Source organism: Nelumbo nucifera, chromosome 1 (genome assembly GCF_055504915.1).
Source record: "Nelumbo nucifera cultivar China Antique chromosome 1, China Antique-T2T, whole genome shotgun sequence".
NCBI lineage: Eukaryota > Viridiplantae > Streptophyta > Magnoliopsida > Proteales > Nelumbonaceae > Nelumbo > Nelumbo nucifera.
Window position 1 is genome coordinate 2,146,633 of NC_142649.1, and position 144,179 is coordinate 2,290,811.

Sequence of the window (144,179 nt, forward strand, 5' to 3'; positions counted from 1 at the left end):
ACAATACCTTACAATTGTGGACTATTTCTATATTTAGCAAAACAATCACTAATTATCATTAATTGATATGGTAAATTATAACTAGTTGGATAATAAATTCCAGATAATTCATTTGTTGCATCATAAAAATGTTTTAAAAAATCTCTTATACAAACTACCATTTCCCAGTTTTCCTCAAATATCATATTATTAGGCATTTTTAAATTATAAAAATCAGAAAGAATTTGTTTATGAGATATACAACTTTCTAACATAGCATAGGTAGAATTCCACCTATGCCTTACATCTAATATAAAATGTTTATATTTTAAACCATAATTTTGGCATAAATATTTAAATTCTTGTTTTCTTGCCCCTGAACTTTTTATATATATAATACAATTTCTAATTTTTGAAATATGAGTAAAAATAATATTCAAGGCATCTTGAATACATAAATTTAAGATGTGACATGCACATATGAAATAATTTACCATTTAAGCATGGTTTTAATTGAGATTTTAAAATATTTATTCTAGAATCATTATTGCTGGCATTATCAAAACTAATAGAAAACAATTCAAGCCTAGTATGCAAAGTTTTTGTTTTCTATTCCATAAGCATGCAAAGTATTTAAAATACTTGCAGCAATAGCTGGGCCACTATGTGCTCATTCAAGTCTAGTAAAACTTGAAATTCTTTTATTCAAAAGCCAATTTTCATCAATGAAATGGTCGGTAACACAAATATAACTAATATTAAATTTGGATATCCAAACATCTGAACTAATTACAACTTTAGAGTTAAGATTTGCTAACAAAGAAATTAAATTTTGTTTATATGAATAAAAAAATTTAAAGCATCAGTTATTGTAGTATTCCTATAAATTTTTTTTATATTGTGGGTTTACAAAACTAAGCAACCATTTTTCTAGCTTTCGATCTTCAGCTAATATAAATGGTTGTTCTACATGTACAATATACTTAGCAAGTTCTTGTCTCATTTTTTCTTATGAATATCTAAAAATATGAAAACTAGTCTCCCTCCCAATTTGTGTTTGGGTTGTTTTTCTCCCTTCATCTTTCCCTCGCTCATGCATGAGCAAATGTCTGCTCAAATGACCCGTACCACCCTTGTTACAATAACTAAAGTCTTTCCTACATTTTTGGCAAACAACCATTTTCTCCTTCCCATCAATATCCTCTACTTTGAAAACTTTCCAAACCGGACTACTCAGCTTAGAAGCCCTCCTTTTTCCCCTAGTATCACTACTACTCGGGGTGAAAGTTCCACTTCCATTGACATCAATCGCATCAGTGCTAACACTATCGTGATGCGATTGAATGTCATCCATGGTGAACATGTTGGGGAATCGGTTTTCAAAAGAGCCACCCTTTTTTTTATTCTAAAAAGTTAAAAATTAATCTAATTTGACTTACCTAGAATGCCGGTTCAAAATCCCAACTTGATTTCAACAATTGAAGCCTTTCAACGTCCAAGCCTCCCGAATTGAGATACTTGAGCTTGTTGAGCAAGCCTTCTTCTTGTTGAAAGTCGAAACTTCAATAAAGTTGAGACTTAAGAATTGGAGAATGCAGAATCAAGCAATCAGTTAATCTGAATTTCCCAAATTGCAAATAATTGAGAATGTATGAGTATGAGAGAGAGAGAGAGAGAAGAAATCAAGAGAATTGTTGAATTGGTGTGATGAGAATGGTGGAGGGTAGGGCTATTTATAAGAATTGAACATAATTCAATTGCCCAAAATACCTAAAAAACTATATGTTATTTTGTTGTTAGGAGGGGTATTTTGGTCATTGTAAAGTTACTTATAACTTTACCCAAAATGCCCCCATAAACTAGTTGTTATATAGCTGTTCGGGGGCATTTATGTCATTTTTCAAACCCATAAGAAAAATACACAAATACCCCCCTAATATAGCTGTTTATAGCTATTAGGGGTATTTCTGTAAAAAAACCCCAAAAAAACTGAAACTAGTTGTTGGGCCTCTTTGGGGGGGAGGGGGCAACGGCTATATTCTCGGGCGGGCCGAGCGCAGCCTGCTATAGGCCTGGCAGGCTATGCTGTGCCAGCCCGATTTACACCTTGACTTCGAACCTTCAATTTCTTTGCTTGTGTGTTTATATTGGGACAGAAGGTGTCCTCCTCCTTTCTTTCTCTCTGCAAGAAAATGGAGCCTTTGGCCCCTTTTATTTCCCCTTCTGTCGCTCTTCTCTCTGATTGTGCCCGTCTTTGTGCAAAACAGGGTTATATTTTACTCCTCTCTTGTTTCTATGTGTCGGAGTGTGTTTGGGCCAAACCACATAATGATGATCTAGTTCGGATTTGACCAGGTGACTAGGGGTGCTCCGGTTCAGTTAACCGAATTGTGGGGCTTTTTTTAGGATCGAACCGATACTCCTGGTTTTTGGAAAACCGGTAACCGAATTCAGTCGGTTAACCAGTTGATCGATTTGGTTAACCGGTTGACCGGTTTGGCTAACCGTTGGTCTGATTCGTCAGTTTTTCGGTTTTTCAATTTTTATAATATATTATAAAAAATATATAAATATATAATAAAAATTATAAATATATATATATAATATTACATTTTAATTCATAAATAATATATCATATATTATAAATATGTATCTTTATATATAATGCATATTTATTAATTTATAATATATAAAAAATATAATATATATATAATATGGGAAAATCTATGATATGGAACAGATATGGTATGGAAAGAGTTTTGACCAATCAAAACCCACCCATGAATTTTGATAAACAACACCTAATTTGCTCCCAAGTCTGTGATTCCAGTTGATTGGTCAGGTGTTTTTCAGATATCATATCTTTTCCATATCATAGTTGAACCCATAAAATATATATAATATACATAAATAAATATATATATATAGAATATAAAGAATATATGTATACCGGTCGGTTCAGTTAATCGCCGGTTTTCTATATTCGTTAACTGAAACCGAACCGGTACCTTCGATTTTTTAAAAACACCAAACCGATCAGTTCAGTTTTATTCGATTTTTTTTGTCGGTTCGGTATTTTGGTTTTTTTCTCACCCCTAGAGGTGACCCCCTAAAAATGTGATTTATTTTTTTTCAGAAGCATTAATTGTCATTGTTCGTGAATAGCTAAAGTGTTTCCCTCATTTGAAGGCTTTTCCCTATGGTGCCTTGTTTTTGTGTTGTGGCTTTCGTCTAGCTACTACATACAACTTCTAGGTGGAGTAAATCTTTCTTTGGAAGAACTTTGTTCAAAGCCAAGAAAAAAGTATTGATGCTCGTCCGGCCGGCCGCTTAAGGAAGTGTCTCCAATCTCCATCAAAGGCGCCAAAGTGGAGCAAGACCGAGGTTGCCATCATCCAAATGTTTGTTGTAGACATAGAAGATGTTGAGACAATTGTGAATCTAGATATTATATTTCAGGTTATGGAGAATTTAAAGTGCATTTTTATGTGTATGGACAATGTATTATTAAACCACTTATTTTGGTATAATATAGTTTATATCAATGTATTATTAAAATATATTTTGATATAACATAATGCATTTCAATTGTATACTCTTCCGTTCAACATTACTATAAATTATGGATAATTTAAAGTGCATTTTTATGTTTATAGACAATGTATTATTAAGCCATATTATTTTGGTATAATATCTATGTTGCTCTTCTCTTATAGATTATATATCATATAATATAAACATTACAATCCTTCGTTAAATAGTTACTGAATAACTTTCAATTATAATACATAGAGTAAGATTTTAAATATTTAGTTAAATAACAAAATATTTAACATAACTAGATTTTAAATAGTTAAAATAACAAAATTATGTACTAATAGTACTATAATTTTATGGATTATTAAATTCAACAAGTAATTAATATTTTAAAATTTAAATAATGATATTATTTCAATAAATAAATAATATTGTAAATTACTAATTTCAGTTATACTAAATCGACCTAGTCAAGTTGGGGAGTTGACCACTTAGGTTATATCGATTTGGGTCAATTTTCAGTTTGGTCGGTCGGTCCAAAAGATTTAAACTTGAAAAATTAAATTTAAAAATTAAGTTTAAATTAAAAAGATTACAATGGCATTATTAACAAAAATAAATTTTAAAATTAAATTTATGATATAAAATATTTTAGCCTAGGAAATATTGGAATTTTCCCACTTTCCTATATTAAAAAATATATTTAAAATATAAAATACTAATATATATATTTATGGTCGGGTCATTTGATTTTAGTCAGTTTACAAATGGCCAAAGCGAAACTAATCGAACCCATTTTGGTTAGGAAATTGCTGAACCAAAGCCCACTGGAAATACTGGAAATCGGGTTGGTTAGTTTCATTAGTTTGATTTGGAATGGCAATGGGGCGGGGTAGGGACGAGGAGACTCTCCCCATCCCATCTCCACGGGGATCTCCACTCCTCGTGATTCTTTATAATGTTAACCATTATGTTTTTGTTTTTTATTTTATTTAAAAATAAAATAATTAAAATTTACAATCTATTAGAAAAGATTCAACCATATTTTTAAAGATATTAACATATATACATATATAAACGTATGCATATATATACATAATAGTGGGAATCCCATGGGACGAGGATTCCCACTATTATGTATATATATGGGGCGGGGTAGGGACGAGGAGCCTCTCCCCATCCCATCTCCGCGGGGATCTCCACTCCTCGTGATTCTTTATAATGTTAACCATTATGTTTTTGTTTTTTATTTTATTTAAAAATAAAATAATTAAAATTTACAATCCTATTAGAAAAGATTCAACCATATTTTTAAAGATATTAACATATATACATATGTATACATATATACATATATAAACATATGCATATATATACATAATAGTGGGAATCCCATGGGACGGGGATCAAGGGTCCTCGCGGGGAAGGGAGTGTTCTCCCCATCCTCGCGCCGTCCCCGTCAGCGGGGATGAAAAATTTCCCATCTCTGTCCCCATGGGGGGGAAATCATCCCGATCCTTGCCCCATTTAAGGCGGATCCCCACGGGGATTGGGGAGATGGGGAAAATTGTCATCCCTAAGTTTGATAAACAACCCTATCTAAAATTAATTATTACTATTTTTGTATTATAAAAAATTATTAAAAGTAGTATATATAATATAAATGATTATTAATTATTATATAAAACAATTGTATACCTTACATGTTTCTATTATTTATCTTTAACTTAACAAATCCTATGCATCGTAGAGGTCCTCGCTAGTCTGAAATACAATAAATATTAATTTTAGTATAGATAAATATATAAGAAATAAAGATTAAGTTTTTAAAATATTGAATAATAAATATTTTTAATTAATAGAAAATACCATAATTAAATAAATAATGCTAAATTTTACTGATATTTAAATAAATACCATAATTAAATTAAATATATACCGTATTTAAAATAATGTTAATGAATACTTTTAATGAATTAAATAAACACTGTTAGTTGAAATAAATACTATAATTAATGAAAAGTATTGTAATTAAATAATAGTAATTTAATAGCGTAGTTAAATAGATACTGTTAGTTAAAAGAATTACTTTATTTTAATAAATACTATTATTAAAAAATTAATTAAATACTGGAATTAATAAAAAATACCTTAATGACTGTTAAATACTGTTAAAAAATACTACTATTTATTTAATTAAAAAGATACCATAATTAAATAAATATTGTAATTAACAAATACCGTAGTTAAATAAATACTGTTGAATTTTACTACTATTTAAATAAATACCATAATTAAAATAAATATATACTGTATTTAAAATAATGTTAATGAATACTATTAATGAATTAAATAAATACCGGCAGTTGAAATAAATACTGTAATTAATGAAAAATATTGTCATTAAATAACAGTAATTTAATACCAAAATTAAATCAATACTGTTAGTTAAAAGATATACTTTATTTTAATAAATACTGTTATTAAAAACTAATTAAATACTGGAATGAATAATAAATACCTTAATTACTGTTAAATATTGTTAAAAATATTGCTATTTATTAATTAAAAAATACCATAATTAAATAAATACTGTAGTTAATAAAAATATACTACAATTGAATAACAGTAATTTAATACCATAATTAAATTAAATAAATACCATATTTAAAATAATGTTAATGAATATTGTTAAAAAATTAAATAAATACCGTTAGTTAAAATAATTAACTAAATACTGGAATTAATAATAAATATAGTTAGTTAATAAAAAATACCAAAATTAAATAACAGTAATACCATAATTAAATTAACTAAATACCATATTTAAAATAATGTTAATGAATATTGTTAAAAAATTAAATAAATACCGTTAGTTAAAATAATTAACTAAATACTGGAATTAATGATAAATATAGTTAGTTAATAAAAAATACCAAAATTAAATAACATTAATACCATAATTAAATTAACTAAATACCATATTTAAAATAATGTTAATTAACAGTAAAATAAACACCAAAATTCATTAACAAAAATTTATTATTAATTCTGGTATTTATTTAAATAGCAATAATTTAATACCGTAATTAAATAAAATAAATATCGAAATTAATAAAAACACCATAATAATAAATACTGTTATTAAATAATACCGTATTTAATAAAAAAATGTTATTAAATAAGAGGTATTTATAAATACTGTTAATTAAATGAACCGGGTAGACGTGTCCCGCATCCGCTTCATGACCCACACCAGTATTTAAATACGGTTAACTAAATGGACCAGGTCGCACATGACCCATACCCGACGGTTAACCATCGTTATATTCACCCGAATAATGTCTATTGTGTTTGCTCAACTTAAACAATCTTCTATCGTGAAAGCATTTAACAGGTTGGAACGAAAACCACATAGTCAATCAACAACTATAAACTATTCGACTGTTAAAAATACATTTAACAGAGTAAAAACTAAACAAAAAAAAAAAGAGCAAAAAACGGAAAAAAAAAAAAGAGCAAAGAAAAATGACAAAGCATACCTGTGGAAAGAAGATGGCAGTGGAGAACTCCAAAGAAGTCTTCGGTAGAAAGAAGATGGCAACGGCTAGAAACCCGCCGACTGCAATCACGACTAAAGCAGTGCCCTCCCCTGATTCATCACATCCCCTACTTCGAAAAAATATTGAAGTTTGTGATTTCTTCGTCCAAAAGACTTCCATCAAGACTCCTATTGTCGATGAGAGAGAGAAATTCATGAGAGACTCATCGTGGGAATAATCATACCCTGTGAAGAGTCTAAAAAATGGAAAAAAAAAAGAGCAAAAAATGAAAAAAAAAAAGAACAGATAAAAAATGACAGAGCATATACATGTGGAAAGAAGATGGCAGCTGAGAACTCCAACGAAGTCTTTGGTAGAAAGAAGATGGCAACGGCTAGAAACCCGCCGACTACAAAGACTTCTTCGTCCAAAAGACTTCTGTCAAGACTCCTATTGTCGATGAGAGAGAGAGAGAGAGAGGTTCAGGAGAGGAGATTCATCGTGGGAAGACTCCTACTCTGTGAAGTGTCTGAAGACTCCTACTATGCTAAGATATCTAAATGAGAGAGCTGAGGTGTCGTTATGTAATAGGGAGAAGAGAGTGATGAGAGATGGAGAGTAGAGTTCTAATTGGTAGTTTTATTAATGATATGGACTAAAAATAAAAAATTAAAAAAATGAGAAAATTTCTAGACTTTCTTGTTTTAATATATACTAGAGAATGACCCTATACTAAGTAGTGGTAACTAAATGTATGTATAATTTAGTTTGAAATTTACTATTTAGTTATCAAAAATTAAATTAAAAAACTAATATAGGTTTTGCATCTTTGTAATTGACAACCCAAGCTGACCTATTTTATTTGAAACCCACTATTAATTTATGTTTTTTTTAATTTGATTAAATATATTAAATGAGACCTTATTGGTAAACAATAATCCACTTTATTTGGTATTTACTATTTATTTAATAAATCTATTTTGAGTTATTTATTTTTAAAAGTTACTTTAGGTTGCTTCCCAAAAGTTCGATCAAGTTTGTAATTAATAAAGTATTTTCTTTTTGAAAAAAAAATTAAAAACAAACATGGATTTATGATAATCTTTTAATGGGTCTCACCATTTGTATTTAATAGACTATGGATAAACATGTGTTAAGCTAATAAATAACTGCCTATTGACTATTGAGAATATTTAGAAGTGAAACTACCCACTTTTTGAATCCTATTTCTTGAATTAATAGGATGCCACATGTCTGAATGGTGGTAGTGGGTGGATTTTAATAGCAATTTATCAAAAAATGCCACGTGTCTATCTTTCCAGAAAAATGAGAAGGCCAGTAAGGGTGAGCATTATTCAATTAAAACTGAAATACCGAATCAAAAATTTTGGTTTCGATTTATTCGGATCGATTTTTTCAATTATTGGGTAATTTGGTTCGGTTATTTCAGTTTTTAGGAATTTTGGTTTTTGGTTTCGGTTTTTAGATTTATAAATCCGGTTAACTGAAAAAACCAAATTAACTAAAATTCATTGTATAATATGTAATATATAATATACATGATCCAGTCGGTCTTAGCTGCCGGTAACCTTGCCTCTGACGGAGCTGAAGATGCCTGAAATAAGGAAGAAATAAGAGATTTCTGGGGAGGAACCCGGTGGGAATACTCCGAAGCTCAAGTTAATACTCTTGAGAAGGCAAGGGAAAATAAGAGACTTTAAGACTGGAAAGCACAAATATCACATACCTCTTTCTTTGGGGGAAGAAGGTTTCTTATAACCACTTGGTGCACTCACTCCCAAGCTTCTGTCAGGTTAGGTATAACCGCCTCTGTGGGGGGATAGACATAACCGCCACTGTCCTCTCTGTCTGGGCCGTCTCTGCAACAACTGAGATGGCGGTAGCAGGTGGCCGTTATAGTGTGATTGTCATCTGTCAGATCTAGACCAGTCAGGCGTGCTGCCCTAGAGTACGGACCTGTCAGGTACGGTTTCACAGTTGCGCGACTTGGAGCCGAGGTGCCGGAGTGGTGCATGAGGTGAAGTCTTGAGTTCGGATGAGTATGGCCTACTGTCCCGAGGTGCCGGGATATGATCCGGACTGACCCGAGGTGGGCTAGTCCGAGCTTCGCCCCTCGTGGGCTTGCTAGCTTCGGGATTCTTAGGGAGAGCTCGGGTTTCACCTCCCAGGAAGTGTGGGTTCCTTTTGGGGAGCTCGGGCCTCTTCTTGGAGAGCTCGGGAAGTTCGGGCCTCTTCTTGGGATATGGCCGTGCTATGTCACCGTGCCGAGCTGGCGTTCCTGCCAGGTCACCCCGGTTTCTTCCACGTGTCGCACAGCCAAGGGGTCGGGCCAAATCTACCTCCATCATATACAATATATAACATTTAATATATAATATGATATATATTTATATATTAATATATTATATATAATGTATTATAATGAAATTCATTTTCATAATATATATTATTATATATATATTATAGGTTATAATTTATAATGTTATATATATTAATTGTAATTTTTGGTTTTATTGTAATTCGGTTTTTGTTTTTTTATTTCAGTTTATTCGGTTCAGTTTTTAACTGAATGATCACCCCTAAAGGCCACATGTTTGAATTAGGGGTGCTCACTATTCAATTAACTGAACAATAGGTCTTTTTTTTTAATCGAACCGGTACTACCAGTTTTTGGAAAACCGATAACCAAAATCGAACTGAAGCCAATCGGTTAACCGGTTCGATTTATTAGTTTTTTAGTTTTTTAATTTTTACAATATATTATAAAAATATATATACATATATAATATTATATTTTAAATAATAAATAATATCATATATTATAAATATATATTTATACAATGCATATTTATTAATTTATAATATATAAAAAATATTATATATAATAGAACTATATGTATATCGTTCAGTTCGATTAATTACCAGTTTTCTATATTGGTTAACCGAAACCCAACGAGTACCTTTGGTTTTTTAAAACACCAAACTGACTGATTCAATTAACTGATTTTTCAGTTCGGTTTCGACCTATTCGATTTTTTAGGTTTTTTTTCTCTAACTCACCCCTAATTTGAATGGTGGGGGGTTGTAGTATGGTAGTAGGCTACGGGCTTTGGCACAAATTTCTCAAAAATTGCGACGTGTCTAGTTTCCAAAAAATAACGGCAAATTGTTAATGGTGGCAGTGTTCCTAGTGGATTGCGGGTTTTAACAATAACTTGCCACGTGTTATATATATATATATATATATTGGCGTAATGCGCCACTCTCTCTCCGATCAAACGGACCTCACGCTTTCAAACGACCGAAACACGGACTCGGAGGATCGGAGTTTAGCCGGAACCCTCATGGTATGCTCTGCAATCTTCTCTCTCTCTTCTTGATTTTTCTTCCTTTGCCGGCGTTACTCTCCGGTTATGTTCATCGGCCCGCTCTGAACTGAAACAATCTGCTCCCAAAGCTGCAAAGATGAGCACCATAGATAAGATGTTAATCAAAGGTATCCGGAGTTTCGACCCGGAGAACAAGCATGTCATCACCTTCTTCAAACCTCTAACCTTAATCGTCGGTCCCAACGGTGCCGGAATATATTAGATTTTGATCACCTTCTTCAAACCTCTAACCCTAATCGTCGGTCCCAACGGTGCCGGAATATGTCAGATTTTGATTCGGTTACCTCCTCAACTTTTGTTTTTTCTCTTATTCTATCAAACCAAACATAGCCTTTTATCAAATCTAATTGGTGTTTTCTTTTATTTCGTTATAATCTGCTTGTTCCATTTTTTCTTGTATTCTTGAAGCATACTTTTTATCAGTTCCTCATTTGGAAACCTCTATGGGCACCCTAAATCCTTAGACTTCATATCTTCTGAAGATTGAGTACTCAAAGATATTACCTGGATGGGTATATTTCACATGCTTTATTCTTAAAAAAAAAGAGGTTTAGTAGTGATTTTCCAAGGATCCTTTAATAATACCATTTTGTAGAATTTAAGCAACCTTGTGGTTCCACCTTCAGACATGTGATCATTCAAAATGAGTAGTGGATTGTTACAGTACTAAATAAATGATATTCAAAAGAACCAACTTGCATAATGGGATAAAATCCTGAGCAACTGTCAATAATCTATTGCTTATACAAGGTTTTGATTGCATAGAGAAGAATTTAGGTCAACCATTTAATTTCCTATTGCACACTTTCTCCATACAGTATATTGGTTTATAGGTAATCATTATCATAGTGATTTGTAGAGGAACCTTTCACATTGGCAATGTTGTTGTGTTCCTTTTGTCATTCTGTGTCCAGGTAAAATTGGTTTGGTAAGGTCAGGCACTTAATATTATTGCTCATTCCATTGCCATTTAAGAAGTTGGGATGATATAACTTTTCAGATAATTTCCTGAATATTGGCAAGCTATCTAGCTTATTTGTCTACCTTTTATACAGGCTGCAAAGATTCTTGCCAATTTGATTGTAATGGGCTCTGGGATTTTGGCAAGGGCATTTGTTCAAGCATACCGTCAAGCTCTTGCAAGTGAGTTCCTCAACCCTTCCATTTTTCTACTTTAACTTTGTAGTTTCATGTGCAACCCTTTCAATGATCATCTTTCCTATTAGAGATTAGGTTTTCTAAATTTAGTCTTTTATCTTTGTCGAGAGAATTTCTCTATTTTATCTCAACATTAGGGAGTTTATTGGACTTGGTACTTCATACAATAATTTTTAAGGTGCTGAGGCAAGGCTAGGCATGGCACCTAGGCAGTGTTTTTTTTTTTTTTTAAATAAAACCCAAAATCCTTGGGTACCTTCCTAGGTTTCATAGCAACCAGCAGTCACCTTTCACTAGTAATCATCAATAGTTTTCATCAATTAAATGTAAACTTAATATCAAAATATAGAAAATTAACAAATCATGAGAAGAAAAAGAAAATAAATTTAAGAATATACAGGGGATGAGCCCTAACAAATAAGAAAATAATAAAAGGAAGGTAGTATATAAACCCACAAAATGAATAATTTAGTGTGAAAATGTCGATCTTATTTATTATAACATAAGAAAATATAAAATATAAATATATTATATAGTGCATTGTATAGGTTTCACCTTGACAACTATGTTTGGTAATGATGCTTGTATTGATGAATACATTTCCAGGCCTCTTGGAGCCATGCTTTTGTTAGTTGTAACAAGTTATGAATCCAAATACTACAGGCATTTTTGTTCATCTATGCTACCTGAACCCTCGATGGTAGGAGGAGGACCTGCCTCCTGCAATTCAGTTTCAATTTATAATTTTATAGTTTGTACTTGGGTATTGTAATTGATTTGATCCTCATTTCAACTCAGAATTCTATTCTTGTACACTTCGATAACATTTATTTATTTATGAAGAGAGTCCAATTTGCAAATAAAATATAATGAATTTTGTTTGTTACTTATCATGGATATAATCTAGTAATAAATTACGAAACTGAGTCCAGATACATATTACTAATGTTAAGGACAGTATTGAATGGGGATCTGCCTCTACTCCGAGAAACAAAATATGGCTTGTAGCCAAGTTGGATTGACTTTTACAGTTTTACTCTGTTAAAAACAGAAACTTTACCATGAAGATAGTCAGAGACAAGGTATCTATTGTTGTTGTTGTTGTTGTTTTTTACAAAATTTAGTATTTTCTGTTTTTCTCTTTATTTTCCTCTTTTTCTTTGTTGTATTTTCTGCAAAATTCTGTTTTTTTATATACTTTGTTGTATTTTCTTTCCTCTCTTTCATATGACGAACCATTAGAGCTGCTATTTTATGGACAATATGGGGGAAAAGAAATAATGGATTGTTTAATGAGCAATGTAGATCTTTGGAAATCATCATTGCAAGCATCATGTTGATGGTAATTCATTGGGTGAAGACCATGGAGATTTTCAAACATTTTTCAGTGGATGGCATGGCTAGAGGGTGGAGAGTGGTAGCTGAATCATCTTCATTGAAGCCTACTTATCAAGAGTAGTGGACTCTTTCCGGTAGCAACAGGATAAAATTGAACTTTGATGGAAGCTCACGTGGCAACCCAGGTCCTTCACCATTAGGGGGGTCTTAGGGATGGAAATGGAGCTATATTAGTGCTTTTCGGGGGGGGGGGGGCTAAATACACATCTCCTGTAGGTGTGATCTTCCAGGAGTATACCTTGAATGCCTTTTAAAAATTTTAATGATACTTGTTAGAAATAAGTGACAACCATGGAATCTGAAGATGATCAACTGCTAGTGCTAATATCTAAGCGGCCCCCACTTGTCAATGCTAAACCCATTTCTGCAGTCGAAGAAATGGTTATTAGAGTCTTGGATCTGCTATTCCATATTTGGTCGAACATGAAGATGATTGCTTCTCTGTGCAGAGGGGTCCTTGTGGGAACATTCTTAGGAGATCTGCACTCAGTAGTTGTCAGGGTGGTGGGAGCAAAATATGAAGGAATACCAAGAAAAATCAAAGTTGAAGCAGATGGAGTTGTTACAGTTCATGGCTCATAACCTCAGTTTCTACATGTGGGGTTGGTTGCATGGCTGCAGCATGTCTTTCATTAATAGAATATTAAATATATAATGTGTTATACTATTTTATATAGAATATTATAAAATTTATTTTATACATAATATAGATATAAAATATTGTGCATAATATGTATTATAGGTGTCAAATTATAATATTTATATCATCATCATCCAAGCCTTATCCCAACCATGTGGGTTGGCTACGTGAATCGTGTTTCACCATTCTGTTCTGTTTAATGTCATTTCCATTGTTAAATTATTAGCGCTTATTATCATTTCTTACTACAATCCATGCCCTTTTTCGTCTACTGGTCCACCCCAACCCCTTTAGCCGTTTCAACTTGTAATAGATCACTTCTTATGAGCTCTGTCAAAGGTCTGGTATGCACATGACCAAACAATCTTAGTCTACTTTCTCTCATTTTATCACCTATTGGAGCTAATATTTTAATATCTATATGTAAAATATAAAGTATAGCATAAAATAGCATATATATATGTACGTATGTATGTATGTGTGTGTGTGTGTGTGTATGTAGGCTGGACCGGGTTTAAAGTTGGGCCCAGGCCTGGGCTGGGCCTGAACACAATACCTAGTTCCAGGCCTGTGATTTCTGGGTTGGGTTGAAAAAGATCACACCTACAAATCCAGTTCGGTTTTGCACTGAGAAATCTATAGTGTCTTGTTTGGTTGTGATGGGTGCAAACATGAATCTCAAGGCTGGAATCAACCTATTTTACATCAACTAATTTTGAGAGCAAAGTTTGCTTCGATAATGGGCCATTGGCAGCCCAAGAGACTTGTTTTCATTATTGTCCACTATAAAACAGACTCGATTATGTTGGCTGCTTGCCAAACTTACTGGGATCATGGTGGTGTTGTGGATGCAAGTTATCAATGCATGTAGCAATTGCCTTCACCACAAGATTTGCCCTTGTTTGCAAGGATTGAAACTTGGAAACTGCAACTTGAATTGAGCTTCATCCTTCATTAGTAACCATGTCCATGTCTTCTTCCTCCTCGGCCAAACACCCTTTTATCAAGAATAACATTTTACAATGGTGGCTAGAGGTGAACTTTTCGTCATAGTTGAAATAGAGACCCCTTTCTTTATGATCAAACAATTCTATAGGTGTCAATTCTTTTATGATGGGGGTATTGGGCCAATTGGGTATTGATGTTGGGCTTGGAGAGGAAACATGACAGACTGCTATGGTTATGGGTTTCTTGGGAGATGCCAGATGGTGGCAAGTTTCATACAATTTGAAACATGAATATGTTTTATATGTTTGATTTTATTTTTAAATTTTCATTTGAATATGCTTTACATGTTATGTTTATGTATTTTAATTTTAGATAATAGGTTTTTTAAAACATTTATTTTAAATTTTAAGTTTATATTTTTATTAATATTGTGTTTAATATTTTTATTTTTAATTTTCTGTGTATTTTGAATTTTTGGCATTGTTGTATTTTTGTGCCTTGCTTCGAAAAGGAACACACCTCACCTTGTGCCTTGCATCTTTGAGTGCAAATTGCCCCTTGCACTTTTAAAACACTAGGTGAAGCTAGGTGATAGGAAGGCGCCTAGGTGATGGGTTTTTTTACATAGAAACCATGAATCATATGGTAATTCCCTTGGTTCTATATCAACTAGCAACTATCTTTCATTGTTAATTATCTATAAACTTCTTAAAAAACTATAGACTTCATATTAAAAATAGAAAATCACCAAGAAAATTCGGAAAATGTAGCTAGGCCCCTTTTTTTATCTAGGAAAAGGAAAAGAAGAAGAAGATGATGATGGCAAAGAATGTGTTGATTGGACCCTAACAAATAATAAAATAATAAAAAGAACTGGTATATAAAACCCACAAAATGAATATTTTAGTTAAATAATATCTATTTAATTATTAATCAAAAAACAAATAATTTAAAGGTGTTTCATGATGGCATGTACAAATTAGGTAGGTAATTAAGCGAGGTGACCAGCCATGGGCACCTTGTTGCCTAGGGATCACCTTGACAACTATGGCACCATGATCTGAGTTAACTGTACCCCCATCCAAGAAAATATTTTGCATCGTATTATGAGAAAACTGAACATGAGAAACACTCTGGATTGGATATGAGGGCTGAAATCGAAATTTGCCATCCCACATATGTATGGTCCAGCAGAATCGATCAATCAACCACCCAACAGATAGTGACTTATTATCAAAAACCTTTTTTTTTTTATATTTTGAGCAAACCAAATGAAGTAGCACAGGATGTGGTAAGTCTATTCAGCCCCTCCTTCCTAAGGCAACAGAAGAAAAGAGGTAAGTGCTTATGGAAGGCAGCAAGAGCTGCTGTGGTATGGACTATATAGGAGGAAAGAAACCCAAGACTCTTCTCTGAAAAAAGTAAATCAAAGGAGGAAGTCATTGAATCCATAAAAATCAGAACTGCACTTTGGGTGATGACCATGGAAGTATTCAAAAATTTCTCCACGAATGACATTCTAAGAAACTGGACTGAAGTAGCACAAACAGATGTACCCAAAGAAGTTGTGAGAGCAGAATGGAAGCCACCTGCATTGAACAAACTAAAACTAAACTTTGATGGGAGTTCCTTTGGTAACCCGGGAAAGGTAAGTATAGGGGGTGTGATTAGAAATCATCTAGGAGAAGTGGCATTCTTCTCAGGACCAATAGGTATTGGTGACTCAATACAGGCTGAATCTCTGGCTCTACTTTAAGGTTTAAAGCTGGCTGAGCATATTGGAACAACAGATTTAGAAATATAAGGAGACTCACATCAAACCAAAAAAAAGGAGACTCACTACTGGTCATTTCTTGGGCTAAACACATCACTTCAGCACCCTGGAAGCTCAAATTTATCTACAGAGAAATTGACATACTTGCAAGGAGGTTCAACTCTCAGTTTGGTTGGGTCAAAAGGACTACAAATGGGTTGGCGGATGCCCTAGAAAAACAGGGGAGGTAAAATATCTTAACTCCCCCACAACAGAGAACAAGAAAGAAAGCTAAAAAATGGCCCAAAACAAAGAATTCTTAAGCACCCCTTGTTTGGCTAACCCATCAGCCATGGAATTAGCACTTCTCTTCACCCAACTGTACTTCACCTCAATATCCCTACTCAGCCATTTAAATTTTTTCTTTTCATTTTTGTAGCTCCACAAACCATTGTTGTCTTCCTTCAACCACCTAATTACCACCTCCGAGTCCCCTTCAATGACCAAGCACCGAATGTTTAATTCTCTTGCTCTTTTGATTCCTTCTAGAGCTAATAAAATCTCTGCCCTAAGAGAGTCACCCTCTCCAATAGGGCCAGAGAACATAGGATTAATAATCCCAGCCTCATTTCTGAAAACTCCCCCAATCCCAGAAGGCCCAGAATTCCTTAAACTACAACTATTAAAATTCAGTTTCATGAATCCTAAAGGAGGGGGGGACCAAGAAGGTCTAGAGGTCCTTTTGCACTGAGCCGAGGTAGCAATTTCTTTCCACTTTCTCAAAAGATCAGCCATGGAGAAATCTGAAAAAAGCTCCAAAGATTTCAGTCAGTGACTAACCCTTAAGTGTATCAATTCAGTTAAATTCTCCATAGATCTTTCCTTGTCTGAAAAAAGTCTAGAGTTCCTCTCTTCCCATACGGACCAGCACATAGCCACTCTAATGCTTCTCCACATGATCTCCCCTTTTTTCTTAGGCCATCTTGAGAACGAAGGAGAGAACAAGTTTTGCAAACTCACGGGGGGATTCCAAGTGCATCCAAACAAGGATGAAGCCCACTCCCAAATAGTTTTAGTAACCGGACAAGTAACCATAAGGTGGTAATCCGTTTCCCCATTAGCTTTACAAAGAACGCACCTTATCCAAGGGCAGAACTGTAACTGTTTGTATGTGTTTGTAGATTGGGTTAACGCAGTGCTGCAACCTAACTATTGTAATTCAATATTTCTCTGTTATTAATAAAAGTCTTATTTGCTGATCAAAAAAAAAAAAAAAACAAATGAAGTAGGAACACACAGCAATCCATCAAAGAAAATCCAAGACTAACCTCTTATTAATTTGAATCACAAACATAATGAAATGAGCAGGCCAAGGATTAGAGCTATTACAAGGCAACTAAATCCCCATGGTAGCCCAAATTCTTTCTTTAACCATGACAAAATTATTCAACAGTCTCGAAAAAGACAGCTTATACCTTGGGGCAATCTTCATTTCCCATTCCCAGTTTCAAATTCTCCTCCTATTAGGATCAACTGGTACATTTTTAGACTTTCCACCAAAAAAAGATACATTTTTTTTTATCAGCAAAAGAGAATTTTATTTGAAATTAGGGTTACAATAAGGTTTTACAGCTGTGTATGGGATTAAAGCTCCCCATACTATTACAGATTTCAGTCCCACTTTACATTGCAGCCCAAAACAATTGTTGCCTTAAAGCCCTTTGTTTAGCAAGATAATCAGCTAACCCATTTGCACTCCTAACCCATTTGAATTCAGCCTCTACCTCCCTTGCAACCTTTTCCACTTCCCTTATCACTTGTTTGAAGGTCCACGGAATACTTGTATTGTTTTTAGCCCAAGAAATGATCACCTTGGAATCCCCTTCAACCTCAATATGCCTCATTCCTAGTTGCATAGCAATCTTCAGTCCTTGTAGCAATGCCATTAACTCAGCTTTTAGAGAGTTGCCCATGCCAATCGGTCCAAAGAGCAAAGCTAATATTCTCCTTTCAGAATTTCTGATTACTCCCTCAATACCTAACAGTCCCGGATTTCCAAAGGAGCTTCCATCAAAATTCAATTTAAACCTATTACCATCTGGAGGTTTTCATTTCCATCCTTACTTTCTCTTTCACTCTTGAAGATTGTGCTTCTTCTGTCTAAGATCTTGTAATGTCTATGACTGAGAAATCTTGAAAGATATGCATAGATCTTTCCCAGTGAGCTACTTTAATTTTGATGGTGTCGATTACCTCCTCCATTGTTCTACTCCTGTCCAAAAATATTCTGTTATTCCTTTCTTCCCAAATAACCCAACAAATTGCTGCCTTTGTAGCACCAAAAAAAGATACATTTTATGACTGGATGATGTTTTAAGCCTTTTGAACTGAATTTTCCTGACCTTTTGTACCCAAATCCATTTAGCAGTGTTGGAAGGGGTACAAAGGGCCAAAGAAATTCAAGTCAAGAAACTGCTTATAGAAGGAGATTCTGTGATTGTTGTGAATTGGCTGAAAGAAGACACTTCCAAGATGTGGAGCTACAACAATGAGAAAAGAAAATTCAAGTGGCTGATTAAGGATATGGAAGTCCAATGTACTTGGGTTAGAAAAAATGCTAACTCCTTTGCTGATGGATTGGCTAGGCAAGGAGTTTTTAGAGATTCTGGGTTTTGGGCTCAATTGTGAGGGTCTGAGTGTTTAAATCAGTTGTACTTCTTTTCTGGTGAAGTATCTTTAGCTCCCCTTCCCTGTAACTTTTTTCCTATTTTAATGAATTATGTGGTTATTGATAAAAAAAAAAATCCATTTAAGATTGCTATGCTGACCTTTTCATCAACTTTATCCACATCCCAATTAAAATTTCCATCCTTAAGATCCTTTAGCTGTGTGGAACCTTGATATTGGATCCAAGGCACTTTCCAAATAGAGTTAGAATCCCCAGTTTTTACCAAATATCCTAACTTAGAATGAAAATTAATTTGGAGATTAGCCACAGATTTCCAACAAATAGATCCTTGTGAATCAACAAGATATGGAAACACAGAATGATCTTTAAGATATCTAAACTTCAAAGTTTAACCCAAAGCTTATCTTCTTCATTAATAAAATGCCGTGGCAACCTCTTGAAAACAAGATTAAATCCACAGCTTTGCGAAAACCTAAACAGATGAACATGTAATTGAGTAGTTGAGTATTAGTAGGAGGTTGTTGGTTTATTTAGTCTATTTATATCAAGTCCATGTAAAAAGAAGTATATCTGGTAATTATCTTGATTAACTCAATTGCATTGTCAAGAATCTTTGCAAGTCCAAATGATTCTTTGTATCTCTCTCCCCTTGATTTCCTTTTAGTTGTCTTTCTCTCTAGTTTTGGGGAACTGCTCTCTTGCCCAAATGGGTCCCAAACCCAAGAGCACTCGTAAGAGGGACAAGCGAAAGTCTCCAGTGACACCGGCATCAGTGTCACTGGAGATCATGTGGGATTAAGGAGCCCACTTGATCATATACAAGCTGTGGTTATTAATTCCTTTGTACCTTGAGCTTCATGTCCATCATATACTGCTGTAATCGGTGAGATTTCCAGAGTTGTCTAGGGTCGGGGACCAATTTCTTATTACCTTTCATCCGCACCTATCCATCATCCTCTGCATCGATGTTTTGGTTTGATGGACTGCCTTTCTGTAGAGGTGTTCTCAAATAGCCTTGTGTCATTTCTTGTCTGATTTCGATTACCACCTTCTGCTGAGTCTTCCCTTGCCTTCCTTTCCCTTCAAGGCCTGAGGGAAGCTCCATTTGAAATTTCAGAGAATGTCAAGGTGAGCTCCGCCATTCAAGGATTGAGGTATGCTTCATTTCTGTAACACTGCAGCGGAGAACATTTTCTGTCTCTGTTCTCTCTACAACATTCTCTGCCTCTCTCTCTCTCTCTCTGAAATGGGCTTTACGGTTCTGGTACAAGGCTTTAGGGTTCATAGCCAAGCTTTGAGTTAGATGGAAATTGATTGATATGAAATTGAAAAAAAAATATATTTGATTTACAAGAGGGATTGACAATCTAGACAGAATAGTCAAGATAGATTTTTACATGTTATTCAAATTGAGTTTTGAATAGACGGGAATGGGTGGCGGATCAGATTCTCTGCCTCCACATCCATACGAAAGCCTATTTCCACCGTTTCTTCAAATCTAAATTCCCAAATCTTCAACAAATCAATCAAGGTTTTGGTCTTTGAGAATGGGAAGATGGGGTTTGGGCCTTTGTTGGCTGCAACACCATAACAGTGGCAATGACAAATTCAAGTGCCATTACGTTGATGGAAGCTGAGTTGAAGTAGAATGAGTTCTGTAGCACATGGAGGACAAGCTTGCCCGCACAATTGATATTTTTCATCTTTTTTTTTTCTACAATTTTTGGGTTTTTCTCAAAAAAAACAATTTTGGTTGAAAAATATAATTATTTTGAATTTTTATCAATTTATGTATTTTATGCAATTTTTATTTTCTTGGTTGAAATATAAATTTTATTATTTTCCATGTTTTTTCTGTAATTTTTATCAATTTGTGTTTTTTTTCTACAACCTTTGTTTTTTTTTCCTGCAAAATAATGTCAATTTTGGTGTTTTATTATTTTTGTTTTTCTTCGTGTATTTTTTTTTCTGTAATTGTCTTAGTATTTGTATTTTGTTTGGCTAAAATATTTGTAATTTCTTAATCCTTGCATTAGGTTAGAGGGGGTGGGTCAGGGTCAAGGTGGGTTGTGACCCATTGACACCCATAAATATGGGTGGTAAATGGGTCAGCGGGTCAATATGGGTGGGTGGGTACTCAACCTTCACCCCTAACTAGTATTTCCTTTAAAACATTAATAGGTTAAATTTACTTCCAAAACCCATGCATCATCTAATTCTGTTATTTGTTTATTGAATGTTTGCAGATGCGTCAAAATCTGGTGTTGCTCAAGAAACAATACAAAATACCGTTCGTAGAGCAAGCAAAACAATGGCTGAGCAAGAGGCAAGGCAGATTCTAGGTGTCACTGAGGAGGCCACCTGGGAGGAGATCCTGAAGGTCTGTTAGATTTGTGGTATTTATTTAAATTCATTCTTATATTAAAGAGTTGATATATCATCTGGAATTAGCAGGCTTAAACATCTAATTTTCTATCTTGTGCAGAAATATGACAATCTGTTTGAGAAGAATGCTCAAAATGGGAGCTTTTATCTTCAGTCAAAGGTTCACAGGGCTAAGGAATGTTTAGAAGCTGCATACCAGAGCGAAGGTCAAGGTACAGCAGGTTGAGCATCCTTCCTGCTGTACTTGTGTTTAGTGGCTAACATTCTTGTATAATAAATGTTTGATGTCTAAAATGGAAGGGAAAAAGTAACGAGAAAAGATTAAAGAACTTGCAACTTATCATATTTAAAATTTATTTCAGGGTGGCATTTCAAAGCACATATGCTTGATATTTTATTTTTTATTTTCTTTATTATTATTATTATTATTATTATTATTTTTTGAGGGGGGAGAGTGGGAGGATTATCTTCTTATAATTGTCATTGTTCCAAAAATACCCCCGTCTTGTTGGGTGACGGCAACCAATAGTATAATAAAATTTTGGTCAAACCCCCCTTAGCAAGGTTTCTTTGCTTATTTGATTGTAGTAGATGATGTGCAAGGTTTAGAATATTAATCGGGTGTATTGTATGATCAAAATATTGATATAATACGCCCTGTATCTAACCCTTCAGTAAGGTACTATTCAGATCGTAGAAGCATCTATAATAGTCTTTGTTCCAATAACCTGGCTGAAAAAAATAAAAAAATGGTCGGTATTGTTTGTATCGCACTGTATCTAACAGTATCAGTCGATATATACTAATACCGATCTTGTGCTGGTGGAATGATTTATGTTGATTTCACTTTTTTATCACGTTTTTCATTTCTAAGTCTCAGAGACTTGTGGGAGAATTCCAAAGGTTCAAAATATGGACATGTATTGGGCTGTATCAGTTGATATGTATCGTAATGGGGTTTCCTGATATGTTTCTACAGAGTGTTTTAAGGTCCCAACCGGTTCAGAGGGTAAATGGACTTTAAATCAGCACCTCTGAACCAGATTTAAAGAAACTAAAATAAAGATATCGGTACTGCCCGCTACTATTGGCGTATTGGGTGTACCGATATTTTGAACCTTGGAGAATTCTTCTTATAAACAACTTGAGATCTTGCACTAGAAATTAGAATCAAGAAAGCTTTTTTTTTTGTCATTTAGTCTTTTAGGCTCAGTTTGGAAGGAGTCCAAATACAAATATCTATAGTACAAATGCATACAAAATACATAGTTTTGCACTCTCTGTGTTTGTATTTATACTTCTGAACTGAACCTAGCTGCCTCGGAGTAGAAATGAGAGTATGTATAGTGCGAATACATATAAAATAATACAAAATACAAGGTTTTGCACTCTGTAATTGTATTTATAACGAGCCTAAATGTTCAATGGATATACATATTTCGTTTTCTGAAATGCAAGAACATATTTATTTGTTGTTGGATACTTGGATTTATGTTTTCGGTTTATCATATTTAATTCTCTCAAAAATATTGAGGAAATCTAAAAGTAAAAATTATTATTTTAAATGGCTTTGATGGTGGTGAAGAAGCATATGATGGAACTATAAATGATCCAATCAAATCTATTGATTAATTAATAATTTATATTAAAAGAATGTTTTTTTTTTAATTTTTTGATAATTTATAGAAATAAAAATAATAAAAAATAAAATAAGCATTTTGGTATTTAAAAATTGTATCTTACAAATTCAAATGGATTAGTATATTTTTAAATAAAGATAAATATTATATATTTTGTAAATTATTTATTAGTAATTTTATTTATAGTAAGTAACAATTTATTATTTATGAAATAAGAAAATATTATCTACAAATTTAACTTAATTTACAATGATGGTTTATAAGAAGTTATATAGCCATTAGTCAGCAAAAGAATTTAAGATTAAGTTGATTTAGTTTTTTGTAGCACATCGAAGTCAAAATAATAAAATATAGAATTTATTTGATTATACTAGTTTTATATGATTTATGCTTTGGGCTCTTGCATTTATGGATCTTATATATATATATATATATATTGACAATATGATTTTATACTTATTAATTAATTATTTGAATGAATAAATAAATAATAACATATTAATGGTTTTATACATGTACCATCTATCTTGAGTTTTTGGATGATGCATTATTAATAATGTTATTGTATGATATCTACGTGTCTTGGTATATTGACTATAATATATTTTTTCATATAAGGGAAGAAGTCCATTGGGCCCAAAAATCAAGAAATGGTTGCCTTAAATATGGGATGGAAAATAACATTTTTTTTTATGTAATGACTTTGTGTAGAAGGAATAGAAAAATTAATTAAAATAAAATAGAGAGTGAGTATCAATTCATGGGATATAAAGGAAACTCGAATGCTGTCGAGAATCATATACCAGATTTGCAAGTATTTAACCTTAATGGGTTGAATGCAGGCTTCATCCAAAAGCATTGGAATGATATTGATGAATCTATAACTAGGCCATTGGGATGTTCTTCCACTTCAAAGAGAATGACAAATAAAAATTAATAAAAACCTTATTGCCTCATACAAGAAATTCAAAGGCAACCAATCATTTGAGATAAATCAGTTTGTGCAATGTAATTTATAAAATCATTGAGTGAGTTTTGCTTTAAAAGATGAAGCCCTTGGACCAATAGATATCTCTTTTGTAGAGTATATTTATCCCTTCAAGACAAATCAATAATAATGTCTCCATTGCCCATGGGATATAAATTCTTTAGGCTCAGTTTGGAAGGAGTACAAATACAAATATATACAGTACAAATACATACAAAATATAAGGTTTTGTACTCTACATATTTGTATTTGTACTCCTTCCAAACTGAGCCTTGAGGAAAAAAGAGAAAAGGCAAGCCTCATGTATTAGTAAAATTGTTATGGAAAACCATATGATTAGGGTTGCAAATGGATTGAAATGAATTGGATATAAAGTAGACTCAAATTTGATTTATTTATATTCAATTTTGAATTGAATTTATCCATCAAATTTATATCAAATTCAAATAGAATTTAGATTGCAATTGGATATTGAAGAGCATTAATAAATTAAACTAAAAATGAAAAAATGTAATTGTATAATTAATAAAATGAACTAAACTGACCTTGATATTGTATATCAAGAACAAAAATATATAGGTGGGAGGTTTGATTCAAGGCATATTGAAAAAGCAGAAGTAAAATTGACTTGCCTCTTGTTTAGAACACACACTGACGAATTAACTACCAGGTGGAGTTAAAATTTGAGTAGATAAAGAAACATGCATGAAGCCAGGAACGGACTAATCACCTATGAAGAAAGTAGGCTACTATAAGTTAGCTATCTAATAATGGAGTCCACAGGTTACAAGAAACTGAAGCTGCCCGGGGAGGATGAGTGTGTGGTGGGCATGGACTTAATTAAGCTTTAGCCACACTAAACTAAGAGTGGACAACCTAAGGGTGCAAGGGTAAGAGGAGACTACTAGATGGGTTAAGTCATTGTCGTAGGTCGGGTTACTGCTAAAGGCCAAACTTATAAACTAGAATAAGGTAAGAAAGAGATGACCAAATCGGGCAACTGGTAATTAGGAGCATTTTTTGAAAAAGGGAAGGTTGCATGGTTGACTGGGTTGGATAAATGAAACATGTAATTCATTGCAAATAAGGTGGGCCTAAATTCATAATAATTAGAAAAATAATTCCAAAACTGATAAACAAGAACCACACACTAAGAGGGAAATTGGATTCAAATTGAAACAACTACATTGAATAATTTATTTGGATTAAACCATTTTTAAAAAAGAAAGGTTAATATTATATTCTTCTTATTACCCCTCTTTTTTAATATTTTATGGAATCTAAGAAACATGGAACATGAAGAGAGTTACTTAACAATCAACACACATTTGACCTGCTCCTAGACTCATAAATATACTCAAAGGAACAAGGGGGAAACCCAAAAGAAATGGATGAAGTCATTTATTTATTTACTTTTTTAGAACCATTTACATAACATTTGGTAAAGAGCCATGAGGTACTTGACAAGTCAATAGGAAAAAATGGGTGAAGTCAATGTATTAGCTTAAGTTGATGCAAAGGGTCAAAGAATCTTCAACGCAACCATAGGGTTCATTGGTCCCTAGGTTTTAACGTACAACCCTCAAATAGTAATGGGTTGGAGAACCTTCAATGTAGCCATAGGGTTCATTGGCCCCTTGGCTTCAGCTTATAGCCCTCGATTGGCAATGGGTTAGAGAACTTTCAATGGGGCCACAGGGTTCATTGGTCCCATGGTTTCAGCTTTCGGCCCTCGAATGGTAATGGTTTGGAGACCCTTCAATTTGGCCACAGGGTTGTTCATTGGTTCCTTGGTTTCATCTTCTAACCCTCAAATAGTAATGGGTTGAAGAACAACCTCCATCGCATCCACAGGGTTCATTAGTCCCTTGGCTTCAGCTTTCAGCCCCCAGATGATAAAGGTGTGAGAACCTTCAACGCAGCTACAGTGTTCATTGAAACCTTTGGCTTTAGCTTCCAGATGGAAAATGTTTGAGAACCTTCTATGCAGCCACAAGGTTCATTGGTCACTTGGCTTCAGCATCAACCCTTGGATGATAAAGGTACTTACCAGCATACTCTCAAAATTTCACCAAAGTTTTATGTCATTAATTCTTATGCTTTCTCCTCACTTTTCTCTCTCTTTTTATTTTTATTTTTTTATCTTCTCTCTTTCTTTTCTTCTTGATTTTTTTATTTTTATATTTTTGCACCTTTGATTCTGATTTTTATTTTAAATTTTCCCTCTCTGTGGATTTTATTTTGATTTCCTCTATTTTCGAGTTCTATTTTGTTACCTTCTCACTTCTTTTTTATTTTGATTTTGATTATTAGACATTTTCTAATTAGTTCTATAACAATTCGTTTCTTTCCCTTTTCTACTTCTCTCCGTTATTTTAACTTTTTTCTCTTTGCTTTAGTTTTTTATCTTTGATTTATTTTGTCTTTTTTGATATACATTTTTATTTGAATTTTTTTATTTATTATCATTGTCTCTATTTTCTACTTTTGTCGTCATTTTTCTCTTATTTCCTCTTCCCTCTCTCTTTTTCACTTCTTTCTCTTCATTTTCTTTGTTAAATAATTAAGTGAATTAAATACTTACTTATAGTTCAAGGTTATTTTAGACCATTAAGTAAGTTACTTAATTAGCTTTATTAAAGTGACCCATTTTCAAACTAGGGTCGTAAGTGGCTTTTTTCAAACTTTAACAGTGCCACATAACATTATCTAATAGATCCGTTGACATCGAAAACATCTATTTTTTTCTACAAATGGCCTTTTTATCAAAATCTGGGTTCAAAAATGGCCTTTTTTTATTCTTTAAGGTCAAAATTGGTCTTTTCGTAAAATTCAGAGGTGGTCAGAGCCAAAATCTAGTTTTTTTTTTTTACTATTGTGTGTGTGTGGGGGGGGGGGGGGGGGGGGAGGGTTTAAAAAAGAACTGGTTCCACAGGTAGACCTAACCACTAAGGCCAAAACCTTGGAATCAATCTTGATAGGGTATATTCCGGTTCCAGTAATTTGGAACTGAGCCCTACTGTGTAAGTTCCAAGTTACTAAACCAATCTTGCTCACCCTTAGTGGGGAGAGAGGAAGATGATAAAAGAAATTGCCTGCGAGAGAGAAATTTTGGGTTTTCCAAATAGGGCATGCGTTCCCATTTAGGCATGGTGTATGAGCTTTTTATAATCCAATCGTCTTCCAATAGGTTCTCCTTAGGGTTTTCCCCATAATAGGCATTCGTTTCATGATTAAATTTCTGGTGGCCATCCCTCGGTTGGGGATAAAGTCTAGAATTAAAAAAAAAAAATGTCATTAACATGCAATTACATCAAACTCGTTAATAAATTTAAATAAATGTTTAAGGGTATAATAATAATAATAATAAAATGTTTAAGGGAATAGTAACTTACCCAAATTCAGTTTCAACCATTAAGGGGCACAACCAAATCTCTTTCACTAAAAGACAACAATAAGCTTATCAGTTTGGCCATTTCATCTGTTATCAAAACGTCCCTGTAAAAAGTTCTATAAGACCATCTTTACCCACTATCAATGTCAATGGTAGGATCATACCTTTCAATGAATGGGTCACCTCTTAATCGGTTAGCTAGCCCTAAATCCACCCCGACCAGATGAACATATACACACACGGATCACTTTATCCGGCCATAGAATAGAGTTGCAGCATGTCTTAAAACTACCACACCTTTATGGTCTTTTTACCTGATTTCAGTTGAATTACAAACATGAATTTTCTAAAAGGGGGCCTATGTGGCCAACCCCGAAGCACACAACCTACAAACAAAATGTACAGAAAATATCCCCTGCTTTCAATAGTGATAGGAAAGTTCTCCATTTTTCTCTGAGAAGCTTCTGGATGTCTGGTAAGGCCAAAGTCATTGCCACCAGACTTCTTCACGAAAATCTGATTCAATAGTGATAAAAACAATTCTCTATATCTACTCAGAGAAGTTTCTGGATATCTCTAGTAAGGCCAGAAATCATTGCCACCGGGCTTCTTCACCAGAATCTGATTGTATTCTGGCCTAGACGTCTGCACAACAGTTCAAAACATTAAGAGTTTTTCTCTGTAAACCACATTAAAACAAAAGCACATGAATATTTTCAGTGCTACATCCATTCAGAAGCCATGTGACGCCATTTCATTTTGATTGTACAAAGCATTTGAATGCATATCGCCATCATTAAATGTGAGGTCCTCGAACAATGATAATAGAAAAATGATCATTTTTAATGTCCCAAAAATAACATTGAAGTCCTGCAATTGGTCCATGTTAGATGATGGATGGTATGGGAAATTCAAATGCCATGAAAAGAACCAAAATTCCATGTGGATCCCTGAATGCCATAAATAATACAGTGCTGAGTCTTAACCAAAGCAAACACTAATTTCATTAGTTAATGCCTTTAAAAAAACATTTAGAGTTGCAAACCCTATAAAACCTAAAGCTTATGACAAGCAGGAACTTTTTCAACTGGGGAATTCCCTTTTGTCAACATATAATAGTGCTAATCAACTAAGTAATACAGTTAGGAGCGTATCAGGCATTACAGATCCTCCAGAAAGCAAAACTTGTGATGAGCAGAAAATATTTTTCAACTAGGAAATGGGACACCAGAAACTGATCTCAACTACAAAACTTTCAAGCCACTAATGATAATCAAAAACTCCAGGAGTAAGCCAGTTGTGCCATAACATGGAGAGGGGGGAGGTATTAGAAATAGATGTTCTTGCAAGCTGCAACAAACATAATCTTGATGTTCATTCTGGCAAAGCTTGGCAAAAGTAAGATCTTTTCAGATGTGGCATTAAGGGGTCATAGCACTCAAAGTACTTTCAGATAGATTTTTAAAAGCATATGCTGCGAAAAGCATATGCTGTATTTTCTACAAAACATAAAAAAATACTAATTATAACAGAATGGTATAAGAGAGTATAAAATAACTATACTAGGATAAGTGTGATAACAAAGTGTTCTGTAATTCACAACTAAGCAGCATCCTTAAGATTGAAAGGGTTCCAACTAGGACATTATCTATTCCTAAAATCAGCATTGGCTATGACAAAATATCAGTATCACAAACATGGTTTGAAATGCTGTGAAATGTTGGTAATGTCACAATACATATGCCGGTGTCGAGACTTACCAACATAGAGTTGGGGGTGAGCATAAAAAATACAATATTTTGGCCTACATTTCCTATATCTCGAAAATGTTGACCAAGTTGGTCCAAAACACCAAAAAAACATTTTTTTCCTAATATGTTGAAAGACATGTCGACCAAGTACGGAATCTTATTTCATGTCCAAACAGAGAGAAAGAGAGATCGTTGTTTTCTCTATGGATAGGTCTAAGGTACCTGGGCCCAATGGTTTCAATTTGACTTTCTATCAAGAGTTTTGGGACTTAGTGAAGGGTGAGTTGCTAGAAGTGTTCAATGAATCTTTGAAAGGGGAAAAATAAATAAAGGAGCTAATGCTACTTTCATTACACTAGCCCCTAAGAAGATGGAAGCCCTCCATCCCAAGGACTTCAAGCTAGTTAGTCTCATTGGAAGCCTTTATAAGATCATTGCCAAGGTGCTGTCCTTTGGACTTAAAGAAGTTCTACCTTCCATCACTATTCAAAACCAAGGAGCTTTCTTAAAGGATAGATTTATTATTATTATTATTATTATGATAAATAAGGATAGACAAATTATTGATCAAAGAATTGATAGCGAGCAAATGTTTGGAGGATATGAAGAGATTGGAGAAGAAAGGGTGGGTGTGCTAATTGGATATTGAAAAGGCTTATGATCATGTGGACTAGTCATTCTTAGAAGAGCTTCTTGAATTGTGTGCTTTTGGTGACAAATGGAGATTCAAGATGAGAGGATGCTTGAAATCTGTGAATTACTCGGTCTTGGTAAATGGTGTGCTAAAGACTTCTTTGAAGCTAAGAGGGGCTTAAGATTTAGTTGCCTCATAACCAGAGCAGATGGCAGAGGTCTAATTAAGAGTTGGAGGGTAGGAAGGAGTGAGGTTATTGGAAACCACCTGCAATTTCTTGATGACGTCATGCTTTTCTGTAAGGACTTAGGGGAGGTAGGAGCTAGAAATTTACAGATCTTTAAGAAAACCTCCAACTTAAGAGTCGATTTTGGAAAAAGTTGCATAGCAGGTGTTAATATGGGAAGGGAAAAGCTAGAGAGATATGCCTCTATCTTATGTTTCTGGAATGTTGAATGACCAATAAAGTGTTTAGGTTTGCCTTTGGGGGAAATCCCAAGCCTATGGTGTTTTGGGATGCAGTTGTGGAAAAATTTAATAAAAAACTAGTGAAATGGGAAGGCAAGTTATATATCCTTCAGAGGGAAAATTACCTTGATTAGGTCCATGTTCGTTAACTTTCCAATCTATTATCTCTCCGTCTTCAAGATACTAGTGTTGGCGACAAAGGATTTAGGGAAGATTATAAGAGATCTTTTCTGGGAGCATGACAACTCTAAAACTAATACTTGTGAGACCATTCAAAAGAGGAGGCCAAATTAGTGTTTATTCCCCCATTCCTACCTTCTCTGCAATGCAAGTGGGGAAGTTCTTTCCATTTGCTAATATCTTTGCTCCTTTGTGACTGGTATTTGGGAAGGATTTTTTGCTCTATTTGAGTGCAGGTGGACTCCTCCACAAGTTTTGCAATCTATTTTCAGCAGTAATTTCTTTAACCCACCCACAAGAAGAGGAAAATTGCTATGGTTTTACTCCAGAGATGCCATTTTATGGACTATTTGGGAGGAGAGAATTGGAAAACTCTTCAAGGAAAAGACTCAAGATAAGAGAGTTCTCATTGATCTCATTATGGTGAGAGTGACACACTGGGTGAAATCAGTAAAACTTTTCAGTCCTTTCACTACCGATGATATCATTAGAAATAGGGGGTTAGTAGCAAACTCTTCCACTACTACAGTGATTGTTCACCCATTGTGGGATTAGCCTCATCTATTTATCAACCTTTGACAGTTGCAGCAAAGGCAATCCTAGACCTTCTGACATTGAGAGAGTCTTTAGAAATGAAGAGGGCAGTATTCTTGGCCTATACTCTGGTCCTGCAGGCCACGGAAATGCAATTAGATCAGACCTTCTTGCAGTTCTACAGGGAATAAAGTTGGCAAAGATAAATAAGTACACTAATATCATTGTTGAAGAGGACTCAAAAGTGGTTGTGGACTGGATAAAAATATGAAGTGTCCTTGGCAGTTCAGATACATCTTAAGAGAAATCAAAGAGCTCAAAAGGGAAAGAGTAGCAGCAGTCACTAGGTGTACAGATCTGTAAATGAATTGGTAGATGGTTAGCAAAACATGGGGTTGGGAGAGAATCTGTTCTGGAGGATGGGGCTCTAGTATGTTGTATTGCAACTTTGGGGAGAGGTGGTGCTCTTTTTTCTGTTTTTTTGGGTATTGGTCATCTCAATCTCTGAGATAGCCGGTTTCTTATAATATTCTCTCCTCCATTCTAATAAAACTTGTTCTGTTATCCATAAAGAAGAAAAAAAAATGGCCCCTTCATTCTTTCTGAGACACCACTACTCCAGCCAATTTTGGCTTGCCCAAGCTGCAACCATCAAAATTCAGTTTATTACAATTTAGCAGTGGAGACCACGTGCTAACTATTAAGGATTTGTAAATGGATGAGCTACAATTTGTTGGAAACCCCCTTCCCCTCCCCGTTTTATGATAATTAATCTGTTTCAAACACCTCATAATAACACCCATCAAGAACAATTCAAAGAGTGGATGGCTTGATTTGAGGCTGCACCTCGTGCCTCTTTGTGGTAAGCTTTCACTGTGTATCTCTTTCTGATTCTTATTATTGATAAAATCTTCTCTATTTTTTATCTACAAATTATTTAACATTTACAAGTATAATATTATGTAGAGATTATGGGCAGAATGGGCCTTATCTTTTTATTTTATTTGTGTTGTTAATAATGTGTTATGTTTAGTTAGTGGGCCTTAGTTATGGGACAGTTTTTTGTTCCCTTTTCATTATCTTTATTGAGCTAGCTGCCCCATTGTGGGCACCCTTGTAATTGTACCCGAATTACAATCAACTTTAACATAAGTGTTTAGGGAACTGATGAGAGGATCGATTAGCTCTCTTCTTCTTCTTCTTCTTCCTTCTGAACTTTCTCTTCTTTCTTCTCTTTTTCCCTTTTCTCTTAGCATAAATGCAAATTTATTGCTGGTTTGTTTTCAACTTGGTATCAGAGCAGGTTACCACTTCCTGCTTTTTCTTCTTAAGTTGCTGATCAAAAGGAGATTTATGTCACCTAGTTGGGGGAGTTTTCTAGAGAGGTTTGCACATTCAAATTCAGGCCCAAGACAGGTTCTTGGAGTTTATTTCCCGGAAACCCTAGCCAATTGGAGAAACTAAGGAGTCTGGAGACTCATCAAGCTAGCGCTTGGGGCTTGAAAGGAGGGTTACTAATCCTTATGAGATTGATTGAGGTTGGAAGATTGTCTGGTTTCCTGGCAGGAGCAACATCTTCTCTCTTTCTCCTTGGTTGCAGAGTTCTATGAAATCCTAGAATAAGGTGAGAGAAGAGGTGTTTCAACTTCAGGTTAGTTTTTCCTGAATAGTAGTACCATTTTTTTTATTTCCGTTTGTTTCTGTTCAGCCAATATAACAATCCGGGGGTGAGACAAAGCAGCCTATGGACTCTGAGTTTGGTCAAGGAGGGCCTGTAGAGACACTATTGGGTGCAGTAGTCATTATGAAACTTGATGGGACTAATTATCTAGCTTAGCCTCAATCAATAAAAACCCATGTTTGCAATAGAGGAAAATGGAGGTATATTACTAGGAGTAAGAAGCCATCAAAGGGGGAAGACCCTGTAATTGTAGGCTGGATGGTGAATTCTATGCAACCCCATGTTAGCCAGCACTACCTGTGGATGGACATTGCAAAGGAGATATGGGATAGTGTTACAAAGCCATTTTCAGAAATTGAATGTAGCTAGAGCCTATAAACTCAAGAATGAGGTGAATAATCTTAGGCAGGGGGAGAACTCTCTGGCAGTGTACTTAATGCTGAAATCTCTCTGGCAGGAGATTGACTTGATGGAGACTGTTGTATGGCAATGCACTAAAGATGGTGAGACTCACAGAAAGTTGGTAGAGAGGATTGAGTGTTTGAGTTCCCTACCAGGCTCAATCTTGAATATGATATTGTGAGGCAAAATATCCTAACAAAAGATAAAGTGACCCTATCTCAAGCTTACGCCCTTGTTAGCAGTGAGCAAAGTAGGAGACGGGTTCAAATTATGGAAGCTCTATTTGATCACTTTACCAATGTTGGGATGAAACCAAATTTTCTTATTGAAAAAAAAGGATGTGATGTGTGAATATTGTAAGAAACTAAAACGCACAAAGGACACTTATTGGAAATTGCATCCAAAGCTAGTGCCTACTAGATTCAAGAATAGTAACAATGGTAAGAAAAATGGGAGTGAGAGAGGTGGCAATGCTAATGCAGCCACCTCCTCTAAGAATGAAAAGGAGCCTGGTGATGAGAAATCCATAGGGGATCAACTCGTAGCTGCCAGAGAAAAGTATGAGAGGTATGGCTGAATCGTCAACCACTTAGAATCTACTACCACATCTCCTACTCCTTCATAGCTCTTCTTCATCATATGCCCACTCAGGTATTCGTGCCACTACAAATCATGCTTCTGTCTCAAGTAATTATAGAATCCCTTTGATAATAGATTCCGATGCCACTGACTATATGACCAATATGCCACATTTATTTACTACATATTATTTTTTATCTGGTCAAGACAAAATTTTCCCTATTGATGGCTCTCTTACTCCTATCTTAGGCAAGGTAGACTTCAGGGCCTCAAAATCCCTTACTTTATCTTCAATTCTTCATGTACTTAAGCTTAATACTAACCTCCTCTCAATTAGTAACCTAACAATCTTTGAATTGTATTGTAACCTTTCTCCCTTCATATTGTGTTTTTCAAGACATGAAGTCTTAGAAAGTGATTGGGAATTTCCATGAGGTGAATGGGATATACCTGCTAGACATGCCCAAGCAAAGTCATGTACCACCTCAAAAAGCTACCTTCGAGTCACATGTTTCAGAGTCAGTTAGTAGAGTCACGATGTGTCATTATTGTTTTAATCATCTTTCATTTTCTTCATTGAGTTTCTTGTTTCTAGTATCATTTCAAAGAATGAATTTTTCCAATTTACATTGTGAGTCTTGTGAATTATCAACGCATTGTAGAAACTCTTATCCAATAAGCAATAAAAGAACTACTTTTCATATTGTTCTTTCTTATGTGAGGGGGCCTTACCATTTACCTTGCAAAGGTGGCTATAAATACTTTTTTTTGTTTATTGATTATTTCTCCCATTATACTTGCCTTTATATTATGTGTTCTCATGCTAAAGTACCCAAACTTGTAAAACATTTCCATAAATCTGTACTCACACAGTTTGACACCTGCATCAAAATATTTTGCTCAGATAATGATAAGGAATATTTTGAGAAGTACCTTTCTTCTTACCTTGAGAATTTTGGGGTTATTCATCAAAGTTCTTGTGCTTGTACCAAAAACAAAAATGTAGTAGAGGGAGAAAATCACCATGTTGTGGAAGTAGCAAGGAGTACCCTTTTTAGCTCCCAAGTTCCTATAAAATTTTGGGGTGATGTCATTATGACAACTACCTATCTCATTAACCGCATGCCTTTTTGGGTTTTGGGGTTCAAGTCTCCCTTCTTGGGTTTTGGTAGTACCTATTGCGTTCATATTCTTAGCTCTTAGAGACACAAATTTCAACCCAAAGCTCGGAAATGTATTTTCCTTGGTTATGCCTCCACATAGAAGGGTTACTATTGTTTTGATCACAATAGTGGCACTTGGTTTGTTTCTATGGATGTCACTTTTGATAAATCAGATCTCTTTTATGATCATTCTTCTGAGGGGAAGTGCTCCATTGAGTTGTTTGCTTCTCCACTTCCTTTGACAATTCCTATTGAATCTTGTGTTGATCCTTTTGTGGTTTCTTTTGTTCTTGTTGAACCTTGTCCTCCCATCTCACCTATTCCTACTCCCTTCCTCAACTTGCTTATCCCCTAGTTTTCACTACTAATCCCATTGTCCAAAGGTGGTACCAAAGGCAAAGGCTAAGGCATGAACAAGTTGTTCCCCCATCCTCAGTTGAGTCTCAGGCACTTCCAACTCCTAAAGAGAGGATAGTCCCCACACCCCCTGCTCTAGTACCTCCCTTCCCAAACCTCAACCTACCTATTATTGTGAGAAAGGGTAAGAGGAAATGTACAACTCACTACATTTCTAAACACCTTTCCTACAACCTATTGTCCCCTTCTATTATTCCTTCTTAGCCTCTATCTAGTCTCAACCCATTCCCAAGTCTATAACAGAAGCCTTACCTAAACTAAAATGGAAGAACATTATGAAGACTAAGATAGAGGCACTTCATAAGAACAATACATGGGATATTGTAGACTTACCTATTGGGAAGGCACTTGTAGGGTGTAAGTGGGTATATTTAAACATTGATAAGACGATTGAAGGTATAAGGCTTGCTTGGTTGTCAAGAGCTATATATAGGTGTATGGGATAGATTATATGAAGATTTTTCATGGAAAAGATAACTCCTATACAGGTTCTCCTATCTTTGGCAGTGAATTATGATTGGACCTTATATCAATTTGATGTCAAGAAAGTTTTCTTAAATGGTGATCTAATTGAAGGAGTGTATATGTCACTTCCTAAAGGCATGAATGGTGAAGAGATGAAAGGCAAGATGTGTGAACTGAAGAAATCACCCTATGGTCTCAAACAATCTCCACAAGCATGGTTTGATAGATTCTGGGCTGCCCTTATACAGTTTGGTTAAACTCAAACAATCAAATCATTCCCTATTTGTGAAGAGGAGAGAGTCTAGGGTCATCTTTCTCATTGTGTACGTCAATGATGTTGTTGTAACTAGTGGTGACACACAAGAAGTTTAGGCCCTCAAAAGGTTCCTTAACTCAGAGTTTGAGATTAAGGATCTAGGGGAATTGAGATAAGACATGAAAACAAGATGCCAAGACTACGTCTACACTTAGTGATGAAAATCATAGGCTCTCTGCTAATGATGGTGAGCCCTTGGCCTACAGGGGAGTGTTCTAGAGGCTTTTGAGGAAGTTGTTATATCTTTGTATAAAACAGATAGACATTTCATATGCAGTGATATCAATCAATCTATGCATACTCCCAGAGACACACATATGGTGATTGTAGAAAGGGTTTTTTGCTACTTAAAAGGGGACTCGGGAAAGGGCATCCTCTTTGCTAAGCATAGACATATCAAGTTAAAAGCTTATATAGATGATGATTGGCTAGCAGTATAGATGACGAGATCCATGTCCAATTACTATGCTATGGTAGCAGAAAATAGTCTCATAGAGAAGTAAAAAGCAATTTGCAGCAGCCAAATCCTCAGCTGAGGCAGAATATAGCTCCATGGACCATGGGGTTTAAGAGTTGTTGTGGCTTAGGTCTCTTCTAGAAGAAATGGGTATTACTTATCATAAGCCCTTGAAGTTGTACTGTGATAATCAGACAGCTATCATCATTACTCATTGCCTAGTTCAACATGATAGAACAAAGCACATTCAAGTAGACAAACATTTCATAAAAGAAAGAGTGGCATCAAGAATAGTTTGTCGTCCTTTCGTTGCCTCAAAGGAATAGTTAGCAAATGTTTTGACTAAGGGTGTCCCTAAATAGCACTATGTAAGCAAGCTGGGTATTATTGATATCTATGCTCAACTTGAGGGGGAGTGTAGAGATGATGGGTCGAATGGGCCTTAATCTTTTTATTTTATTTGTGTTGTTAATAATGTGTTATGTTTAGTTAGTAGGCCTTAGTTATGGGCCAGTTTTTGTTCTCTTTTTATTATCTTTATTGAGCTAGTCGCTCCACTGAGGGCACCTTTGTAATTATACCTGAATTACAACCAGCTTTAATAAAAGCATTTAGGGAACTGAAGAGAGGATTGATTAGCTCTCTTCTTTCTCCCACTTCTTCCCACCTTCTTCTTCCTTCTGAACTTTCTTTTCTTTCTTCTCTTTTTCTCTTTTCTCTAACATAAACACAGATTTATTGCTGGTTTATTTTCAACTTATTATTATAATAAGGTGCCCACCTTGTCATTCTTATTGCCTATGAAGGTAACTTATCATTTCCTGTCCACCGTAGCCATGTAGGGACAGGAAACAAATGCTGAACAATCACCTATTAACTATAGCAGGGCATCAGCAATCAACAGCTTGCTGTCTTTACAGTTGACCCACCTCCAACTATGGCTATGACAAAATCTCTGTACAACCATTTGGCCATCAACTTGAATGGCCACCTAGCAAGGCTGCAACCTTGTAGAAGAAATTCCCAATTGAGGGAAGTGCTTGCAAGGAAACATAAAAACTAAAGTACAAAACTACTATTTATAAAACAAGATATGGGCTGCTGGCCCGCTGAATGATAACTCTTTGACCAGAGTATCAAAACATTGATATATGTACCCCAAGAAACACGAGGCTAGGAGATATGTTTCATAGCCGGCAACGACAACCGCAATCCTGTAGAGATTCCGCACGATGCCATCTTCTGGGGAGCCTGGAAAGACCTTCACCCAAATCCAAGTACCTCAACTCAAGTGCTTCTATTTTATAAGCTATAAAACCAAACCCAAAAAAGCCACTCAAGCTAAGCTAAGTGAGTTAATCTGTTGACAACCCAAACCCTCCTAGATAACTATAACACTCATATTTATCAAAAAAATAAAATAAATAAAAACTATAACACTCATAATATGCTTGAACAATTGCAACTATTTTGATGTTTTCACATATCTACTCCATTCAAGAGCACCTTACGGTCCTTTACAGTGTAACCAAACTCAACACACTTTCACATGGCTTTATTTGCATTAACTTACAAATAGCACGCACCCGGCATCCCTCCCCAGACCCTGCATACGCGGGAGCCTTGTCCACTGAGCTGCTCCTTTTGCCATGTTTTTTACAATACCATGGGTGCCATGTAGCAATATGGCACTAAAAACTGGCATCATAAACGACAGTCTATGAATAAAGTCAATAGACATATATAACATTCAGGGTATAAAATACAACCTACAAATAACCATTTGTAATAGCTCTATAGACTATACCCCGGCCCTCTTACAGCCAGTTACAATGCTATCTTAGAGCCCCTTACAACGTAACTAACCGAGTCAATGACTTGTTTCCTGAATACCTACAAATCTAGGTTAGTTAGCAACCAAACATAACGCTATAAAGCGTTAATCCCAATTATTTGGATCAGCTACATAATTAACCATGGCAGCCGAAAGACCCAACATTCTTTTCCTATTCAGGACATTTCAATGTTTGGATCATAGACAGCCAAGCACAATTCAAAGCAGATTCTAACTAATACGTGAATGATCAGACGTTTGCAACTCAAAATTCATACAACCAACAAAAAATAATCGGAATAAATTGCAAGTTAATCAGAAAGACAGAAAATGGTTTCAGGATTAAACTCGTAGATTATTTCCGTTGTTCTTGTAAGCCAAACGTTGGATATTCAACCAATTACATTCAAAAAAGGGTTCAATCGATCATGAATGGATGAAATAGAATAAACCCTTGAAGAATGAATCAGAGAAATCAAGTGAGAGAGAGAGAGAGCTGACCAAATCTTTGAATACGATGAAGGTGATGACCAGGAAGAGGAAGAAGAGGATTTCGAACTCGGCCAGGCGGACGAAGGCGAACACCGCGTTCACCGCCCGAGTGAACGCCGACTCGTTCCTGTTCGGACGAGCATCGATTCGCCCGCGCATTCTACCCGAACGTTCTCTTCCAATGCGTTACTCTCTACGCTCAACGGCTCAAGCAAAAGCAACCAGATCCAGAAATTGCTTCCCGGAGTTGACGGGATCAAAAAGCAATTTTCCTACTACTCCCCACCCTCATTTCGTGACTGGTACAACAATGGGTGGACCTGGTCACCCAATCTGGGTCCCACCCCTTTGATTTGTTTCTGTCATTGGAGGTCATCCGATGGTTTGAATCAGCGCAAATGTGGGCACTCCGCATCTCATAGTCACCAACTGTTCCACATCAAATGTCTTCTCTCTACCCTCAATAGCAGATAAATAAGGGAGATGTTCAGCCATCAACAAAAAAAAATGTGAATTCATATCAAAATTAGATTACAAATGGATTTTTTATTTTTATTTTTATAGCATATCCAAACCCTAACCCTAGAAACCTAAGGATCTGTTTGATTTTGATTAACAATGAAAAGCATGACTTCATCGGGGAAAAATGCAAAAGAAAAATAAAAAGAAAATGAAATGGGTGACCCGATTGACTTATTACTTCATTACCAATTCGGTCGGTCCTAACTATCAACGATCTTGCCTCTGACTGGAGCAAAAGGTGCCTGAAATGGGGAAGAAAGTGAGTAGTCTCCGGGAAGGAACCCGATGCCAGTGCTCCGAAGCTCAAGTTAGTATTTTCTCAAAGGCAAGATAAAAAACCAGATGGCGCAAAGTTATCACGTACCTCCATTCTTGGGGGGAAGAGGTCCTTTTATAAACTCTTTGCGCACTCACTCCCAAGCTCCTGTCAGGTCGTGTATCATTACCTCTGCACTTCTGCTAGTTCGGGTGTCATCACCTCTGTTGGGGCAGACAACCGCCACTGCTCTCTTTGTCAGAGCCGTCTCTGTAACTGGAGGTGGCGGTGGCAGGTGGCCGTTGAAGTGCGGCTGTCAAGCGTAAGATCCTAAGTCAGTCAGGCGCGCCACCTCATGATACAGACTCCTTTGGTGTTAGGTACGGTTGTTCAGTTCGGCGGCCTGGAGACGAAGTGCCGGAGTGGTGTGCGAGGTGAAGTCTTGAGTTCGGATAGAAGTGTGGCCCGAACTGCCCTGGTGTGGGCCAGTTCGGGTTGTTGCCCTTTGCGCTCCTTGTAAGGCTCGGGGTCAAAGGGAGAGTTCGGGCTCCTTTTGGGGAGCTTGGACCGCGGGTTCCTCTTCTCGGAGCTCATGTCTTGAGCGTACTGCCGTGCCGAGCTGTCGCTCCTGCCAGGTCACCCTCGATTGCTTCCACGTGTTGAGTGGCCAAGAGGTCGGGCCAAATCTTCCTCCATCAATAACATATCCAAACCCTAGAAACCTAAGGAGCTGTTTGATTTTGATTAACAGTAAAAAGCATGACTTGATCTGGGAAAAATGCAAAAGAAAAATAAAAAGAAAATGAAATGGGTGACCCGATTGATTTATTACTTCATTACCAAAAAAAGGTGTTTTAATAAGCCACTATAATTTAATGCATTTAATAAGATTCAGTTTTGATATTGTAAGACAGCTCCCCCACTTTGAAATTGCTTCACCTATTCAACCATCTAAGTATATGTCTAAGAATGGTCACATGACCTCTTAAAATGTTGTTTTATTCTAAAAATACCCCAAACAAGTCTCTTATTAGCTTTTATGCGACCATTTTATGCGACCAAAGTCATTGTGATTTTTAAGCCCGTGGGATGACAAATCATATATCAAGAGATAATGGATCCATAGTTGTATCATCAGGCCTTCCTTTGAAATTTCCCTTCCTTTTAAGGACAATATCTAAAAACAATCTAAACTTCCCCTCCCTAATTTTGTAGTTTGTTTTTAGCATCGAACCAATCCTTTAAATATATACATCTCTAAAATTTCATCATTCATGTAACTTTTCTTGTCGTCCAAAACCCTAGTACCTACATTAAAACACGACTCGGATGGAATTATAGACACTAGAGGGGTTAATAAATCATGTGTCATGGCGGCAAGAGTTGGATAATTTTTTTCATGTTCATTCCACTAGGCTAAAATATCAAAATTATTTAATTTCTCAGAGTTAAAAGAATATGCTAAATTAGTAAAATTAGCTTATAACTAAAAATTAAGTTCAACAAATGATTTTGATGATGAAGTGGCAATTGATTTTTTGTTCTAATTTCACTTCTCATATTTTCATAATAAGATTTTCAAGTAAAAGATCTAAACCGTCTTTTCTAATTCTATGATTTAATATTATAGCTAAACAATATAGAGGATAAATATTTTTCCAATATTTTTTAAACTTAACTTCCACTACATCAAGAACACTTTAAATTTTAATTATTTTTATATTTTGGAAAAAAAATCACTAATTATAAGTAATTGATTAACTAAAGTACAAGAAATTGGCTTGTATCATAAAAAAATTGTAAAAAAAATCTTTTATATAGATTGAAATTTCGTAGTCATCATCAGTTATAAAATCATAGGGCATTTTCAATTCTCATTATAAAAATTAGTAAGAATGTTTTTGTATGAAATACAAGTTTCTAATATAAAATAGGTGAAAGTCCACCTATGCTAAACATTTAGTGCAAAATTTCTATATTTTAAACCATAATTTTGACATAAATATTTAAATTATTTTTTTCTTGCACCAAGACTTTTAATATATAATGCAATTTTTTATTTTAAAAATATGAGGAGAAATAATACTTAAAGCATCTTGAACACATAAATTTAACATGTGACATGCACATCTGATATAAAATAATTTACCATTTAAGCATGATTTTAATTAAGATTTTAAAATATTTATTATTGAATCATTATTATTGGCATTATCAAAACTAATAAAAACTATTTTTAATTTCTTGATTATATAAACTATTTAATATACTTTTAGCAGTTGTTGGGACAGTATATGTCTACTTAAGTCTTGTAAAATCTAAAATTCTTTTTTTTTTTTGTAAAAGCCAATGTTCATTAATAAAATGCCCCATCACATAAGTACAACTTATATTTGGAAGTCTAAATATCTTATATAAGTGTAATTTTAGAATTAAGAGTTGACAAAGTAGAAATTAAATTTTGTTCATATGAATAAAAAATTTAAAGCATCTACTTTAGTTGTATTTCTAAAAACTTTTTTAAATTAGGGGTTTATTGATTATTGTAAAAATCTTTTCAGCCTAGGGTTTTCAACTAATAAAAATGGTTATTCAGCATATACAATATATTTATCTAATTTTGTCTCATTTTTTTCTTAAGAATATTGAAAATTACCAAAAAAACACGCCCAATTTGTGGCTGAATTTGATTATCATAATTTTTTAGATGAATAGCCATATGTCTAGTCAAATGGTTAATACCACCCTTGTTGTAACTAAAATCAATCTTACATCTAATGCATACAACTCTTATTCCCTTTCCTTCAAGGGTTTCTATAGTAAACATTTCCCATATTAGCCTAAACTTTTTCTTTCCCCTAGTAATAGTACTAAGGGTAGCCCTAGCAACAACATTAGCCATAGAAACCACTAAACACCCATATTGGTGTTGTTATATTTGTGACTGTACATCGTCGAAGTTGAACATGTTGGGAAAGGGATCTTGAGAGGACTGACCATTTTTAAAAATTTATGATATTAAAACCTTAAGAAAATGGAAATTGCTAACTTGAGATTGGCAAATTCAACTTGATTTCAACTGATGAAGTTTTTAAGCCTCCCAAATTGCTAACTTGAGATCCTTGAGGAAGACTTCTTGTTGAACTTAAATAAAGTTAAAAATTAGGGACTAGGGAGTGAGAGATTAAGTGACTATGAGATTATGAGAGTGTATGGGAAAGTAGATGAGAGTATGCGAATTGGTGTAATAAGAATGAGGGAGGGTAAGGGTATCTATAAGAGTTGGAATCAATTCAATTGACTAAATAGACTTAAAAATAGCTATTTTATAGTTGTTAAGGAGGGGTATTTTGGCTTTTTAGAAAGTTAATCATCAATTTACCAGTCCTTGCTTATTTATAGGCTACCCTAAGGATTCCATTGGGTACCTCTTCTATGACTCGAGTGAATAAAATATATTTGTTAGTTGAAATGTCCATTTCTTAGAAATTGCTCTTAATGATGAGAGCTCAGATGTAGTGGGAGATGTCCCATAAGCTCTAGATACCAACACCTAGCTTAGAAGATCTACACGGATGTCCAAATCTCTTGTTCATTTTGGTTATGATCAAAAAGTTATTTGATGGAACCGTAGATGGTGAGGAAGATCTCATGTTTTATACAGAAGTTATGTTAGACATACACTCCTTGAAGTGGGTGGATGCCATGAAAGACAAGATGGGCTCAATTACTACCAATAGAGTCTGGCCTCTTGTAAATCCACCATTTGGGGTGAAAGAAATTAATTGCAAGTGGATCTTTAAGAGGAAGAAGGGCCTTGATGGACAGGTTTAGACATCCAAAACTCAATTTGTGGTGAAATGTTACACTTAAAAGAAAAGAATTGATTACGAAAAAACATTTTCTCCCGTAGCAATGCTAAAATCCATTAGAATATTGTTGGAAATAGATGTACACTATGATTATATGAGATTTGGTAAATAGATGCCAATACTGCATTCCTAATTAGAGATCTTACTAAATATATCTATATGCAACAACTGAAGGCTTCATTGTTAAAGCTTAGGAGCACATGGTGTTTAAGCTCAATTAATCCATATATGGATCAAAACAAGTTTCAAGAAGTTGGAACATACTCAACTATCAAATAGTTTGATTTTGAGCAGAATTTGGATGAATCCTATGTTTATAGAATGACAATGGGAGGCAAGGTTTCTTTTCTAGTGCTTTATGTAGATGTCATTCTACTCATTGGAAATGATATAGAAATATTGTCAATAGTGAAAGTTTCATGATAATTCTCCATGAAAGAGCTTGGAAAGGCTTCCTATATCTTGGAACTTCGATTATATAGAGATAGATTAAAGCAATTAATTGAATTATCACAATCAACTTACATTAACAAGATAGTTAAGAGATTCAACATGTAGGACTCCAAGAAAGGATTCATTCCTTTCAGACATAGAATCATTTTCTCCAATAGAATATCATCTAAGACCCTTGAAGGGATAGAGGACATGAGAAATGTTCTCTATACCGTTATAATAGGGAGCATCATGTATGCCATATTGTGCACTCAACTTGACATTGTACAAGCTGTTAGTGTTGTAAGTAGATATCAATCTAACATAGGACAAAAACACCAAACAGTTGTGAAGAACATACTAAAATACCCGAGAAGAATGAAATGCTATATTGTCTTATCTTTAATGGTAGTTCATTACAAATGCTCGGTTATATAGATGCCAATTTTCAATCAGATCTGGATGATAAAAAATCTACATCTGGTTACATATTCGTGTTGGGATATTGTGTTGTCAATTAGAGAAGTAGCAAATAAGAGTCCATAGAAGATTCCATAACTGAGACTGAATACGTTACCACAAGTGAGGTTGCTAAGGAAGAAGTTTAGATGAAGAAATTCATCTAAGAATTAAGAGTTGTACCTTCTAGCATTTCATCCATTATATTCTTTTGTGCCAACATTGGAGCCATTGCTTAAGCCAAAGAACTAGGAGCCACTCAAAGTCTAAGCACATCGAGAGGAAAAATATCATATCTTATAAGAGATTATTGGGAGATGAGACATTTGATTAAAAATGTGGTGTCAATGGGTGATTTGGTAGACCCATTAACTAAGCCACTAACACAAAAAGTGTTTAAAAGACACATGGACAATATGAGATTGATGCTTGTACTTGATTGGACCTAAGTGCAAGTGGGAGCTATTAGATAGTGTATGCCCTTAGCTGTAATTAAATTGATGTACAATGAGTTTTATATATTAATAATATTAGTACATTATTATTTTTATGTTCAGATTAGTATGTTTCTTTTCTTTTTTTTTTTTGTGAATTACTCCTTAAACTAAACCCTTATGAGACTTGTGTTAGTTTAGAAAGTTCTCATCCATTGGATAAACTTGGAGAGTTTATCCTTATAAGGCTCACATCGATGTGCTGTCGAATTGGTAGAGCAACTTATCTTAAATGCTAAGGTTAGACCCTAAGTATAGCCAAGGGGTGTCTGTAAAAAGCACTGAACTCGGATCAATTTCCAATTATGCCCTGAATCTTAGAGACAAATGGGCAAAACTAAAAAGTTGTATTTAACCCTAGATTTGATAATGATACCACAGTAGGTCTTGCATTAAGTTGCTTTTGATATGCCAACCAATGAGACCAACTTAGGATTAAATACCTGGGTATGTTGAAGCAATTTAGGATATTACCTGAATTGGTGATCATTGTGATATTATCATCCCCTTTGTTAGACATGAATATCACGATTTATACTCTCTTCAATAGAAACCTAAAGCTATCGGTAGTGGATTTCAACTGCATTAAAAATCTCTTTGCAAAATATATTTATACATATTATTTTATGAAAAAAAATTTAATCTCGAAATCCATTTGAGTAGAAGGTGTGACACTACATTTTACAGTCAGAGAATAAGTCCTTTCCTATAAGTAGTGTTTTGATTATTTAAGGCTAAGAAGTTAAAAGCAAGAGACCATGCTCAAACCTGATGGGCTTTATATCATATTAATCCATTATCCTTTGGCTTTATAGGATGGTTGAAACCAAAGATCACTTAAACTTAAGTGTTGGGCCCATATTGAGCCCAACTCGATTGGTTCAAGGGTTCATTGCCCTTGTGTAGTGAATTCAGCCTAAGTCTTTCTAGACTTGGGCTGAATCTTGTGGGCTGATATGAGACCTTTGTGGGTCCTATGCATGCATTATTCAAGCCCAATAAAGCTTGTAATTGTTATGTACATGAACTACTAAAAGAAATGAGCCTTAGCCCATTACTAATAAGACATGTTAGACTAGTCATGTGATATGTGTTGAATATGGGTATGGATATGGATTTGGACCTCCATTCTCTTGGTGTAATTAAAGACCTAACCCAAATTTGATCTAGATTAGTCCTAATTATATTAGGAAATATGTCTATATATAGGGATAAAAGGGAGAGATCGACTTACACCTATTTATGGGGGTTAATTTCTTTCAAAAATTTCTCAGAATTTTGAGGGCAATTTTCTTTTAAAAATTCATCAGAATTTTGGTGGCTAATTTATTTGAAAAAATTCTTAGAATTCTAGGGACTTGCACTTCTCTATGAACTTTTCTCCCAAACTAATGCCTCTTATAAATGAACACAATGCAAGTATGATTGAAAAGCAAAATTATAATGTATAGAATAACGAAGATAACAAATGAAAATTAACAAGTGAAACCAAAACAACTACAAAGGACCAAAAAACATGCAAGAGATTTATAGAGGCACGGCCAAACTAGGCCTACACTCTCTCCTAGACACCACCTAGGAATTTCCACTATCCAGATGAACTTATGGGTGCTAGCAAAACCTTTACATTAGTTGAACTTTCAGGTACCAACAAGACCTTTACAATAGTTGAATTTACAAGTGCCAACAAAACTTTCAACTAGATACACTTACGGGTGTTATCCTAATCTTACACAGTGTTCAACCTAGAAAACTAAACAACTTCAACTAGAGAACCATTAGCTGATGAAATACAATGAACAATAAGATATACAAATAAAACACAATGTAATGCCGCTACAAGGCTGATATGCAATTACAAATCAAACTAAATGGATACAAGAAAATACACAATTATAATGGGCTTAGCTCTTGAAGAGATTTAAGTTTCTTGTGAGATTCAATATAGCACAAGTGCTATTTCACTTTTCTCACAAAGTTAAACCTCTTTTGGCTCAAAATGTCCTCACACTCTTTTTATCTCTTACTTTTTGCTTTCTCTACTTCAAACACTTATCATAATGCACTTTTTTTTTCCTTGGTTCATTCTTTAGCTCAAACTCATGCCTATATAGTAAGAATCAAGATTATACAGCTTTAGGAAATGTTTGACTAATCTAGGTTTAATAGGCATGAGCTATTAAACTCATTAATAGCTCTAAAATGTTTGACTAACCTAGGGCTATTTGTGTCAAATGGGGCCTTCCTACAAGGTATATGTAAGTAGTTTTGAAAATCATATTGTATATTTAAGTATTTTAATCAAACCACATGATATATTTAAATAATTAACCCAATAATTAATGGTCTTTGTGGACAACTTTTGTTAATGACATTAATGGTGACTTAATGTAAAGTAAGTTTTAGATGAGAAAAATTTTGTGATAGGGGGACTCTAAAGTTTTTGAAAAGTCAAGGTGTATTTAATAGAAGTGGGGAAAAGTGAAGACACTTTTAGATAAAAAACCACCCCCTCAAAAGTAAAAGAAGAAAATAAAAGGGGTAAATTATAGATTGCCACCCTATACTTTTAGGGTAATGACACTTAACCCCCTCAAGCTTTCATTTACAACGAAAACCCACCCTTAACTTTTTAGATTCACATGTTACTATCGTGTGATTGAAAGAAATTGATAAAATATAACAAAATAATAAAAATAAAAGAAAAATAGATAATGGTAGAAAATATAGGAAATACAACAAAGTAACAAATAATAAGACAAAAAAATATATAAAGGAATATAGAAATTCAAATGGGCATTTTCTTTAGTTTTATTTTTACCATCAAGCCCATTAACTAGACTTAGCAATTGGGTTGGGTATGTCAGGTTCGAGTCGGGTCAAGACACTTCGGATTGATTTTGGGTTGGGTTGAATTTTGTATTGGGTCAGCAAATGCTAGATCCTAAATATTTGGGTTAGAGTTAACCCATAGGTCAAATCACGTTATCCTTAAAAATAACTAAAATTTAAAAAAATAATAATAAAAAATACATGAAAATGCCAAAATTAAAGGAATTAACATTAAAATTTCAAACATAAAATAAAAAATCTTGAACATTAACAATTCAAAGAGTAAAGAATAAAGAGTAAAAACTAAATGGTAAGATTAAAGAGTGAAAACTTCTAATATACTTAAATAATCCCAATTAGACCTAATAATCGGGTTAGTGGGTTGATCGATGGCCCAACTCAACCTAACCCTGTTTTTTTCAGGTTGGGTCGGGGTTGGGTTCACGCAGGTTGGATCAATTTTTGTCAGGTCTACCATTAATGAATAGGGGCAAAGTGCTAAAATCTAAAAGTTTAGGGTGGATGTTTATCACAAATGAAAGTGTAAGGGGGTTAAGTGTCACTGGCCCTAAGTATAGGATAGCAGTCTCTAATTTACCCGAAAAAATAAGATCAAGCAGAAGAAGGTTAGGGACAGACACCCACCGTTGATCACATTTCATTTATTGTGATTTAACTCAAATATGATTAGAAAATTTTCTATTCAAAGAAGGCTATTTTGGTCCTTTCAACTCTCCCTTATTACACAAAACTTGTTTTATTTATTTAATTTCCCATGATTTCTCAATTGACGGTGGGAAGAGAAAAAAAACGCCACTCTGAAAGTCCAAACCCTCCTTCGCTCTTCTTCAACTAACTCCACTCCGCCAAACACAACACCACCCAGAACCAGATCCCCCATTTGAGATCCTCAGAGCTCTCCACTCCCACCATTTTTCCCATTAAAGATTTTCTCCGTCATATTGAATCCCCTTTGAACAAAAATCCCATCTTGGCTTGGGTGAAATTCATCCACTCCTCTTCCCATCCAAAGCTAAGTACAGACGAAGAGATGTCTGGCTTTGGAGTTGTATTCTCTTACTTGTTTCTACTGTTTTCCGCCACCATTATTACTCTCAACCAAGGAATGTCTGTACATGTGAGTCTCGCAAACACTTCTGATCTTCAATTTGATACTTTTTTCCTTTCTGGGTTTTGATTTTATTCATGTTGCCAGCTGTTTTTTCTTACTTGATTTGTGACTGGATGTCTCTGTTGCTTTGAGATATCAAAAGGGTTTGGACCAGAACAACACGGCAGCAGCTGAAATGGTGCCGTTGATCGAGCCGGGGACGGTAAAGACGATGGTGTTGAACGAGACCCGCCGGCGGTTGGGGAGTTTCCAGATATGCGCACTCTGTACTTGCTGTGGGGGGCCTAGAGGACTGTGTTTGCCCTCTCCTTGCTGTTACGCCATCAACTGCAACATACCAAACAGGCCCTTTGGCTTTTGCTCCTTTACACCCAAAACCTGTAATTGCTTTGGATGCAATCTCTAGCCCTTCTCCTCTCTTCTCCCCCCCTTCTTTCTTGCTCTTTCCTACCTTTTCCCCCATTTCCTTTTTCTTGGTTTATTATTTTAGGGGCTGTAATTCAGTGATTTTGTTGGGCTTGTGAAATGGAAAGGAATATCTGTTCTTGGTTATTTGTTTATTATTATTTATATTGCACTCTAGTGTTTCTCCACTGTCTACTTTCAACTGTTACCACCACTCACCAGTACTACCACATTGGCTTATGAGATACCATGGTTTTTCTTAGTGAGACTTAACTTCTTTACAATAAAATAAAATATTCTCACTCTTCTGGTGGTGCTTTAGTATGACTGTATGAGTTTCAGTTTTCACATTTGTTTATGTTGATGAATTAATGGCTACTCAGTACTCCATTTGGACTAGTTGTCTGCTGACTTGACTAATTATGTATTAGTAAGAATGGGCTTGCATTTGTGTAATATTTCTTTTCTGGTTGGGATGGAGCAATAAAGAATGCAAGTGATGTGCATTGTGTTTTTTTTTTCTTAAAAGACTTAATATTTCTTTTTTAGGTGGGGTGATGTGCATTGCGTTGAATTACAATAAATAGGTGTGTTGTTATCAATGACTATCTCAGCCAACCAAAATATTAAGGTGGGTGGAGGTTGGGTACTGGCATTAACTCCTTTAGCTACTTCCAGTTATAATAATGTGGTAGGGTTGTGAGTTGACTCTGCAGAGGGGATTGGTTCTTGTTTTTTGCCATCTTTATGTGAGAAATTGAATATGAAATGCCCGTGAAATTGTGATCACATAATTGCTGTGGAGAGTAATTTCTTGCCTTCTGATAAGGTTGTTGTGCCCTTTAGAGGAGGATACATGGATTTGGAGTACTTAGGGGTTGGGGTGGGGAATAGAGTATAGACATGATAAGACTACATGTGACCTCCCCCCCACCCAGGAGGGTTCTGGTAGTGAACTGCTGATTCATTGGCAGGGATCCAGCATAGGGATGGAAATATGAAATGGATTACCCATATGAGTTTAGACCCGGTTAGAAACAGACCCATTTGGGTCTATTTTTGATTACCCACCAACACATATTAATGTGATTTATATTTCGAATTTTTGTTTTGGATATTTTCAGGGTCGGGTTCTGAAACCATCCATGATCCATCTCACATCTGGTTGTGGACTTAAAGTCCATATGATGAAGTCCGGGTTCAGATCAGATGTTCATGGATGACCCAAGGCAACAATTGTTGTTTATGTTATTGAAAAAACTATTTTTAGGGGCTCTTCAGCAAGTCTTTTTTGGTAGATCTTTGGGGTCTTATCATTTGGTTCACGTTATGATCTATTAGGCTGTTAAAAACAGTTGAAAAGGATAGTCTTAATGCAGAAAGACCAAAAGCTTCTTGGTTTTCGGGGTTTTTTGGTCTTTTCATGCGCTTGTTTTCATGTTTTTCGGTCTACAAATACCAAATGGAAAGACTATTTTTTGGTCTTTTGAGCTTCCTGACCGAAAGACATGCTAAAATGACACGCCCAACACAACCTTAGATTTTATAAACCAAAATAGAAGCTCATTCATGGACATCTCATTAAGTATGCACACCCATGTGAACGAGGGGACAGATAACAAGCATTTGGTGGTTTTTTTTTTTTTAATTATTTGGGGATGGAGTTGTGGTCGATCGTGTCTCAATTGGGCTTATAAAAATACTGCTTTTTAATTGGATAATCTAAACTAAATCTCTCTCTAGATGGCCCACCATCTTGTCTTGGGGTTTCTCTCTCATGGTTGCTGTTTAGAAACAATTACAACATCAGCATGGACAAGCCACTAGGTCTATGGGATCAAAGGCTGCATTTGGCATTCTTTATTTTAAGGATTTATCTCTCTCTTTGCAGTTAAAAACTCTACGTCTATAGGGACATCTTTTCCTTAAAATAAACAATGCCAAATGTGTCAAAAAATATTAAAGAAGGCGGAATGTAATTTATTGGTAATCGATTTCTAAACCAAGAACTTATAGGAGTATAGTGTTGCAGAACTGTAAAACTGAGAACTTGTAGAAAGAATGAGGGCTGAGTCGTGCCACTTGGTCACTCTCCTTAAAATCGCATTTGCCCCCTATGGTGCAGTCGGGTGATTGCAAATCGGTCGCCAAGATAAAACAATCCACAGGCCACAAAGAATAATGCTCAGATTGATAGAGAAAACAAAGAAGATAAGACTATTGAATGTGTTTTGGTGTGTGATTCTGGGTCGACCAACACTTCTTTTATAGAGTGTTCGAAGAGACACGAAAATGGAGAAAAAAACGTTCAAAATTAAATTTGAAAATTAAAAGTCAAAAGATCAATTCGGTAAAAAACAAAACCAATTCAGTGTAGTGCGCGCACACACTCACACCTGGCCCAGCCCAACTCGGCGTGCATGTGAAAAACACCCTCAACCCCCCTCACATGCATAAGAATATCTATAGTGCTTTCCTCCTATGTGTTCTTACCCATAGAGAGAGCAAAACTATAGATATAATCCACCTCTACTCTTTTTCCAAGCAATATGGGACAAAGAGTCTTCTGATGCATTCAACAAAGGGAAGAGAAAAAAACAAAAACTCAAAAGTACAAGGGAGGGAGGAGAAATTCTTGAAAATTTGAATATCCCTCCAACAATACCTTTAAGACTAAGGTCAGTTTATGCTTTCATGAATTGTCACAAACACAACCGAAGGGATAAAAGAAACAATGTTCCCTGTTAATCAATCTCCATCCTCCATATTTTGGTGAATTTTTGTTTTACGTATGTTCTTTAGAGAAATTCTTTTTTCTCTGTGATTTTTTTTTTTGGGAAGAAAAGATGTATACCCCACCATGGACAGGTTTTTTTATTTTTTTTTTAAGTTGGAACTGCTCTATGAATTGAGGATGTAAGGGTTACACTAGCCCGTGAGAATCATAGAGGAAAACCTCACCTCTCATTTTTATGGTTGTTGAGGTCATCAAGTGGGATCCGAATTATAAAGTGGCACGTATACCAATATAAGGGGGTTGTGTGTGACAATTAGGGGTGGATTCGAGTCAAACTGATCTGAATATTTAGCTATTCAAGCTCGACTCATCAAAAAGCCATGAGGCTTGAACTTGAGCTCGAAATCGTCATTTTTTTAACATTTTAGCATAAAAGGGGAAAATGGCCTTCTAAGCATCTAATTGTGCTTAGAAGGATTCTTGGGCTGTTTGGACTTGCTTAAATGGCTTGACTGGTAATTACATAATGACAGCCACGTACTAAGTACAGGAAACTACAGTTATCATTTTGTTACATATCTACTTCATGTTGTAAATTTGGGCTTGTTTTTTATTTAATTTAGGGGGCCTTCTACAACATGAATGTTTTTGTTTTCATTTGTTTTTGGAATCGCCACATCAGCAAATAAACAAAAACATGTTCTTAAACTTTTCTTTTGTTTTCAAAGGGAAAAATAAGTTGGTTTTGTTTCAAAAAACAATATATGTTTTCAAAACCAACAAAATAATGGATTTTAAAACAAAAACAAATCTTCCAGTATAGAAATTATATGATTTATGGAATATGATATTAAATAATCAGATGAAAACATGTTTTTAAAACTAGATTCAAGAACATGTTTTTGGTTTCAGTTTTAAAAACAAAAAAGCACACACAATCTAAAACATGTTTTTTTTTTTGTGATTTTGTTTTAGGAAACAATCTGTTTTCAAATTAGGTTCTGATTTGTTTTTTGAACTGACAACAAACCCTTAGAGAATTAAATTAGGTTTAATTTGTAACTAACATTCCATTTATTCAAAAGAATTGGACACACATCAATTAGCATATTGAGAGTCTTTAGGGTGAGTCTTTTTTTGAGTTGAACATTTTAATTACAAAGGTTAATTATCATTTATATAGGTCTTACACCATTTGAAGTAGACCTATCAAAGGACCAGATGACCAATCCAATTCGAATTCAACAGTAATAAGATCCAAGATGTTCAAATACAATCTAATGCAAGGTGGCTATTGTCTAATTAAATCAATTCATTGGACTTGGATGGTTTGAACAAATCCAAATCTAAACACTTACCTAATACTTATTATTCAGTGATCTCTCTCACCTAATACTTATTATTCAGTGATTTGTGTGTGTGGGTGTGTCTTTTTCCCATCAAGATATATTCTTCTTAACTAAATTACCCTTATTCTTGAATTTAGTCGCTTTCTAATTGTGATTGTTGAAAAATGCATTTTGAATTGCTACTTTATACCTCATTTAATGTTCTCTCATTAAGCCTTATATTCAAGGTATCGTCTCCCATTCTCTATATGTAAATCATATATTTAAGGTGTTATTTCTCAATAATAAATTCTTCTAATTAGATATAGTCAAATACTTTAATAATATAAAACCTACAGTTTTTCTAAAACTAACCCAAATATGAAACCATTCTTTTAGCTAGGAGGTGGGTAAGCAATTCAACCATCTATATCAAATAAAAATAGTTCATGATAAAAAGTATAGACAAAATTGAGCACTTCTATGAAATTTTATAATAATAACATTAATAAAAAATAAGTGTGATAAACAATAATTTTTTAATGATGATGGAAATGAAATAAAAAATTGAAAACTAACCAAAAAATGAAAAGTTTTCTTGTTTGGTGGCAGGCCAACAGTTCAACTTTTGGATCAAATGCAACCTTTGACTTTATAATTAAATAATAAAAATTTAAAAAATATATGAAATGATACATAAATTTTGCAAAAAACATTTGCATACATCTCTTATATTGTAAATTTACCATATTAAACATAAATAAATGTGATAAATACGAATTATTTTTATACAAATAGAAAATAAAAAAGGAAAAAAATCTATGATGCCAAAAAGACATCATACTGAAAAAGTTTTAATGATCAACCCCTTCCCCATAAATTTTGATGAATACCCACCTGATTGGTTACCACTATGGTGATACTAATTGATAGGTTATAAGTTCTACCGGTATCGTGTCTTTCCAACATCATAGTCGAACCCATAAAAAATTGTAGAAAAAATGAACATATCTATATCCATGTTACTATTATTAATGAGCTTGTGAAACTTTTTTTTTACTAAAATACACCTATTTTTTAACTTATTCTTTTGAATTTTAAGGGCAAAAATGTAATTTAAACTACTATTTTTCATATTATTCAATTCCCTCTCATTAAGTGTTATATTTAACTTATTAATTCTCATTCTCTCTCATTAAATCCTATATTAAAGGTATCCATTTCTCAACAATAAAATCTATTAATTAGATATATATATCCAATACTTTTAACAATATAAAACCCATGTTTTTTTAAAATTAACACAAAAATGAAACCATTTTTTTGTCTAGGTGGAGGGTAATTCAACCATTCATATCAAATGAGTTAACCCATGATGGCATAATTAAATAAAAAAAAATTAAAAAGTGATAAAAACACAAAATTTATGGGTGCTCATCAAAATCTCAAAAACTAAAACTAATGAAATTGAATTGAAAAATCCGATTAACTGAAGGTATCGGATTGGTTTTGGTTAACCAATATGAAAAAATGGCAATTAACCAAACCAACCATATAGATAGATAGATACAAAATGAAAAATCAAAGAATTGAACCGATCAACTAGTTAACTGATTGGTTTTGATTCAGTTTCAATTTGAAATTTTTCAAAAACTGAAGGACTGATTCTGTTTAAAACTAAACCATGGGCACCCCTATTGGGTACATCTCTAATACTATATATTCATTGGATTTTTGGCTTTGACAACCCCTAAACTTCGCAAAAAGGCCAATTTCAACCCTAAAGATTCGAAAAGGTCATTTGTAGGCAAAAATAGATGATGTTTTTAACGTCAATGCTTTTGTTTGAGACCGAATAAAAAAATGAAAAGTGTTGGCATTGCATGCCCCGTCAGCCTATGTATTTATTGGTGGGTCTTACATTAAACTTGCCTATTTGAAACATGTACACATCACCACCTAATCGAGAAAAGCTAAATGAACCATTTTTGATCCAAAACTTGGGTAAAATCTCTCTACGAATGGGATTAGGATTCCAATCTTCTTCTTCACCTCAGATTGGCATTAAATATCACTCTATTCGTCTTCTTCGTTTCTTCAATCTTCTTTCTCACCACCATGGAATGGTGACCTCCATTTACGCTCAAAGTAGGAAAAAAACAATGGTAACTCTTCCTCATCTCTAATGACCTTTCATAATGATCTTTTGGGTCTTTGCTTTCAGAAAGATAAAGAATAACATACCAATTGCTTCCACCAAGATAAAAAGGGGGAAAACACACTGGTCACTTCCATCGAGAAGGGTTGATCAATTCACACAAGTATTGTAATCAGCACTTCAATTCCATTCAATACATGAAGAATATATATAGTTTTAAGTTTTGTCTTGTTTACCAGTATCTGATTCATTACTCTCGTAATGTTGGCAATAAAACCATTTTTTATTGATTATTTTGTTTTATTTTATTTTTTTATGAAATATAGAGAAAAATGGATGTGGATGTATGTGAAATTGTGATGGTTTATTGGTGGAAAATTTGAGAATAGTAACAATCCTGGATTGTTGTATATTGGGGGTAAAGTCAAGCTTATAGAAAAGATAGATGTAGACAAAATCTTACACTTGACACTATTTATTATGGTAGACTACTACTATGGATATTTGAAGGATGCAGTTAGAAAAATATATAAGGTACCCATTTTGGAATTAAGTGATGGTTTGAGGGAAGTGTTTGATGATTCAATTACATATGGGTTGTTGAGGTATGTATTTGAGGGTGGGAGTCTTAACATGTATGTGGAGAACAATGTGTTAGACTAGCATATAATACAACAAGCTGCATTGCCAAAGAAGTTGATGGGGGACCCATCGGTAAATGGGCTCTAAGTGGATTTAAATGAATAGGTATGGGAGCTTGAATTTCTTGGGTTTGATGATAATCAAGCTAATGTTGGTGATGCTCAATTGATTGATTATGTAATTTTTCATATTTTGGTTAGGCTAGGGTTCCCAAAGTTGAAGGGACCAGAGAGGAAGACCCTATTGAAGGGGAAGAGCCCTTAGAGGGAATGAGGAGGAGAACCTATTGGAGGGACTGAAGGGGAAGTACCCATTGGAGGGATTGAGGAGGAAGGACATATTGATGAGCTGACTCAAAGTGATGGGGAGTTAGCTAGTGAGGAATTTGCATCTGAAGATGATGATTTTGGTTTAGATATTGAATGGTTAATAGATAATGAAGATGAACCAATTCAAGCAATAAGGCAAAGAGTGAAGAAAAGGTTAGGAGAAACCAATGGTGTAAAACCCTAGGCACCCCTTCTCCCTCTTCTCTCATGGCAAATCCCAATGGGGAAAAAGCTATGTTTGCTTCCGTTCTCTCTAAGCTATCATCACCTCCTCTGAGACCTTTTCTCTCTCCAAGTGCCACTTGTTAATTGCTACTCTCAAACAAGAACTTATTGCAATTTTCCCCGAAGAAGTTTTGAAGCAATCATATGACATATTTCGATGGGCATTGATCGGAAAATGCATGCATGGTTGACATTCTCTTCCTAAATTAAAGATTTCATTTGAAAATCCTTCTTTTCTGAAAAATGAGATATGAGTTAGAGTTTTGGGTTCAAAACATACTCTAATTCGTTTTGCAGAGAAGGAAGTTTATCTGAAACTTTGGCTTCAAAAAACTTTCAGGGTGTGATCCTATATCTTAAGGTTGTTCAAATGGGTTCCGGACTTCGCTCCCGATTGGGAACCCTCTATGTATTGTGCTTGTCTAGATTAATTTCCCTTTTCTTCCTATGAACTTTGTATTGAAGTTGATTGAACTAAAGAAAGGGTTAGGATCCATCATATGGATGGCCAAACCATACTAGATGGATAGGCAAAATTTCAAAAATTTCTTAATCATTTCGGGAATTGAATTCCCTATGTTTTGAAAAACTACATTTTCAGGATCGATCTTGCACTGAACTGGACCATATTTGAAACCAACCAAAGAGAGAGATGTATGCCTGATATAGATACTACAAACGTAGATCCCAAGGTGAAAGTTCACGCCCAAATTAGTCCTAAAACCAGCCTCCACTGAAGATGGCGTAGTGTATTCCTGAAGTCGGTTCAGCAATGTAGTTTTCAGCAAAACTGCAATCCAACTGCTTGGATCGAACTGGGGTGGTGAACACGAAATTCCTCTGGATTTTTCTTGCAAAATCAAAAGAAAACTGACCTCTATCAGTTCCAAAATGGCTATGGTCGAACTAGGGTTTCTTGGGAGACAAAAAGAAGAAGAGAGAACAAAATAGAGAGGTGTTTTAGTCTAGTTCGCCCTCTTTTTCTTTTATCTCTTTATGGAGCACTTCTCCTAATCAAATTAGGAGATTATTCAAATCTAATTTGGATTTGGACTCTATTAAGAGATAAGCCTTATCTTCTTAAGAAGATGAATGCTCCATACCCATTTCCAAACCCAGATTCGCCCCATGTCATATGACAACTTAAGCTGTCATGTGATAGCTTAATCAATCATATTAATTATGGGCCTTAGGCCCATCAACTATAAGGCTCACGATCCAAGGGTGTTGCATGGCCAACTTAGGCCTAATTTGTATGGTGTGGGACCCCACAATGACCTCACATAAGTTCACATGGGTTCAAAGCAACCTCTATGAAAAATCTTGGCCGAATTCATTGCTAAATGCAGTAAACCCTTGAGCACATCACTATAGGCTCAAAATGGGCCCAACATTTACACTTGAATGATCATTGAATTCAGCCATCCTATGAAGATCCAAGGATGATGAACTTAAGTAAAATAAAGCCCATCAGGTAATCAACCATGTAATGGTCTCTTACACTTAACCTCTTGGCCCAAAATGATCAAACACTACCCGACAGGGAATAACATCTCCCCTGGTTGCAAGGTGCAGTGTCACACTCTCTGCTCAGATGGATCCTGGGAATTAAAATATTTTGCAAATATTTTTCATAAAATACAATATATATATATCATATAATTATATTTTGAAAAATCAAATTTCAAACACAGATTTAGGTTTCCATAAAAGAGTGTAAGCCCTATCATTCACTTTGTCTGACAAAGGAGTCGATCCGATCACTATGATCACCCACTCAAATGAATTCTCAGACTGCCCCAACATACTCAGGTTTTGACCCTTAATGAATCTCATTGATTGATATATCAAAGACAACCCAATCCGACACCTAGTACAGTACCATAATCAAGTCTAGGGGTTATGTGTAACTTTCCAGTTTTTCCTATCATCAAAGACAACCCAATCCGATACCTAGTACAGTACCATAATCAAGTCTAGGGGTTATGTGTAACTTTCTAATTTTTCCCATCAATCTCCAAGGTCTAGGGCATATATTGGAAAATGGTCCAGTTCAGTGTTTCAACCAAACACACTACATGTGCTTTGGGTCTAACCCTAGCAGCTAAGACAAGCTGCCCCAACTTCTTTAGCAGCACATCAGTGTCAGCCTTTGTAGGATAAATTCCTCAAGTCTATCCAACGGATGAGAAAATTCTAAACTAACTCGAGTCTCATAAGTGTTTAGTTTAAGGGGTAATTTCACAAAAACATACAAATATCAACATGAATCAATAACGTACTTTTATTCATTTGCAATAAATGTATCTATACATCAATTTGATTGGAGTTAAGGGCATACACTGTCTAACACGAACTACTCTTACACTCTCAAAACAATGGAGGCTAGGGCTTGTGTAGAAGTTAATCCGTTGAAACCTCATCCCTAGAGTCTGAATCAGCTCTGGAATGGATGTTGGATTTTTATCTCATTAGAGATTAAATCCAATGGGGTTTGATTGATCAAATACATGAAAAACACACCTGCACACATATATTGAAAAATTGTTTTTTCTCTTACTAAAACCATTTTTTTAAACTTGTCCCACATTGGAAAATTACAAGACTTGTTTTGAGTTTTTAAATAGTAACTTATTTACACTTCTTAGAAATAAAGAGGATAGTATGGAGGCTTGCCACCATGCAATGCACGCACGTGTATGGCGCAATGAGTTGCTTTAGAGGTGTGCACATGTGCGGCTCTAAAGGCAGTGTCTTCAGACATGCCTCAGAGCTTCTCCTCCAAGTTTCAATGACCCCAATTCACAACAATGGAAAGGAAGGATTTTGATAGTGGGTGGTGCATGAATTATCCAATTTGTATGTTAGATAGGGGTGGCCATGAGTCGAGCTTCTCACAAGCTATACGAGCTTGGCTCGAATCAGTTTAAACCAAGCTTCAAGCCGAGCTTGAGCTTGATATATAGGCTCGTTAACTAATCGAGCCGAGCTCGAGCCCAATGGTGCTTTGTTCGTGAGGCTCGCAAGCCTATTATAATGAATAAATAATTTTTTATTATATACATAGATACATAGATACATACATAGATAATAGATACATATATACATATATACATACATATAAATATATAAATATATTAATACACAATAAATAATATGTATATTTTTATTTTTTATTTTTGTATATAATAATAAAAACATTTCATGAGTTTTGTTCTTGTTTGATGCAATATTTAGGTACTGTGTTGAACTACCATGAATTTGTTCATGTTTTATTAGATATAATTCATAAATCATAATTGCTAGTGAGGATGATTTGATTTTAAAGATGTCATCAGATGGAAGTTCTTATGACAAAGCATGTTTAATTACATGAATTCCCAATGTGTGTATATGTTAAAAATATATAATTAGTGGATATTTTTGAGGTTCTTTTAACAGGGGTAGAATTGAAAACTTTGGTTGATTCCAATTCCAGCTTCTAGTTGAACCCAATAGCAAGAAATTGGAATCCGATTTCGATTCCTGACTGAATCAAACAGATGCTAGGAATGGACCATTCCGATTCCGATTCTGGAAGATTCCAATTCCGATTCTGACTAAAAACCAAACGGACCCTTAATTTTTTATATGTATAATTTTTATTTTTAGAAAAAACTTGGCTTACAATCTAACTCGAGCCGAGCCGAGCTCAAACATGCAAACTTTGAACCAAACTGAGTTCGAGCTCAAATTTTTAACTCGAATCGAACTCGAGCCTAACATAATTTCAGTGAGCTGAACTCAAACCTCAGTTCAAATATCCAACTATTCAGTTCGAATCCACCCTTTAGATTGAGTCAAATGGTCCAACTGGTGGCGAAACGGACCTAGAAATCAGAATTCTATCTGGACGACAGAAGAACCAGCTCGACCAGAAATTGAAAATACCGTTATGTCATTGGAATTCACATAGAATCCCCATACAGTGCACCCCAGACGCGACGCAAAGCACATCTTAACCGTTCATTGATAACATCTCTCCATGATAAGCACGGAGATGTTCACGATCCACGCCTGCGAGTAGCCAATTAGAACTCATGTTATTGAGGCTGCAATTCCAACTATTTTCTGACATTCGAACCCGAAGTTTTTGTCGAAGTTGTGTTTGAGTCCGGATCTCCTGCCCATACGAGACAACATCGCTCCTATTATGCAGTGGGAGATATTTTTCAATTCACGAGGGTGGTGTATTGTGGGCTCGTGGGTAGACGGGGGCAGGATATCCGGAGTCAGTTTTTGCATCCGGTCTTCCGTTACCCATCTGATCTACTGTTCCCTCAACATACTCTCGTCGGCTTTCGTCATTTCCCACATAAGCATCGCTTCCACCTGATCACTGTTCTCTCCTCCACCTGATGTTGTTCTCACCAGAATCTGGATACTATCTCTCCTCCTCCACCTGATACTGTTCTCACCAGAATCTAGATACTATCTCTCTCTCGTTAGAATTTGTTAATGGCGTCCTCTCTTCTTCTCTCAAATATTCCTGTCTTCTCTCACCAGCGCTCTAACGGCGACACCCTCTTTTTCAGGCATAATCCAAGTTTTGCCCATTTGAAATCAATTAAGAGCTTTGAATTCGCGAGACCCACAAGGAAAAATCCTGTAATTTCTGTGAAATCACTTCAGTCATGCCGAAAGATTCTTGCCGGGACGTCAGTTGGAGAAACGGAAGAGAAGGGTTCCGTCTCCGATGAGTTTCTGGTCGGGGAGGATTCTGCTGCATTTGATATCGGGAAGCAGAAGCTATCTTCTTGGGTTTATTTCACTGGAATTTTGGGGACTGTTCTCTTCGCACTTGATGTCGTTTGGATTGATTCATCGACTGGACTTGGGGTTGGGAAGGCCTTTATCGATGCCGTTGCAAGCCTTTCGGATAGCCACGAGGTGGGTTTGTCGTACCTTTCTTAAATTTCTTCCATAGTAGTGTTTGGTTATGAAAATTGAGAAATTAAAAAAGAAAACACAGACACACAAATAGTTTGTTGCTTTATTTGTTGATAAAGTTTGTAGGTGCCTAGACTTATGATTTTTCTGTTAGGTACAATAAGAAATTGAAGCTTTTTGTATTAGTGTAAGAAATTAAAGCTTTTATTTTCAAATTGTAAGAGAAGTTGATGCAAGTTAATGCGATTTTTTTTGGGAGGGTGGGGGTGGGGGGTGGGGAATACACTCATTCGCATAAAACCAGGCTGTTTATGCTATTTATGAAGGCAAATTTCAAGCTAACTAGAGTTAGATTAGAACAACTCAAGTTCTACTTGTTTTGGTTTTCATAGGCTTTGGTTGACGGTAGATAGAACCTGAAAGCGTGTAAGAAATTGAGAAGGGATAAGTCATGAAATAAATATAATTGGAAATGGCTATTGTCAAAGAAATGGAAAATTTTTATGAAATAATTTGATACTTGCGATAGAGAAAAACCACAATGCACTTGTGTAGGGCAAAATCTGTCAGGTTGTTTCCAAGTTGTAACAATTCTTGTACGTACTTTAACATGATAATTGGTTCAACTCGATATCAACTCTTGTAAAAGTAACATGATAGAAGGTGATCAAATTACTTATTGAGCATAGAATCTTTGTGAAAAAGAAATCTATAGAAGAAATCAAGGGATTTTGAGCTCAATGGAAATGTTTCCTGATTTTATGGTGGAGAAAGCCACCTTCCTGGGACCAATAACAACACTTGATTGTGGCGTTAAATTGGAAAAGGTTCCCACATCCTTTTGGACAAGGGTGGGTAAAGAAGTTATACTCATAATTTAATGATGGATGTGGTACTAAACAGAACAGAATGACAAAACAGGATTCATGTAGCTGACTCCATATGGTTGGGACAAGGCTTAGATGATGATGATGATGGTGATGGTGATATAAAATAACAGACATTGTTATTAGGTTTCATTTAAGCCATTTGGGAAGATTTCACTCCAAACATTAGTTTCATAATCAATCAATCTATTCATCATCACCACTCTCACTCTCTCTGAATTCTGAAACTCCAGAATGTTAATTCTCAAACCTGAGAAATAGTTTATAATCCATCACCTAAACCCTAAACCCACTTTGTTTCATTCCCTGTTGCCCCTATACATTTCCTCCTTCATACCAACCCCCAAATTAACCAAATTCCTAGTTTTCCACAGCCTGTCCTATAAAGAGAGTAAGGAGTGAGGAATATATAGATAGAAGGATCAATTAGCATGCACATACACAAATACATGTACACAGACATACTAATGAGATAATCTTTCCCAATCAGGTTGAGTAGGGTAATTCCCTACAATGACCAACTCTATTTGTACCACATGGAGGGATTCAACGTTAACTGTTCCAATACATTCTCCCTTCATCACAAAACCTAGATTAACCAAATCCCTAGTTTCTCATAGACTGCCCTGGACAGAGAGTGAGAGTGGCAGAGGGATATTCAGATAAATGGATCAATTATCCAAATCCCTAGTTTCTCATAGCCTGCCCTGGACAGAGAGTGAGAGTGGCAGAGGGATATTTAGGTAAATGGATCAGTTAGCCAAATTCCTAGTTTCTCATAGCCTGCCCTGGAAAGAGAGTGAGAGTGCCAGGGGGATATTTAGATCCACTAGTGGCAACCAAATACCTAGTTTCCCTACATTGAATTACCATAGTGGTCATCAATCATCATCATTATCTAAGCCTTATCGCAACTATATGGGGCTGGCTACATGAATCCTGTTTTGCCATTCTATTCTGTTTAGTGCCATATGTATTGTTAAATCATGAGCACTTAGGTCATTTCTTCCTACTTCAACCCATGTCCTTTTTGGTCTACCCCTAGCCCTTCTAGCCCCCTTCAACTTGCAAAAGATTGCTTATGGGTACTCTGGATGGTCTTCTATGAACATTACCAAATCATATTTAGTCTACTTTCTCTCATTTTACCACGTATTAAATCTACTCCTAGGTTCCATTAAATGATTTCACTTCTGACCCTATCCTTTCTGATTTTTCCATTCATTCATCTCAGCATACGCATTTCTCACATTCATTTTTGGACATTTTTTCTCGATAGCCTAACACTTTGCTCCATACAACATCGCTGGCCTTACAACTGTTTTAGAGAATTTTACTTCTAACATAAGTGGTATTCACCTATCATATAAGATTTTGGATGCACCCTTTCGTTTTGTCCATCTTACTCTAATTATATGGGTGACATCCTCCTCAATCTCTCCCTTGTTATGAATTATTAGAGTGGCCACTTTGTGCAAAAAATGCCAAAGTTTAGGACCATATGCAGTCCACCCCTCCCAAGACCCAAGATGGTTAGGACCAACATTGAGTAGTGGCCTTTATGAGTACGGGTGCAACTTGGGTTGGCCCAAGTTAGCATTTTATACTGCTTCAAGCTGGGCCATTCATTTTTTTTTATCAATATGGGCCATTCAAATTTTGACAAAAGTCCTATCTGAGCCCACCCACATTGCACCCCTATTTATGAGCAGACCTTGTAGGTGAATTTGCAAATTAACCACAGGATGTGAAGCTATTTCTTCCTCTGAAATACTAAAAAAAGGATATGATGGACATCATGAAGAAAACAAGAGTCCATCATAGCCATACAGATACAAGTGCTATGTATGTACTCTTCATAAGGTAAAGATGATCTATTCAGCCATTCTACATCCTTTGCTATTAACCCCTGATCTCTTTTCTGTTTTCATTTTCTTATTTTTTTAAGAAAAGTAACTCTATCGATACACCCTGATACACTGGAAGGGGTGTATTGACACTTTGAACTTTGCACATGTAATTTTTTTAGGTTTTTCTTTTTTAAAATTAGGTCAGGGGGTTGGCCTTAGGCCTTCCTACCCCTTGAAATTAACTAAATTTCAAAAATCCCTATATTTAGAGTATTGAGACCCTGCCAATAAGATACGATACACCCAATATGGGGCGTATCATGCTAACATTTTGAACCTTGGGTAATTCCTGATCTTGCTAGCCCATCTGCAATGACATCTAAGTCCCTAGGAACCCATGACAAGGTGGAACTAGGTGTCCAAGTTCATTATTAATTTATATTATTTGAAACTCCATGGTCCTCTCCTAAACCCTTCATCGTATTGCATTCATAGAGTTTCTTTCCACCAAAACAGAAGATGGTCTTTTTGATGCAGTGCCCCCTAGGCAATAACTTTTGCGTCCCAAAACATTTTTAATCGTATGTACCTGCTTGATCATCAAATAAGGCAAGCAATGTTGTAAAAGTTGATGGTTAGAATGCCAAATCACACATCCCATGAATGAAGGATAGGCTTGGTGAACTAATCTTCTCTGTGTAATTCTTTTCATTAGTCAGGACTCTGCATGATTTTTCTATTCAGCTGCAGAATTTCTTGATTGAAACATTAATAACTGACTCATCTGATACTTTTTCTGCAGGTTGTTATGTTAATTCTTATTTTCATATTTGCTGTTGTCCATAGTGGCATGGCTAGTTTCAGAGATCTGGGCGAGAAACTCATTGGAGAACGTGCATACCGTGTTCTCTTTGCAGGGATCTCTCTTCCATTGGCAGTTAGTACTGTTGTGAGCATCTGTTTCTCTACTTCCTATGGAACACTTAATCCTATGATTCATTCTACTTTTCTATTTCTATTGGCTTCTTTCGCGGTGTCTTGGATTCTTATAGCTATACACAAGATCTTGATTGAATTATTTTGTAACCTCCTTTGAGCATTTGTGTTTCAGGTATACTTCATTAATCATCGATATGATGGAATTCAATTGTGGCAACTCCAGAGTGTTCCAGGAGTTCATCAACTTGTGTGGATCTCATCCTTCATTTCATTCTTCTTCCTCTATCCTTCAACCTTTAATCTGTTGGAGGTGGCCGCAGTTGATAAGCCTAAAATGCACCTTTGGGAAACTGGGATCATGAGAATCACCAGGCATCCACAGGTTTGTAAGTTTCTTCAATTTAGTGGGCATTCACAGACATGGAAAGTCCTGCCTAAGTATGTGACAAGACATTTCAGATATGCATGGCCCTAGATCTAGACAATGTTTAATGGATTTTACTAGTAGATTAAGAAAGAAACAGCCTGAGCTGGTGATCCTAATGCCCAGGGCATAGATTTATAAAAGGCAATAGACCTGGTTAACACAATTTGAACCTGAACCAAGCCGGCCCAGGGCATAGATTAATAAAAGGCCCAGTCCAACATTTTCTGGGTATGGATTGTTGGGAGTAGATGTGAGGGGCATCATTTTTCTGGTCGTTAGGGCTTTTCTATGTAATGTCTTATCTTTTTCTTAATAATTTTTATTTATTTTGAAAATATATACATATATTATTAGCTATGTCCACCTATCTAAGGTTTGCATGTCTTTTTCAGATGGTTGGGCAGACAATGTGGTGCTTGGCTCACACACTCTGGATTGGCAATTCTGTAGCTGTTGCAGCCTCCATTGGCTTGATTGGACACCATCTATTTGGTGTTTGGAATGGCGATAGGAGATTGGCTTCAAGGTATGGAGAAGCTTTCGAGATTGTAAAGAGTAGAACCAGTGTCATTCCTTTTGGAGCTATCATTGATGGACGTCAAAAGTTGACCAAAGATTATTACAAGGAATTCATCCGGTTGCCATATATTGCAATTACAGCATTGACATTAGGTGCATACTGGGCCCATCCACTCATGCAAGCAGCCAGTTTTCGTCTTCATTGGTAGGATTCAGACCATCTTTACCTGTACCAGAGAGAGCAGGCTGAGAACCCTGCCTATATGAAAACCAGTCGAACAAATACACGATCAACTTTTCAGAGTAGACGGTTACTAATGATGGTAAAACACCAAGAAGCTCGTTAATCAATCTCTACTAGCAAGCAAACCTATGCAAATCCATGGGGTTGAATAGAAATGTGGATAGGTTTGGGTTGGCAAATTTAAGCTTTGACATCAGTTTGGTTCCAAGCCAAGGTTGGTCTAGAGTTAGCCCTTAACCCCATCCAATCCATTAATTTGTATTGTATCCATGTTTTATTAGAGATGGTCAAAAGAGTTTAAAAGACATTTACTAAGAAATAAGGGATTTAATGGGGGAGGGGGGGGGGGGGGGGGTGGAGGTGTTACAAACATTGATTCTTGAAGAGAGAGGGGTAGAGAATTAAGAAAAAATTTATTAAAGAAGAATAACTATAGATTTTAATAGAGAAAAACGAGAGGGTTCTACATAAGAGGATTTCTAATATTTCACAATTGTGAAGAATGAGAGAAGGGGAGATTCCGTGTGAGGACTGTGATGAGAGACCTTTGACCTCTATACACTCCTATTTCTATCATATACTAGCGTGGTGACCCATGCAATGCATGGGTTTTTTATAAACTTTATTTAATAAACTTGGGAATAAATTTACTAATTTAGGTTTGGGCCAAACCTTGGTCCCCAAAGGTCCAGAGAGAGAGAGAGATAGAGAGAGTTATGGTTATGCCAAAATTGGTACTTTTGTCTATGATTTGAAAGTCTACATATTTTACTGAGAAGTTCACTATATGGTTATAGTGAACCTCTCAAGCTTTACAAACCCAATCTCAGGTCGTTTGGATCGAACCGGTTATCTTTTATAGTCAGCATAGGTTATACCTGCTTTGTAAGTAGGGGTGTCAATTGGACCAGATTTGGTCCAATCCGATCTGGCCCAATATGAGTCCATTACAGATGGACCAGGTCCAAGCCAATCCGATCAATATTATGGACCATTTTGGACCAGTCCAATTCAATGTCTGGACCATTCAATCTGTTCAAATTGGTTTTAATTTAGATTGGTTCCAACCCAAACCCGGTCCATTGGCACCTGTATTCTTATCTTCTATCAATGGATGGGATTTTGGTTCAATCCGACCCAATCCAACATAATCCAGGTCCAATCCAATCGACCATTTAGTCTGAATTGGTCCAATTCAATGTCTTATTGGTCCATCCAATCTGTTTAGATTAATTTTGATTTGGACGGGGTCCAACCCAAAACCGGTCCATTGGCACCTCTGTTTGAAAGGCTAACAAGTTGATCAGGTATGTTGAATTGTTGATGGTTCATTTGTGTGCCCCTCTTAGTCTAGTGATGAACACAATGCTATCATCAATCCCAATTATTTGACACGGAATGAACCAGTTAGAGGTGCTCAATCAATCCCCAAACCGGTCCATTGACACCATGAGATTTCCAATGGTATCAGAGCGAGAGCCATGGCAACCACCCAAACCGATGACTCCACCGATGGCACCGATAAGACTTCAAGCCCTTATTATTTACACCACTCTGAAAATCCAGGCATGATCTTGCTCTCTATACTTCTCACAGGTGACAATTGCGTCACCTGGAAGAGAGCCACAGTATTGGCCTTGTCAGCCAAAAAACAAACTTGGATTTATAGATGGGAGTGTCAAGCACGTCTACCCTTCCCTCTCAGCACTATTACTACTACATCACCATTTGAATTTATCCATTACAACATTTGGGGGCCTTGTTCTTAGGGGTGCAAATGGATCAGATCATGATCCCATCTGATCCTGTTTTGTTGGATTTGGATATTTTCATTTTGGATTTTTTGTCGGATCGGATCGAATGATAGAATCCGATTAAAAATTGGATCACCCCTATCCAATCCGAAAGAATCCAATCTGATATAATATATTTATTTATAAGTATGCTATTTATATTGCATTTTGTAATGTTTTATATTATCTATTTTTTCATAAAAAACAGATATATATACGATGAAAATAGTTGAAAAAATACTTAATAATTTATTAAAATTACTCATATTTGATAATTTAGAGCGAAAATACACAATTGTTGAAAATAAATTTATAACAAAAATATAATAAATAAATAATAAAAAAAATAAAAAAATACAATAATTATAAAATAAATACAACAAAAAATTTAAAACTTTTCATTATTTAAATTTTATTTATTTAAAAGTTATTACATAATATTAAATATTTTGTTATATAATTGTTTAGCTATTTTTAATATTTTATTTAAAGTGTTGTTGTTTAAAAAGAAATTTACATAACTTTGTTATTGAATTTTTAAAAACATTATTTAGTTATTACATAATATTAAATATTTTGTTATATAATGAATTTTATATTCTTAATATTTTTAACGAAATATTTATATAATATTTTAATTTTTTATTATTTAAATAAAATTTAAATGATTTTGTTACAGAAATTTTTAATCCATAAAATTATAATTTATATTGTTATTACATAATTTTTAATTTCTAAAATCACAACTTAATATCTAAAGATTATTAAATCTATTATAATTATTATTTTTTGTTTTTAATAGATATTTTAAAGTAATTACATAATTTTGTTATAATATTTAAGTAATTATTAAACATTTTAATTAAAACTTTCTTTAAATAGACATATATGAAAAGTGGGGGAGATGCTAAATAGGAATTAGAGATAATAAGAGATAATTTTGGAGAAAATAGGGGATATTAGTTCCATGTGGCTAGATTGGGTATGTAGGATAGATTAAGAGGTATTTTAGGTGGGAGAGATAGCTTATGAGGGATTTGCTAAGTGTTTAGGAACATGAGAGGGAGAGGGAGTTGGAATGGAACTCTAGTAAAGAAGAGAGGGTTGCCATGTGGCTACATGGAAGGATCGGGAAGGGGTAAGGGAGAAAAGAGGGAGGTTTAAGGAGAGAAGAGAGAAGGGGGAATGGGAGAAGGAGAGGGGTGCTGACATGGGACTTAATCGCTTTGTCATATAGTATAGAGTTGACCCTATTTGTTAGCCGAGGGCCTCAGTCCATCAATAGATAATAACTCTTTATTAATCTCAACAAGATTACATTAAAACTACAAAAAGTATAAAATTTCTTTGATTATTATTATTATTATTATTATTATTTAATTTGTTAGATTATTTTATCCCAATTTGACTTTGACCGTAGATCATTAGAAGTGTTTCGAATGTAATGTTTTACTTTTGGTAAAAAAAATAATTTAACATATTGTCAAAATGGGATATGTTTTGAAATAAATTGCAAAAATAGTTGATAGGACAAAAAGTCATTCTTGAACGAATTGCCCCTTATTACAATTCCTTGTATTGGCATGCATACCGATTTTAGTTCCCAAAGTTGCAAGCATGGTGACCTGGTTTCTTTATCTTCCTTTGTTCAAATTCCATCCCTTCTCTTCTATTCCTTCTCTGTTTTGGTTCCTTTTTTTCGTTATCCTTCTCTTGGCTATCATCACGCTAGTACTCTAAAATGCTTTGCCAATTAATCTTGAAAAAAGAGGCAAAGATCTTCTTAGACGACGAACGGACAATGCCGAAGGTACATCTTTGGGTTGTTTGTCCCTTTGTGAGATATACTTCAACAATTATTCCAATGAAACAAGTAGTGGTCATAGGTGTCTCCATCGAAATTGGATTCAGCACTTACAAAAACGGTGCTCACTTCGTACTCATAGCCACTTGCAACCGTGTATTGGGAATACCTCTGTACTTGAATTCTTATATTCATGGGGAGATATTCCCAATACACAACTACAAGTGGTTGTGAGTACAGTGTGAGCACTATTTTGTGAATACTGGATCCGATCTTGCCTCCATCAACATGATTCCAGACCCCAAAGTAGTTTTGCTCATCATTTTCTTTGGAATAATTCTACATTTGAAATCCAAATCTTCCTATGGTTCCCCTTTGTAAGCTTGGGAAAGTTGGTCAATAGGTATCTTTTTCTCATTAACCAACTTTACATTGTTCTTTTTACATTTACTAATGAGCCCCATGGTAAAATAAACTCCACTTCCTCGGGTAAAACTTACCCATCTCCCAAGTGGATAAGTAACTTTCTCACATGGTGGGGGGGATCTTATATTAGCTTTTTATGGGTTAAAATGTCATTCTATTACTTACTTGGAAATCTTGTAAATCAAAAGAACATAGGTAAGTGCACTTACCCGTATACGTTACAAAGATGCAAATGAAAGAGGCCAAAGCCTGACTAGAGGCTACCACGGTTGCCTTTTAAATCATGTTTATCCCCATTCAGTTTTCTTAAAGATTGATCTCATTGGATGATGTAGTTCCAACGATTAAGGATAAAGGTTGCAACTTGCACAAGATGATTAATGGCATAAATAAAGTTGCATGTATTTTAGAATTTTTGTGGCCATTAAAGCTTCATCGCATTTGTTCACCAAAACCAGCTTATAATCCATTAAAAGCATCAAAGGACCTCCCCTTTGAGGGAAGCTTTGGTTTGCTTTATCATAAATTCAAAATTGGGCCAATTTTCTAAAGTATCGCTAAGTTTTAGGAAATCGACTAACTCTATCTCTATTGTTTATATATTGTCTTAAAGTATCTCATAAGTTTTCTAACAATTGACTAAGTCCTCCCTTGCCATTAATGTTTCATCACACTCCGTTCACATGTGACATTATGTGACGTATAATATTTTTAATCTAATATTACCCTTTTGTGGTCAATTTTGCTCTCCTTTATTCTTTAAATTTTGAAAATAAATTGTTGGTCCATAATTTCGTGCTTGAACAATTTGCTTCAACCAAGATTGTTAATCAATGGTTCTGTGTTTCAACAATTTTCCAATACCTTATATGAAGGAAATCTTTTTAGGTTCACCAAATAAATTTGCAAAAATTCTAAATTGGATTAGGGGTGTAATCGAGTCGAGTGAAGCCGAGTATCAAGCTACTCAAGCTCGAGCTCAACTCAAAAGTATAGAGCATGGAACTCGACTTGAGCTTGATCAAGTTTCATATATTTGGCTCGAACTAGACTCAAGATACTTGTGAGCTACTCGAGCTTGACTTGAATCGATCTGATTATAAATAAATTAATATTAAAAATTATAAATAAATCAATATTAAGTATAATAAAATAAAAAATATATATTATAAATTATAAATAAATTTATATTATAAATATTACAAATGAAAATATATTTTGAAAATCAATTATAAATGTATTCATTTATATTATAAATAAGTTAATATCAAAAAATTAATGTTTATTTATATTATAATTACAAATATGAGTAAAAATATTATTTTATTATGAGTTCGATTAAGCTTGCAAGCCACTCGAGCTGGTTATTGTGAAACTTGAACTTGACTTGAACAAGTACTCGACTCGAGTCAAGCTCGATTACTACAGCCCGAGTTCAAGTATTTTAGTGAGCTGAGCCCAAGTAGCTCACGAGTAAGCTTGACTCGCTTACACCCCTAAACTAGATACAAATCTCCAAAATAATTTTTGATTGAAGAAAGCTAGGGGGTCATAAAAAATAATGTAGTCTTGAAAAGCTATATTTGGGTTTTTAAAATCTCATTTAGATTACACATACCCATATAATCTATCCTGAAAAAAAAAAGAAAATAATTCAATAACAGTAAAGAACATCATGAATGAAGATCGAGTTACTATTACCAAACAAAGAGACGCCCATGGTTTCCAAAACCGGACCAGACTGGACAATCGGACTGGATAAACTGAGAGCCAGTCAGGTGACCAATTCCATTTTACCCCAGAACCATTATTTCGTCAAAAACTGTTGATTTGGTTAGCAAATCGCTGACTCGTGCGGTCAAACCGTCCAACGGTTTGGCCATTTTTTTTAATTTTTTTTGTCAAAACAGGTTGTCGGTTCGGTTTGAACGTCCAAACCATTTGACCCAAGAACCAGACCCCTGACTGATTCGTTGTCCACTTCGGTTTTAAAATCCTTGGAGACGCCTATTTAGCTATGCTATTTGCCCATTGTTATAAAGTCTACCTCAGAAGGAAATTCACTGCCAACTGGTTTTCTAAAGTTTAGCTCTAATAAGATGTAGACTAGGAGGGACTAAAACCCTACATTTTAAATGGTAAGAATTTGATGTTGCATGTAAAAATTGGGGTTCCAACAAATGGATAGCCTTCTAATCCAATGGGGGCATTAAATGGTGGGCGATACTTCAATATTGACGAGGAATTTAGGAAGGTTACATATGGAGTATATTTGAGGCCCTAATAATGAAAGAGATGGGCCCTTTTGGGGTTTTCAGCATGGTTGGATGAAGTGACTAAGTGGAGTTATTGACAATGCTCTCTGTTTTTGGACTATCTTAAATCAGCTATGCTGGTGTTAGGTGGAGGTTGGCCTATTCATCCCTTGTATTGGTTGATTACGAGAAATGGGATCAAAGAGGGATTATAGTAAGTTGTTGTTCATTGCCGAAAGAGGGAAGGTTGTTCTTGTTTATGGGGTTTTTCTCCCTTAAAGAGATTGAAAGAGTAACGAGGTGTTAAAATTTAAAAAAGAATGATGAATAAATTAGTTTTTTTCCATCTTTTTCATTAACATATACAAGGATTTCATCAACTGTCGAAAATTAAGGAAGATACTTTAAGATAATAAGTCTAGAGATAATTATGCCCAGAGTTGCTCTTAGTGGTTTATGGGTCTATGGATATGTTGATGGTACATTTGAATGTCTTCCTAAATCCATTGATAATTCTAGTTCAAATATCTATCCAAATTACATTGCCTGGATTGAGAAAGACCAATTGATTCTCAGTTGGCTTTTATCTTCACTTATAGAGCCTGTTTTGGCTCAAGTTGTTGAGTGCAATACCTCACAAGATCTGTGGAACACACTCAATCATATCTTCTCATCATCAAACAGATCTAGAGTTCAAGATCTCAAATTAGAGCTTGCACATGTACGCAAAGGAAAACCATCCATGGCTGATTATATTCAGAAAATCAAGAGAATTGTTGATGCACTTGCTTCTGCAAGTTATATTGTTTCAAAAGAGGATTTTATCCATTATTTGTTGGGTGGATTAGGCCCTGATTTTGATGCATTCATTGTGGGGCACCCTGAATCATTGTACTTTGGTGGCGTTCTCTGTCCAATCACCGTACTTACCTGTTCTGTCAAAAATGCAATTTTCTTGATATGGTGTCTCCTTTTCATGGTACATAGATCCTTAATCACCTTGGCATAAGCTGGTACCTGCTTAATCACATGCAACAAAGGTACATTAATCTTAACTTCTTTCAAATGTTCTAAAATCTCACCTTGGTTGTCTGAAAATTTTCCTCTAAATCTAAGAGCTTGGGGAAAGGGCACTTGGATCGTAGCTTCCTTTTCTGGCTCTTTTGAGGGAGCATTTTCAGTTCTGCTCAAAGTGGTGACATTTGTGTGAGGTGGGCTTGGCAAAGGTCCATCTAAAACCTTACCACTGCGAGTAGTGATGGCGTGGACCCCCCTAATGTTCTCTAGATCAGAGGTGGATACCTATACCATATGTGACCCTTCGAATTGGTTTGAGGCTCAGATGGAATTTTGCCTCTCTCTTGTACAATAAGAGCATTGGTAAGCTTAGTTATCTGACTCTTGATATCCTTGTTTTCTTGAACCACCTGCGCAAGAACAGATTCAAACATTTGGTTAGTGTTATTCAGTGCCTCCATAAATGCTTGAAGTGTTTCCTTTAAAGGATTCCTATTCAGTCGAGCATTGTATTGAGGTTCAGGATGGGTGGTTGCACCTCTACATTCCAATTATTATTGGACGATGTGGGTTGGTTCTGATCAGCCTTCCAACTAAAATTGGGATGGTTCCTCTAGCCAGGGTTGTAGGTCTCTGAATAGGGTGAGAAAGGTTTCCTATAATTCTTAAGGCATTACACTATTCTTCATAAACCTCTCTCATCTCACCATAGGTTGGGTAATCTTGAGCTAAGTGATCCAATCCCCCACAGACAAAACATGAAGTTTGAGTTTCTACCCGAGCAACCGTGTGGGTGACTTTATTATTTCTCATCTTTAGGGCCTCAAATTTCCTAGTTATAGCTTCTAATTGGGCTTTGAGATTGTCTTCCTCCTTAAGAACGTAAATCCCAGTTGGACGTGACCTATTAGTACTATTAGTAGCACTAGGTCCAGTCCATCTATGGGCTTTCTCAGTTAACTCATTCAGGTAATCTATGGTTCTTTAGGATCCTTTTGCAAAAACTCCCCATTACACATCATCTCTATGAATTGGCGCTCCCTGCTAGTTAAACCCTCATAAAAATAACTAAGTAGCCTCCAATTTTCATACCCATGGTGCAGACACAGGTTTTGTAGCTCTTTGAATCTCTCTCAGGCTTGGTATAGGGTTTCACTATCCTTTTGAGAAAAGGTTGAGATCTATCTCTTAAGGTTGTTGGTCTTATGGTGCGGAAAGTACTTGTTAAAGAAAGTTTGGGTCATCTCCGCCCATGTACCTATGGATCTCGGTCTCAAGGAGTATATCCAACTCTTAGCTCTCTCTTTCAAGGAAAAAGGGAAAAATTTTAGCCTAACAATGACTGCAATATCAACTCGGTTATGAAAGGTGGCCACTACCTCTTCAAATTCCCTAATGTGCACATGTGGATTCTCATTGTCTAAACCATGGAAATTAGGCAAGAGTTTGATCATTCTAGGTTTGAACTCAAATTTTGGTGTCTTCAGAGGGAACATGATGCATGATGGTGTGGCTGTCCGGGTGGGGTGCAGGTAGTCTTTTAAAGACCCAACAGGGTTGTCCTCGTGTTGATTCATGGCTTCAGAATCAGAGAACGAACTAAATACTACTTATTCTTCAGGGAGTGGTGGTGGGTCTATTCGTATCTACCTAGTAAATCTCTCTCTTTTGTCCCTTGGTCTATTCATACAACCTCAACTCCTTTTTTTTTTGTTTTTTTAGCTTACAAAAAGATGAAAAGGAAAAGAAGATCAAGAGAATAAAATGCAACTAAAGAAAACGAAATGAACAGAGGAAATAAAAGAGAAGTAAATAATGTTCAAACTCAGTTGTTGATTTGGCTTCCTCGGCAACGACGCCAAATTTTGTGTCTCGCCCAAAATTATTATCCTTTACTAAGTGTTCGTTAAAGCGTAGTTTTCAATGTCAAATCCATAGAGAATCTAATTAAAACAACAAAATGAGTTATCGCTAAGAGTGAATAACTTAGAGAAAATGTTTTTCTAAAAATAAAAAGAAGAGCAAAAATATTTGAATAAAAGTAACGATGATTAAAGGATGAAAAGTAGTATTGTGATGAACAAGGCTTCGAGATTCATTTGATCAATTTGCTTAACTGGTCTCGACTTTGATTCCTATTTATTACTCAATTACAAGTTTCACATCCCAAACAAACGATCGGAAAATATAACTTTTAAACCAACGACAAGAATAAAAGTATTTGCTCTGAGAGAATTAATTTTTGATGAAAAACAGAATGATCTATTCTTATAAGCTACTCAACAATGGAAGTATATTAGATTGACAGTATTGCAGTCAAGGATCAACTCATAAAATAAATATACCCAATCAATTATTTTCTAAAAAATTGCACATAAAAAGAGCATGACTAATCTTATATGGAAATTGAAGAATATAACTTCAGGGTTTATCAAAACAATAAAACAAATCTCTCAAGAACAAAATTAAGCATTGAAATCTCTCATGGAATCAAAGTAAAATAACAAGTAAAACTCATCGATCAAGATCCACCCTAGCCTTGTTGAAGCTTTAGCCGTGCTTGGACATCATTCTCCCCTCTTCTCTTCTGTGAAAGACTGAGAAAATAATGTCAAAATAACCTCTACAAGTTGCCCCCCTTTTTAGTCAAATTTTTCATTTTTATTGTGTTGTCAAGCTCCTCAATCTGCTTAGCCCAGATTCGCATCTTATTCCCCAATTTTCGCCTGGATATAAATTGATTTGGAGGAAGTTATCAACAAATGAATTGTAGCCCTATCTCTTAGCTATCCATAGCCTTAGGAATCATTGAATTTCGACATCTGTAGAGAAAGATATGCCCAAAATACCTGACCCTTGTCAAAGTAAAGCGAGAAACGAATTAACACTCATACTTGGGTCATGGAACTTGGGTTTGAGTTTCTTGGACCTATGTTTGGGTTTTCCTCCATTCAATTATTAATTCTTTCAGAATAAAAATTGCACAAATAATAAAATTGACATTTATAAAGTTATTATAGAAAAATATTACATTTAAGCTCTTTATTTTATAAATGTCAATTGTTGAGCACGCTTTAGATATACATTTTTATGCTTTCGTCACAACCCCCAACTAGCTTATTGTTAGTCCTTAGCAATTTAAGTACAAATAAAAAGACAAAGCATGATGATTATCTTAAACGGAAATCCAGCAAAACCACCTAGGCATTTTAAACAAAAAGGTCGAAAAAATATCACAAATGCTACCGAGATTACTTAAATTATAGCTTCCAAAAGTGAATGTGTGTAAACTAAGCAAAACCTTCATACCACAAACCGTAATGCATGTAGCCTTGAGAATTAATCAAAGTAAAAAGCCTCAACTCCATATCTTCACAGGTAATCTGTTTTAAGGCAAGGAATTTCTCTCATTGAGTTGGAAATCATATAATCACTCAAGGAAAAGGCCAAATTTATGGACAAACAAACAAACGATCTGAAAGGGAGAAGAGATCCATCATAAGGATGGCCGAACCCTACAGGAAGGTAGGGCAAAATTTCAAAAATTTCTCTCTCTCCCATGTAGGAATTACATTCCCTATTTAGAAAACTGCAGTTTCAAAGATCAATCTTGAACCTAAACTGGACCAGATCTGAAACCAAAAGGGAATGGAGGGTTATATCTGATACAAAGTAATAGTAACCTCCAATGAAGGTGTTCACGTCCAAGGATGAATCCAAAGACTGCTTCCACCGAAGATGACACGGTGCAAGATGAAGCAGAATCAGAAGGATGGCTTTTCAACAAGAACCTGATTCTTCAACAAGAATTTGATGGAGGGCGAGTGAGCACGACTTCAGATCACCTTTTCTGCCAAAAGATGACCCTTTCTTGATCGCTCCCAAATGGAGATCGAACTGGTTATGGTGGCAATAGCAGGAGAGAGCAAGAGTAGAAGATAGAGGTAGTCCAACTGCATACTATCTTCTCTCTTGAATCAATAGACTAAAGGATGAACTGGAGGTTTGCCCTGCTCCTCTATTTATAGCATTAAAGAGAGCATCTCCTAATCCCATTAGGAGTTTCCTAATCCAAATCTTGTATTTAGATCTGAACTCTCTTTAAGAGATAAGGATAATCCCTTATCTTATCTGCAAATAAAGATCAGCCCTCCTAATCTAATTAGGAGTTTCCTGATCCAAATCTTTATTTGGGTCTAGACTCTCTGAATGGATAGGGACAATCCCTTATCCTATCTGCTGATCTAAATCCTAGAACCGCCACTCTTTAATTAATCTTATTAAACCAATTCGAATTGGGCTTTTAGGCCCATTAAGTCTATGTGCTCACTTAACCTCCAAACTGCTACCCAGTTTGATATCATTGTATTGCGTGGGACCCAAACATTGATCTACACATCAGCCACTTGGGTTCAGCCCAGCCTTTGTTACAAGGCCTGGCCAAATTCATTGTAGAAGACAGTGAACCCCTAAGTCCATCACCAAGGTCCAGGGCAATACTAAAATTCTGGTCCGGTTCAGGGTTTCAAGAAAACCCACACTGCATGTACCACAGGTCTCACCCTAGCAGTTGAGACAAGCCACCCCAACCAACTTGGCAACACATTAGTGTCAGCCTTGGCAAGATAAATCTCCCTAGATCTATCCAACAGTTGTGAAGATTCTAAACTAACACGAGTTTCATAAGTATCCAATTTAAGGGTATTACACAGAAACACACCATAATAACATGAATCAAATATGTACTTTATTCATTTACAATAAATGTCATAATGTACATCATTTTGATTGGAGCTAAGGGCATACACTGTCTAACACGATCATTGATCAGAATATAGGAAAATTAACTGTTTAGAACTCCATCATTCTTACCACAAACCAGCTTCAGGATTTCGATCAGTCAAATATAAGAGCAATACAAATAGAAGTTGAGCCTAGTAAGAAAGTCTGTTCCCCAAGAAAAGAAGTTTGTCTTTTGAATTGACGGAAGACTTTATTGTACTGAGTTTTCTTCTTCAAAATTTTTTTCTTTATTTTCTTTTTTTTTTTGATAATGCAAAATAAGGAAACTACAGAGTTTCTCACATAACTAATATTACACATGTTATTTCAAAGGATTCACATAACATAACACGAACTAGCTCCCCTTCTCTTTCTTTTTTTTTCTTTTTTTTTTCCGAAAATTTACTAATACCATCCTTCAGCTTATCATCCAAACATTTCTCAAACCAAGTAATGTCATTCTAAAGAGCAACTAACCAATTCAACAGATCAATGAATGTTCATAAGTTGTTTCCTCAACTATCCACTCCCTCACAAAAGATGTGTGAGTCTAGAAAAATGTGCGCTTAAACATGACAGTTTTCTTAGCTATATATATTGAACATCCATCTAACCACAAAGCTTAGTATTGTGTGCAAAAAGTTTTCAGAATTTATTTTTTGATAATCAAGATAGAAAAGTGACTTAAACCAAACAATTTTGAAATCATACCTATGGAACTTTACCTGAAACCAAGTAGTTAACAATGTGGGCATACCATGGCACTTGGCTAACGGTGAACAAGTGCTCATCGGGGAAGTCATCTCGAATGTGTGGGTCATCATTAGCAGAATTATTGAACTCCAATCGAGACAAGTGATCAGCCACTACATTTTCAACACCCTTCTTATCCTTGATCGTTAGATCAAATTCCTACAAAAGCAAAATCCACCTACTCAAGCGAGCCTTAGCATCCTTCTAAGAAAGAAAGTGCTTAAGAGTTGCGTGGTCAGTAAACACAGTAATAAGTGAACCAATGATATAAGCACGAAATTTATCTAAAGCAAAAACAATAGCTATTAGCTCCTTTTTAGTTGTAGAATAATTCGTTTGAGCACTATTAATAATTCTACTAGCATAATAAATAACAAAGGGCTTCACCTCCATTCGTTGGCCTAACACATATCCTATTGCATAGGTACTAGCATCACACATAATCTCAAATGGAAGGTTCCAACTCAGTGATTGCATGGTCGGTGTAGTGGTTAGCTTAGTGATGAGAGTTCTAAAAGCTTCATCACATTCTAGGGTCCAATCGAACTCAGCATCTTTGACTAGGTAGTTGCATAATAGTCATGCTATAGTAGAAAAATTCTGTATGAACTTCATGTAAAAACCAGCATGTCTGAGAAAAGACTGGACTTCTCTTACCAATTTGGGTGTGGGAAATTTAGAGATCAACTCCATTTTGGCCTTGTTAACTTCTATTCCTCTTTTAGACACATGTAAAAGTAGTCTTATCCTGATCTTCTAAAGTTATTTCTATCTGATAATAGCCTAAATAACCATCAAGAAAGCAATAGAAAGGATGGCCAACCACACGTTCTAAGATTTGGTCAATAAATGGCAATGGAAAATGATCTTTTCGGGTGGTTGTGTTTAGATTCTTATAGTCAATGCACATACGCCACCTAGTTACTACCCTGGTAGGAACAGGAACTCCTTCCTCGTTTTCAGCTATTGTGACCCCTGATTTCTTTGTCACAACCTGTGTAGGACTAACCCATTTACTGTCAAATATAGGATATATGATTCCTGCGTCTAACAGTTTTAAGACCTCCTTTTTAACAACTTCTTTCATTATTAGGTTCAATCTTCTTTGGGGTCTCGATGTGGGGTAGTTCCTTCTTCTAAATGAATCTTATGGGAACATATCAATGGGATTATACATTTAATGTCAACACTAAGTTCAGAAGATATTATAACCGGAAAGGTATCACCTAGTCTCAAATGTGCATGTTTCAATCCTTTAGGTAGTGAGGATAACTCCACTTTGGGTGTCTCCATAGAAGACGACTTCGGTCGGTCTCTCTCACGTGGCAACTCCTCAAAGCGTGGTTGCCAAAACTTCTTCTACTTATCCTGCATATCATTAGAAATAGGGGAAACATTTGAAACATCATTAACAAGATAAAACAAAAATTCAGAATTCAAATCAGAATCACAGAGGAGATATTCTAAAGATTCAGAATTTTCCCTTTCATTTACTTCCTCTGTAATGAGAGAGTCTCTCATATAGGTATGATAGCACTTGTCCTCGTCTCAGGGCTACTTCTCGACATGAAAAATATTCACCTCAAAAGTTATATTCTCAAATGAAAGCTTCATCAAGCCATTCCTACAATTAATAAGAGCATTAGCTATAGCAAGGAATGTCCTTCCTAAAATAAGTAGAATCTTCAACTCACTGTCAACTACAGATTGAGTATCTAAAACCAAAAAATCAACAAGATAATAGAATTTATCAATTTGAAGCAAAATGTCTTCCACTATCCCCCTTGGTTTCTGAAAAGAACGGTCATCCAACTGTAATGCCACGGACGTGGGTTTTATCTCTCCAAGACCAAACTGCAAGTAAATTGAATAAGACATTAAATTTACACTTGCTCCTAGGTCCAAGAGAGCTTGACCGAACTCTTGTGTCCCAATATGACAGGCAATTGTGGGGCACCCTGAATCATTGTACTTTGGCGACATTCTCTTCCCAATCACCGCACTTACCTGTTCTGTCAAAAATGCAGTTTTCTTAATATGATGTCTCCTTTTCATGGTACATAGATCCTTAATCACCTTAGCATAAGCTGATACCTGCTTAATCACATGCAACAAAGGTACATAGATCCTTAAGGTTGTTGGTCTTATGGTGCGAGAAGTACTTGTTAAAGAAAGTTTGGATCATCTTCGCCCATATACCTATGGATCTTGGTCTCAAAGAGTATATCCAACTCTTAGCTCTCTCTTTCAGGGAAAAAGGGAAAAATTTTATCCTAACAATGTCTGCAATATCAGGTAGGTTATGAAAGGTGGCCACTACCTCTTCAAATTCCCTAATGTTCACATATGGATTCTCATTGTCTAAACCATGGAAATTAGGCAAGAGTTTGATCATTCCAGGTTTGAACTCAAATTGTGGTGTATTCGGAGGGAACATGATGCATGATGGTGTGGCTGTTCGGGTGGGGTGCAGGTAGTCTTATAAAGACCTAACAGGGTTGTCCTCGTGTTGGCTCATGGCTTCAGAATCAGAGGACGAACTAAATACTACTTATTCTTCAGCGAGTGGTGGTGGGTCTATTCATATCTATCTAGTAAATCTCCCTCTTTTGTCCCTTGGTCTATTCATACACCCTCAGCTCCTTTTTTTGTGTTTTTTTTTTGTTTTTTTTAGCTTACAAAAAGATGAAAAGGAAAAGAAGATCAAGAAAATAAAATGCAATTAAAGAAAATGAAAAAAACTGAGGAAATAAAAGAGAAGTATAGAATGTTCAAACTCAGTTGTTGGTTTGGCTTCCCGGCAACGACGCCAAATTTTGTGTCTCACCCAAAATTATTATCCTTGGCTAAGTGGTCGTTGAAGCGTAGTTTTCAGTGTCGAATCCACAAAGAAGCTGATTAAAACAACAAAAGGAGTTATTGCTAAGAGTGAATAACCTAGAGAAAATGATTTTCTAAAAATAAAAAAAAAGAGCAAAAATATTTGAATAAAAGTAACGATGATTAAAGGATGAAAAGTAGTATTGTGATGAACAAGGCTTCAAAATTCACTTGATCGATTTGCTTAACTGGTCTCGACTTTGATTCCTATTTTTACTCAATTGCAAGTTTAACATCCCAAACAAACTATTAGAAAATATAACTTTGAAACCAATGACAAGAACAAAAATATTTGTTCTGAGAGAATTAATTTTCGATGAAGAACAAAATGATCTATTCTTACAAGCTACTCAAGAATGACAATATATCAGATTGACAGTATTGCAATCAATGATCAACTTATAAAATAAATCTACCCAATCAATTATTTTCTAACATGAACATAAAAGGAGCATGACTAATCTTATATGGAAATTGAAGAATATAACTTCAGGGTTTATCAAAACAATAAAACAAATCTCTCAAGAACAAAATTAAATATTGAAATCTCTAAAGGAATCAAAGTAAAATGACAAGTAAAACTCATTGATCAAGATCCACCTTAGCCTTGTTGAAGCTTTAGCCGCACTTGGACGTCATTCTCCCCTCTTCTCTTCTGTGAAAGACTGAGAAAATAATGGCAAAATAACCTCTACAAGTCGCCCCCCCTTTTTGGTCAGATTTTTCCTTTTTATTGTGCTGTCGGGCTCCTCAATCTGCTCAGCCTGGATTAGCATCTTATCCCCTAATTTTCGGCAGGATAGAGATTGATTTCGAGGAAATTATCAATAAATGAACTGTAGCCCTATCTCTTAACTGTCGATATCCTTAAGAATCATTGAATTTCGACATTTATAGAGAAAGATGTGCCCAAAATACTGGACCCTGTTCAGAGTAAAGCGGGAAACAAAGCAGCACTCATATTTGGGTCATGGAATTTGTGTTTGGGTTTCTTGGACCTATGTTTGGGCTTTTCTCTATTCAATTATTAATTCTTTCAGCATAAAAATTGCACAAATAATGCAATTGACATTTATAAAATTATTATGTCAATTGTTGAATACACTTTAGATATACATTTTCATGCTTTCGTCACTCCCTGATCCTATCACCTCTGTTATCAACACATATATATATAGAGAGAGAGAGAGAGATTAGGAAGATACCCTGTTCCCTTTAAGAAAACTAAAGCTATGAACCGAAAAGAAAAGATGTTTTTGAAGGTGGAGATGTTAAAGTGTTTATTAAAGAAAATAATCACCGGTGGAAAAAATTGGATTTTTATTAAGAAGTAGGAATGGTGGCATTTTACACATAGTGGGAATTGGGAAATGATAATCCAAGTGAAATTGGTTTTTATTGCTTTGCAGGAATCCGCACCCCATAACCGTCCAAAGAATAGCTATAGAGAAACCAGTAATGATTGGTTTTTTCGTAAGAGGACTGAGCTAGGGAATCTCTCTCTTTCTCTCTCTCTTTCCATCTTCTTTATCCGGTTCTTGTCTCTCTTCGTGTCAATGCCATCACCGCTACAACTTCAAGCAAAAGTGGAATTTTTTGGCTTGCTCCCCAATCTCTCTCTACTCTATCTCCCCCCTTTCGCCCTTTCAATCATTCTCTGCAATGGCATCTTCATGAACAAGCTTCCCCTTGTCCTTTCACTCATGTTGCAATGGCATCTTCACGGCCAATCTCCCCCATACACCATCGACAAGGGACAGAGAGGTTCCCATCGATCTGATTCCCAAATGCAAATCTGTGGGAAATTCCTCTCGCACAAGCTCTCCCTGCACCATCGACCGAAGACCTCTTCATAGTCGCCAACTATGATCCAACACTACTAGGATTGAGCGCACTATTGAGCTGCTGGTTTTTTGACATTAATGGAATCATCTAAGCTTACACTTCAAAATCATTCAATTGGAATTTCTTTGGACCAACGCTTGTGAAAAATGAAAAATTAGAATAAACCAAGCTATTTAGATCCATGCCAAGGTTCCCCTTAATGTCCTGGAATGCGTTCTCTCATCTCTGAAACAACCAACGAAGCTGGTCTCTCTCTCTCCACACAAGTTCAATCAACTGTTGGCTGAAGCAGATAACTAGCCGAGCAACCTTCCCTCTCCGCCCAAGTTCAATCGACATCTCTCCCATAAACACGAAGAGGGTAATATTGGATTTAAAAAATTTATTGGTCACTTGATGTCACATATGTACGGATTTTGACAAACATTAACATATGCTAACGATAGGTAGAGCTAATTAGTTGCCAGAAATAGTATAGATAATGGCTAGAGGTGTCAATTGGACGGATTTGGTCCAACCTAATCCAATCCAATGTGGGTCCACTTATAAATGGACTGGATCCAATCTAGTCCAAATCCAATACAAACCAAATCCAATCCAATCCATTATCTATTAAAATGTAAATGGATTGGATTGGATCCAATCCAAACCGAATGAAATATAAAAAATTATATAAAAACACTTGTAAGAGTACTTCGATAAAAATACTTTCATAAAAGTGCTTTTACAAAAGCACTTTTTTGAAAGTACTTCGAAAAAGTGCTTTTATAAAAGCACTTGAAAAGTACTTCCATAGACTTTTATAGAAGTGCTTTTGTAAAAGTACTTTTATAAAAGTACTTCCATAAAAGTGCTTTTATAAAAGTACTTTTTGTAGAAGTGTTTTTATAAAAGTGCTTTCATAAAATTACTTTTATATTAGTTCTTTCATAAAAGTGATTTTCTAAAAGCGCTTCCATAAAAGTGCTTTTATAAAAGTACTATAAAAGTTCTTTCATAAAAATACTTCCATAAAAGTTTTTTGTAAAAGTGATTCGTAAAAGTGTGTTTGTATAAAAGTACTTTTACAAAAGTGCTTTCATAGAAGTACTTTTGTAAAAGTGTGTTTATAAAAATGATTTTGTAAAAGTATTTTTATAAAACTACTTCTGTAAAACTTTTATAGAAATGCTTTCGTAAAAGTATTTTTATAAAAATGCTTTCGTAAAAATACTTTTCATAAAATTACTTTTATAAAAGTGCTTTTATAAAAATGTTTTCGTAAAAGTGATTTTATGATGTTTTAAGTTTTGATTGATTTCAAATTGGACAAGGGTTTTTTGCCTCATGATCGAATTATTAGAAATATGATTAAAATCTAATTCAAACCAATAAGACTACAAACCAATTTATTTTGAAATAGTCCAATCCAATAATTATAATAGACCATACAAATCCGATTTAATAAGGTCCAAAGTAGAACCGGTTGATTGACAACTGCACTTTTACTGGTTGCAAATTAACTAACCAGTAAACAGTAGGGATAGTTTAAGGTACGGTTTGCCAGATCTGACAACTGCACCAACAAAGGTGGCCACTAACTTCTTCCTTTCTAGCTGCATCGGCATTTCCGCCCGATCTTTCCTAGGAAAATCAGAGGTAAAGTGTTCATATGCAGTTGTAAATCATTTTTTTCCTACTTCATCACATAAATTCTGTGAAACGTATTATACTACAAGAAAACAAAAGAATGCTACTTAGGTTCAGCCTTTCTACTTACGATTTCAATAGGAACCGGTAATGATGGCATGGTGCGAAACGGCAACCCCATTCGACAGACGAGCAAGACCTCGAGTAATCTGCATCTACGCACACTACCCGAGAAAATTAGTAAGAGCAAGATCAAACACAGGGGAGTAAATAGAAGCTTCTTTAAAGCAATAGCTACCAGCCTTGTAAGTCCCGAGGATATGATGGTTGCCTGCAGAATCGATAAACATTGGGTCCAAAAAATGATAACATGTTTGCATTGCTGACATTCTACAACTAGCACATACTAGTAACTCTTCCCAATCTATATCACTGTCGTGTCTCCTTCGTGTGTCCATAGCATTGACCTGCCCATGAATATCGAGTAAGAAATAGGAGAAAAACAAATTGTTGTAGAAAACAAAACGGTAGATGCAGGTTATAGTGGCTTATTCTGGGTGCATGGACGACGTCCGTTGCTGCTCCACTTCGCACACTTGAATCATCTCTACCACATAATCTCGTAGAAAATACCAAAAGAAAATGTTTGTTTCTAAGAAAGATTTAGCATGTAAAAAGAATGGGACTTACATGGTTGCAGTGACTCTTATTTCTTTGCTAGCAACGAGAACTCCAAATGATGCGCCTGCAATGGCATGGTTGACATTGATTTGGAAACACTCATTAAGTCGTGCGAATCCAAAAATCAACATCCCACATAAGAATCATTCCTTACGATCGCCAAACTTTGAACACATACTATGGGTTGGAAATCTCCTTACCAAGAGAAGCGGATCCGAGTGGGCAAGGAAAGGAAACACCGGTGTTACTGTAGCACGGGCCTTCCTATATTCCATATTCATGAACTAGGGCCATCAACATGTCGGGTATGCCCAACGGATCTTGGCAGACCGAACTGGAAAAAACGGTTCTGGTTCAGTAAGTTTGTCCGACTTAAGTATCGGGCCAGTTGTTGTCATCAACAGTTCTAAACCGATTTGAACCCAAAGTCGTTCACTTTATTAATTATATGTGATATGCTGTTAATATTCTGATCATTCTATAATATTATATGCTTAAAATGGAAAATTTTATGTAAAATACTAGTTAAAAGTATTTGATTTCCCAGTTGATCTCTAGTTTAATCTTTTTCCAACAATTTTTTTAAGGTTAGATTATCAGATTTTAAATTTTAAGTTCCTAGTTAAATAACACAATAATAGTTGTTAGCAAAATCAGTTCGGTTGTTATTTGAGTGTAGCTTTTATACTAACAAGGACAGTTCTAGGCTTATGGTTTTGTGCCAAATAACAACCGGTTCGGGACTGCTTCTACCTAGACCCGACTCGGACCCTACCCATTGACGGCCCTACGTTGAGTGGCCATCTTCCGGTCGAGCCACACCTTGAAACTTCAGAAGGAACGGTCGACCACTCCTCCAGCACAATGAAAATAAAAGTGGAATCCGTTTAAAATGTGCAAAACGGTAATAACAAAACCCAACATTCCCACATAAATCTACCATTAGTTTACCTTGCCAAAGCTAGAACTGACAACTGCATCGACAAAGGTGGCCACTGACTTCTTCCTTTCTAGCTGCATCGGCATTTCTGCCCGATCTTTCCTAGAAAAATCAAAGGTAAAGTGTTCATATGCAGCCGTATATCATTTTTTTCCTTCTTCTTCAATCACATAAATTCCATGAAACGTACTATACTACAAGAAAACAAAAGAATGCTACTTAGGTTCTGCCTTTTACTTACGATTTTGACAAGAACTAGCAAGGATGGCATGGTGTGAATCGGCCACCCCATTCCACGGACGGGCAAGACCTTGAGTAACTGCATCCACACACACTACCCAAGAAAATTAGTAAGAGCAAGAGCTTACACAGGGGAGTAAAGAGAAGCTTCTTTATAGAAATAGCTTGAGAGTTTGCGTACCAGGTTTGCAATCCATGCATCGTTCTTTGTTGCACTTGTAAGCTTGAGGATATGATGGTTGCTTTTAGAATCGACAAACATTGGGTCCAAAAATGATAACATGTTTGCATTGCTAACATTCTACAACTAGCACGTACCGTTAACTCTTCCCAATCTATATCATTATCGAGTCTCCTTCGTGTGCCCATAGCATTGACCTGCCCATGAATATCGAGTAAGAAATAGAAGAAAAACAAATAATTCTAGAAAACAAAATGGGAGATGGGGGTTATAGTGGCTTATTCTTGGTGCATGGACGGTGCCGGTTGCTGCTCCACTTCGCACACTTGAATCATCTCTACCACATAATCTCATAGAAGCACCGATTCCTATAGATAGTCGACAAGAGTTTTAAAAAACAAGAAAAAAAAAATACAACAATACAGATTACCAAAAGGAAATTTTTGTTTCTAAGAAAGATTTAGCATGTAAAAAGAATGGGACTTACATGGTCATAGTCACTCTTATAACTTAGCTGGCAACGAGAACTCCAAATAATGTGACTGCAATGGCACGGTTGACATTGCTTTCGAAACACTCATTAAGTCGTGTGAGTCCAAAAATCAACATCCCACGTAAGAATCATTCCTTACAATCACAAAACTTTGAACACAGACTACGGGTTGGAAAGCTCCTTACCAAGAGAAGTGGATTTGAGTGGGCAAGAAAGGAAATACCAGTTTTGTTGTAGCACAGGCCTTCCCACATTCCATATTCTTGAACTAGGGCCATCAACGGGTCAGGTATGCCTAACGGACCCTAGCGGACCAAACCGGAAATAACGGATCTAGTTGTTGCTCTCAACAGTCCCAAACCGATTCTGTCCCAATGCCGTTGTTGTTAACATTCTTATCATTCTATCATATTATACGCTTAAAATGGAAAATTTTATGTATAATACTAGATAAATGTGTTTGATTTTCTAACTTATCTATAGTGTAATGTTTTTCCATCAATTTTTATTCAGGTTATTTTATCAAATTTTAAATTTTAAGTTCCTAGTTAAATAAAACACTAATGGTTTTTAGCACAATTGGATCGGTTGTTATTTGAATGTAGGTTTTATACTAACAAGAACGGTTCTAATTTATGGTTTTGTGCCGATTAGCAACCGATTTGGGACTGCTTCTACCAAGACCTGACTCAGACCCTACCCATTGACGGCCCTATGTTGAGTGGCCATCTTCCTGTTGAGCTACCTGTGAAGCTTTAGAAGGAATAAGAGACCACTCCAACAAAATGAAAACAAATGGCAAATCCGTTAAAAATGTGCGAAACGGAAATAACAAAACCCATCATTTCCACATAAATCTATCATAAGTTTACCTGGCCAAAGTTAGAACGGACAACTGCACCAGCAAAGGTGGCCACTGACTTCTTCCTTTCTGGCTGCATTGGCGTTTGTGCCCAATCTTTCCTAGGAAAATCAGATGTATATCATTTTTCTACCTTCTTCTTCAATAATATAAATTCCACGAAATGTACTATACTACAAGAAAACAAAAGAATGCTACTTAGGTTCAGTCTTTTACTTACGGTTTTAACAAGAACAGGTAAGGATGGCATGGTGCTAGTCGGCAACCCCATTCCACGGACGGGCAAGACCTCGAGCAATCTGCATCTATGCACACTTCCCAAGAAAATTAATAGGAGCAAGAGCTCACATAGAGGAGTAAAGAGCAGCTTCTTTATACCAATAGCTTGAGAGGTTGCTTACCAAGCCTGCAATTCATGCATCGTTGGTTGCTACATTTGTAAGTCCCACGGATATGATGGCCGCCTTACAGAAACAAGAAACATTGAGTCCAAAAAATGATAACAAGTTTGCATTGCTGACAGTTTACAATTAGGACATACCATTAATTATTGCCAATTTATATCACCACCGAGTCTCCTTCGTGTGTCCAAGGCATTGACCTGCCCATGAATATCGTGTAAGAAATAGGAGAAAAACAAACAGTTCTAGAAAACAAAATGGGATATGTTGATTATAGTGGCTTATTCTCGGTGCATGGACGAGGCACGTTGCTGCTCCATTTCGCACACTTGAATCATCTTTCCCATATAATCTTGTAGAAACGCTAATTCTTGTAGATAGTTGACAAGGGTTTTGAAAGAGAAGAAAAGAAAATACCAACAACACAGATTACCAAAAGGAAATGTTTGTTTCTACTAAAAGTTTAGCATGTAAAAAGAATGTGACTTACATGGTCGCAGTCATTCTTATACCTTAGGTGGTAATGAGAGCTCCATATAATGTGCCTGCAATGCCATGGCTGACATTTCTATCAAAACACTCATTAAGCCGTGCAAGTACAAAAATCAACATCCCACGTTAGAATCATTCCTTACAATCGCCAAACTTTGAACATAAACTACGGGTTGGAATGCTCTTTACCAAGAGAAGCGGATCCGAGTGGGCAAGGAAAAGAAGTATTGGTGTTGCTGCAGCATGGGCCTTCCCATATTCCATATTGTTGAACTAGGGCCATCAACGGGTCAGGTCTGCCCAACGGACCCTGGTGGACAGAACTGGAAATAGCGGTTCCAGTTCGGTAAGTTTGTCCGACTTAAGAATCGAGCTGGTTGTTGCTCTCAACAGTCCCAAACCGATCCGAACCCAAACCGTTCACTTTATTAATTATATGTGATATGTTGTTTATATTCTGATCATTCTATAATATTATATGCTTCAAATGGAAAAAATTATGTATAATACTGGTTAAAAGTGTTTGATTTCCTAGCTTATCTCTAGTTTAATCTTTTTCCTTCAATTTTTATTCAGGTTATATTATCAAATTTTAAATTTTAAGTTCCTAATTAAATAAAACACTAACAATTTTTAGCATAATCTGTTCGGTTGTTATTTGAAAGTAGCTTTTTTGCTAACAAGAACGGTTCTAAGATTTTGGTTTTGTGCCGAATAACAATCGGTTCGGGACTGCTTCTACCTAGACCCGACTTGCACCCTACCCATTGACGGCCCTACGTTGAGTGGCCATCTTTCGGTCGAGCCGCTCCTTGAAGCTTCAGAAGGAACAGTCGACCACTCCTCCAACACACTGAAAACAAAAGTGGAATCCGTTAAAAACGTGCAAAACAAAAATAACAAAACCCAATACTCCCACATAAATCTACCATTAGTTTACCTTGCCAATGTTAGAATTGAAAACTGCACCAACAGAGGTGGTCACTAACTTCTTTCTTTCTGGCTGTGTCGGCATTTCCGCCCAATCTTTCCTAGGAAAATTAGAGGTAAAGTGTTCATATGCAGTTGCGTATCATTTTTCTACCTTCTACTTCATTCACATAAATTCCATGAAACGTACTATATTTCAAGAAAACAAAAGAATGCTACTTAGGTTCAGCCTATTACTTAAAGTTTCAACAAGAACCAGTAAGGATGGCATGGTGCTACTCGGCAACCCCATTTCTCGAACGGGCAAGACCTTGAGCAATCTACTTCTATGCACACTTCTCAAGAAAATTAGTAAGAGCAAGAGCTTACATAGAGGAGTAAAGAGCATCTTTTTTATAGCAATAGCTTGAGAGGTTGCATATCAAACCTGCAATTCTAGCACTGTTGGTTGTTGCACTTGTAAGTCCCGAGGATATGATGGCCCCGGCAGAAACGATAAACATTGAGTCCAAAATTTGATAAAAAGCTTGCATTACTAACATTCTATAATTAGGACATACCATTAATTCTTCCCAATCTATATCACTACCGAGTCTCCTTCATGTGTCCAAAGCACTGACCTGCCCATGAATATCGAGTAAGAAATAGGAGAAAAATAAATAGTTCTAGAAAACGAAATGGGAGATCATGGTTATAGTGGCTTATTCTCGGTGCATGGACGGGGCACGTTGCTGCTCCACTTTGCACACTTGAATCATCTTTCCCTCATAATCTCATAGAAGCGTCGATTTCTGTACATAGTCGATTGCTGCAATACAGGCCTTCCCACATTCCATATTCTTGAACTAAGGCCATCAATGGGTCAGGTCTGCCCAACGGACCGGACCCTGGCGGACCGAATCGGAAATAACGGTTTTGGTTCGGTAAGTTTGTCGAACTTAATAATCGGGCCGGTTGTTGCTCTCAATAGTCCCAAACCGATTCAGACCCAAAGTTGTTCGCTTTATTAATTATATGTGATATGCTATTAATATTCTTTTCATTCTATCATGTTATACGCTTAAAATGGAAAAATTTATGTATAATACTAGTTAAAAGTGTTTGATTTTCATGCTTATCTCTAGTTTAATCTTTTTCCAGCAATTTTTATCCAGGTTATATTATCAAAATTTAAATTTTAAGATCCTAGTTAATTAAAACACTCAATAGTTTTTAACATAATCGTTGCGGTTGTTATTTGAATGTAGCTTTTATACTAACAAGAACGGTTCTAGGTTTATGGTTTTGTGACGAATAACAACCGGTTCCGGACTGCTTCAACCTAGACCCGACTCGGACTCTACCCATTGATGGCCCTATGTTGAGTGGCCAGCATCCGGTCGAGCCACCCCTTGAAGCTTCAGAAGGAATAGTCGACCACTCCTCCAGCACAATGAAAACAAAAGTGGAATCCGTTAAAAATGTGCAAAGCGGAAAAACAGAACCCAACATTCCCACATAAATCTACCATAAGTTTACCTTGCCAAAGTTAGAACGGACAACTGCACCAACAAAGGTGGCCTCTGACTTATTCCTTTCTAGCTGCATTGGCCTTTGTGCCCAATCGTTCATAGGAAAATCAGAGGTAAAGTGTTCGTATGCAGTTGTATATCATTTTTCTACCTTCTTCTTCAATCACATAAATTCCATGAAACGCACTATACTACAAGAAAACAAAAGAATGCTACTTAGGTTCAGCCTTTTACTTACGGTTTCAACAAGAACCGGTAAGGATGGCATGGTGCTAGTCGGAAACCACATTCCACGGAGGGCAAGACCTTGAGATATCTGCATCTACACACACTACCCAAGAAAATTAGTAAGAGCAAGAGCTTACACAGAGGAGTAAAGAGAAGCTTCTTTATAGCAATAGCTTGAGAGGTTGCGTACCAGGCTTGCAATTCATGCATCGTTGGTTGCTGCACTTGTAAGTCTCGAGGATATGATGGCCGCCTGTAGAATCGAAAAGCATTGGGTCCAGAAAATGATAACATGTTTGCATTGCTGACATTCTACAACTAGCACATACCATTAACTCTTCTCAATCTATATCACTGCTGAGTCTCTTTCGTGCGTGTATAGCATTGACCTGCCCATGAATTTCGAGTAAGAAATAGGATAAAAACAAATAGTTCTAGAAAACAATACAGGGGATGCAGGTTATAGTGGCTTATTCTGGGTGCATGGACGACGCCCATTGCTGCTCCACTTCGCACACTTGAATCAACTCTGCCACATAATCTTGTAGAAGCCGATTTCTGTAGATAGTCGAGAAGAGTTTTAAAAAAACAAGAAAAGACAATACCAACAATACAGATTACCAAAAGGAAATGTTTGTTTCTAGGAAAATTTTAGCATGTAAAAACAATGTGACTTACATGGTCATAGTTATTCTTATACCTTAACTGGCAACGAGAGCTCTCCAAATAAAGCGCCTGCAATGGCATGCGTTGACATTGCTTTGGAAACACTCATTAAGCCGTGCGAGTCCAAAATTCAATAGACCACGTTTGAATCATTCCTTACAATTGCCAAAATTTGAACACAGACTACGGGTTGGAAAGCTCCTTACCAAGAGAAGTTGATCTGAGTGGGCAAGGAAAGGAAATACCAGTATTAATACAGCACGGGCCTTCCCACATTCCATATTCTTGAACTAGGGCCATCGACGGGTCAGGTATGCCCAACGGACCCTAGAGGAACAAACTGGAAATAACGGTTCTACTTCTATAAGTTTGTCCGACTTAAGAATTTGGTCAGTTGTTGATCTCAATAGTCCCAAACCGATTTGGACCCAAAGCCATTCAGTTTATTAATTATATGTGATATGCTATTAATATTCTTATCATTCTATCATATTATATGCTTAAAATGGAAAATTTTATATATAATACTAGTTAAATGTGTTTGATTTCCTAACTTATCTCTAGTTTTATCTTTTTCCAACAATTTTTATTCAGGTTATTCTATCAAATTTTAAATGTTAATTTCCTAGTTAAATAAAACACTAATTCTTTTGAGCATAATTGGTTCCGTTGTTATTTGAATGTAGCTTTTATACTAACAAGAACGGTTATGGGTTTATGGTTCTATGCTGATTAACAACCGGTTCAGGACTGCTTCTACCTAGACCTGACTCGGACGCTACCCATTGACGACCCTATGTTGAGTGGCCACCTTCCGGTCGAGCCGCCCCTTGAAGTTTCAGAAGGAACAATCGACCACTCCTCTAGAACAATGAAAACAAAAGGGAAAACCGTTAAAAATGTGCAAAACGGAATTAATAGAAACCAACATTCCCACATAAATCTACCGTTAGTTTACCTTGCCAAAGCCATAATTTGTAAAAGCATCGACAAAGATGGCCACTGAGTTTTTCCTTTCTGGCCACATCGGCATTTGTGCCCGATCTTTCATAGGATAATGAGAGGTAAAGTTTTCATAATTCAGCTATATATCATTTTTTACCTTCTTCAATCACATAAATTCCTTGAAACGTACTATACTACAAGAAAACAAAAGATGTCCTGCCTCTTACTTACAGTTTCGACAAGAACCAGTAAGGATGGCATGGTGCGAATCGGCAACCCCATTCCACGGACGAGCAAGACCTCTAGCAATCTGCATCTACACACACTGCCCAAGAAAATTGGTATGAGTAAGAGTTTACATAAAGGAGTAAAGAGAAGCTTCTTTATAGCAATAGCTTGAGAGGTTGCAAATCATGCATCGTTGGTTGTTGCACTTGTAAGTCCCGAGGATATGATGGCCGCCTGGAGAAATGACAAACATTGAGTCCAAAAAATGATAACAAGTTTGCATTGCTGACATTCTACAACTAGCACATACCATTAACTCTTCCCAATCTATATCACTGTCGAGTCTCCTTCGTGTGTCCATAGCATTGACCTGCCCATGAATATCGAGTAAGAAATAGGAGAAAAACAAATAGTTCTAGAAGCTGAGAAGCACGAATAGACCATAAGTTTGGTTTGGAGCTTTTCAGATCCAGATCATTTTGGTCTTTTAGGGTCTTTCTTGGGATCCTGTCTTTTAGTCTAGTGGGCTTTCAGTAGCCAAACAGAAAAAAAAAACTATTTTTGGTCCATCGGGATTCTAAAAGCTCAAATCTTTCAAAAAGACTTGCCAAACAAGGCCTAAAACAAACAAGCTGAGAGCCCAAAACTGAAATTACTTTATTTTACAAAACAAACAATAAAGGAAAAACAGAAAATGATTATAACCCACCAGTACCTAAGCTCAAAACATGGCCACAAAATTAATTCAAACACAGGAATAAAACTTCTCACAGTAAGCTTTCTCTGCCAATGGAATAAGGAGCCTTCCTATCCTGAATTTGAGATTGACCCAGATGTTCTATCATTCCATATGCTCATAATTTCTTTATTAGTTTGATGAATTAAATTTGATTATGGAAGGATACGAAATATTAGGTGGGGATTGGACTTTATTTGTGAGGATTGCCTTAGACGTAGAGTTTCTAGGTCGGTAGATCAATTTATTTGACTAACATCTGAATGGCTACCTTAATTTGGAGTAGTGGGACTTTGGAGTAACCTCAACAGGTGGTGGGATGGCAGAAAATTGACTGATATTATTCACTCTTGTGCATAGGTGATCGATAATATATCATTAGTGTTTTAAAGTCTGAACTATCATTTATATACATTGGAATCATTTTCACATACTCTCCTTAGTAGCTTAATCTTTCACTTTCTCTCAATACCATTTGAAAGCTCATTCACATCTAGTGTTTATATTGAGCTTTCTTTAAGATTTAACTCTATGAAACCAGCATGTGAAAAGTCAATATGTGGGGTTGTCTTATATTAAATTTAGCCACCAAGTGGTGCATTGATCTAATCTAGCCATGCAAGATAGGGTTTCAGGATAAGTATTGTCCTACATCGTAAGTTCTTCATAGATCAGCCAACTTTCCCATGACTGATGTTTAATATTTGTGCCTATCAGTTAAAAAGGTTCCAGCAAAGCATGGGTCATAAAACAGGTATAGTTCAGATCAATCAAAAAAGAAAAAACAACATGTCAGGACTGAGAAAATTTAAGGTAAATTTATAGGAGTTAGATTTGATGCGTCGCAATCTGGTTGCTCCTAACTGGAGATGAAGTGGCTTCAGGTAGACGATGGAGTTGGCTGATCTGCACAGAGAATCAGAGAACTCAGGGGTGTTTACCCGGCGAGGTCGCTCCGATGCTTAAGTCAGTACTTTGCGAGCTAAAGATAATTTAGAAAGCAAGAGAGCTAGTGAGCAGTGATTACGCGTACCTTGGGCCCCTGGAGGGGGGGCCTTCATATAATAGAGTCCTCGCGGGCTTCGCGGAGTTGTTCCAGGATCATCGCCATGATAGAATCTGTTTCCGCGTTAAGTGGGGATAACGTTATCAATTGATAAGGTTAATTACTTCCACCCGAATCGGTCGGGGAGATAATGCTAGCTGTTATGAGGCGTGATCCCGCAGAATTTGGGAACCGTTGGAGTGACTTTCGGGATTATATTATGAGGGCATATCGGTATACCCGAGCTGGTTTCCCCGAACTGATATTCTCGAGCTAAGGCTTATACACCTCGAGCTGAATCAAGTACTGGTGTCACGACTTGGTACTGAGGTGCCCTTAGCTCGGGATGATCTCGGCTCAGAGAAACCTTAGTTCGGGGTAATGGAGTATCACTTTGTAGCGAGCTGGCCATGCCGAGTTGTCACTCATGTCGAGTCACGTCCATATGGCCCCTTATTATGAGGTCGGGCCAAATCACCTTTCATCAATTGCCCCCCACTCCCCGAGCCAGGGTCCTGACCTGGTGTGGGGAGTTCACGACATGACAAGTGAATTTGGCTCGAAGTCCAGGTCGTCCAGTCGGATAGTTCGTCGGTCGGACCAGTTTGGCTACTCGGCTCAACCAAGGATAACTCATGTCACGTGCGGTTTACACGCGAACGTCACGCAATCTATAAATTCTACGGATGCCAAAAAATGCGCTAAACCGATTTCAACCTCAGGGGTCGTGCAACCGGTTTTCTTAGGAACCGTCAGATCGCTTTGATCTTGACCGTTGATCCCCCGGTATAGCGTCTATAAATAGGGGGGACCCGAGACATTTTCTTCGCCATAAGTTCACTAGCCTTCGTTCTGAGGTCGTGCTTAAACTCTTTAGCTCAGGTTTTCCAGTTCGCCATTTTTCCAGTTCGGTCATTTTTCTTGGTGAGTCTTCCCTAGCTCTTCTTTTCAATTTAGTTCAGTTCGTAGCAATGTCCAATCTTAGTTTTGATAGTCTTTTATATGAGCCCGAGGAAGGTACCTTGGCTTAGGTCGGTCCTCCCGAGGTGCAGTCATCCTGGGAGGCGCAAGAGACCTCAAATAACCCGATGTCCACTTCTCAAGGTCAGGTGCTGGACAAGTTCGGTCCTTCGACGATGACTGTGGACAGACTTCGGGCTCTAATATACCAGTACAACCTCCCAAGTGAGTACTCCTATAGTCTTCCTGCAGGCAACTTCCCTTGGGAACACGATCACGATGAGATCGTGATTTTTGGAGAGCAACTCGCGGCTGGTCTCCATCTTCCTTTGCACCCCCTAATAGTAGAGGTCTTGAAGTTCTTTGATGTTACTATAGACCAGCTTCACCCAAACTCTATCCGTAATGTACTCGAGACCATTTCACTCTTCTATGATTACGCCCTACCCCTCGATCTCGATACCTTTTCCTCTATTTTTTCCATCAAGAAGAACACTTCTTGTGTTCTTCCTAAGCATAGACGGACCTACTATTTGTCCCCTCACCCGGGTTATAAACTTTTACACTGACTACCCAATAGGATCCTGGCCTAGAAGCGGGATTACTTCGTGGTCCGCAGTTCCATGGGGTGGCCTTTTCCAACCCATTGGAGGGCGGCCATTTAGGATTCTAGTATTAGACTGGACCTGAAGACAAGGGAGACGCTCCATTCTTGGGCGGAGCTCGGCCTCAACTTTGCGGACTACATCGCTGAAGGTAAGCTCGTCCAGGCTGGCTTGAGTCCTGGTAGGTCGTCTTGGTTTACAGTTAGTATCTTATTTTGATAGTTGGCACTCTATTCCTGATAACATTACTAACGCCAAGTTTGGTTGCAGCTCCCATGAAGCTCATTGCAGACAAGCTTTTTGGGCAGATGAAAGGGAAGAAGAAGCGAGCTTCTAAAAGAGCTCGTACTGAGTCCCCACAGCCCGCCATTCCTAAGCCCGAACAGCCTTCTAGTACGCCTACGGTGATTGACTTGTTGGAGGAGTCGGAGAAGACCCCAGTTCGCGTGCCCGAGACGTCTTCGGAGCCCGTCCCCGCGACAGTTGCTGCTTCTTCGGGCAGCGAGGAAATAGTTTAGAGTATTCTGACTCCAAAATGCAGCCTCCATAAGAGCAAAGGGGCGGTGTATACTGAGGAGGTCTCGAGCTGGGCTGAACTACCGGTGGCTCAGCTCAGGGCTCGTGCGGTTACCCACTGCATGGTAGTAAGTCTTGTTCTACCTTAATTTTTGTATTTGTAGCTTTGTTTGTACTAATTTATACTCTTGGCAGGTGAACTCCGTCATGCATGCCCTGACTTACCAATCCAAGCTGCACTTGAAGCGAGCTCTAGCTGCTAAGAGCTCATTCCACGAGGCTCATACTGACCCAAACCTAGCTCGCAGCAAGATCATTTAGTTGGAGAATGATGCACGAGCTCAGAAAGAGCTTATCACGGTGCTGATGTCAGAAAAGGCGGATCTGAAGCGCCAAGTGGAGAACCTCAAGGCCAACGTCAAAGAAGAGAACTGAGATTCTGCTCAAGGCCATAAAGGAGGCCAAAGTCAAGGCCGTTGAGGAGTATAAGAGCTCGGAGGAGTTCGAGGGAGAGCTGATCGAGGCCGGGTCGGAGGGCTATCATAAAGGCTTCAAGCTCAGTAGGTGGCTGACCAAGCGCGAGTTCCCGCAACTCGATGTGAGTGCCATCACTACCTTGTGGATCACAGAAGAGATAGCCGAAGCCACTGGGGACCCGGACTCCGAAGCGGAGAGCAACGGTGAGCTGCTCGACATTGAAGAGGTCAGTGCCGATGACAAAGTTGGTTCTTCTACCGAGGCTTTGGGCAAGGGTGATGGGTGCCCCTAATAGTTCTTTGTACTTCGAGCCTGCGGGCTCAACATCTTTTTCTTTTTCTCTCCCCCTTTTGTATCGAGCTCTTTGTTATTAATGAAATACACTTATTTGCTAAGTGTCGTGCAATTAACTTTTTCTGACCAACATAATGATGTGTTTTCCCCGAGCTGTCGAGCTATCAAGCTAGATAATCGAAGTGGGAATTTCTCAATTGTCATCACCCCAAACTGTCACCCAGTACTTAGTAGGGGAAACTTCATGAGATGTACGCCAATGTGAGCGACATTGTAGGGTATATACCTGACTTGTCTGCACACGGGTTACTTAAATAGACGTTGGTTGTCCCTAACGGGCCCAACCTGTTATACTTCGAGTTGTCTATGCCTTAGGCATTAAAGATACTTCGCCTATTCTGAAGAGGCGACTAGGTCTTATATGGTGCCGAAGTCTTTTGTTAGCTCGGCGCTTTAGCCCTTAGGTTGAGGGAGCGACTCAAAGTCCACTCTCCTTCGGAGCTCGCCCATGCTGAAGAGGCGACTGGGTCTTATATGGTGCCGAGGTCTTTTGTTAGCTCGGCATTTTGGCCTTTAGGCCCTGGGAGCAACTCACAATCCACTCTCTAGTTCGGCAATTACAAATATTATTGCCTTAGGTTGACGATGTTCCATGCTCGAGGTACCTATTTTCCTTCTAGGGTTTCGAGATCATACGTTCCTTCCCTGAGCACCCACTTTACTTGGTAGGGTCCTTCCCAATTCGGTCTGAGCTTACCAACACCGGGCTTAGGCACCATGACTTTGCGAAGAACCAGGTCTCCAATGCGGAAGTTCCACTTCTAGACTCTGGCGTTATAGTACTGAGCTATTCTCGGCTGGTAGGCCACGGTTCTATGTACGCGAGGTCCCGTACCTCTTCAAGTAGGTTGAGGTTGGTGCGTAGCTCGTCCTTGTTTGCCTCTTCGTCGTATGCCTCCAGGCGTAGTGTAGGCACCTCAATCTCAGCCGAGATCACTACCTCCGTGTTGTACGTGAGGTTGAAGGGAGTCTCACCCGTGGCGGTCTTCACAGTGGTTCGATAAGCCCATAGTACGGTGGGCAGCTCGTCTACCCATAATCCTCTAGCTCGGGCTAAACGTGCCTTCAGTCTGCAGAGGATGGCCCTGTTTGTGACTTCCGCTTGAACGTTCTCTTGAGGGTGCGTCACCGAGGTGAAATTCTGTTGTATCCCCATGTCTTTGCACCAGCTATGGAACTTGATATCCTCGAATTGCTTGCCATTGTCAGAGATAAGAACTCGAGGTAATCCGAAACGGCAAACTATATTTCTCCAAAAGAAGTTTTGCATGCTTCGTGCTGTGATCGTCACAAGAGGTTTGGCCTCCACCCATTTTGTGAAGTAGTCCACTGCTACCACTAGGAATCTCCTCTGTCCTGTCACTGGCGGGAATGGTCCAAGTATGTTGATTCCCCACTGTGCGAAGGGCCATGGGCTAGTGAGGTATTTTAGGTCAGTAGCGGGCTGGTGGTGGACGTTGGCGTGCCTTTGACACTTGTCTTATCTTTTGACGAACTCAATCGCATCTGTCTTCATCGTTAGCCAATAGTAACCCTGTCGTAGCACCTTCTGGGTGAGAGCCCTACCCCTATGTATCCATCGCACAAACCCTCATGAGTGTCGTGGAGGATGAGCTCAGCTTCAGAAGGTCGTAAGCAACGTAGATAAGGGAGCGTGTAGGATTTTCGGTACAGCCGTTCGTCTATCATGACGTATTTGGCTACCTGACGCTCTACCCTTCTGGCAAAATTATGATCTGTAGGGAGGGTCCCATGGAGCATGTAGCTCGCAAGTGGATCAATCCATCTCAGCTCGGCTTGTGCAACAGGAGCGACCTCCTCTGCCCCTCCGAGAATGCTAGGCTGAGGCAGGTTCTCTATGTACACGGTCCTCATGGCGTTGTCGTTTGTGCTAGCTAATTGGGATAGAGCATCGTCCTCAGCGTTCACGGACCTCGGGATCTGCCTAATGAAGTAAGACTAGAAATCCCGCAAAGCTTCTCTAACCTTGGCTAGGTAGGCGATCATGCTCGGTTCGCGAGTTTCATAATCGCCGGTGACCTAGTTGACCACGAGTTGGGAATAGTTGGAAATAACGAGGTGTTTAGCTCGTACTTCGTTTGCTAAGGCAAGCCCGGCTATCAACACTTCGTACTCTGCTTCATTGTTGGACGCAGTGAACTCAAACCGAAGTGCATACTCCAGTTTCACACCGCTTGGCCCGTACAAAATGATTCCAACTCCGCTACCTTGCTGATTCGACAAGCCGTCCACATGGAGGATCCAGGGCTCCTCATCCCAGGTTGGCTTCGCTCTAATCGGGAGAGGTGCCGCACTGGTTGAAGATTCCTCTCTGTGCTCGGGCTGGATCAACTCAGGGACTACAGTGCTGAAGGTACATTCTGCGACAAAGTCAGCTAAAGCTTGGGCCTTGATAGCTGTTCGAGGCCCATACTGGATGTCGTACTCGCTGAGTTCAATGGCTCACTTCGTCAACCTATCGGAAACCTCGGGCTTGAGCAAGACTTGCCTCAAAGGTTTGTTGGTGAGGACGACAATGGTATGAGCCTGGAAGTATGGCCAAAGCTTCCGAGCTGCAATGACTAGCACGTACGCCAACTTTTCGATATCCGGATATCTTGTTTCTACATCCTACAAAACTTTACTAACATAGTAGATGGGTCGTTGAACCCGATCTACTTCTTTTATCAGTACCGAGCTGACTACCTCGTCACTCGCGGAGAGGTACAACTTCAAAATATCTCCCTTTTCGTCAAAAGTGAGCTGGCACTCTTCGACCCATTCAAAGTCCTCTTTTTGATTGCCTTGAAGAAAGGTAGGCAGCGATCTGCCGATTTAGACATGAAGCGGCTCAGAGCGGCTATATGACCGTTCAACCTCTGAACCTCCTTCAATTTTCGGGGCAGTCTCATGTCTAGGATAGCCTTAATTTTCTCGGGGTTGGCCTCGATGCCGTGTCGATTGACGATGAAACCCAAGAATTTACCCGTGTTGACACCGAAGACACATTTATTGGGATTTAATTTCATATTGTACTTGCGCAAAATTTGAAAAACACAATATAAGTCTTTTATTAAATCATTTGAAAATTCAGTCTTGACGACCATGTCGTCTACATAACATTCTACTTTCTTTCCGATCAGCGGCTCAAACAGTCGATTTACAAGTCTTTGAAATGTTGTCCCGGCATTCTTCAGTCCAAAGGGCATGACCTTGTAACAGTACTGGCCGAGCTCGGTTATGAAGATTGTTTTCTCTTCATCGGCAGGGTCCATCTTGATCTGGTTGTAGCCCGAGTATGCATCCAGAAAACTCAGCAACTCGTGCCCTGAGGTCGCGTCCACTAGACGGTCGATTTTGGGAAGGAGGAAGCAATCCTTTGGGCAAGCCTGATTCAGGTCGGTATAATCGACACACATGTGCCATTTACCGTTGGCCTTTTTTACCAGAACAGGGTTGGCCACCCAGCTCGGGTAATGGACCTCCCTGATGAAATCGGTTGTGAGGAGCTTTCCGACTTCCTCGTCAACTATTCTCCAATGCTCTAGGGCTAAGTTGTGTTTCTTCTGTCTAACGGGCCTAACTACAATGATCAGTGTTCAACTTATGAGTTATTATCTTAGCATCTATGCTAGGCATCTCTGCCGCGGACCATGCAAAAACATCTAGGTTTTCGAGTAAGAAGCTTACCAACTGAGAACGCAGAGGCTCTTCGATTGACGTGCCAATTTGGAGAGTCCAAGCTGGATCCTCTGTCGAAGTGGGTACAGAGACCGTCTCGTCTATAGGTGAAGCTTGCTCCTCGGTGTACTCCGCAGGTCACTCCAGTTCGAGATCGCTTACAGCCTTAGCTTTCCCTTTGAGGGTGGCGACGTAGCATTTGCGAGATTCAAGTTGGTCACCTCGCACCACCCCAACTCCAAAGTTCGTAGGGAACTTCATAGCCAAATAATAGGTGGACACCACTGCGCAAAGGGCATGGGTGATAGGCCGACCTATTATGGCGATGTACGGGGAGGGAGTTGCGACCACTAGAAAGGTGTGATTGAATCTCAAAATGCTGGGCCACGTACCGACCTCTACAGATACTGTAATTCGTTCTAAGGGATTAACTTCTTCTCCATTGAAGCCTACCAGCGGTGTGTCTGCGGGCTTGATATCATTTTCGAGGAGCTGCACCTTATCAAACGCGTCCTTGAATAATATATCGGCCGAGCTGCCTGAATCCACTAGTACGTGCTTCACTTCGAAGTCGTTGATTCTTATTTTTATGACGAGCGCGTCGTCATGGGGGTATTGGACCCCACGCGTGTCATCTTCAGTGAAGAACATGGGATCTTCGAATCTTGGCCGCTTCGAAGGGTTTTGCTCTTCTCTTTCTAACTCGCGAGCTGATGTTTTCGCCGCGGCTGATGTGCAGCCCGCGACGATTGATCCGCCGGTTATCACATGAATTACTCCTCAGACTGGTCTCTCTTCGGGCAGCTATCTCTGCGGCTACTCGCTCTGCCTATTTCTGGTCTCGGGAGCATCTCTCCCTTGTTCCACCTGCCGATCTGCTTGATTTTGATTCTCTTTCAATACAAAATTCTTTAGGTATTCGCGACGGATGAGTTCTTCAATCTCATTGCGGAGATTTTTACAATTCTCGGTACTATGACCATGGTCTCTGTGAAAATGGCAGTATACATTTATGTTTCTGGTATTCGGATCCCCTCTCATCCGAGGTGGCCACTTCACGTAAGGGGCGTCCTTGATCGCCATAAGAATTTCTGCCCGCTTCGCGTTCAAGGGCGTGTAGTTCGTCCTTTCTACTAGAGGAGTTCAGAAAGATTGATCCGGTTTACTCCCTCCCCGAATTGGCTCATCCTTCTTCCGTTTATTATCCCCGTTTGTTGAGGTCTCACCTTCTCTTTTCCTCTTTTCTGGTGGATTTTCGCTTTTCTGGTTCATCTCTTCCTCTGTTCCGATAAACTGGTCAATGAGCTTGAGAAACTCTGTGACATCTTTGGGCTTGTTGGCCACCACGTGCCACTTGAATTCCTTGTGGGTGATGCCTCTCTTCACGGCTGTAAGTCTCACAGCGGGATCTAGATCGGGAATCTGCAAGCACGCGTCATTGAAACACTTGATGTAACTCCGGATAGATTCTCCCTTTCTTTGGACTATGCCGAGGAGGCTTTCCTGGGACCTCGGGCACCTCTTTATTAAATGAAATTTATTCCGATTTTGGGTATTATACCCGTTTCTACATCCAATCCTTTCCCAATTTTTAGTTTTATTAAATATTGTTATCATTTATTTCATTAAATAAAATAATTAAAATTAATCTCCCTCAAATAAATTTGATCTCAAATAATTTCCATTATTCAATAATGTTCAAAAATAATAATAATGGAAAAACTGTAATAACAACAACAATAAGAATAATTTCCATTACGTATTAATTACAATATTGTAATTATTGCATAATGGAAAGTTATTAATATTAGAACACAATAAAATTATTGCAATATTCATTATTATTAGAGCTAGGATAATTATTACACTAATACTACCTCATTATTTAATAAATTATTATTAAATAATTATTAACATGATATTTTACCTCACTTATTTAATAATTACTTATTAAATAAGTATAATTATTTATGAATTATTAAATCCATTGTTTAAAATAATGGATTCGAGAATATATTGAAAACTATTTCACAATATATTTAAATTATTAAATTATTCCATAATTATTTTGGAAATTATTTACATAATAGTCCATCTTTACTATTGAAAAATAATTACTAAATAATCAAAAATATTTATTAATTAAATACATATAAAATAATTATTTACATAATATTTTACATCATTATTTAATAATTATTAAACCATTATTTAAATAATAGATTACGGAATAAACTGAAAATTATTTCAAAATATATTTAAATTATTAAATTTCAATTTCTTGGAAGAAATTATTAAATTATAATAAATTAATTTTCAGAAAAATTAATTTCCCCAACTTATAAAATTTTAAGTTCTTAAATAAATTATTTAATTATTTATAAATATTTCAGAAATTATTTACATAATAGTCTATCTTTATTGTTTAATTACTTACATAATATTTTACCTCATTTAATTAATGATTATTGAAAATTATATCAGAAATTATTTGAATTATTAACTTTTAATTTCTTGGAAGAAATTATTAATCTAGAATAAATTAATTTTCAGAAAATTAATTTCCCAAGTTATAAAATTTTAATTTCTTGGGGTAAATTATTTAATTATTTAATAATTGTTTTCGAAATTATACATAATAGTTCACTTTATTGTTTAAAAAATAATTATTAAAAATAAAATTATTTACATAATATTTTACCTCATTTAATAATTTTATTCAATAATTATTGGAAATAATTTAATAATTATTAAATCCATTATTTAAATAATGGATTCAGGAACACATTGAAAATTTTTTCAGAATATATTTAAATTATTAAATTTTAATTTCTTGGAAATTGTTAAATTGGAATAAATTCGTTTTCAGAAAATTAATCTCCCCTAATTATAAATTTTTTATTTCTTGGAATAAGTTATTTAATTATTTAAAAGTATTTCAAAAGTTATTTGCATACTAGTTCATCTTTATTGTTTATAAATGATTATAAAATAATCATTTCATAGATAGTTATAAAATAATTATTTGCATAATGTTTTGCCTCACCTATTTAATTAGTTATTAAATATGTATTGAAAGTTATTTTATATGTATTAAATACATTATTTAAGTCATGTACTTGTGAATATATTGAAAATATTTCAAAATATATTTATATTATTAAATTTTAATTTCTTGAAAGAAACTATCACTTTCCCTTGACAAATCCCATGCATTGCATGGGTCCCCGCTAGTGTGATATATGTCCTAGAAAACACATAAACCACCTCAAAAATGAGCCTGGATCTCCTACCAACAAGAGCTTTGTCCACGTCTACCCACATAACACTACAACCACACATGGATGGCATATATATATATATATATATATATTCATGTCAGCATGTCTCTCCTTTGAGAGAAGCTATTTATCTATTTTCTCGTTTTTTGAATTTTTTATTTTTTTAATTCCATCTCATTTTTGAAACAACCAATGAGAAGCACTTTCTCAATAACCTAAGTAATCTCTTCTTCTAAAATTACTCCTAAACTACCTCCCCCACTTTGTCCAAAATTATCTATAATTTAGTAGAGAGTTTCTCTCCTAACTTATCTCTAATTCCTATTTATTCTCTCCCCTACTTTTTATCCATATCTATCTAAAGAAAGTTTGGATTAAAAAAATTAAGAATTATTTAAATATTTTAACAAAATTATAAAATAACTTAAAAATATTTATTAAAAACACAAAAAATAATTTTATACTTTTACAAAATATATCATGAAATTATGTAATAACAATTTAAATTATGTTTTTCTAAATTATCAATTTAAATGTTTTTTAAATAATTAATAATATGTAATATCTTTAAATAAATAAAATTCAATTAACAAAAAATTTTAAATATTTTATAGATTATTTAAATATTTCAATAACTAAATATTTATCATAACTAGATTTTAAATAGTTAAAATAACAAAATTATGTAATAAATTTAAAAAATTTCTTCAAAATAGAAAAATAATTATAACATAATAGTTAAATTAATAATAATTTAATATATTAGAAATTTAATAATGAAATTATGTAATCATAGTATAAATTATGATTTTATGGATAATTAAATTCAATAAACAATTAATATTTTAAAACTTTAATATTTTACACCTTATTTAAGTATTTAAATAACTAAATATTTAACATAACTAGATTTTAAATAGTTAAAATAAATAAATTTTGTAATAAATTTAAAAAACCTAAAAAGTAGAAAAATAATTATAACATAATATTGAAATTAATAATAATTTAATATTTTTACATAAAATTGTAAATAATTAATTTCACTTATTTCGAGTAATAGTTAGAGAAAATAACTTTCAAAAAAATAATATTTATTAATAATAATTTTAAACTTAATTTATATTTTTATATAATTATATATACTAAAATTAATATTTATTGTCTTTTGTGATAAATGTATTTTCAATAAGTATGTATAAATTTATTTTGTTTAGTTATTTAATAGAAAATTTTCAATAATTATTGGAGATTAAATTACAATTGTTGAAATTTTTAAATTTAATTTATTGTACTTATTGTATTTATGTTATAAGTTATTGATTAATATTTAGTAGAGATTAAACTATTATTTGATATTATACTAATTATTGACTAAGTTAATATATTTTTAGTACTTATTGTATTTTTGTAATTTTTTGTAATTATTGTAGTTTTCATTATATATATTTTCAATAATTGTGTATTTTTGCTATAAATTTTCAATAATTTTTGGAGATTAAACTATTGTTATTTATTAGAGATAAGACAATTAATTTAGCTGAAATTATGAGTGTTCATGAGTTGGTTCAGTGCGATCGTAGGCTATTTGGTTAACCAAATTGACCTGGTCAAGTTAGGGAGTTGGTTAGCTAAAACCGACTAAGCTTTTGTGAAAATCGACCAACTCAAGTTGTATTGGTTTGGGTCAATTTTTTTGTTTGGTCAATCTGTTCAAAAGATTTAAACTTAAAAATTTAATTTCATTTTAAAAATTACAATGTGATTATTAAATAATAAATTTAAAAATTAGATTTATGATATAAAACATTTTAGACTAAGAAATATGGGAAAATTTCCACTTTTTCATATTAAAAATTATATTTAAAATATAAAATATTAATATATATCCATGGTTAGGTCGTTTGGTTTTGGTCAGTTTACAAATGGCTAAAGTGGAATTGATCCAACTTGGTCGAATTGGGAAATTTTTTAACTGAAGCCAACCTAAAATACTAGAAAACCGACTAACTCGGGTCGAGTTAATTGGGTTGGTTGGTTTCATCAGTTTGATAAATAAACCTAGTTGAAATTAATTATTGTTATTTTTGTATTATAAAATATTTATTAAAAGTAGTATATAAAATATGAATAATTATTAATCATTTAAAGAGTTGAAAATATAAAACAATTGTACTCTTATTTGTTTCTATTAGGGTCATTTATTAGAACACACTTTTAGGGATGACAATTTTCCCATCCCCGACGGGGACCTGACTTCCCCGACCCAGTGGGGCTAGGGGTGGAGATTGTTTTGGCGGGGTGGGGGTGGGGATGAGGATTAATAGGAATACCCAATTGAGGTCGAGGTCGGGGATGGGGATTGAGGTCCAACTGAATGAAAATTTATTAAATCTTTCAATTAACAATAATAGAAATTTACCATGTGGTTGATACTCAATATATCATTTTGATCATTTCTATCATCAAATTGAATATTGGGTTAACGGGGATAGTATTTTCAAAACTAGATCAAGCCAGATGGTTAGACCAAAAAAATTGGGAGCCGAACACTATTTCACCTCAAAACCGTTTTTTGTCCAAAAACTGTTTATTTGGTTAGCGAACTGTTAAACTGGGCGATTGAACCATCAACCTGGACAACAGTTTTTGTCCTTTTTTTGTTTTTCTTTTTTTTTGTCAAAGCGGGTCATCCGTTCAGACCGAACAATCGAACCATTTGACCCCAAAACGGTTCTCTATCCAGTCCGATTTTAAAAACCTTGGACGGGGAGTGGGTGCCTTGCCTTGAGCTTGGCTTGGTGTGCGGCATGGCCTGGCCCAAGGCCTAGCCCATGGACCAGCCCAACCCATGGCACGGCATGGGCCCGTGGTGGCTTGGGCTGTGGACCATGCCAAACTGACTCCCCCCCCCCAAATTATCCTAGAGGAGGGAGGCATGGCCCAGGACACCTCATGGGCCAACATGTCACGACTCGCACTTTGTGTGGGCTACATGCGGGTCGTGTCGTGCCGACTCACAACAACCCAATTTACACCTCAACTTGACCTTGCCCAATACTGCGGATGGGGTAGGGAAATTCGAGGATTGTCCATCCTTGATGAGGAGTGGGGTGCCTTGCCCTTGAACTCGCTCGACATTGAGGAGTGGTTACCTTGCCCTGAACCTGCGTGACATTAGGGATGGGGTAAAGTGTCTTGACTATGGGGCAAGGAAAAGGATGGGGTGCCTTGCCCTAAACCCACCCCGTTGTCATTTCTATATAATTGTTAATTATTAGTGGAATTAATAAAATTGTTAGCTTTTATAATTATTTTTATTTATTTAATGTTAATTAAAATTTCATTTAAAAATAATAAAAAGAATAAAAATTATTAAAATTACTAAAAATTCTTAATAAAACTAAATTTATTAAAAAATATTTATTCATATTCAATTAACAATAATTATTTTTATAAATCAACATTAAATAAAAAATAAAATTATTAAATCTTTCGGATAATAATTATCGCACGGGTCCTGCTAGTCCGATAATAAATTAGATAAATTCAAAATTATTTGAGGTCAGTTCTATTTGATTTTGGATAGAACCTAGCCAATTGCTCAACCCTATTTTCAAAGCACACAGGCCTTTATTTATTTATTTTTCAAAAAATTACTGGTGATTAGTGTTAGGCTTGCCCACCCTTTGAAGTTCCCAAAAAATAAAAAAATGAAAAACTAAAATACATACTATGTATGTCCGATACACTGCAATACGTGAGGAAATTTGGTTGGAACCTTGCTGTCATCAATCAAAAGATCCTTAAGCCAGTGGGCCCTGCATACATTCCTATTACCCTGGCCCATTAATCTCCCAAGTCCAAAAGTGGTAAGTCCACGTACCAACCCAACCCAACCTACCTCAACCCAACAATGCCTGAATGGTCATTGGACAGAATGACAGATAGGCAATCTCAGGCGTTATAAATATAAATATTGAAGTAACAAACAGCAACCAAGACCGATTCAGCCACCGAGGAATATTAAAGAAAGGAGACAAACAAGTGCTGGAATTGAGAAGAAAGAACAACTTAAAAAACAAGGTGGCGTGTGCTCGAAGAGTTCGAAGTCTGGTCTCCGTTCTGTTTTGGGTGCCTTCTCGGTCGGGTAAGGCAAATCCCACCAACACACATCCACATACACCCCAAAATGCGTGTAATCAAGTCATGCTTGCGAATCCATGACCTATCTAAGCAAAGTATTTTTCGTTTTTGGGTAAATCTTTGAAATTTAATCTGACAAAAATGCCCTCTCACCCCATATTTTTATTTTTGAATTAGGATTAACTGAATGTTTTAGCCATTCAACAGGCTGTGAATTAATAATCGTCATAAAAAGGCTGTGACCCACAACCATTTAATCTCTCTCACTGTAAGCATTATTATTGATTTCAGTTCACAGCCTGTTGAACAGGTAATTGGAATTTCATGTTTTTTTTCTTCACCAAATTAATCCATTTATCAAACCTCCCCTGAAGTTTGGTAATTGTAATTACTTCCCCTGAACTTTTTAATCTAACAAAGTTGCAAGTAAACCCCTTTTGTTAGAATTCTCTAAAAATAGATATAAAAATATCTAAAATACCCATGCAATTACTTTTGACCAAAATGCTTGTTTTTCAAATTTTCTCTTCATATGAGTCGGTAGCCCAAACCCATTGAATCTCTTTTCTAAATTGATTTTCTTTTCCCAATTTGTCTTGGTATCAATCATTCAAAGATATTACAACTTTAAATTCTTTATTTTTTGGTTATTTATAAAATTTGTATTTTTTTTTCTCTAAAAACTAGCCTCAGTAGAAATTGCATCGATATTTTAGATATTTTTATGCCTCTTGTTAAAGGTTTCTAACAAAAGAGGTCTACTTGCAACTGTATTAAAATTTTGAGGGAAAATGATTACAATTACCAAACTTTAGAGGAGGTTTTAGCAATTTATCTTTATTTTTTTATGGGGGAGATGATATCTTAAGAAACTTATCATAAATGAAGTATATGGGGTTTTAATTGCTCAAGATTCTTCTAAACATGGTTTTTAAAACCGACCCGGTGACCAAACCAGTTAGGGGTCTAGTTATCGGGTCAAATAGTCCAATCGTTTGAACCGAATACTGAGCCCATTCTGACAAAAAAATAAAAAAAAATCAAAAAGAAAATAAAAAACGGTCAAAACTGTTCGAACGATTCGAATGATTAACCACCCGGTTCAACGGTTCGCTGACCAAAATCAACAGTTTTGGGGGGAAATTCGGTTTTTAGGAAAAACGGACTGATTCCCGGTTTTTCTAGTCCGATTGTCCGGTCTAGTCCAGTTTTGAAAACCATGCTTCTAAATACCTTTCCCGCATTATACGTTTGTTTTTTTTCTATTTCCTTTGTTGACCAAATTAACCCTTTATTTTTTTTTCTTGTTACCCATGTGTGACTGGATGCCCTTATGTCAACGTGTTAATACACTTTTTTATGGTAGTCAATGCTATGGGTGGAGGTGCGCTACAAACAGGATGTATTTAATAGGCTGTTAAACCCGATCATGGTTATGAATACCGGACCGGATGGTTGGACCAATTGACCAGGACCGGTCATAGGTTTTCAAAACTATGTAGTATGAACCCAATTATGAATAAAAACATCGTTACTAGGTGATTTGTACAGCCACACATCAAAAACATTGAGAACATGAATCTAAGAGATATTCCCGATATGCGATTAGACGTTGTGCTTTTAGATTGTTTTTACGGTTTTTACTTTCAATAGATCCGGTTCTTCCTAATTGGGTTTTACAGCCTATTGTATACCCCTCTTGTTTGTAGTAGATCCAGAGCCTAGATAACCAAAGGTGAAATCCTAAAGCATTTCATTGCTGATGAAGGTGAAAATTGATCCAACTCTTAGGTTCGATTATGATATAGAAAAGATATAATATCTGAAAAACTTCTGATCAGTCAACTGAAATCACAAACGTAATAATTAATCAGATATTATTTATCAAAATTCATGGATAAATTTTGATTAATTAGAACTCTTTCCATACCATATCTTTCCCGTATCATAAATCTTTACCGTAGGAGACTTATTGACAAGAAAACTTCGTCTGTTTTGGCAAATAATTGAAGCAGGTGATTAAGACCTTATTATAATTTTTATTAAGGCGGATGTTGACTCCTTTTGTCCTTTTCAAGATGGGTGTAAATGTAGATATAGAAATTATCGTCCTTTTAACGTGAGTTAACAATATTCTGATTAAATTCTGAAGGAATTTTGTATATATTATATATGTCACGATGTATTATATTAAGGAGTCTTTATCATTTGATTTGGAGATATTTTTTCTTTATCAATTTCAATTTTGGGACCATGAGTTTTTAAATGGTTGGGATTTACATTGCATCCATGAAAATGACTAGGCTTGTTTAGATAAGTTTTTGCTTTTGAGTTTTGCAAGGTGAAAAAGTGATTCGAGGTTTGGGTAAGAATTGATTTTAAAATATAATAATATGAAGTCAAAACACTTTTAAGCAGTGTTTTTTAATTGTTATTGATCGGATGGTCGGACCATCGGGCTCGGGAATTGTACAGGCAATCATTCCATTTCACTTGATCCGGTCGTTAACAAAAGAACTGTTGATTTGATCAACAATTTGCTGACCTAGGCAATCAAATCATTGACCCGTTCAATTCGGACAATATTTTTAGACCCGTTCAATCAAATCATTGACCTAGGCAATCAAATCATTGCTGGCCAAAGTGATTCCGAATTTGGATTGATTTTTAAAACCTTGGTTTTAAGCGTTAAAATTGGAGATTTTGTATTTTAGACTTCAAAAATCACAAAGTTTATCCAAACACAGAAGAAGTCTTTTGATCCCAAGATTTCAAAAAAGGTTGAGCAGCCCTAAATATTAGTTGGTGTGGGGGGGGGGGGTACGAGAGATGAAAAGAACCCCATTGACAAAAGACGGGTACGTTTTTATGTTCTGAGGGTGGGAGAGCATACTTTTCACAAGTGACAAATTGAAGTGTCCTGTTTTGGCAAGTGGACACTAAGCCCTACCAATCCATGTAAAGAACACTTTTTTTTAGTGTGTCTTATCTGTTTGACTTTTGACCATTTCAGAGTGATTTGTTAATGTCGTTTAGTGGATTGTAATGGCAAAGTATTGAGCTAAAAAAACTGTAAAATTAATCAGAGGTCAAGGTCTGCGGTTAATAAAACAATCCTAATATTATCATGAATGTGTGATATGATGTGTATAAGAGTAGATAATTGTTTTATATTATAGTTTTTAAAAGAATTAATAATTATTTATATTTTGTATAGTAATTTAAATGTTTTTTGTAATATAAAAATAATAATAATTAATTTCAGATAGGGTTGTTCATCAAATTGATGAAACCAATCAAATCGACCAACCTGACCCAACTTGACTCGAGTTGATTGGTTTTCCAATATTTTCGGTCAGCTTTGGTTCAACAATTTTCCAACTCGATTAGGTTGGGTCAATTTTGGTTTGGCCATTTGTAAATTGACCAAAATCAAACAGATTTGACCATATATATATATATATATATTAATATTTTATATTTTAATATAATTTTTCCAATATGGGAAAGTGGAAAATTCCCGTATTTCTGAGTCTCAAATATTTTATATTATAAATTTAAATTTATTTTTTTTCAATAGTATCAATGTATTTTTTTAAATTTAAATTTAAATTTTTAAGTTTAAATCTTTTGAATCGACCAACCAAACCGAAAACTGACCTAAATTGATACAACCCAAATTGGCTAATTTTCACTTATGGTCGGTGGGTTTCGGGTGACCAACTCCCTAACCCGACCAAGTCAATTTGGTTGGCCAAACAATATACAACCAAACTAACCCGTGAATATTCATAATTTCAACTAAATTAATAGTTAAATATCTAATAAATAACAATACTTTAATCTCTAATAATTATTGATAATTTATAGCGAAAATACACAATTATTGAAAATAAATTTATAACAAAAATATAATAAATAAATAATAAAAATGCAATAATTATAAAATAAATACAATAAAATATTTAAAATTTTCATTATTTAAATTTTATTTATTTCATAGTTATTACATAATATTAAATATTTTGTTATATAATTATTTAGCTATTTTTAATATTTTATTTAAAGTATTTAGTTATTGAAATATTTAAAAAATATTTTAATTTTTAAAGTGTTATTGTCTAAAAGGAAATTTAAATGATTTTGTTATTGATTTTTTAAAATAATATTTAGTTATTACATAACTAAATATTATTTAGTTATCATTATCAAAATTTAAAGAAGAATGATGAATAAACTAGTTTTTTCATCGTTTTCCTTAACATAGAAGGATTTCATCAATTGTCAGAAAACTAAGGGGGATATTTTAAGATAATATATAAACAGTAGGGATAAAATTAATCAATTTCCTAAAACTTAGGGGTATTTTAAAAAATTTGTCCTTCAAAATTTTTAAATAATTACCATTTTTGCTAATTCTGATTTATTCGTTCTGCAAATCTTATGGCGTGAACCTCATTATTCAAAAATCAAAAAATAAAAAATTAAAAAGAAAAAAGACAATTAAAAAGGGTTTCTAATAATTGGGTTTACAAATCATCACAACACAGGGCGAGTTGGAAAAGGAAGAGAGGGAGAGAGGTTTGGTCCTGTAATAAGGGGTAATTCTGTCAAATAAAGAATTTGTTGTCCTGCGGACAGCTTTTTTGCATTTTGTTTCAAAACATATATGATATGATATTTATCAATGTGTAAAACTTTGTTAATTTTTGACCAACATGAAGTCAGTCGTGGCTGCTAGATTTCTGCATGTAAGTCAAGGAGGGATGATCTTCATTTTGAAATCGGCTTCAGTCAGAGAAAAATCCGAATGCAAGACTATGATGGCTATTCAATTTTCAGCGAAGAAACATTAACAAGGATGGATTAAACCCAAAAATCCAAAATCGAGTGTTAAAATTTGGATTACTTTTCCGTTAATGACTAAAAACAGAAGAAAAAGAAAAGGTGTCGTCGGGATGGGAGATTAATAATAAAACCAAGGGCATTTGAGATAAACATAAACACAAAACCCCAGTAAAAGCAGAGTTTAAAAATTAAAACATAGCGGTGAACGCGTAAAGTGTATCATTGTTGTGCGTGTTTTTTATCTGTCTTCAATTAAAAACATAATTATTACCAAAAAAAATTAAAAACATAATTAATTACAAAGATAGTGGGCTACACAATCCAGCCATGATTTTTTTTACTCTCGCCGTGTATCCCGGACTACTCTCTCTCTCTCTCTCTCTCTCTCTCTCTCTCTTGTTTATGTTTTCGGTTTTCTGGTCCTAAACAAGGAAGACGAATCGTTGTCATTGGAAAGCCAGAATCCAGGTTAATTTGTTTCCACCCAGAAGGCCAGAACCCAGTTTCTCTTCATTAAATATCATCCTCCTCCATTTTCCGCTCGTTAATCTCTCCTATTTTGCTCGAGCTCTGTTGCGTTATTTTCATTTGTTCTGTTTTGATCTTTGGTACATCTTTAATCCGCTGTTCTTGACTGGTGGAGGGTTGCAGTTGGTCACATATGTGGATGTTTTAGTGTTTCATGGAAGATGAAGATACCGAATTGCGTAAGTGTGTTTTTTTATATATATATATTTCCTTTTTCCAACTGGGTTTATATTTTGTTTATAAATTTTGATTTTAACAGATCCTCTGAAGAAGGTTATTTGTATTAATACTTGTTTGAATTTGAGTTGTGATCGATGCATCATTAAATGGTTTTAGGTGATTATATTTCAGTCCCTGTATTGTTTTGGAATGTTCAGAACCTCTGGTAGATTTGTCTCTGTTTATTGTCGGTGCACTGTGAATTTGAGGTTTGGAAATATAGCTTTTTTCTTTAATGTTTGTTGGGGTGATTTATAGCCAGTGGAACTGTGGAAGTATTCAACATGTTGATGTTACTTATCCAGCCGATATGGCAAAAGCTAATTCATGCGGTCATGCCGTTTAACCTTTAGGGTCTTATGAACAAAGAATAAAAAAGAAAAGAAAGAAAAAATAACCTTTATGATCTTAACATACTAGCAGGCTCCGACTCGGCGGTTCTCACTTTGAGCACTCCTCACTCTGCACTCCACTCCGGGTACTCCTTATAAGACGGCTTTCACCCTGCTTCAGGTAGCCCTTCCCTGATTCAAACTGCCTAACTGAGGATGCTGGAAAGGTTCTGAATTTCTGATATCAAATATTACATACCCAAGAAACATGCCAAAAGGCGTAGGACTAGGACTGGAGGAATGCACAAATCAGGTCGTTTTGACCTTTGGGACTATAGCAGAACATGTTCTGTATGACTTAGGGTAGGCGTAATGGTTCTACTGGTTAGTAGAGTTAGAGGTTAATTGGGGAAGACAGGTTTTCAATCTGGGGTTGCATGAACACGGGCATGACAATCAGAATATGATGCTTGTCCATAAGTTTGACTTGGCAAGAAGCAGAAACATGGATTGTTGGACACATCTACAGATAAGTATTTACTATCAAAATTGCCCATATATATATAATCGTTATATACCTATAGAAACATGGTCTAAAACGCTCTCTTTGTTACTAAATAACATTTTTAGGAATAAATAAATTTGTTGTAATATAGTGTACATTAACTGTTCATTTATGCCAAACAAACTAGGAGAAAAAGAAGTATTATGTAGAGGTGCCTCTCAAGAATACATGGAGTGTTGGAGTTTGACATGTATTTGACAGAAACACTTCATCCACATGGGAAAGAAAGTCCATGCAACATTAGTTATGACATCAAGACATGATGCCTCTGAAAAATTAGTAAATGAGTGATATTTATCCTGCATTACTGGCTGTTGTTTGAACTTGAACTGTATTGTCATCCTAATTTATTACCATTCAGAGGATTCTAGAGAATCTTCTAGAGAAGGACAATTACATAAAGGCAAATATTTGCAAAATCTCTGCCTCTCTCTCTCTCACACACACTAACACACATTCTGCCTCTCTCCCTGTTACTCTCTCTTGGACCTACTATTCCTCTGGTTCTCTCCCACTTCCACAAACTTCGAGCTATTCCTTGGACTTTCAAAGAATTTTGACCACTGCCGATACCATGCTTGTGCAAGTGGAATGTTCACAACCAAGTATTTATGCTGCTGTTAGAGTTTCCTTTATTCTTTATTTATAGTTGACAGGGGTAAGTTTGTCCTTTACTTTGTTTTATCTTTCTATTTCTAATGAGGAGTAAAGCTGTAATTTGTCTATTTATTATCAAATGAATAAAAATGGGCGGCAGTTAGAGATTGAACTAACTTCTCGATCTCGACTGTTCAGCCCTAGTTCTTTGTCTTCTAACTCTCATCCTAAGGTCTTTTGAACTGTTTTTGGCTTCATTTTTCTCATTATCATTGCTCTATTTTTCCTAATTGAAATGTGGTATTGGAGCTTAATAGCACGAACTGATAGAAGCACTTCTTCTTGGATGCCTTGAACATAGATCTCTCTTCCCTTCTTCCCTCTCCTTAATTGATCTTCAAAAAAGGATAAGTGAACTGGTCATCCTTAGGTAGAGAGGCTTAAATGCCTCAAACCTAGTTGAAGTAAGTTAGTTTGGTGGCATTTTAAATCTCCTCTACTTGACAGTTTGAAGAGGAGGATAATAGTGAGTATTGCAGTTCAGATATGAGAACTTGTTTGGTGTTGATTGGTATGCATATAAGTGTTCCTGAGTATGTTGATTTGTGCTTTTTGGTGTGGTCTGGTGGCTGAACTCTGTTGGTGGATTTTAGGGTTGATTTGTGAGACCAATCCCTACTATATTGAGGATGGTGGCATCATTGGCAAGTGGTAAGCATGTTGTTGTGGTTGTGTTGCAGAATGAATTTTTTTTATTTATTTATTTATTTTTTATGAATGGTTGCAGAACAATTTTAACGATTTTATGACAATGTAAATGGCTTCAAATAACTTGAATGGAGAGAATTACATTCCTTGCTATAAGTCGGTTGAAGTCTTTCTTACTAGCAAGCCTTTCTTCATGGTGGTCTTGAGGAGGTGTACATGGAGCAACCTCTAGGGCATGTTGTTTAGGGGAAGGTAGGTAAAGTGTATCGTCTCAAGAAGGCAATCTATAAATTGGAACAGTCCACGAGTGTGGTTTGGTAGATTTGGCAGTTTGGGTTAGAACAGTATAGTGTGGACCATTCGGTGTTTAGCAGAGACAAATCGGCGGGGAAGATAACCTTGGCCATTTATGTTGATAATATAATCATTACAGGCAATGTTGAAGAGGGAATTAAAGAGTTGAAATAGTTTGTATGGTGGGCTTCCTGTCTATGCTGAACTAGATCATACATTTCATTTCGTGTGGGAGTACTTAGTTAGTTCATGCAGAACTCCAGAAATAGTCATTGGGAAGCAGTTATAAGAGTATTACTGTATGTGAAGGGTGCTCCTGGATGCGGGTTTGTTATACAAGAAGGGTCAAGGGTGGTGAGTTGTATTTGGAAGGGTATTTAGATGCATGCTAGGTAGGGTTCAGTATAGATAGGAAGTCCACCATGTGTTATTGTACCTTTCTTAGGGGCAATTTGATTTCTTGGAAGAGTAAGAAGCAAAGTGTAATTCTAGAAGTAGTACAGAAGCAGAGTATAATAGAGCTATGGCTCATACTACATGTGAGTTTGTGTGGTTGAAGCGTTTGTTACAAGATATTTGGATAAATGTGTCTACTCCTAGAAACTATTTTGTGATCATCAAACTGCCGTTCATGTATCCTCCTATCTTGTGTTCCATGAGTGGACCAAACACATATAAGTGGATTGCCATGTTGTGAGAGAAAAGGTGACAAGTGGGGAAGTGGTTACACCTTATGTGAAGTCAGTAAATTAGCTAGTCAACCTTTTCACCAAAGGCCTAAACCATACACAGATGAATTCCATTTGTAGCAAGTTGGAACTTTATGATATTTATGCTCCAACTTGAGGGGGAGTGTTAGAGTTTCTTTTATTATTTATAGTCAAGAGGAGTATATGTCTTTTACTTTGTTTCCTTTGTATCGCTTTCTACTTCTAACGAGGAGTCAGTTGTAATTATTGAATGAATAAAAGTAGGACTAACTTCTCAATCTTGACTGTTCAGCCCTAGTTCTTCTACTTCTCTTCTTCGTCTTTTCACTCTTTCATCCTAAGATCTTCTGGACTGTTTTTGGCTTTATTTTCTTCTTATTATTGCTCTTTTTCTTAATTGAAATAGCTACAAGTACCAAGAATTGCTTTCAAGTAGAAAAGTTAGGTTAAGATTTCCTAAATAAGTTGTTAAATATAAGCTAAGTAGCACTTTTAAATAGCAGTGCAGATACTCTAAAGGAGTGGGTAACAATGCATAGTTTGGGGTTAAAAGAAACAATGGAAAATTTGGATTTTGGACACCTTGACCTGGCTTTGGGGCTGATTTATGAACCTCTAGTATGGTCAAACTAGTGATGTTGTTCTTTCACTTCAGTCCAATCTTATGCAAAGTTGGCATTTTTTATTATTCTGCACTTTTATGTTGGTCTGATATGAGTCACAATCATACAAACAAATTTATTAGATTGACACATTTTCTTTTGGATTAGACAAATTGCAGAGATGATTTTGACCGTCTTAGTTTGTTTCTTATATCAATTTCAGGGCTAAATTGTACTTTATAATCTTTATTGTTCAGCTCACATCCTTAACTTGAGATATGCTTTGCTTGGTTATACAAATTATTTATTTCATTGATGTCTTGGAACACTGCTAAACAACTAAGTATGAGTTGTTTTGGTAGGAAAACAACCAAGTATGATACCATCTTATTATCTGGATGTGATCTCCTTATTATTCCATTTGCTCTCAGGTGTCAGTACTGGCAGACCCTAAAAGTAGGAGATCATGTCTTTGCAGTCTTCTCCCTACAGCTTTGTTACTTTTCCTAGTTTTCTTCATAGGGAGTGCATTCATTGCGACTGATTACAAAGTGGTATGCATTTCCTTCTCTAAATCAAATGAACTTTTAAAATTCTGTAACTCCAATTCCACAGGTATGACTTGTATCTTCCAGCAATGAGGGAATATTTTCTTGTTCAAGTTGTCAAGTGTTCTTTTTGTTGATATGTGTAGCTTTTCTAGATGTGTAAGAGACTATCCGTTTGCTATTTGATTTTCAAATCAATCCATATATGTACCCATAAAAAAATTAATCCATATATGTCTGGTGTTTTTCTGCTTTCAAATCTACATTCTTCAGTTATGTGCATGAGTTTCTTTGAACAAATCTTCGGTGTCTTTTATTAGGATTTCCTCTTTTTGGCAGGAGCGGCTATTATCCTTGTTAACCTTTTGTTATAATATTCATGTTTCAGTTTGTATGTGGACAAATCATGATTAAACACAGTAGCATACTTGTTTACCAAAGGAATAAAACACAGTACAGTAGCAGATTCGAATAATTTTGTGGGTCCATATTGCAGAAATTAACTAGATGGGGAATGGTTGACAATGTGCAGAATATTGAATCTAATAAGTGTGAGGTTTGTCTCATCTGCCTTAGCCTTTAACCTTTAGAAATACGTGCATAATTTTTTTTTACCAACACAAGAGTTCGGTTGAAAAGTTCTGCTGCTCATTTATTTTATTATTTTAGAATGAATGTAGGCCTTATGGAAGCGACGCATTGCCTAGAGGTATTGTTTCCAGTACATCGAATTTGGAAATGCGGCCATTATGGGGTTCCCCTAAGAAAAAGGTTTGTGAATTCACATCTCCTTGGATGTCAGAGTTTTCCTTTCTTTCTTTTTACAATGAATTATAATGGATGAAATTTATGGTTTTTCTGTCTAGTGCACCTGAAATAATTAAATTTTACTTCCAATTTGTTAGGGACAGTGCAAACCCCACTCATCTCTTCCCTGCAACATAGAAAAACTGGAATGATTTTTTATTAGCAATAAAGATTGATTCATTAATTAAAAATATATGGGATTAAGTACAACCTGATGACCCTAATGTCATCCCCAAGAAATACAGCCAGAATATAGATGCTGCCTTGCAAATGAACAAAGAGGCCCAATAAAGATGCTGCCTTGCTGCCTCTTGTTTGGCTAAAGTATCTGCTAACCCATTTGCACTCCTCCCAATCAACCTGAATTCAGCATTTACATCCTTTCCTAATCTTTCCACTTCCATGAAGAAGGGTCCATGGGATATGTCTATTACATCTTACCAAAGATACAACTACTTTTGAATCCTACTTCCACCTGTCGAAAACCCAATTACTTTGGCTGCGTTTGGTTGCAGTGCAATTTTATTTTGCACTAATACAAATGCATGGGAGTGCAAATGAAAAAAATGCAAATTCTTGTTTAATTTTGTTTTGGGTTTTACTTTATTCTGCTTTGTATCTTAATTTACTTCATTTGTACTACAGTCAAACAAAGTAAGCTAAAATTTGAAACAAAAATAGATCAGAATTTACATTCAAATCATTTGCACTGTCATGGCATCAGTGCAAATTTATTTGCATTGCAACCAAATACAGCCTTTGCCAATTGGAACTCCTGCAGTAAAGTCGGTAACTCTGCCTTTGTTGAATTTGTAATGCCAATTTTCCCATATCTTACATTCCACATTCCTGATTGCTCCACCTATTCCTGCCAATTTCGGGTTGTCCTTAGAGCTTCTATCAAAATTCAGTTTTACTTTGCTAACCTTTGGCGATTTCCACTCAACTCTTAGAATTTCCTTTTCTCTAGAGGACTGTGCTATTTCTTCCCATGCCCTTAGGATGCCAGTTACTAGAAAAGTTGAAAACTGTCTAATATTTTTATCCACAATGTATTCCTCACTTTTATGCTGTCAATTACCTCTTCTGAAGTTTTACTTTTTCCAATAAAAAATTCTGTTATTTTTTTCTTCCCACACTGCCCAATAGGAATGGCAATAGGGTGGGTCACCCCTCCCGGTCCCCGCCCCATAGTCAAGATACTCTGCCCCATCCTCGATGGCGGGGCAGGGCACCCACTTTCCGTCGAGGACAAGGAATCCCTAAAGTTTCCCCGCCTCAAGGCAACCACCTAAAAATGATCTAATTTGTGGATAATTTACAAATAGGATTATGGAAATGTGGGATGGCACTTTGAGGTACTTTAAAAATGGAATTATGGGATCCTAGGATTTTAAGAATTTAGGAAAAACTTAGAGATGTTTTATAAGTCAATATTAAATCTAGGGATATTTTACTAATTTACCATTGGGTTCTGGTGGGTTTGAGGAAATGCAAAACCCATCCCTACCATGTCCCTGGTACGGGGCAAAAATATTTTCCCCGTCCCTGCCCTGTCCTCGTTTAAGGTTGGGGAAAACCCACCCTGTTCAAAGTGGGGCGGGGTGGGGCCTTGGTTTTATGGGGGAGATTGCCATCCCTACTCCCCAAGCAATAGCTGCCTTAGTAGCTCTGTCACCTCTTGGGGAGGGTCCACCTGCAGCCATAAAATTGGAATAATTTTAATGTATGATGTTGTTGGTTTGAGCATCCTAAAATTGTTTTGAGAAGTTTGAGGACTACATTGAACTTAAGGGCATACACTATCTAACAACTCCCACTTGCACTTAGGTCCAATTAGGCACATGCCTCAGTCCCATACTATCCACATATCTCTCAAACACTTTCTGTGTTAGTGGCTTAGTCAATGGGTCTGCTACATTTTCCGTTGATGCTTCCTTTTGAATCTGGATGTCTCCTTTACCAACAATCTCCTAGAGAATGTGATATTTCCTCTTGATATGCTTTGACTTCAAGTTAGGGGTGTTCAAATTCAGTTGATAAACCAAAAACCGAAGTGAACCAAACCGAATAAGCTATTAGGCTATCGGGTTGGTTTGGTTTTTATTTTTTTAAAAAATTGGTTTTTGGTTTTGGTTTGGTTTGACTGAAATTTTCAACCGAGTCGAACTGAAAGCCGAATTAATGCTGTTATTTAGTTAAATATATTAAACATTAATGTTTTATTTAATACTTTATGCTAATTAATTATTATATTTCCTAATGAACAATTAATAATAGTTAATTAAAACCTAGACTCATTATTAATTGTTTATTAGTCATTAATTGTTCTTTAATCATTAATTATTTTTGAAAATGGCCAATTCGCCAATTCCCCATTGGCATAGGGCTTTGGGCCTATTTTAGCTTTTAATTAATAATAGCTAATTAATTAAAACCATTGGGCTTTGGGGTCATCTTATCTTTTAATTAATAATAGTTAATAGTTAATTTATTAAAGCCATTGGGTTTTGGGGTCATTTTAACTGTTCATTAATAACACTTATTAAATACTTGTCATTTATGTGGAACCAGGGTCCAACTGAACTGAAAATTCAACCAAATCGAACCAAATTTGGTTAGGATTGGTTTGGTTCTAAAATATAATTCAGTTCGGTTTGGTTAGAGGAATTGTCAAAACCGAATAATTGATTAGGTCATTGGTTTGAACCAAACCGAACTGAACCGAACCGACCAATTGTACACTCCTACTTCGAGTGGACTTTCTTTGGCTTGAGTAGTGGCTCTAGTGTTGTCACACAATAGTGGAATGGGTGATGTTTTAAATGGTACGACTTCTAATTCTTGGATGAATTTTTTCATCCAAACTGCTTCCTTGGCAGCTTCACTTGGGCAATGTTCTTGGCCTCGGTTGTGGAGTCCACCCTGCACCCCTATATGCTACTAATCCAACTAACAACACATGATCCTAACATAAAAATGTAACCAAATCAGTGTTTTAGAAGCGCAAAAGGCAATTTGCGCCCAAGGTATGCACAAGGCGAGGTGCACACCTTTTTGAAGCAAAGCACAAAAATAAAAAATGCTAAAATATAAAAATGACAGAAAATTCAAAAAAAGCAAAAAAGTTAAAATATTAAACATAATATTAATAAAAAATATAAGCTTAAATTTTAAAATAAATTTTTTAAAAAACCTATTATACACGAACATAACAAGTAAAGCGTATTCAAATGAAGATTTAAAAACAAAATCAAACTTTATATTGCATTTTTTATTCAATGAGCCGCCTCCATTAAGGGTGAGCAAAAAAACCAAACCGAAAAATCGGTTAATCGAACCGGTCGGTTCGGTTTCAGTTCCGTATTCTTAAAAACCGATAGTTTCAGTTAACCATTTAAAAAACGACGGTTAACCGAACCGACTGATATATATATACACACAGTAATATATATTTATATAATATTATATATATTATATTATATTTTTTATTTTTTTTGAAATTCAAATAAAAGAGTTCGGCAGTCTAAGAGACTGTTGGCATTGCCAGTCTGCCAGTTTGGCATTGCTGGTTTGAAACTTTCAATTGAAAGTTCGGCAGTGCCAGACTACTAGTTTGACAGTCTCCATCGCCCATCGGTTTTCTCTTTTATCTCTCTCACTCACTCTCTTAGTTCTCTTACTCTTCTTTAGTTCTTCTACTCTTCGTATTCCCCAATCCCCACTCCAGATGGCTGCACGGCCTGTGCCAACCACCAGCACGACAGCAGCCGCAGCACCAATGGGACATGGAGTTTCTTTAAAGGCAGAACTATATGCAGCCCTACAAGGCATTCAGATTGCAAGAGATTTAGGTGTGAATAAATTGATGATAGAAGGGGACTCCAAGGTGGTGGTGGGTTGGCTAAAGAACCCAGATTCAGTGATTTGGTGTTACAGAAATGAAATGAAGAAGTTCAAATGGCTCACACAACAAATGATTTTAACTATACAGTGGGTGGGAAGGGAGGCCAATGCATTGGCTCATTTGTACTGGGCCCATTTTTAAATCTGTTATATATTTTTGTTAAAGAGTGAGGCTGCACCTCGCACCTCACACTGGAATGCTTGTAACAGATGTTATCCTTTGATTCTTATGGAAGTTAATGAAATTTATTTATCAAAAAAAGGTTTCCCTCCAGATCAGGAAGGAACTTTGCAGCTTGAGTCACCAATAAATTTCCTAATTGGTGTCAAGTCTTTGCCTTATGTTTAGAGGGACTGTGATGGTCATGTCCATGACACTAGCATTTTCCTTTTATTTATTTATTTATGTTTATTACATAGCAAAAAGCCATTAAAATCAAATAAATTTGATGGTACATGTGAACCTTATGTAATTAGGTAGGCATGAAACTATGGCAATTCATGCAAGTAAATTTATTGGCACTGCAACAGTTGGGTTGCTCCATTGTGACCTGGATGACCAGGGTTCAACTCTTGGAAACAGCCTCTCTGTATGTGCAGGGTAAGGCTTTGTACATCTGTCCCTCCCCAGATCCCACATTGTTGAGAGCCTTGTGCATTGGGCTGCCCTTTTTAGCTAAGTAACCCTGATACTCTCTACATTCCCACCAGGAGCTCCATTAGTGAGAGTACTTATGAGCTTATTGAGTCTGCTAAAATCTATGAGACTGAGTTTTATGTGTTTAAACTGGTAGTCACTATTACAGATTCCTTTACAACATGACCATCTTCATGGGATGTTGACATGTCACCTCTTCTACAAATCCTTGTTACTATATTATCTCAGATGACCTCAATTATATGTGAGGGAATCTATAGTCCTCAGATGTTTAAGACCCTCAAGATAGGACAAGACCTCCCTATTAGCTTTGATACCCAGACCTTCATTTTACCTGAAATACCTATTTTGACTTTATTTGACTATGTTGTTGGTACAGGATATGTGCCAGATCTGTTATTGGATTCTCTTGTTGCTAATTTTACCTTTTTGGATATTAAAATTTGCATGCACCTAAAATATTAAAAGGTTTGGTTGTAATAGGAAAATTGAGCATTTGTACCAATTGGTGAACCAATTGATGTAGGACAGGGTCAGGGTCCTATGAATTTGGTGGGCTTTGTGGGATGAAGAAAGGGATTTGGTTGATTAAGGATGGATAAGGACTGCAAATGAGATGGCGGACTCATTATTTAGGCAAGGGGTATATAGGCAGCAACTGGTCAATTTGGGAAGAGTGAAACAATAGGATCTTCCTAAGGCAAGAAAAATCTAAGGAATCACTTGTGGAGGTTGTCACCATCAAGGTTATGCACTGGCTGAAAGTACATCTCTTCAAGGATTTCTCCTCAGCGGACTTAATTAGAAATTGAAGTGTTATAGCTATATCCTCGCCTTCCTCCCCTGTGGTACAAGATTGTTGGGTACCACTGCCTCAGTTCAAGGTGAAGCTAAACTTTGATGGAAGCTCCTTGGGTAATCCAGGTCACTCGGGAGTTGGGGGTGTGTACAAAAACGAGAAAGGAAAGGTCTTGGCCCTTTACTCGGGCCCAATTGGTGTGGGAGATTCATTAAGGGCAGAAGTAATGGCCTAACTTCAAGGTTTGAAAATGGCGAAACAATGGGGCATGCAGCAATTAGAAGTGGAAGGAGACTCCAAGCTGGTAATAGGGTGGATGCAAACTGGAAACCTGGGAGTGTGGTCTCTTAGACAGCCTCTAAGAGAGATTATTAGCTTAGCAAGGGAGATTGGGGTGCACTTTAATTGGGTAAGAAGGTCAGCAAATGGAATGGCTGACACTTTAGCTAAGCAAGGAGTTACTAGGGAGGCTTTGTTTTGGGCCTGTTCGTAAGTTTTTGATTTTCTTTTTCCATCCATTTTGTGGGTGGTAAGCCTGCAATCTTTTCAATTATCTAATATTCTAATGAAAGTTACCGTTTCCTGTAAAAAAATTGTAACTGACATATCTGTTGATATGACGGGTAGATGGAATTACTTTCCAATTACTGGTTGTACTTTTAATTTCAAACTTTAATAAATTCCTGATTCTGATAAAAAGTGATGGAGAATGAAGTAGAGATCTTGCTGCCTACCAAAGAATGAGTAAGAAATCAGAAAGTAAAAAGTCTTGCTGTTAGAGTATGCAGCAAATAAATAGGTTACTTAGAAAAGAGAAATATGAGAGGGAAGAGATAAAAAATTACTGGCAAATGGCAGCAACCAGAATTCGTTAAACCAAACTTTCTTTCATCAAATTAGTCCTCCTTACTACAATGACTATATTTGTAAACTCACCATGAGAATTTGGATGTCGTACAGAGTCCAATTTGGACTAGGAAACTGACCCAAATCAACTTCTAATTGCTTTAAAAACTAAGATGAACCCACGATACAGTGACACACTGACACTCAAATAAGGACTTACTCCTAAACAACTCTAATAGTAATTTCCAAATAATAGTAAATTTCTAGAATTTGAAACTCTATTCTTAAGATACCTACAACTAGATATCAAATTGAAAAAACTCAAAATTAAGAACATCCTTGTTACCCAAAAATTCTGAAATTGGTGTATGTTGGAATTGAAAAACTGATTTGTTTCTCCATGAATTCTTTCCTTACTTTAGTATCTGCTTCACCAATGTAATAATGAACAGGATAAGCAATAGTGAAAATAATGCAACCTTCTATATGCTTAATTGTAATATTATATTGCAAAATATAAAAATAGCTGTATTCTCTTTGTATTTCAACCAGAACGATGCAAAACCTCCGAGGAGCTTGTTGGCCATTGCAGCTGGAATAAAGCAGAAGGAAAATGTCAATAAAATGGTTAAAAGGGTAAACAGTCTTTAACTTCTACACTGTCAGCTTCATTATATTTGTTGGCCTAATTTTGCATTAATTGCTATTTTATATCCCAATTGCAGTTTCCATCAAATCAATTTGTTGTGATGCTTTTCCATTATGATGGCATTGTTGATGAATGGATGGACTTAGAATGGAGTGACCGGGCCATACATGTATCAGCAATCAATCAAACTAAATGGTGAGGTGTATAATAAACAAATGGTAGTTTGACTCATAATTTTAATAGGAAGGACCTTTTTTCTGATTTTTAACTTGTGCATTTGCAATTACATGGTTTATTTTAGTTTTTATTGTGATTTAGGTGGTTTGCCAAGCGTTTCATGCATCCAGATATACTCCCTGAGTACAATTACATTTTCCTTTGGGATGAGGACCTTGGAGTAGAAAACTTCAATCCTGAACGGTATGTGTTGCTACCTTAGTGGGAGTTTTTGAAAATATAATTGCCAGTGAGCCCTTTCTGCATTTTTGTAATTAGAGTTTCTCTAAAACTTCTTTATACCGTCATTATGAAATACAAATTGTATTTGTTTTCCCTTTTAAATGACAACTAACTTCATGGAGTGCTATAAATGTGAGCAATAATCCATAAAATAGAATCTGTCATACATCACTGTAGCACATATATCTAAGGAGCAATACAGTGTCGGTTTTGTTTAAACTTGTGATTAGTTGTTGAAAAAACCAGCAATAAACAGAAATAAAAATTTAGTTATAAGAACAGAAATTATAAAGGGAAGGAAGGCGAAAGGAAGAGGAGAAAAAGAATAGTGTTAGTGAAGACAGAATTGTGGGAGCTTCTATGTTGTCCCACTATGTTTTATATAAAATGTCAAAATAAAGGAAACATTAGATACCCCTAACAGGATGGCAGCAATTAAAGAAACTAAAACAAAGGTCCAAAGAACCCAATAAGAATGGAAGCCCAATAATGAAAATAAATAATGATGACCCAAACACCGAAATGATTACATGCCCATTATTCAAGACTCCCCCTCAAGCTTAGAATAGGTGTTAACCATGCCGAGATTGCTTACATAATACTCTAGCTGAGATTTAACTCCCTTGGTAAGCTTATTGACTAGCTATTCTTTAGAGGCTGTAGAAGGCAGACAAACATTTCCAGGAACCATTTTCTCTTGAATAGAATGCCTATCAACTTCAGTGTATTTGGTTTGATTATGCTGAATGGGGTTATGTGTAATGTTGACTGCATAATATAGTAGTATGGGCTTCTCTTGCTCAATCCTCAAGTCATTAAGAAGTGATCTAAGCCACAACATTTTGGATAAGCCATGAGCCATGGCTTTGTATTCTGCCTCAGTACTGGAGTGAGCAACCACAACTGACTTTTTACTTCTCCAAGAGACAAGTTATCACCCACTAGTGTACAATATCATGAAGTTGATTTCCCATCATCCACAGAACCATCCCAATTTGCATTTGTATATGCCTCAATCCATGTGTTTTTATGATCAGAAAACAAGACACCCAGGCCTGGTTGACCTTTCTGATAAGCCAAAATCCTTTTAGTAGCTTTAAAATGTGAGTTTGTAGGTGAATGCATATACTAATCGGTAATAGTTTCCCAACCAAACTCTCAAACACTCCCTTACCATCAGTATGCCTCCCATCTGATGTTGACTACCCATGATTTGGGTCCATAGGTGTAATTGGTTTAATTTCTTTTTTTTTTTTGTCTTCTTGAGATGTATCTAGCATATATTTCTTTTGTCATACTAGTAGAAGAGCAGCACGTGCTTCGCACGTGTAGATAAATATGTAAATTATATTTACATCTTTGCATGTTTGTATAAAGGTTTTCATAATACTTTAGCAAGGTGAAGTTATTTTTTCGAAAATAAAATTAGGCCGCTTGGTCTTTTCCATTTCACCGTGATTGCCATTCTCAAAGGGACTTGGTCCATCTTAATACTACATTCCTCTAAAATCGCCATTTCCTGCATGTTACGTCTTTAAGACTTGAACCTATAGCACTTTAATAAATGCATTTTAATTTTATGTAGATATATGTATATGTACATTTTAATTCAACGCAAAAAAACCTTATACCAAGATACCAACTATGCTTTTGGATGTGGATCCATATTTGATCCAATTATAAACAGATTGAATTTGGTTATCTGTTTGCCCTAATTTGATTGGATTTGAGATTCAAATTCAGACAAACAGATATCTTTTGCAGTACTTAAGCCACTAGCCTCTATCTGGCTTGGAATCAGAACTGCCAAGCCGAGCTTGTGAAAATTCATGGAAGAAAATAGAAATTTCCACCTAAATAAAAAAAAAAGCTTTCAAGTCTTTTTCTTATATTGTCAGGTTGATTCTTTTTATAAAATTATTGAGAAAGGCTCAAAGTATTGATAGACCCCAATAATCCAGAAGGGGTTTACTGATACTTTGAACAGTGGTCTGTTACTTCTTTTAGTTTTTTTTCTTCAAAATTTCAGAGAAGGCCTGTTTTTATGTAGTTTTGTTATTCTATAAAATGTTTTCTTAAAACCCCTTAAAACATGTGTATCAGGCATATCATATTGATATTTTGAAACTTGATTGAGATGGAAATTTTGTTGAGTGCTTGCAATTAATATTCTGGAATATATTGGCTCTTATGCAGGTATATTTCAATCGTTAAAGATGAAGGACTGGAGATATCACAACCAGCTCTAGATCCTTCTAGATCAGAGGTTCATCATCAAATTACTGTACGTGGAAGGAGATCAAGAGTGCACAGGTTATTTATCTTTCTCGGCTAGTGATGTTTCTGAAAGGGCCACTCCATCATTTGTGCATTGCTGATTGCAACTAAGGCTATGAACATCGAGGAGATAGGACATATGAGTCCAGCCTAGGAGAAGTTTTTTGCTTAAGATCATGATGTTCAGATGACTATAAATATTCAATCTGACAATTTTTGAGTAGTCAAAACATTTTAGTAAGTAATCAGGAAAAGAATACAATCATCCAATGGCGTTTGAAAGAAGAGATCTCTTAGGTAGCACAAACTTGATGTTGAACTCCCATGCAGCATGTGTGTGTTGATAATGTGCAGCAAACAATGCCTCTAATTATATTTATTTGGTTAGCTTCAATATGACTGTTGACTGGTATATGTATATATATTTTACTTGGTTTTGGTCTGTTGTTGTTAACAGGAGGATATACAAAAACAGGAGATGTGATGGAAACAGTACTGCCCCTCCATGCACTGGGTGAAGACTTCCATTCCTTGATGTTGATATTGCTTTGTTATTCTATTGGAAGGAAGTTAACTTATTTTGTACAGGGATAATGAAAAAGAAACTTAAAAATTTGTTTTGCAGATGGGTAGAAATGATGGCTCCCGTGTTTTCAAGAGCAGCGTGGCGATGTGCATGGTATATGATCCAGGTGTGCCACCTCTTCTATGGTTTAATTGGTCATACACTTCTTTAGGCAAGGGGGTCATTTACCTGAGCTGCCCATTGCACCACAATCCACCTTTTATTTATTTATTTGGTTTGAGCCATTCTATGGTTGCACTTGGTTGTGGACTTGTGGTTATGATAATCAACTGAAGGCCAAAAAACTGACAAACCAGCCCATGTTTACTTATATTCCATTTGATGATGCATTTGAATCAGTGATACCAGAACTATGTAACCAAAAGGAACTCCAGGTCAAACCCTTTATACATTCAACTCTGTAAGACTGGGTTTTAATATCCACCAAAGGCCAAAATGGGCAGAAGTTTTGTGAAATGGTCACTGATCAGTTAAATGAGGCTTAACCATAGGACATGGTACTTTTCTATGATTTTGAAGACATGAGTATGCTTGATTTAGCTGATATACTAAGATTCTTTTGGTTTCACAGAATGACTTGATCCATGCATGGGGCTTGGACATGCAACTTGGTTACTGTGCACAAGGTGATCGAACAAAAAATGTTGGTGTGGTGGATTCTGAGTACATAGTTCATCAGGGTCTCCCTACACTTGGGCGATTTGATGAAAATAAGGTAGATATTCTTTCATTTTAAACACACGTGACAAGGATTAAGTTTACTGTTGTGAATTTATTGTGTATGGAGCATTCAAGCAAGAAGAAGAGTGGAATCTTCAAGAGAACATATTCTTTATTACTTGTTATTTTGATAAATTGAGCTTACCAATTTCATGAACTTGAATGTGTTCAGGATTATTTATTGCCATCTGGTTGCTGGTAAATTCTCCTTTTTGTAGTGGAAATCTGGGATCAAATTGGACCTATTTGTCTCAAAGATATTTGATAGTCACCTGGAGAGCACCTCAGAGTGGTTAGCTAAGTGTATAAGAAGAGGCCACATCAGCTCACTAGTGGCTCTACAAGTTGCACAACTTGAAGGACAACTACCATATCAGATCATAACAGATTGCAAGAGGTTGTTACAGTTGAACTAACAAATTGTATTACAATGTACAAATAGTGGAAAAGAGGCTAATAATAGGTGTTGAGCATTCATTTCAAGAATTAATCTCTCTCTCTCTCTCTCACCTTCAAAGAGTTTGGCTCCCTTAAAGAGCCTTGAGTTAGGTAGTTTCCTAGTATTTTGGTATCAGAGCCTAGGATGCCTAATACCAAGACAACGTCGGTGGAGGTGGAAATCCATTGAATGTCAGTAGACATTAAGGAAATCAAGGAGAGCTTCACTGCCTTATTGAGCAGGATGGAACAGATGTTATAGAATGAGGTTAGAAAAGATCATGAGTGTACAACAAAACCAGTCATTTGAGTTGATTAAGGACATCTTGGATTGGGAAGTTAGACTTTCTAGTGTTCTCAGGTGGTGATCCTACACCCTGGCTACATTATGTGAGTGCTAGTTCAATTTCAATGAGATGTCTAACCAAGATTGAGTGTCTCTTGCCTCTGCCCACATGGAAAGTGAGGCAATATTGTATTATCAGTGGTATTGGCGGGGACATCCTTGAATCTCTTGGGCAGAATTCAGTCACCTTGAGTATGATGAGAGCCTAGTAAATCTATGGCTGATGGGATCAATTCAAGATTATCAAATGGCATATGGCTAGAAAGTGTGCTGGTCGGAATTTTTGTTGGTGGACTGAAAGAGTGGCTGAGCTGGAGGTGAAGGTGATGCAATCCACCTCTGTTCTTGACTTGGCGGCCTTAGCTCGATTATATGAAGACAAGAAAGGAGGGTTTGCCGATTGGTGGGACCTGCATGTAGACCAGGTTCACCGAATTGGGAGCAAGGAATCTTGGGCAAACCACAAAGCTTTGGCCTGGACCCAATCATTCAATTCAAGAGATTCACTTTGGCTGAAATGCAATCTTGTAGAAACAAGGGTCTCTACTATAATTGTGAAGAGAAATTCGGGCTTGGCCGCTGTTGCATGGCCCAACAAGTGTTCCTCCTTCAAATGGAGGCTGAGGGTCCCGAGGTAAACTCTACTGGTGGCAAGGAACCAATTGGCGGCCAAGAATGGGAACAATGGACAAAGGATCTCAAGAAGTGTCCTTGCAAACATTGATTGACCTTGCCTATTCACAAACAAGGAGGGTAGCAGGATTGATCCAAAGATGCCATGTGTCAATCCTCAGAGATAGTGGCAACACTTTCAATTATGTCACTCAAGTTCTGAAGTAGTTGGGGCTTTTGGTTCAGCCATCCACAACCTTAAGGTGCTTGCTACCAAGGTCATTAGTTCCTTGTAGATTTATACCCCTTAAAATCAGTGGAGCAGATATAGTTTTTGGAATCCAGTGGCTAAACAATTAAGCCTAGTGCCCTATGATAGGGCAGCCTCACCATGGATTTCCATGTGGCGGATTCCTTAGTACACCTCAAGGGGCAGATGTTGAAAGGCCCAGGGCCCATCAGAATTGCAACCTTAGTCAAGAAGGTCACAGATCTTTCTTGGCCCATCCTAATTCAAATTGATTCGAATTGGGCCAGCCCAACGGCTCCAATGGGCTTGGTGGCTATCACAACCAGCTGTAGTAGGTTACTTCAACAATATCCAGTGGTTTTTGAAGAATCGAAAGGGCTTCCTCTACAACGTGAGAATGACCATTGCATTGCACTCTTGTCGTATGCAATGCCATTTTGCCAACTAATGTAAGACCGTACTGATACTCTTATTTTTAGAAGTTCGAAAGTTAGAAACAAGCACAAGAAATGGTTGATAGAAAAATTATGCAACCCATCCGTAGCCCATTCTCCTCTCTAGTTTTACTAGTTAAAAAGGATGGGACACGGCGGTTTTGTATTGCTTACAGAACCCTAAATAACATCCCTGTGAAAGACTAGATTCTAATACTAACATCCAGCAATTGACAAATTACTAGATGAACTTAGACCACGCCCACCCTCAACCCCAAATCCTTCTGGACCACTCACCCAACCCTGACCTGATTCTTTTAGCTATATACCCAAACTCTAGCCAGGCTCAAGCCCACCCTCAACCCGGTAACCTTGATCAAGTCAAAGCTCAACATTTTCAAGCCCTCTCCGTAACCCAACCCATTGAACGCCTAACTATTCAACCTTTGCATGTTTAGCCATAAACCCTATCAAGGCCTGATCTACCATTACCCTCAGCCCAAGGTTCTGGATCGAAAGTGTTCACAAGAAGTAGAGGGGGCTCCTTTTCTCTATTGGAGGGTCATGGAATGAGGTGAAGATCAGGTATTGGTAATACAAGAATTACTTGGGTTTGGACTTCCCCAATTCCACTTGATGGTGCTGAGTAAACTCTAGCCAGGCTCAAGCTCACCCTTGATCCAGTACCCCTAATCAAGCCCAAGCCCAACATACTCTAGCCCTCTTTGTAACCCAACCCATCAAAGACCTAACTATTCAACCTTTGCATGTTTAGCCACAAATCCTATCAAGGCCTGATCTACCATTGCCTTCAGCCCAACTGAAAGTGTTCGTAAGAAGAAGAGGGGACACCTTTTCTCTAGAGGAAGATCAACAAATGAGTTGAAGGTCATGTTATAGTAACACAATAATTACTTGGGTTTGGACTTCCCCAACTTCACTTGATGGTGAATTGGTGATGAGTAATCCAACGGCAAGTTCCGAGGCTAGGTCAGATCTCCCTCGTTTGTTTGCCATAGGTATGAGTAGAAGTTGCTGATAACTATTTTTGATGTATACTTTGTGAAGAAAAGTAGAGGACACTGAAAGGTTTCAGCAAGAGAGAAGGAGAGAGAAGAAGAAAAGAGAGTGGGATGAAGCCAGAATTGAATTAATCTGGCCGCCACCCCCTCTGAATTATATACTTAAAATAAAATAATGAAAGATTACAAGAATGCCCTTAGTAGGGCGGCTACTTTAAGTAGCTGAACAGTCGCAACTTAAAAACATAAACTAATGGTAATGGTTCTAAAGCCCAATAACTTCCTAACTTAACAACTTAAAAATAAAAAATAAATGACTGGGCCCAATAACTTGAAATCGGCCCAACTCAACAGTATGTAACCAGGGTGGCTTTCTAGATGTTGTATACAGGCATCAAAGCAAATAGAATCAACAAGCACAGTTGGGAAACCTTGCACTTCTTTGTCCTTGATGCCTTTTCAACTACGCAAGAAACATGCAGAGGAGGCACTCTCAATCTCCCCCTTCTAGTAATAAGAGGCTCAAATGGGGAGATAAAAGAAGATTAAAGGGGGGAGTGCGGAGGACAAATGTTTTCAGGGGCAAGATCCAACACACATATCCTTTGCAAATGAAGTAGAAGGCAGGAAAGAGCATTGTAAGGAAGTTTAAACTGTATCTCAAACAGGGTGAAATCAAACTTTGGGGAAATAAGCAAATTTTTGGGTGTACCGATGATCGACTGAGAAAATTAAGTAATGACCTCGTTTGAAGCAATAGAGAAGAGGTATGTAGGCGGTGGTGAGGGTGCTATGAATGCTTTGATCTAAAAAGCTCCAAAAGTTCAGAGGGAACAAAGGAGGCTTTATTGGACCTTGAATAATGGCAGATGATGTTCAATGGGTGCCCATTCTACTTCAAAACACTCTAGATGATGTTCAATGGGTGTTAACAACAATTTATGGACCTACAGCCCTTGAAGAAGATGTCTCCTTTGGTGGTCCTTCACAACAAAGAAATACCTGCGAAATTCAAAAGTAGCATCAGTATTACATATAAATTGGCTTAATGACAACGGATTTTTAGTTATAGTTTGGACAATGAACACATTCTTTAAAGAGTAGTATTTGGAGTTAGTAGAGATAGAAGATGAGCCAACATCATAATATCCAAACCTGATCCATTGCCCATTTTACTTAGTCGTTGCTAGAGTATTCAATGAAGTGTTTAAAGTTGTTGAGATGGTGGATAGAACCTGAGTCTGGATACCAATTGGGATCCAGACTATCAGAGCCACTAGAGGTTCCAGTGTGGAAATCTGGAGTAGAGGAGAGGATTCACTATGATAATAAACACCACACTGTTTATAGCACTGAAGTTCTCCATGATTGGGTTAACTGCAGACTTGACACATGATGGGACTTTTCCTGTTGTTGGTGTTAGGGGTGTTGTTGCTACAACAATCCCTGCCTTGTCCTTGACCACCACATCCATGATCCCTAGCGCAACTGGGTTGGTTGAACTGATATGGGTTTGGATTGTTGCAAGGAGCAGCATTGGCTATATCAACCACAGTCATAACTGGATCTGTAGCAGGTTGGGCATGTTGGTCAAGCCATTCCTCGTGGTTTTGAAAAAACCATCCACTGATGGGGATGAATTATTGGAATGAGTAAAAAGGGAAATCACTAGGGACTCGTATTCAGAGCTGAGTCCAGCAAGGATTTAAGGGATGAAATCACTTGTAGAAACTGGTTCTGCAACTGATGCAAGATTGTTGGCAATGGAGTTCACTTTGTGAACATAATCTGTAATCGACAGTGCACCTTTCATATGATCTGGAGTTGGCATTGAAGTTGTAAAACTCTGGATCTGAATTGGGTTGCAAATGAATTGGTCAGTGATGCCCATACTTCTGTCGGTGTGGCTAGAGGAAGGAGACTGAGTTACTACTGTTTGGTATTGGTGCTCTGAGATACATATAAGATAAAATCAAACACAAGACAATCTGAAGGGAGGGGCTCAAACATATGAGACCTCGAAAACAATTGTATTATATAGATGTTCAGTTACAAGAGTTCTACATACAATTGAACAAGTATAACAATGTTTTGTGATAAGTAACAACAAGATAAGGGAAGATAGGGCTCTCTTGAGACTGATGAACAATTGTATCATATAGATCTTGTTGTGTGATGTCACAAGACCCGCCAACAATTAGCAACTGTGTGATGTCATGATCTTTAGCTAAGACAGAGATCCAAAGGGGAGTCTAGGTGTGCTGCTCAAGTTTTTATTAAAGGTTTTATACTTTTCCATGTTAACTATGTATAAGAAAAAATTTAAGCAAATTAAATACATGCAGATATACATATGTAGGTAAATCCATTTGTACCCAGATACAGTACATATGTTTGAACATCCCTGTACAATTGGTGGGCCTCTTTAAGATAGGCATATATAGCCAAAGTGGTTACCTATGCCAATTCTGTCTTAACTCTTAACCGTCTTGCCTGGATTGGTACTTGAATTCTTGAGATGATTGGAGTAACAATAATAACTAAGGGGTTATAATGGAGATGGAAAATCCATTCTGTTTTTTATGCTGAAGTCCAATAATGTGTGTGCATATCAGGTTTATTAGATTTACTGTCTGGTTAGTTTTTTGATTCAGAATATTTGGTTTACTGAATATTTTTTGCTATTCTATGCTCATTTGTGCAGCCAAGTTCTGAAGTATTTGATCATGATTCTCCAACTAAGGACTTACGGAGAGTTGGTGCACAGGTATGATTTGTGTATATAATGCAGCTCCTGCCACATTCATAATTTGTTCAATTGGTGATTATTCATTCTCTTATGATTTGCAGCCTCCATCTGGGAACCATTTGAATAATGATAGATCTGCGGTAAGTCTCACAATGACCTTTGTGATAATAGATGATGTATTTGGTCAAGTTCCACATAGCATTGAGATGGAAACTTGCAATATAATCATTGTAGTTTAATTATTATGGGAATCATCAGGTTCAGTTTTTGAAATTGATATAATTAGAAATGTTCATCTTCTACGGCTGTCCATGGTGATGTTATTTCATACATCACTAATTGACTTCCCCATCGTGTATGGCCATTTTTGTCTAGGATAGTATGAGTTCTTTGATCTTATATGGTTTAATTTGTATTTCTCCTTAGTGGGTTTTCTCATAGGAAATGTTGCTATTCTTGTTTATATAGGTGAGGAGACAGTCCTACATTGAATTGGAGATCTTTAAAAATAGATGGAAGAAGGCAGTGGAGGAGGATCAATGTTGGATTGATCCTTTTCAAACACCAGCAAAGCAGTAAGCAGTAGGTAGTGCTGGTTTATTGGATCTTCATAAATCCTACAGAGTGCAATGTCGGTCAAAACCAATATACATAATTTTGCATAGTACAAGCATGCGTCAAGCAACATTAAAAATACAAGTACAGCTGACAGAAAAGCATGGTGGTGATATATACAGGGCTCAAGAACGGAGCATTTGTGTATCAAAAAACAGCGAAATACCAAACATTTGTTTCTCCTATCCAAGTTTGACCTGAGTTAAAATGTTTTCTCATATCTAATGTAATGTAATATTGTAATCCTTGTAATTATATCACATTCTTTGCAATAATAAAATGCAATTTGGCTTTGCAAGTGGCAGGAAATCGTAACTGGTTTTTCCGATGGCCATTCATAAATCATTTAAGAGAATTTTAATAGCAGAATAAATGCAAAGTTTATTGCAGGGAGAATTTGATGTCTTGGACCAAATCCAGAAATAGAAAATACTTAAAAGGAATTTCCTTTGGAATTAATTGGGGAGAAGCAATTATAATGGCCCTTGGAAAGTCGGAACAATAACCCTGTAGCTTCCATTACAAGTCAAGATTAATAACATTTCAGTATAAACAAAATTACAAGATGTTAATGAAGGGGTAGGTGATGATATCATTGTTTCTTCATCGAGTAGGATGTAAACCAAGGGAAATGATTGCTTATTTGAAAATTGAAATGGACATGTTATCTTCCTGGGGTGGCAATTATTGAGCCAAAAGATTGATTCTTTGGCTCAGTTTGGAAGGAGTACAAATACAAATACACAGAGAGCAAAACCTTGTATTTTGTATGTATTCGCACTGCACATATTTGTATTTGTACTCTTTCCAAACTGAGCTTTACATTTTCTTTTTCTTTGCTTTCTTCCCCTCTTGAGTTGGTTGTCTGGTTCCATTTTATACCTCCGCACCAAATTATTGTGGACTTCATTATGGTGTAGAAGTATGCAACTGCAAATAATTTGAATACAGATTCTGGTTTACTGTTGTTGGTAGTTTGTCTTATTTCAGTGAGCGGGTTGCAAAAGTGAACCGGAATTGCACAATTTCACTTCTTCGATTTCATCTCCTAGACGAACAAGCTGCACAATTTCACTAAAGTAGAGAACAAAAAGTGGAAGAGCACTGCACATTTATGGATCAACAACAGAAAAAATATAGAAAATAGGTGATAATGAAATTTTTAATGTATATAAACCTGTTTTTTATTTGGATAAATATGGGAATCTTGATTCAGATAAACAAGACAATCAATTTCTAATGAGAACCCATTCCAGCCATGTAAGTGCAGGATCATTGGAGGAGAATTTATACCATACAAGGAATATTCTTGTGTTTGTCCCTTGAGTTAATTCGTTATTTTGTCAGCAGTACTGAATAATTAATTATAAATAAAGCAAATAATTGTAATAAATGATAGGACTTCTTTTTCTAATTATTACAAGTAAGAAATTTTAATTGTTTTGGCTGGAAATTGTATTGTAACATTGTAGTTCATTTAAGTTTTTAATTGAATACCCATTCATGTACAAATATTTTTGTAGTATCTTTTGGTTAAACAGTGGTATTGGTTCATATCATTTTTCACTATCTTTTGGTTTTAATAATATTCTATAGCTTTTTTATTCTCTATCTCCTTGTAAAATCTGAAAGTATAATTCTTTTTCATTCCTTATTCAGGTCTTTATACCATATTTGTTGGAGGCATTGAAATCTGAACAATTTATCATCTTGTTATTTGGGTGTTGGCACCATTTTACTTAAACATGTGCTTTGATAGTTTATTTATGCCCTTTTATTGTTAACTTTTGATAGCTTTTTTATGGTTTTGATGCAAATTTATTTATTATTGTTTTCATCCTTTGTGCAGGTATTCATCTTCGTTGGATTTTGAGAGAAGTTTTTGTAAATCAAGTTTTTTGAATTTTGAAAATTGATGATGGAAATTGTATTAAAGAGTTTATCAATTTGAAACTAAGATGTATTTGTGATTCAAATATTTTGAATGGAGAATGAACTTTTAAATTTTATTTATAATTGATGTTTTGTCAGCTTTCCCATATTACATCTGATAGGAATATGAGAATGTTTATATGAGCAGTTGTGAGTACTCCACCAACAATAATGTATACGTTTGGCAAAGCTTTCGTTTATTAAATAAATGTTTGTATTTGATTTGTTTTTAAAACCGAAAAAAGTGATTGATAAATGTTTTTTTAAGATTTGTTGATAACTAGGTGTCACATCAATGCAACGAAAACATTAAAATAAAGCTTCCTCCAATGGTTGGTGCATACATAAATCAAGACCAATTTTTATCAATACCTATACTTATGAATCAGCATGATGAGATAAATGCTGATTTGGTGATGACATGACACCATTTATCAAATAAACAAAAGCCATACCAAACACCGCCAATGTTTGTTTTTAAGATTTTTTACATTAGATTTCTGTTTCGGCTATGATCTATTAAACTTCAGTTGGGAAATTCCATATAAGCTGGCAGTTGACCTCAAAGCAACGAGTGAAGACATATAAGTTGTTGGTACATCTAACATCTGCATTTGGTAGCTGATGTGTTTATACTAAATAGATGAAAATAAAGGGCCATCTTTGGAACCAATGCCATTTCCTTAAAAGTGTTTATTGAGAAAATGGTACTGTTGCATTGGTATGCCATTTTTATCAGAAAATAATTTTTTTTCTTTCGTTTTGGGCCTGTTGCTACCACATAGGCATTTTTCAATGCCACATCAACATATAGCAACAGTAAAAATTTGAGAAAAAACCAAATCAGAATGATGTATTCTCATCACACTTATCTTGATTTACAAGGTATGGTCTGAGAAAATGTTTTTTCTTAAAAATGTGTAACCAAACTTTCTATGCCATTTTTCAAGAAAACTTTCAGTGCCATAGTATCATGTATCTTTAATGCTATTTATCTTCAAGATTAACCTCCTTAGGCTGTGTTTGGAAATGATGCAAATAAGTGTGAAAGCAAATATGTAGAGTGTAAAACGGTTCATATAAGGCTCCGTTTGTTTGCGATACAAATGCCAAACCGAGGTATTTATGTACCCAGGTTCGCATTTGCGAGTGTTTGTTTGATATGTAAAAAAGTAATGATTATTAGATCAAAAATGTATTTTCTGACACTTTTGTATTCTGAGAATAAAGCATTATTGTACCTATTTTTTTTTATACGATTTTGTGTTCTTTTGATAATTAACTCTTTGACCAAAGTTAAAGCATTGGAGCATAAGATAGTTTGAGCATTTAATGATGGTCCCACACTTTGCAATGATTTCAAACAAACAAGATGAGTGCAAAAACGGTTTAAAATGTTAACCACGTTTGCATTCATGAATAAAAAAAGGGTAAATATAAAGTGTACATATTTGCGTTTGCATTGTAGCCAAATGCAGCCTAAATTGCAAAACTGGGTTAGTTTTGCACTGACAAATCTACCTTCTTACCAAATAGACTTTTAGCTATAAGGGATGCAAACATGAATTCCAATAAAGCATATGCATTTTTTTTATCAAAAGTCCATTTGAATGCAAATTTACTTCTTTTTTATTGATGTACTTTTACATCTTATTATCAATGTAAATATGCATTGGCCTGTCATTCGTCAATACAGAAATGTAATGTTGCCAAACACAGGCAAAAGTGAGCCAGAGTGCAAATTCACCCTGAACCGGGATTTACACTCCATTTGCATAGTTTCCAAACATAGCCTTATTGCCATCTATCATGAAGATAATTGCTTTTAATGCCTTCTTTTCTTTTTGAGAAAGAGCACATTGGCACCCCACACAACACATAGCTAGGAATGGCAACAGGGTAGGGCGGGGACTAGGAGACACTCCCCATCCCCATCTCCATCCCTCCAAAAATCCCTATCCCCATCTTTGTGGGGACCAGTAGGGACAAGGGTATCCCCTTCCTTGTCCCAGTGGGGACCCCTAGTCATTGTGATTATTTTATTATGTTAATGGTTTTGTTTTTGTTTTTTATTTCATTTAAAGGATAAAATAAAATAGTTAAAATTTGCAATCCTATTAAAAAAATCCAAATATATTCATTCAAACATATTCACCCATATTATTAAAACTATTAGTATACATACACCATATACAAATCTAAATACATGCATACATACATATATTAACACACATATACAAGTAGGGTCCCCGACACAATGGGGATTGGAAGCCCCATGGGGGTAGAGTGCTCTTATTGTCCTCGTAGGAGAAAACACATCCCCATTCAGGCAAATCCCTACACGGATTGGGAAAATGGGAAAACATGTCATCCCTACACAAAGCCCACCCCACAACACATCCTGATCATGCGTTGGGAACATTTCTTGTACTTGTCATAGGGAGATGTTTGAGATGTGTTATGGGGCACGTGGGGTGTGCTCTGTGGGGAGCCAATCTGAACTTGTTTTTGAGACCCCCAATATTTGGTTGCCTTTGTTAGTTTGTCTCTTTTAGATTGTGTTTGGTTGTAGTTAGGGGTGTCAATTGGATGTTTTGGACCAATTTGGACCGGTCCAATTAAATGTTTGGATCATCCAATCTGTTCAAATTCATTTTGATTTAGATTGGTTTCAACCCAAACCCAGTCCATTGACACATATATTCTTATCTTATATCAATGGACCAGATATTGGCTAAATGCAACCCAATCCAATAAAAATTTCTTACGGACAGACCAGATCCAATCCAATCTAATAAATATTTTGGACCGGATTAGTCCAATCCAATATGTCTTATTGGTCTGTCCAATTTGATTTTGGACTGGATAGGGTCCAATCCAAAACCGGTCCATTGACACCCTTATTGTAGTGCAAATCTGAACTAAATATAAATTTTGCATCCAATTCACTTTTGAATATGTTTGTTGGCAATTATGATTTACACTTCTACCTTCTATAAAATTTGCACTTTTTTTGTCTCACTAGTAATTAAGCACATGCGTTGCACTTGAGAAATTTTTCTTCATATTAATTACTTGAATTTTAGATATATCATAGTTAAGATAGAAATTGAAAATTAAAAAAAAAATAACAATATGATTAAAAATAAACTTAAATATTTATTATTCAATTATGACATCATGCATTTTTTTGAAAAGTTGGATCATTGATCCACCATCTAGATAATAAATAGCATTGCTTTTGAATTAGTTTTAAATTAGGAAAAATGATACCCGAAGCCGGCTGTACATTTAAAATTTGGTTACAAATTGGTCCATAAACCAACAAAACTCTAACAAACGGCTCTACCTTTCAAGTTATAAAAACCCCCGCCATGTCATTGGAGGGCTATGTGGCTATTACCAACATGGGACTCTTAATCCATATTGGACACAATAAAAAACTTATACTGAAATTGCCCTTTAATGTTGGGTGATTGGAAAAAAAAAGGTTTTATGTCTCTCTCTCTCAATCTCCCTCATACTCTTTCACTCACAATCATCTTTATCTCCTCAACAACTATATGATTTGAAAATAAATAAAAATGGTTTTTGGTTTCTACATTTACATTCTTTATATCAATTTCTCTCATTCTCTATCTCTACCTATCGTTCTCCCTCAATCTTTCTCATTCTCTTTCTCGATCAATCTCTCCCTTAATTTCTATTGTTCTCCCTCAGTTTTTCTCCTTCTCACTCTCTTGTTTTTTATTTTCTTATTTTCTTACACACTTATATGGTATTAATCAGATCATATAAAAGAACATGAGACCAACTTCGTATGGTTCAAAAATTATTACACCAATTTGATAAAATTCACAAGAAACTCATGGCTATGAAATTTACACCAAT

At 36.0% G+C, this 144,179-nt stretch overlaps 5 protein-coding genes and 1 non-coding gene across 13 annotated transcripts; 5 read left to right on the plus strand and 1 right to left on the minus strand.

Moving 5' to 3' along the window:
• Positions 1-10,264: 10,264 nt before the first annotated feature.
• Positions 10,265-21,820, plus strand: TXR1 (Protein Transporter, Pam16). Its single transcript, XM_010247661.3, has 4 exons — positions 10,265-10,426; positions 11,524-11,611; positions 21,301-21,434; positions 21,540-21,820. The coding sequence occupies exons 1-4, from the start codon at positions 10,334-10,336 to the stop codon at positions 21,663-21,665; spliced, it is 441 nt and encodes a 146-aa protein (XP_010245963.1). The 5' UTR covers positions 10,265-10,333; the 3' UTR covers positions 21,666-21,820.
• Positions 21,821-27,458: 5,638 nt separating this feature from the next.
• On the minus strand, positions 27,459-39,108 carry LOC104589364 (GRIP/coiled-coil protein). The gene is made up of 2 exons (XM_010247662.3): positions 38,844-39,108; positions 27,459-28,106 (listed from the first exon to the last, which is right to left on the minus strand). The coding sequence occupies exons 1-2, from the start codon at positions 38,991-38,993 to the stop codon at positions 28,038-28,040; spliced, it is 219 nt and encodes a 72-aa protein (XP_010245964.1). The 5' UTR covers positions 38,994-39,108; the 3' UTR covers positions 27,459-28,037.
• Positions 39,109-48,476: 9,368 nt separating this feature from the next.
• LOC104589366 (ubiquitin carboxyl-terminal hydrolase) lies at positions 48,477-49,385 on the plus strand. The gene is made up of 2 exons (XM_088896485.1): positions 48,477-48,839; positions 48,976-49,385. Exons 1-2 carry the CDS (start codon positions 48,753-48,755, stop codon positions 49,237-49,239), a joined length of 351 nt encoding a protein of 116 aa, XP_088752611.1. The 5' UTR covers positions 48,477-48,752; the 3' UTR covers positions 49,240-49,385.
• An 11,514-nt stretch (positions 49,386-60,899) lies between these two features.
• Positions 60,900-66,559, plus strand: Z-ISO (15-cis-zeta-carotene isomerase). Its single transcript, XM_010247664.3, has 4 exons — positions 60,900-61,586; positions 65,126-65,272; positions 65,435-65,644; positions 66,082-66,559. The coding sequence occupies exons 1-4, from the start codon at positions 61,155-61,157 to the stop codon at positions 66,415-66,417; spliced, it is 1,125 nt and encodes a 374-aa protein (XP_010245966.1). The 5' UTR covers positions 60,900-61,154; the 3' UTR covers positions 66,418-66,559.
• Positions 66,560-74,836: 8,277 nt separating this feature from the next.
• Positions 74,837-74,943, plus strand: LOC148802844 (small nucleolar RNA R71). The gene has a single exon (XR_016081552.1). It is a non-coding gene; the product is annotated as a small nucleolar RNA R71 (small nucleolar RNA).
• A 40,465-nt stretch (positions 74,944-115,408) lies between these two features.
• LOC104589368 (uncharacterized) lies at positions 115,409-140,372 on the plus strand. 8 transcript variants are annotated; one of them, XM_088889163.1, is made up of 17 exons: positions 115,409-115,548; positions 115,732-115,787; positions 120,067-120,189; positions 120,680-120,739; positions 120,853-120,954; positions 127,752-127,835; positions 127,925-128,043; positions 128,167-128,268; positions 130,504-130,620; positions 131,042-131,098; positions 131,210-131,276; positions 131,742-131,885; positions 137,697-137,759; positions 137,843-137,881; positions 138,210-138,316; positions 139,332-139,503; positions 140,206-140,372. In XM_088889163.1, the coding sequence occupies exons 2-16, from the start codon at positions 115,770-115,772 to the stop codon at positions 139,432-139,434; spliced, it is 1,305 nt and encodes a 434-aa protein (XP_088745289.1). In that variant the 5' UTR covers positions 115,409-115,548; positions 115,732-115,769; the 3' UTR covers positions 139,435-139,503; positions 140,206-140,372. The 8 variants fall into 8 exon arrangements, with proteins under 8 accessions (XP_088745289.1, XP_088745281.1, XP_088745279.1 ...); XM_088889153.1 differs by lacking the exon at positions 115,409-115,548 and having other exon boundaries at positions 115,624-115,787; XM_088889154.1 differs by lacking the exon at positions 115,409-115,548 and having other exon boundaries at positions 115,624-115,787; positions 139,347-139,503.
• The last annotated feature ends 3,807 nt before the right edge of the window (positions 140,373-144,179 follow it).

Coding starts and splice junctions, on each gene's coding strand:
- TXR1 (XM_010247661.3), top strand. CDS start 10,334: ATGCGCCACTCTCTCTCCGATCAAACGGACCTCACGCTTTCAAACGAC. Junction 10,427..11,523: donor GTTTAGCCGGAACCCTCATG/GTATGCTCTGCA, acceptor CCTTTTATACAG/GCTGCAAAGATTCTTGCCAA. Junction 11,612..21,300: donor ATACCGTCAAGCTCTTGCAA/GTGAGTTCCTCA, acceptor GAATGTTTGCAG/ATGCGTCAAAATCTGGTGTT.
- LOC104589364 (XM_010247662.3), bottom strand. CDS start 38,993: ATGCGCGGGCGAATCGATGCTCGTCCGAACAGGAACGAGTCGGCGTTC. Junction 28,107..38,843: donor TCATCGTATTCAAAGATTTG/GTCAGCTCTCTC, acceptor ACTGTTGTGCAG/ACGTCTAGGCCAGAATACAA.
- LOC104589366 (XM_088896485.1), top strand. CDS start 48,753: ATGTCTGGCTTTGGAGTTGTATTCTCTTACTTGTTTCTACTGTTTTCC. Junction 48,840..48,975: donor ACCAAGGAATGTCTGTACAT/GTGAGTCTCGCA, acceptor AGATATCAAAAG/GGTTTGGACCAGAACAACAC.
- Z-ISO (XM_010247664.3), top strand. CDS start 61,155: ATGGCGTCCTCTCTTCTTCTCTCAAATATTCCTGTCTTCTCTCACCAG. Junction 61,587..65,125: donor GCCTTTCGGATAGCCACGAG/GTGGGTTTGTCG, acceptor CTTTTTCTGCAG/GTTGTTATGTTAATTCTTAT. Junction 65,273..65,434: donor CATTGGCAGTTAGTACTGTT/GTGAGCATCTGT, acceptor TTTGTGTTTCAG/GTATACTTCATTAATCATCG.
- LOC104589368 (XM_088889163.1), top strand. Junction 130,621..131,041: donor AGGAGATCAAGAGTGCACAG/GTTATTTATCTT, acceptor TGTTGTTAACAG/GAGGATATACAAAAACAGGA. Junction 137,882..138,209: donor TGAATAATGATAGATCTGCG/GTAAGTCTCACA, acceptor TTGTTTATATAG/GTGAGGAGACAGTCCTACAT.